General features: G+C 44.6%; 4 protein-coding genes across 7 annotated transcripts; 2 read left to right on the top strand and 2 right to left on the bottom strand.

Annotated features, from left to right (window-relative positions):
• Positions 1-919: 919 nt before the first annotated feature.
• Positions 920-27,435, top strand: EGFL8 (EGF like domain multiple 8). Of its 2 annotated transcripts, XM_058171710.1 has the most exons (9): positions 920-1,067; positions 1,866-2,002; positions 5,977-6,096; positions 10,706-10,818; positions 12,079-12,174; positions 13,331-13,495; positions 20,714-20,790; positions 22,221-22,362; positions 26,301-27,435. In XM_058171710.1, exons 2-9 carry the CDS (start codon positions 1,902-1,904, stop codon positions 26,348-26,350), a joined length of 864 nt encoding a protein of 287 aa, XP_058027693.1. In that variant the 5' UTR covers positions 920-1,067; positions 1,866-1,901; the 3' UTR covers positions 26,351-27,435. The 2 variants fall into 2 exon arrangements, with proteins under 2 accessions (XP_058027693.1, XP_058027695.1); XM_058171712.1 differs by lacking the exon at positions 12,079-12,174.
• A 2,126-nt stretch (positions 27,436-29,561) lies between these two features.
• AGPAT1 (1-acylglycerol-3-phosphate O-acyltransferase 1) lies at positions 29,562-46,857 on the bottom strand. Its single transcript, XM_058171714.1, has 6 exons — positions 46,671-46,857; positions 43,843-43,976; positions 41,368-41,543; positions 36,355-36,450; positions 33,731-33,803; positions 29,562-31,550 (listed from the first exon to the last, which is right to left on the bottom strand). The coding sequence occupies exons 1-6, from the start codon at positions 46,853-46,855 to the stop codon at positions 31,408-31,410; spliced, it is 807 nt and encodes a 268-aa protein (XP_058027697.1). The 5' UTR covers positions 46,856-46,857; the 3' UTR covers positions 29,562-31,407.
• Positions 46,858-48,417: 1,560 nt separating this feature from the next.
• LOC131190370 (retinoic acid receptor RXR-beta-like) lies at positions 48,418-89,700 on the bottom strand. Its single transcript, XM_058167690.1, has 3 exons — positions 89,686-89,700; positions 86,527-86,983; positions 48,418-48,611 (listed from the first exon to the last, which is right to left on the bottom strand). Exons 1-3 carry the CDS (start codon positions 89,698-89,700, stop codon positions 48,418-48,420), a joined length of 666 nt encoding a protein of 221 aa, XP_058023673.1.
• A 12,243-nt stretch (positions 89,701-101,943) lies between these two features.
• On the top strand, positions 101,944-124,177 carry RNF5 (ring finger protein 5). 3 transcript variants are annotated; one of them, XM_058171719.1, is made up of 6 exons: positions 101,944-102,128; positions 103,392-103,410; positions 110,217-110,329; positions 112,469-112,523; positions 112,642-112,756; positions 122,839-124,177. In XM_058171719.1, exons 1-6 carry the CDS (start codon positions 101,983-101,985, stop codon positions 122,925-122,927), a joined length of 537 nt encoding a protein of 178 aa, XP_058027702.1. In that variant the 5' UTR covers positions 101,944-101,982; the 3' UTR covers positions 122,928-124,177. The 3 variants fall into 3 exon arrangements, with proteins under 3 accessions (XP_058027702.1, XP_058027703.1, XP_058027704.1); XM_058171720.1 differs by having other exon boundaries at positions 112,645-112,756; XM_058171721.1 differs by lacking the exon at positions 103,392-103,410 and having other exon boundaries at positions 101,990-102,128.
• Positions 124,178-134,558: the final 10,381 nt, after the last annotated feature.

Below are 134,558 nucleotides of genomic sequence, written 5' to 3' on the forward strand. Positions count from 1 at the left end.
AAGCCGACCAGGTGTCCCCTTTCCCTTTCTCTCTTGGTGGCCCTCTTGTCCTTTTCCCCTTAAGGAACAGATGCAATGTTCTTTCAGACCCAAAACAAACCACGCAATCTCGTTTCCTTAGCCCCGTGCAAAATTTTCAAAATCCCCCCCGTAAAGTTGGCAGGACAGAGAGGAAGCCGAAGGATACCCAGGTTTTGAGCCAGCCTCCTGGGGACTTTTCCTCAAGGTTCAGAATGGAGGTGGTTCTCTTGCAGTTTTCCAGTCCAGCTGAGTCTTCACCGTCCAGTTTTGTGGGCCTGCCAGATCTGGGGTTGACGTGAGGGCAACCTCAGGCGAGAGGCTTAGCGGCCTGGCCCACCCAGACATCCCCCAGTTCTTGCGCTGGGAGGGCTTGTGGGAGTCAAAGCGTCTGGCTGGAAATCTGCTGGTTCCCTTTTTTTTTTCTTTCAAAAAGCCGACATCTGTGGGTGATATTTTCCGTCAGGGCCTGAAACCGGTTCCTGCCTTTGTCCTATTGTGAAAAGCCACCACGGTTCTCAAAGGCCTTCACGGTGCTCTGTCTCTTGCCGGTGACGCCCTGCACTGCCATTTCGCACCTCCCTCTCCTTCACACCCCAAATATCTCGGTTTGGGGGGGGGCTCTCTCTCGCTCTCTCTCCCCCCAGAATGCCCTGCCACCCCCCTCCCCAAGCCCCTGAGCGTGACAATGGGCCCATGTGTTTCCGTGGGGGGTGAGGAATTCAAAGGGGGCGGAGGGGACAATGGGACCCTGTCTGGGCCACTCGCCTCCTCGGCGGGACCAGGGTCGGAGGGCCATGACTCATGCCAGGGGATGAAATGCCAAGGGGCACGGGGGCTTTGCCATGCTGCAGGGGTATGTGGAAGCCATCCAAGAGAGGTGGGGACTTGGCAGCTCCAGTTCTCTCTCTCTCTCTCTCTCACACACACACACATACACACACCCCACCATCATCCAAGCCAGCCCGAGCCGATAACTTCACTGCAGTCAGCAGCTTTTGCTCTGGAGTCTCCAGGCTGGCTGAAGATACAGAGAGCCACGGAAACAGGTAGCCGGTGCCAGAGGGTCTGTGAGCGTGCGTGAGGGACTGGACAGCCTTTTAGGGACACGGATCCTGGTCATGCATGTATACCGCACTGTGAAGTGGGCAGAAAAAAATTTGTAATATGCAGGAGCTGCTTCTGTTTTAGCGATCTGAGTTGCAAATCTCTGGATCACCAGCAGAGGCAGCAACCTTTGAGTGCGCTGCGTGGCTTTGGCGCCCTCTAGGGGCCATCCAGAGCCTTGCAGTTCATCCCTAACTGTTTTTCCTGCCCTCTCCGCTCTTCTGCCTTTAATGGGAGCTTGAGAGCTTGAAATTGGGGCTTCTTCTGGGCTGCAGAAGGGAAGACCCTTTGCTTTCCCTCCCTCCTTCCCCCCCTCTCCCCCCCCCCCATATGTTGTCAGCATTTCGGTGATAAATCAGGGGTGTTAAAAAAATTTGTCTATGTAGTAGCATGGGGAAAATCTCAGCCGATTGTATCATGTGAATTTTGAGTAAGATCCTATAGAGGAACTGGATGCTCTGTGTTGTCATCAAATTTCCTGGGTGTGTTTTGCAAATTGTGACACACACGCACACCCCACTGCAGAGCTGTGGTTTCTGGAGAAGCCAAAGGATGACTGAGAGGCCCTTCTGAGTGGGGGGGTAGGGTGGGAGGATACCAGGGAACCCCTTTCTGCTGGCTAAGCATTAGGAGAGGGCCAAAGAGACAGGAAATACAGATATCGGGCCCCCCTCCCTCTGTGTTGGCTTTGTTTTATTTTATCGGTTGTCTTGCTTAACTTTTCTTCTCCGCTCCCACAGGTCCTGGGCGCCGAAGGTTTTCCTGCGCTCTGGGAAATGGGGAAGCTAGCCACCGTTCCCATTGTCCTGCTTTGTGGGAAATTCCTTGTAATATTCCTTCTAAGGGAAACGCTCGGCCAGAGCAAGCCACGAGAGGGGTAAGGCGATTTAGAAAGAAGGGAACTAAGTGGTGGAGTGATAATATTAGGCTCACACAGCAGCCAGAAGGTTCAAGCCCTAAGCAATTCCTCTTTACCGTTCTTGGGAAGAGTCTGAAAAAATTAGTTATGCCTTGAAAACAATCGAGAGACCTGTTTGCGTAAAAAGACAACCCTAGCGTGAGTTAACCACTCATTCGGCTGTGGTGGGCTTCCGTTGGACTTGGTGCACTGTGCTGACTCAGCAGATGAAAGCAAAGATGAAAAAGAAAAGAAAAGAAAAAAAGGAAGTCCCGTGTTTTTGATGGGAACTAGTGTCTGTGGAACTCACTGCCACAAGAATATCCTGACGATTGCAACACTTAATTTAAAAAGAAAAAAAAGATCCATCAAATAGGAGAATGATGAGTAATTCTTTGTTGTTCTTTTTTTCTTCTCGTGGCAGAGCTCTTGCTAAATTCTGCAGCTTTTTGAATAGAGGTAGTCCTTGAATTATGACCAGTCGCTTAACGAATATTTGAAGTTCTGACGGACCTATCTAGGGGTGACTTACAACCCAGATTTGAAGTTCTTATGGCCAACTCCCTGCGGTCATGTGCCCACACTTTGGGTGCACGGCAACCAGCCTCCATTTACAGCTGTTTGCGTTGTCCTGCAGTCACGTAATCCCGTTTTATGACCGTTTTGATAAAAACTGACTTTTACTTCTGATTTTGGCAAAACAACGCTCAGGACAAACCATTAGCTTGCTTAATGACTGTGTTGTTTGCTTAATAACTGCGGTGATTCTCTTAGCGACCACCACAAAAAAGGTCCTAAAATCAAGTCAGTTATTTGACCGCTTTACAATTGTCATGACTTGATGGTAGACTCCATTATGGTCATAACCAGGGGTGAAATCTACCTACCTTCTCTACTGGTTCAGAAGTGTGCGCACCACCCGTGCGCGCGCCATTGTCACGTCCATTTTTTGACCCTCTGTGCATGCGCAAAGCCTTCTGCGCATGCGCAGAGGGTCAAAAATGGGTTACTTCCTGGTTTTAACAACATCCGGGCAGGTGGGCGGAGCCTCGTGCTGCCACCGCTACCAGTTCGCCAAACCACGTGCCGATACCGCTACCAGTTCGTGCAAAGTAGACAGAACCGGCAGGATTTCACCACTGGTCATAACTAAGGACTTCCTGTAATAGTGATAATTGTTAATGTTACAATCCATTGATTGTTTTCTTGGCAACTTTTTTGAAAGTGGTTTGGCCCTTGTCTTCTTCCTACAGCTGAAAGAGTGATTGGCCACTAAGTCACTTTGTGCCTAAGGCGGGACTTGAACTCACAATCTCTCACTGTTCAACCTAGCAACTTGGACTACGGCTGTGTACCATTTGGCTCTAATAATAGTCGTAATTTTTAAAATTAATGATTGATTCTGTGCCCTCAAATCGGTGTCAACTTTTGGTGACCTCCATAGATGGACCTTCTCTCAGAAACGCAGGTAGTCCTCGACTTACGACAACAATTGAACCCAAAATTATTTGCTAAGTGAATTTTGCCCCATTTTATGACCATTTTTGTCACAGTTGTTAAGTGAATCATTGCAGTTATTAAGTTAGTAGCACGGTTATTAAATGAATCTGGCTCCCCCCTTGACTTTGCTTGTCAGAAGGTCGCAAAAGGGGATCCCATGACCCCGCTTCACTTCAACCGTCATAAATATGAGTCGGTTGCCAAGCGTCTGAATTTTGATTACGTGACCGTGGGGATGCTGTAATGGTCATAAGTGAGAAAAACGGTCATAAGTCACTTTTTTTTCTAGTGCTGTTGTAACTTCAAATGGTCACTAAGTGAACTGTTGTAAGTCAAGGACTACTTGTAGTAGCGTTACTCACGGAAACTGCTTTATATTACTTTGCTCCCCAGCAAGCAGCTATTTAAATGTAGAAAAAAATTCTGCTCAAAAAAATGTTACTTCTCTGTTATTTTTTTTTTTAATTTTATTTATTTGTCACAACAGTATATATAAGCATAAGCCTGAAGTAACTATACGATATATAAGTGTATATATAAGCATAAGTATGTAATAACTATACGAAATTGGGTACAATCTTTGTATACAAATTGACTAATTTTATTACCTAAATTGATTACATAAATAAATAAATATTACAAGTGACTAATCGGACTTCGTATTAGCACATCTGGTACTTGTGGAGCCTTTTCCAATGGTGTCCCAAAGCTGCTTTTTCAAGAGGCAGCTGGACTTTCTCTGTTTTTCCTTGAAGACGTTTCGCTTCTCATTCAAGAAGCTTCTTCAGTTCTGACTGGATGGTGGGAGTGAGGGACGGATGGATTAAACCTGTAAACCCTTCACACAGGTATGGTGGTTGAAGGAGGATCCTTCCATTCCACACACCCCCTTTCCATTCAGTCAGAATTGAAGAAGCTTCTGGGATGAGAAGTGAAATGTTTTCCTCAAGGAAAAAACATAGTCTAGTCGTCTTTTGAAAAAGCGGCTTTGGGAACACCATTGGAAAATGACTCCTGGTTTTGTTTTGTTTTAGCTTGAAAAGCCTCTAGAAGGAGTGAGAGATACTGTGAACAGGGAAGCCCTCTGCAGAATTTTTCTCTCTGTACCGGATTTTCTCCGCTCCAAACTGCACACCTGAACTCGGTGGCTCCCTTTTTCCAGGTGATGTGCAATGGTGGGCTGCAACCAGTTTAACAACCGGTTCTGTGAGCGCTCGGATGCGTGCCTAACGCGCTTGCATGCAGCGTTCAAAATACAGCAATTCGAAGCTCAGCTGCTTACCTTTTAAGGCAAACCCGGTATGTGGAACAGCAGAGGTGCAGATATCAGTTCTGCTGCCCCAAATCAGCTGAGCCAGAAAGAAGGAAATATAGGACAGGATAGGGCTGGTGGTAGGTGGGTGGGGCCAGCTGATCATCGGAACTACCGATTCACTCAAACCGGTTCGAACTGGCAGCAGTCCACTGCTGGTGATGTGTGAAAGAGAAGATGAATTGCTAGAGGGAGAGAATTCAGAGGAGAGGATGATGGGTTTGGTGTTTGTCTGTTTGTTTCTTCAAGTCAGGGTTGACTCCTGGAAGCCGTGTGGACCAATCCCTGCAGTTTTCTTGGCCAGCTTTCAGAAGTAGGAGGCCTCCTCCTCCTTCCTAGGACTGACTGGCCCAAGATCACCCGGCTGACACTGGGCTTAAGGCAGGATTAGAACTCACAGTCCCCTGGTTTCTACCCGGGAGCCTTCGCCGCTGGGGATTCAGCTGGTTCAGACCGGTTCGGGTGAATCATTAGCTCTGATGATCAACTGAGAGCGAACTGGTTCGCTCCAATGATCAGCTGGTCCCACCCGCCTGCCCCTGTGCTATACCGACCTATATTTCCTTTGTTTGAAGTGCAGCTGATAGGCGCAGCAGAGCGGGTTGCCGTTCCTCAGCTTTTTTATTTATTTTATTTTATTTTTTATTTTTTATTTATTTATATTTTTTTTTATTTATTTATTTATTTATTTATTTTTATTTTTATTATTTTTTATTTATTTATTAATCATATTTATATACCGCCCTATCTCCCGAAGGACTCAGGGCGGGTCACTGGGGTTACTCACTGGGGCTGCAGTAGAAGGTAATTTTTAGAGCTGTTTTCAAATGTATTGCACACGCACAGAGTGCATGTTTGGCACGCATGCTCAGCGAACCGGTTGTTACACTGGTAAGTTTTAGAGCTGTTTTCAAACGCACTGCGCGTGCGCAGAGCATGTATTTGGCGCATGTGCTCAGCAAACAGGTTGTTACACCAGTTGAATCTCACCACTGCTTCACCACTATATCAGACTGGCTCCGTGAAGAATTTAGCCAAGGGTAAAACGTTCTCCTGCTGCTCTAGGTTTTTTCTGACCAATTCTGTATGGATTAGGAGAGACAAATTTGCTTTTTCAGTGTCCTTCCATTTCTACCCACAGCCGAGTGTGCGCCCGAAATATGCTGAGAATCCCCTTAGCCTACAATGAGACGTACGCCAAGCCCCAACACCAGCCATATTTGACGCTGTGCCCAGGACCTCGCGTGTGCAGTTCTTACAGGTATGATCAAAATTTTGGTCAGACGAAGATTCAAAAGGATCTGAGGGTCCTATATTTGTGGCAGAGGAGAAGGAGAACTACAACAGGCTGGCTTGGTGGCTCAGCAGTGAGACACTGGGGAAGCACAGCAGCATCTGCATTTTCTGCGTCACATGAGAAAAGTACATCTTCCTTCCCCTGTCCTTACCACTTTATAAAGAGGGACGATCAAGAGCCTTCTGTCCTATGGCATGACTGTCTGGTTTGGAAGCATTACTGCTTCAGACAGGAAGGAGGTGCAGAGAGTGGTGAGGATGGCAGAAAATTTTATTGGTAGTTCACTTCCTTCTATCCAGGACATAGCATACAAGCAAAGCTTGAGCAGGGTCCGCAGAATTATCTGGAACGCTACATGTCCTCTTCACAACCTGTTTTCCTGGTTACCTTCTGGGAGGAAGCTTTATGGTATCCAAAGCAGAACATCTAGATTAAGCCACAGTTTTATTCCATATAGCATCAAACTTGTGAACTCTCAAGTTTCCTCTTTCCATATTTGAATTTCTATTCGAAATGATAGATGATAGATAGATAGATAGATAGATAGATAGATAGATAGATAGATAGATAGATAGATAGATATTGACAGATGGTAGACAGCTAGCTAGCTAGATAGCTAGCTAGCTAGATGAGAGATAGATATAAATATAGAGATAGAGATATGCATATTTTTGTATATATTGTTAGATAGATGATAGATATAGATAGCAGATAGATGATTTCCTGATGGTTAGAACAATTAATAAGTGGAACAACTTGAAGTTGTAAATGCCCCAACACTGGAAATTTTTAAGAAGATGTTGGATAACCATCTGTCTGAGATGGTGTAGGGTTTTCTGCCTGGGCAGGGGGTTGGACTAGAAGGCCTCCAAGGTCCCTTCCAACTTTGTTGTTGTTGTTGTTGTTGTTATTATTATTATTATTATGATTGTTAGATATAGATAGATAGATAGATAGATAGATAGATAGATAGATAGATAGATAGATAGTAGATAGATAGATATAAATGTAGAAGTAGATATATATAGCATGTGTGTATATGGGTTTTATATATGTGTATGGGTTGATAGATACATTTTCTTTGAGAGCAGGCAGCAGAATTTCATTTTTAATATGGGCCAGTGTGTTCACAGTAAAAAGAATGACAATAAAGGTTATCTTATCTAACATTCCTATTTAATGGAAATTTTTAGATCAGCTCCTCTAATGCTTGTCAAGTCCAGATGTCGTGTTCTACCACTCCCACATAATACTTCCAATTATAAAGGGATTTGGAGAATTTAGAGAGGGAGTTCTCCAAAGCAGCGTGGAATTGCTTGCAAGGGCTGTGTAACATTTAGTAATGCTAAGAGGAAGTTTTGGAGTGTGCAGGACCTGTTTCAGATTGTCAGGGAAGGCAATTTCACTAAGCAACCTCTGTTGCTGTTGTTCTGCCTCTGCTTCTGTTTTGTGTCTGATGTAATAATTGTAGCCTCTTTTTCAAACATGATTTCTTTGGAGGTGTATATTATTATTCGGCTGTACGGATACTCCTCGGCTTAGAGCACAGTTGAGCTCAACATTCCCACTGCTAAGCAAGATGGTTGCTAAGTGAGTTTTGCCAAATTGTGCAACTTGTCTTGGCACAGTGGTTAAGTGAATCACTGAAGTTGTTAAGTTGGTAACACGGTTGTAAAATGAATCTGGCTAACCCATTGATTTCGCTTGTCAGAAGGTGGCAAAAGGTGATCCCATGGGATCCTACAAAGCAGTGGTCACCAACCAGTAGTCCGTGGACCACTGGTGGTCCGCGAGAAAATTTTGGTGGTCCGCAGAAAAATTATTTGCATTTTTTATATTGTACTAAATACTATTTATCTTTTTAAAAAAATTTATATTAGTGGTCCTCGGGATTTAAAATTATGAATTTAGTAGTCCCTGAGGTCTGAAAGGTTGGTGACCCCTGCTATAAAGGTCATAAGTGTAAAAAAAGTCATAAGTCACTTATGTGCCACTTATACGATTGTTTAAGACCGTCATCCCCAACCTGTTGAGCCTCTGGTGGCTCAACAGACTAATGCAGTCTGTTATTAACACAGCTGCTTGCAATTACTGCAAGTTTAAGTCCCACCAGGCCCGAGGTTGATTCAGCCTTCCATCCTTTATAAGGTAGGTAAAATGAGGACCCAGATTGTTGGGGGGGCAATAAAAGTTGACTTTGTATATAATATACAAATGGATGAAGGCTATTGCTTGACACAGTGTAAGCCGCCCTGAGTCTTCGGAGAAAGGTGGGATATAAATGCAAATAAAAAATAAATAAAAAAAAAACCTTTGGGGCTTGGTGGCCCGACGGGGGGGGGGGGGGGAGAAGGACTGTGAGAGCAACAGGCAGGCATACATGCGCGCAGCTTGTGCGTGCATGTGTGCTGGCCCGCCACTCGTACGACTTGAGTTGCATGCGCACGCACACCGGTCTCCACTCATGCAACCCAGTTGTGAATAGGCCCCGGCTTGGTAGTTGGGCCGCTTCTCAGGGGTTGGGGAGCCCTGGTTTAAGATACCAATTAAATATCCCTCTGTTTGCCAATTATAAATGGGAGTCCAGTGTTCAAGGCCAGTTGATTGAGACAGGTAGGCCTCGACTAATCACCAGTGGTGAAAACTGAACCGGTTTACTTCCGGCTCACTGGCTGCGCATGCGTGCTGCATGCGCAGTGCGTACCATGCAACAAATGCAGTGCATGCCAAAAGGAGCCATGGGGTAAGTAGAACAGCGCGTGGGGGGTGCTGATCAGCTGTGGCGTGCAATCTTTTTTTTTACTGCATTTTTTTCACAACCTATTTGGCCGAATAGGTTGTAAAAAATGATTTTAAAAGTTAAAAAAAAAGGCTCTGATGATCGCGTGGCTCAGCTATGATTGTCGGAGCCTTTTTTTTTTATCTTTTAAAAGCATTTTTTTAAAAGAAGTGGCAAGCAGGCAATTGGGTGGCCACGGGCAGGGCAGGGGGCAGGGATTTTTGCTAACGGTTCTCCAAACCACCCGCCGCCATCGCTACCGGATTGGCCAATCCAGTCCGAACCGGGAGTATTTCACCCCTGCTTATGATCATTTGTCTAACAGACTTATTACAGTGGCATTGAAAAAATTTACTTCTGACTATTGCAGTGTCCCAGAAAGAACATGACTGCTCCCTGATCCCTTGCCAGCTGTCATGCCTTTATAGCAATAGCACTTAGACTTATATACCGCTTCACCGTGCTTTTTACAGCTTTCTCTAAGCGGTTTACAGAGTCAGCATATTTGCCCCCAACAATCTGGATCCTCATTTTACCCACCTCGGAAGGATGAAAGGCTGAGTCAACCTTGAGCCTGGTGGGATTTGAACTGCTGAACTGCAGCTAGCAGTCAGATGAAGTAGCCTGCAGTACTGCACTCTAACCGCTGCACCACCTCGCAGTGGTTTATGATGGTTGTAGTATCAAGGGGTCTCATGATTTGTGACCTTCCCAGCTGGAGTCTGACAAGCAAAGTCATTGGGGGAAGCTGGATTTGCCTAAAAATTGTGGCAAAAAAAAGGGGGGGGTCATAAAATGACCTTAGGAGCCTTGGTGGCGCAGTGGTTAGAGTGCAGTATTGCAGGCTAACTCTGCCGACTGCCAGCAGTTTGATCCTGAAGGGCTCAAGGGTGGCTCAGCCTTCCATCCTTCTGAAGTCGGCAAAATGAGGACCCCGATTGTTGGGGGAGCAATAGGCTGACCTTGTAAACCACTTAGAGAGTGCTATAAAGCACTATGAGGCGGTATATAATCTAAGTGCTATTGCTATAAAATAAGGCGTGACTTAATGAGTGCATCATTTAGTGATGGACATTCCAGTTTATTTTATTTTTATTTATTTATTTTGTCACAACATCATATAAAAAATTATTTAGTATATAAACATATATATGAGTAAATATTAGGAGGTATAAGCATATATATATATTTGTTTTCTGAGGTTTTCGCGGGTGTTTGTATGTAGGTCTTTGGTTATTCGGGTTTTCTCCCGCATAAAATTGGAAGTGTCTTGGCGACGTTTCGACGAAGTCTCATTCGTCATCTTCAGGCTTCAGCTTCGTGCTTCTGGGAGCAATGTGTGATTGCAGCTGTTCACACATTGCTCCCAGAAGCACGAAGCTGAAGCCTGAAGATGACGAATGAGACTTCGTCAAAACGTCGCCAAGACACTTCCAATTTTACGCGGAAGAAAACCCGAATAACCAAAGACCTACATACAAACACCCGCGAAAACCTCAGAAAACAAATATATATATATATATATATATATATATATAGGAAGAAGAAAAGAAAAACAATAGGACAGGAACGGTAGGCACGTTTGTGCGTTTATGCACGCCCCTTGTGGTCCTCTTAGGAATGGGGTGAGTTCAAACAATGGTCATGAGTTGTGGACTGCATGTAATTAACAGCTAATGTCCTTCCTTTGTTGTAAGTGCTCCTGTGCCGGAAATTAGATGGGGAAAATAGATGGGGTTATTTGAAGTTCTGTCCACTCCGTTCAAGAGAATGACCATGGCTTCTCTTCTGTAGGACGGCCTACCGGGTAGCCACGCGACAGGTGAGGAAAGAGATTTTACAGGCCCACATCATTTGCTGCCCAGGATGGAAGAAACGTCACCTGGGAGACACTAAGTGCGAGGAAGGTGAGCGCTCAAATCCCGTAGAACAATTTCCGATGGGCTTCCTATGCGCTAAATACAACCCCGTAACAGATGGTTAACAGAGGGATTTGAAGAGTAGGGGAATGTTTAGTTTAAACTGTTGACTCTTCTCTCTGTCTCTCTCTCTCATCTATCTTCCATCTGCCTGCCTGCCTGCCTGCCTATCTTTCTATCTATCTATCTATCTATCTATCTATCTATCTATCTATCTATCTATCTATCTATCTGTCTATCTGCCTGCCTGTCTGTCTATTTATCTAGAATTTTTTATTGGCCAAGTGTGATTGGACACACAAGGAATTTTTCTTAGTGCATCTATCTATCTATCTATCTATCTATCTATCTATCTATCTATCTATCTATCTATCTCTATCTATCATCTGTCTATCTGTCTACCTACTCAACTAGGTAACATCATCAGCGCTAGAGGAGAGCGGGTGAGGGTTTTCTTGTTAGTTCCTTGATTAGGCTTAGCAACAGAAATTTGGGGGCTCCATTGTGGTCATAAGTCATGGGCTATCTGTACTTCAGCCCAGGCAATTAATTTTTTTTTAAAGGCAATTCTCCAGATAGAACTTAGAATAACTTTGTTGTCACTTTGAATGTTCACAAATCGGCATACAAAATTACATTGCATACAGCTGGCTCTCAAAGGGTCTCCACCTCTAATATAAACATAAACATGACAAGATAAATAAATGCATACATACATAAAGCTAAAGCTAAAGGTTCCCCTCACACATATGTGCTAGTCGTTCCCAACTCTAGGGGGCGGTGCTCATCTCCGTTTCAAGGCCGAAGAGCCAGCGTGTCTGAAGCCGTCTCTGTGGTCATGTGGCCGGCATGACTAAATGCCAAAGGCGCACGGAAGCTGTTACCTTCCCACCAAAGGTGGTTCCTATTTTTTCTACTTGTATTTTTTACATGCTTTCCAACTGCTAGGTTAGCGGAACCTGGGACAAGTAACGGGAACTTACCCCGTTACACCGCACTAGGGATTCAAACCGCTGAACCTCCGACCTTTTAATCGACAAGCTCAGCGTCTTAGCCACAGAGTCACCACGTCCCTTAAATAGATAAAGACATACATATGGTACATACAAAATTATGCATGCATCCACCTATATTATATGACATGGAGATAGGAACACAAAGCAACCACTCTTGGGACTAATGAACATGGTTGGTACATTAAGTGTGGAGACACCCGGTGAGCCTTCCCCCTCTCCTTTCTCCCCCCAGCCATTTGTCACAAGTCATGCCAGAATGGAGGCAGCTGCATCCAACCAAATAACTGCCAGTGTCCGCCTGGCTGGGGTGGACGGTATTGCCAGATTGGTGAGTGGAAGGCAGGCATCTCAGGGATTTGGTTCCTGGTCCTGCGTCTTCTCCCTTTGCTCAGATTTTCTTCTTCTCGTACCAGGCCGATAGGCAGGTTTCTCTTTTCTCTTTTGTGGGCCAAATCTGACCAGTGAGCAGTGGATTTTTTTTTTAGAAAAGGATGGGGTTCTAGTCCTTATGATTATTGAGGGCTATGTAGAAAATGTATGCAGCTTGCCTTCAGAAGTCGTGGGAGCTTCATCGCCGGAAGCTTTTCAAGAAGACTGCCATCTGTCAGAAATGGCGTAGGGCTTGTGATGGCGAACCTATGCAGTGGTGAAATGTAAAATTTGTTACTACCGGTTCAGTGGGTGTGGCTTGTTTGGGGGTGGGGTAAATATGACTGGGTGGGCGTATTTCATTGAGGGCCGTATCAGGTTTGTGCTTGATCTCGGGAGGAGGAGGGGGGAGGCATGGCCAGGATGAACGTGGCCAGCTGGCCATCGCTCGTTTCCAGGGTGCCTGCGGCGGTCTGAGAGCTCTGCTAATGAAAACGGGCTCCCAAACTCTGTTTTCGGCTGCGATGGCCTCCTGCAACCCACTGCCAGTGAAAACGGAGCTCAGGTGGGCTGCCCATGGCCCTCCTGAGCAGTGGTGGGTTTCAAATTTTTTTACTACCGGTTCTGTGGGTGTGGCTTGGTGGGCGGGGCATGGCTTGGTGGACGTGGCAGGGGAAGGATACTGCAAAATCCCCATTTCCTCCCAATCAGCTGGGAATTGGGAGGCAGACTAGATGGAGGCGGGGCCAGTCAGAATTTTTACTACCGGTTCTCCGAACTACTCAAAATTTCTGCTACCGGTTCTCCAGAACTGGTCAGAACCTGCTGAAACCCACCTCTGCTCCTGAGCTCCGTTTTCACTGGCAGAGGCAACATGGGCTGGTCCTTCATTGTTTCCAGGATGGCCCCGCGGGCTAGATCTAAGCACCGTCCCGCGAGTCTTGAGTTTGACACCCCTGCCCTAGCCAAATACAATGGTTACCATTCTTGGTCAGGGTGATGCATGTATCAGGATGAATATTGTTCCAGAGGCCAAGATTTGGCCGGATGAGGATATCCCAGTTAAAACTCACCGTTCTGATCACTTTTTAATTTTTTGCTTCCGGTTTGTTTAGATGTGGACGAGTGCAACACGCCGCTTGCTCACTGCGCACAAGACTGTCTTAACACTGCTGGCAGCTACAAGTGTCAGTGTCGGGCTGGGTACATCCTTGAGCCAGATGGCAAGAGCTGTCATCTGCTTCCCACCGGCCAGGCTGTGCCTCTGCTCGGCACCAAAGGTGGGTGTTACGTTGACTTGCAGTGTGAAAAGACTTGCTGGGTGTAAAGAAACAATGGATAGAAACTGATCAAGGAGAGAACCAGCCTAGAACTAAGGAGAAATTCCCTGACAGTGAGAACAATTAACCAGTGGAACGGCTTGCCTCTCAAAGTTGTGGGGGCTCCAACATTGGAAGTTTTTATTATAGTTATTATAGAATAGACCTGGAAGGCACCTTGGACATCTTCTAGTCCTGCCCTGTTTTACGACTTTTCTTGCCACGTTTGTTAACTGAATCACTGCAGTTTGAAATGTAACCAAATGTTGTGACCCAGGCCCAAGTAGGTAAACTCAGTCAGTTTAAAAACAAACAAACTTTATTAGAACAGCTGAGAATTAACTCATTTTCAGCGTAGTCCAAACTAAATCAAAGCAAATTCTTCCTAACACAATTCATCAGTCTTATCACCAACCTTGGTCTAATTGGGCAAACTGCCAAAGGCTTTTCTTGGCAAAAGTTCAAAAGCAGAAGACGCCGACAAGAAATAAATGCAGCAAGTCACTGTTGGGGGCGAATCATTGGCCCCAATGGAGAGGGTGCGCAATCTGGGTGTTCTCCTGGATGGACGGTTGTCTTTTGAAGATCACTTGGCGACCGTCTCCAGGAGAGCTTTTTACCAGGTCCGCCTGGTCCGCCAGTTGCAATGCTCTCTACATGGGGCTCCCCTTGAGGTGCACCCGGAGACTTCAGTTGGTTCAGAATGCAGCTGCGCGGGTGATAGAGGGAGCCACTCGTGGCTCCCATGTAACACCGATCCTGCGCAGGCTGCACTGGCTACCTGTGGTTTTCCGAGTGCACTTCAAGGTGTTGGTTACCACCGTTAAAGCGTTCCATGGCATAGGACAGGGATATCTTCGGGACCGCCTTCTGTTACCACATGCCTCCCACCGGCCGGTACGCTCCCATAGAGAGGGTCTTCTCAGGGTGCCGTCAGCCAAACAGTGTAGGCTGGCGACCCCCAGGGGGAGAGCCTTCTCGGTGGGGGCACCTACCCTCTGGAATGAACTTCCCCCAGGACTTCGACAACTTCCTGACCTCCAGACCTTTCGCCGCGAGCTGAAGACATATCTATTCTTCCGAGCAGGACTGGCTTAAATAGGGTTTTTAAATATGGATGTTATTGGGGTTTATTTTATATTTTGTATTGTATTTTAAATTTAGGCTATATTGAATAAGTTTTTTAAATAGTGTTTTTATTGTAATATATTGTATTATTTTATCTGCCTGTTCACCGCCCTGAGTCCTTCAGAAGAAGGGTGGTATAAAAATTAAATAATAATAATAATAATAATAATAATAATTATTATTATTATTATTATTATTATTATTATTATTATTATTATTATTTAGGTTGGGCATTCTACTGCAAAAATACGACAAAAAGACTACATATTTGACTGTGGCTAGGATTGTATTTGCGCAACAACGGAAGTGTGAGGAGATCCTGTCAGATGAGAGGGTAATGCAGAAAATAATGGAATGTGCAGAAATGGACAGATTAACCTTTCTTATTAAGGACAGAGAAGAAACTGAATATTGTCTGACGTAGGATGTATTTTATCAATGTATGCGGTGTAATATTAAGGGGACGCGGTGGCTCAGGGATTAGGACATTGAGCTTGTTGATCGAAAGGTCAGCAGCTCAGCGGTTCGAATCCCTAGTGCTGCCGTGTAATGGGGTGAGCTCCCGTTACTTGTCCCAGCTTCTGACAACCTAGCAGTTTCGAAAGCAGGTAAAAATGCAAGAAGAAAAAATAGGGACCACCTTTGGTGGGAAGGTAACAGTGTTCCGTGCGCCTTTGGCGTTTATTCATGCCGGCCACATGACTATGGAGACGTCTTTGGACAGCACTGGCTCTTCAGCTTTGAAACGGAGATGAGCACCACCCCCTAGAGTCGGCAACGACTAGCACGTATGTGCGAGGGGAACCTTTACTTTACTTTACTTTACCTAGAGAATAGGAAGATGGTTGTTAAGTGGATCTGGTTTCCCCATTGACATTGCTTGTCAGAAGGCCGCAAAAGGGGATCGCTTCACCCCGGGATGCTGCAACCATTATAAATATGAGTAGGTTGTCAAGCATCCAAATATAAATCACATGACTCATAAGTTGAGGCAGTGTCGGCAGACCTATGGCAGAGGTGACGGAAGCAGCATGCGAAACCATCCCGCGAAGAATGCGCGGCTTTGCTGGCTCCTCTTCTGCGTTCCTGTGATCACACATGCGCCGGTCAGCTGGCTGTTGCGCCCGCAGGAGTGGCAGAACCCGAAAGAGCAGCATTCTGGCACATGTGTGCAGGCCAGAACCCGACCTTCTGGGTTGACGTTGTGCGCATGAGCGATGGCCAGCTGTTTGTCGGGTGTTCTTCCATGCCAGTATCTGGGTGTTTGGGTGCTGGCTTGCTCCATGCGCGATGGACCGCCACTCTTCCGGTATCGCTGCTCCCGCGCACGCGAAGGCCAGCAGGGCCACGCATACCTCGTGGGACGGTTTTGCGTGCCACTTCCAGCACGCAGGCTGGCACACGGGAATGTCAAAGGTTTGCCATCACGGCTATAGGGGATGCTGTGAAGGTCGTAAGTGTGAAAAACGGTCGTAAGTCACTTTTCTCAGTGCCACTGTAACTTCGAACAGTCACTAAATGAACTGTTGTAAATTGAGGACTATGTCCTACACAAAACACACTGGTAATTCACACTCTCAGTCGGGGGAAAAGTGTGAAAAACAGTCATAAGTCGCTTTTTTCAGTGCCGTTGTAACTTCGAACGGACACTAAACAAGCTGTTGTCTTTTTTATAAAAAAATTTAAATTTTCTTTTAATACAAACATTTTATCTTACATAAGACAGTGTGTCATTCTGAGTATAAAATTCTTTGTGTCTTAAGAATTAAACTTACCACCATATTCATTTCTTACAATCATTCTTATATAGAATAGAAATGAACAGAACAGAACAGAACAGAACAGAACAGAATAGAATAGAATAGAATTTTTTATTGGCCAAGTGTGATTGGACACACAAGGAATTTGTCTTGGTGCAGATGCTCTCAGTGTACATAAATAAAAGATCATCAAGAATTCTAAGGTACAACATTTAATGATAGTCTTAAAGTACAAATAAGCGATCGGGAAACAATCAATACCAATATAAATTGTAAGTGATAAGTTATGACTGTAAATCATACAGTCATAAGTGGAAGGAGATGGGTGGTGGGAACGATGAGAAGATTAATATTAGTGCAGATTTAGTAACTAGTTTGACAGTTTTGAGGGAATTATTTGTTTAGCAGAGTGTTGACGTTCGGGAAGAATCTGTTCCTGTGTCTAATTGTTCTGGTGTGCGATGCTTTGTAGCGTCGTTTTGAGGGTAGGAACAGTTTATGTCCAGGATGCGAGGGGTCTGTAAATATTTTCACAGCCCTTTTATTTATTTATATTAATTTATTTATATTAATACTAAATAATAATAATACTGATAAAATAACATAAACCTAACATTTCTCTTCTTTACTTATCTATTTTTACAATATATTGCTTTCATATTTATTCTCTAACCATTGATAAGCTGTTGTAAGTCAAGGACTATCGTATCTTCCACCCCACTGAATTTCTCTCTTACTCCCGGTGGTAGAAGTGAAGCTCTTGCCTGTCCGACTGGATGTCTTCTGTCTATCCATTCTGTATATCTTGACTTTTGCTTTAGGAAGACCATTTTGTGTAGGCCATCAACAGCCAGCTGTTGACCTTAGAAATGTATTTTGACATCCCTTTTCTGCATGGCTGAATTGTTAGTGAAACTCTAAAGTGCCTGACAGTCGCCTAGCTGTGTCTGTTTCACATTTCTACCAACTTTCACATCCTCAACCCATGGCAGAACGGAACCTCACCCAACAGCTGGGACTTTCCTTTGGACTCAGCAAGCAGAAGCGGAAGCAAATAGACTTGGAGGTCTTCTAATCCAGCCCCCTGCCCAAGCAGGAGACCTAGGGGTGAAATCTAGCAGGTTCTGACAGGCTCTGGGGAACCGGTAGCGGAAATTTTGAGCAGTTCGGAGAACCGGCAGCAGAAATTTTGAGTAGTTCAGAGATATACCACCTCTGACTGGCCCCAGAGAAGGGTGGGAATGGAAATTTTGCAATATACTTCCCCCAGGAGTGAGGTGGGAATGGAGGTTTTGCAGTATCCTTCCCCTGGAGTGAGGTGGGAATGGAGGTTTTGCAGTATCCTTCCCCTGGAGTGAGGTGGGAATGGAGGTTTTGCAGTATCCTTCCCCTGCCACGCCCACCAAACCACACCATGCCTACCAAGCCACGCCCACAGAACCGGTAGTAAAAAAAATTGGATTTCACCACTGAGGAGACCCTATAGCATTTCAGACAAGTGGCTGTCCCGTCTCTTTTTAAAAACCTCCAGTGATGAAGCACCCACAACTTCTGAAGGCAAAGCTGTTCCGCTGGTTAATTAGTCTCACTTTTAGGAAATTTCTCCTTGATTCCAGGTTGCTTCTCTCCTTGATTTGTTTCCCATCCATTGCTTCTTGTCTCGCCTTCTGGTGCTATGGAAAATAAACTGACCCCCTCCTCTTTGTGGCAGCCTCTCAAATACTGGAATACTGCTACCATGTGTCCCCCCCACCCCTAGTCCTTTTTCCTAGTCAAACCCAAATCCTGCTACCGTTCTTCATATGTTTTAGTCTCCAGGCCTTTAATCCTCTTAATTGCTCTTCTTTTTTTCCCCAAAGTCTCAACATCTTTTTTTTTATAACGTGGTGACCAAAACTGGATGCGGTATTCCAGATTTGGCCTTACTAAAGCTTTATAAAATGGCACTAATGCTTCATGTGATTTTGATTCTACGCCTGTTTATACAACCAAGGATAGTATTAGCTTTTGGGGCTGCCACCGCATGTTGTGACCCAGGCTCAAATAGGTAGTAGTAAACTCAAGTCAGTTTAAAAACAAACAAACTTTATTAGAATAGCTGAGAATTAACTCATTCTCAGCGTAGTCCAAACTAAATCAAAGCAAATTCTTCCTAACACAATTCTTCAGTCTTTTCACCAACCTTGGTCTAATTAGGCAAACTGCCAAAGGCTTTTCTTGGCAAAAGTTCAAAAGCAGAAGACGCCGACAAGAAATAAATGCAGCAAGACAAGGCTATCAACATTGTTTTCCGGCAAAGAGCCCAAACGCCATTGCTGGTCTTTTAAGCTTTATGGGAGGGGCCAATCTATAAATAAAAATATTATTATTATTATTATTATCATCTCTTGGCCCTACTCCCGAGTCGTCCTCTTTGCTTTAGCTGCTCTTGCCTTCTGGCAGCTCTTCTCATGTGTGCATTAGGAACAGGCTCCTCCTCTTCCTCTGCCTCACTACTGTCGCCTCTGGAGGCTCCGGAGTCCACACCTCACTCCCAGATGGCACTGGTCCCACCTCTGCCTCCGACGCAGAGCCCTCATCCGGGCCTTCCCCAGCCTCCAGGACTGGCCCATGTTCTTCCTCAGCCTCATCACTGTCCGACTCCGTTGCCAGCTCTGCAGGCTGCTGGCGTACCACAACATTGCACACTGCTGGCTCATGTTTACATGATTGTCCACTAGGATTCCAAGGTCCCTTTCACAATTACTGTCTTTGAGCCTCCTCGTCTCATGGCAGAGCAGAACCTCACCCAACAGCTGGGACTTTCCTTTGGCCTCAACAAGTAGCTCCTGGTTGATACAGGGGGAAGTGGCAGAAGCACCCAGAGCTGTTAAGCAGCTGCACAAGAGAGAGTCTCAAAGGGCACTGAATGCATCACCCTTGTTCTTATTGTAAACACTCCGGTCTGTGGTCATTTAGCTGCACAACAAGAGTTATGCACAGCCCAGTCTGCATCTGGTGCTTCTGTTTTGGTGTCGAGGTGCAGATCGTGAGGGCCGAAGCCCTGTGAGAAGGTGATGCATTCAGTTTCACAACTTCTCTTTGTGCCAGAGGAAATGCTCTTCGCCGACCAACAATGTGGTCGGTTTCTCATTACAGCTGGATATTGTTCAGCTTGTGTAATTTGCAACTCCTCCATAAATAAGTTGACTGGGTGTTGAGCGTTGCACTTGATGAACCTCTTTTCTTTTGCGGAAACAAGTTTCTAGCTCCTAAAACTTCACTACGTCTTTGAAAGTGTATATATGTCATTGTTTGTTAAGTTTCTAGTCTGCTTCTCTTCCAGGGGCTTTTGATTCTCAGAAGGAAGTGAAGGTGCTGTCTGGGCATAAAAAAATGAGATAGGAAACAAACGGCTTGGCAAAAAAAAAAAATATCGAAGCAATTCTAAATATATTTGCATATATATATTTCCTAGATCAGCGAATCTGAGGTTTGATAAAACGTGCATGGTATTACACTACAGGGTTCCGCAGGTTTAAGATCTGTCAACCATCCACAGATAAAAAGGTCCATGTATAGGTACTTACAACCAGAGGTGGGTTTCAGCAGGTTCTGACCGGTTCTGGAGAACCAGTAGTGGAAATTTTGAGTCGTTCGGAGAACCGATAGTAAAAATTCTGACTGGCCCCACCCCTATCTATTCTCTGCCTCCCAAGTCCCAGCTGATCGGGAGGAAATGGGGATTTTGCAGTAACCTTCCCTTAGATTGGGGAGGGAATGGAGATTTTGCAGTATCCTTCCCCTGTCACGCCCACCAAGCCATGCCCACCAAGTCACACCTACAAAACCGTGGTAAAAAAATTTGAAACCCACCACTGCTTACAACGGTTTGTTTAGTGACCGTTCAAAGTTACAACAGCACTGAATAAGTGACTTATGGCCATTTTTCAGTTATGAAAGCTTTTGCAGCATCCCCATGATCACGTGATCAAAATTCAGATGCTGGGTAACTGCTTCACACTTATGACCGTTGCTGTGTCCCGGGGTCACGCAATCCCCTTTTGCAACCTTCTGACAAGCCAAGTCCATGGGGAAGCCTGATTCGCTTAACAACCAGATTACTGACTTTATCAACTGCCACGATTCGCTTAACAACGGTGGCAAAAAAGGTCGTAAAATGGGGCCAAGCGCACTTAAACGTCTTGCTTAAGAACAGCAATTTGGGGCTCAGTTATAATCGTAACTCGAGGTCTCCCTGTACTCGTTTTGGCAAAGTTCCTCTCACGTTTTCTTCCTTCTTATCTTGCAGTGCAAACTTTAGGGATTCAGGAAACAATTCCCAATGAGATCCAGGAGCTTCAAGCAAAAGTGGAACAGCTGGAAGAGGTGAGGCTCTCTGCTCTCTTGAAAGATACCACTCTAGAAGGAAGGTTCTGGTCTCTCTTATTTATTATTTTATTCGTTACATCTATAGGCCATCCACCTCCCTATCTAAAGTGACTCTGAGGGACTTTGCAGCAGTCCCTCCATTTTTCTTTCACTATGGTGAAATAGTGAAGGGGTTGGGGCTAGAATGAAGATGCAGGGTCCTCGTCCCGATAAACCCCTTTTATTTAATTTACAGTGAATTCCTCTCAAGCAAAGTCTTTCCTCTCCCACAGTCTTTTAAGGTAGTTCACAATTACCGACCTTTATCAGGCTTGGAGAGTATCCAGGCCAATATCTTTCAGACACCGCAATACCTTTCGCTCTTCTTTTATTCCCTCTGGGAGGGGCCATTCATCATCCACCTGTGGCCTTACTCCCAAGTTGACCCTTGTTCTTTAGCAGTTTCCTTTGTCTGGCAACTCTGTGCATGAGCACACTGGGAACAGGCTCCTGCTGTTCGTCTGCCTCACTGATGTCTGACTCCGAAGGCAGTTGATACCTGTCATACGACCCTGGCACCATCTCTGCCTCTGACGCAGAGCCCTCATCAGAGCCTTCCCCAGACTCCAGGACTGGCCCATGTTCCTCCCCAACTTCCTCACTGTTCGAATCTACTGCCAGCTCCGCTGGCCACTGGCAGGCCACAACAACCAGGGGTGGGGCACTATGGCCCTTTTATGACTTGTGGACTGCAACTCCCAGAATTCCTGAGCCAGCTCCCAGAATTCCTGAGATAAAGCGATAGCTAGCTCTATTCATAGGCAAAAATTCCCTGCAGCAAAGTCTGAACAAAGGTAGGATTAGCCCTCAGCCGCAATAGGAATTGCCCAACAAGCCCTTCATTGCATCAGCAGACCAAACTTAAACCAAACATAGCTCAGACAAACTCCTAGGATTTGAACATGGCCCCATGGAAGTCTGACAACAGCCAATAGAATACATGTTCTTGCACAGGAACAGGATGTTCAAGTGCAAAGCCCAAGGGAAGGTATAAATACTTCCCACTCTCAGCTCCATGTGGTTAGCTGCCCAGAACCATGTGCTTGGTGGTCCTACTTCCCCATTAAACCCTCTTTCCAGTCTCCATTTTGTCTCCAGTGTTTTTCTCCCGACTTGGAACTGAACAAGATGGATATTTCTTCCAACAATAAATAAATATGTGTTGACACTCAAAAGGGTTCTCAATTAAATGACAGGAATCCAGTCTCCCCAGGCAAATGGGGATATTGCTTGGTTTCTTTGATTTTGGGGCGGGAGGGTTAAAATGGGTTTTAAAATGGGAGGGATTCAGGGTTTCTCCGCGGGGAGAGGAGACAAAGTGGGAAGCGCCTCGCTCAGAAGGCAAAGAAGATTCTTAATAAGCGATTTGGGTCCTTCCCTTTCCTCAGCGCCTGGAGCAAGCCATCTCTATCTTGCCAACCTCCGTGGAGCCCACCCAGATCAAGGAGATGTGGAACCGCCTTCGTTACTTGGACCATGTGGAATCCCTCAGCGAGCAGCTCCTGTTTCTTGAAGAGAAACTGGGAGATTGTGAGTATCGGAAAGTCCCTACCCACAAATAATTACAGACAGTCCTTGACTTGACAACTGTTCGTTCAGTGACTGTTCGAAGTTACAACGGCATTGAAAAAAGTCACCACCAGGCTTTGGATTTTACTTGAGGGTAGGATTCTACCTGAGGGTAGGACAAGAAGCAACGGGTGGAAACTAATCAAGGAAAGAAGCAACCTAGAACTAAGGAGAAATTTCCTGACAGTTAGAACAATTACTCAGTGGAACAACTTGCCTCCAGAAGTTGTGGGTGCTCCAACACTAGAAGTTTTTAAGACCATTTGTCTGAAGTGGTGTAGGATTTCCTGCCTAAGCAGGGGGTTGGACTAGAAGACCTCCAAGGTCCCTTCCAACTCTGTTATTCTATTCTATTCTATTTAGGACTATTGCAGTGTCCCCATGGTTACCTGACTACAGTAAAATTAGGTGGCATTAATGATGGTTGTAGCATATTGGGGTCACGTGATTGTCATTTGTGACATTTCTGGCTGGTTTCTGACAAGCAAAGTAAAGGGGACAACACAGATTCGCCTAATGACCACCATGACTTGCTTAACGAGTGTCGCATAAAATGTCATAAAATTATAAATTGACACTTAATGGCTACAGTGCTTAGCGATGGCAGTACAGTTAGTCCTCCACTTACAACAGTCCATTTAGTGACTGTTCGAAGTTACAACGGCATTGAAAAAAGTCACCACCAAGCTTTGGATTTTACTTGAGGGTAGGATTTTACTTGAGGGTAGGATTCTACCTGAGGGTAGGACAAGAAGCAACGGGTGGAAACTAATCAAGGAAAGAAGCAACCTAGAACTAAGGAGAAATTTCCTGACAGTTTGAACAATTAATCAGTGGAACAACTTGCCTCCAGAAGTTGTGGGTGCTCCAACACTAGAAGTTTTTAAGACCATTTGTCTGAAGTGGTGTAGGATTTCCTGCCTAAGCAGGGGGTTGGACTAGAAGACCTCCAAGGTCCCTTCCAACTCTGTTATTCTATTCTATTCTATTTAGGACTATTGCAGTGTCCCCATGGTTACCTGACTACAGTAAAATTAGGTGGCATTAATGATGGTTGTAGCATATTGGGGTCACGTGATTGTCATTTGTGACATTTCTGGCTGGTTTCTGACAAGCAAAGTAAAGGGGACAACACAGATTCGCCTAATGACCACCATGACTTGCTTAACGAGTGTCGCATAAAATGTCATAAAATTATAAATTGACACTTAATGGCTACAGTGCTTAGCGATGGCAGTACAGTTAGTCCTCCACTTACAACAGTCCATTTAGTGACTGTTCGAAGTTACAACAGCACTGAAAAAAGTGACTTAGGACCGTTTATCACACTGTTGCAGCGTCCCCATGGTCACGGGAATAAAATTCAGGCACTTGGCAATTGACGCACATTTATGACTGTTGTGCTGTCCCAGGGTCATGTGATCCCCTTTTGCGACCTTCTGACAAGCAAATTCAATGGAGGAAACCCGATTCACTTAACGGCCTTGTTAGCTAATTTAACAACTGCAGTGATTGGCGTAACAAAACGTGTTAGTTGTAAAATGGAGCAAAACTCACTTAACAAATTTCTCACCTAATGACGTAAATTTTGGCCTCATTTACTGTCGTGAGCTGAGGACTACCTGTACCAGTCCCAATTGTGGTCCTAAGTTTAGGACAACCTGTATTGGTTGTCTTGTAGCTTGGCAATTTTGTGAGAGAATCCAAGCCTTAAAAATGCACAGTCCCAGGTTCAGGCCTTCCTACTTCCTGGTTTGGCTTTGTAAGGTAAAGGTAAGGGTTCCCCTCGCACATACGTGCTAGTCATTCCCGACTCTAGGGGGTGGTGCTCATCTCCGTTTCAAAGTCGAAGAGCCAGCGCTGTCCGAAGACGTCTCCATGGTCATGTGGCCGGCATGACTAAACACCAAAGGCACACGAACGCTGTTACCTTCCCACTAAAGGTGGTCCCTATTTTTCTACTTGCATTTTTTTACATGCTTTTGAACTGCTAGATTGGCAGAAGCTTGGACAAGTAATGGGAGCTCAACCCGTGATGTGGCACTAGGGATTCGAACTGCTGAACTGCCAACCTTTTGATCGACAAGTACAGCATCTTAGCCACTGAACCACCATGTCCCTTGGCTTTGTAGGGAAACAATAATTTGGCTGATGTTAGACCAGGGGTCTCCAGCCTTGGTCCCTTTAAGACTTGTGGACTTCAACTCCCAGAGTTCCTCAGCCAGCTTTGCCAACTCTGGGAGTTGAAGTCCACAAGTCTTAAATAAACCAAGGTTGGAGACCCCTGTGTTAGACTATGACTCTCATCGCATTGACCATTGGTCACAGGGCTAGCAATCTTAAGGGAGATAGACTGCTGTAAGTCAAGGACTATCTGTACTGCTATTACCAGCAGAAGACTAAAAGTAAAGTCTTACACTTAGGCAAGAAAAACCAAAAGTACACATATAGATCAGGTGAAACCAGGCTTAGTAGCACAAATTGTAAGAGGGATCTTGGAGTCTTAGTAAACAACCAATTAAATATGAGCCAGTAGTGCGTGGCAGCAGCCAAAAAAGCCAATGCAACCCTAAGTTGCATTAACAGAGGGATTCAATCAAGATCACATGAGGTTCTAAGACCACTCTATAAAGCCTTAGTTAGTAAGACCACACCTAGAATTCAGCATCCAGTTTTGGTCACACTATAAAAAAGATCTTGAGACTCTAGAATAGTGGTAGTCAACCTGGTCCCTACCGCCCACTAGTGGGCGTTCCAGCTTTCATGATGGACCGTAGGGGTTTTGTCCAATACTGAAGCACTTTCCTTTTTTTTTTAATTTAATTGACTTTTTTAAAAAAAATCATTAGGTTTTCATAAAATTCCCCGTGACAATTTAAATTTCTGAAAATATACTATTTGTATCGCCCACACATAAGTTTAGTTCACGTTATGTAAAGGAAACTAAATGACGCTATAATGCGACCGCAAACAAAAGAGCCTCGTCCCAGAATAGCTCGCGTATCTCCCCCCACACCACCAGCTGTAACAGACAAGCAGAGCTGGTAGCCAGTGCCTCCCCCCAAACCCAATCCACGATGCGCGAGAGGCATGCGCAGATGACGATACACGGCACATTACTGTGGAACCGATTGGTGGTTAGAAAATTTTACTACTAACAGAGATACAAAAGTGGGTGGTAGGTATATAAAGGTTGACTACCCCTGCTCTAGAAAAAGTGCAGAGAACAGTAACAAAGATGATTAGGGGCCTGGAAGCTAAAACATATGAAGAACAGTTGCAGGAACTGGGCATGGCTAGTCTAGTGAAGAGAAGGACCAGGGGAAACGAGATAAGAGTATTTGAGGGGCTACCACAGACAGGACCGGGTCAACCTATTTTCAAAACTATCCAAAGGCCAGACAAGGAATAATGGTTGTAAACTGATCAAGGAGAGATTCAACCAAGAAACAAGGAGAAATTTTCTGACAAGTGAGAACCATCAACCAATGGAACAGCTTTGCCTTCAGAAGTTGTGGGAGCTTCATCACTGGAAGCTTTCAAAAAGAGACTGGACTGCCATTTGTCAGAAATGGTGTAGGGTCTCCTGCTTGGGCAGGGGGTTGGACTAGATGACCTACAAGGTCCCTTCTGACTCCAAACATTTCACCTGCCTGTTGAAATTCATTCTGGTTCATCAAAAGATAACTTGCCTTTCAGAAGGCAGAGCTTTGAGTGTCTTTATTAAACATTTGGAATCATTTCACTACACTAGTGTTGATATTAGTTCTGGTGCAGGAGAAGCCTGGGCGTAGAGTAAACCAAATCCCTCTCCAAATAAAACTTGGTTTGATTTCATTTCTAGGCTAGTATTTTCAATTCCCAAGCCTCATTCTTTCCTTTGGTGTCCTTACTCACAGGTGCCTGTCAAAATGATAAAAATGGCTTTGGCTACGACCTCACCCGGTGATGCCCGAATCTTGGGACTCAACCTGGATCAGCAGAAAACCAGCCTTTTTCCTCCCTAACTTTGCGCTGGTGGGTCTTGTCGTTAGAAGCTCTAATTAATTCTTTATTTATGCTAGCGGGCATGGCTTATTAATTGAAAACAAAACACAGCAGGTTGCAACTCTGCTGGATTAATTAAGAACAAAGGCTGTCTTCAAATCCCACCGAAAACTTCCAGATGTTCACTCCTGACAGCCGGTGGCATCCATCCAGAGTTAAGCCTTTTTATAGCTGCTTTAGTGGTATGAGAAACATTGTTTTAGAGACTTTTTGGCGAGTTTAATCTCGGGATGGGGAATTGGTGATTTGGCATATTCTGCACGTTTGACCCCTTTGGTTCTGATGGAGCTCCAAAATTGATTCAAGGATCCAGGTTAAGCCAACAGAGTTTTGTTATCTCTTTTAATTTTCTCCCAATTGCATTTCCTTGCTGAAATGTACATGCTATTCACGTGAGGGATCCGTGCCTCTTTCCCATCTTTTCCAAGTACTTTTCTGATGAGTTGTATAAACTGGCTATGTTGTATTAAGAGGCAATCCGGACCGCTGGCCGCCTCAGTACCTTCCACAAGGATGGGTGGGATTACAATTCACAAAAATCCCAGCCAGCCTGCAGAAGATTAAGCTAAAGGAATTGCTTGTTTGGCTAAAATCCTTCTTTGGGTTTGAAAGGACTCAGTTCTTATGAAGATCTATCTTTTATGCATATTTGTATTTGGTTATTGAACACTGAATTTTAATCAGGAAGTTCCCTGTTCCTGTTTTTTCCAGTCGCACTAGAATTCATTGTTACTAGTTTTTTAGACTTACTAAATCATTTAAAAGAGAGAGAGAGAGAGAGAGACCAAGAAGTCAATTTATGCCTATAAATTATGAAGGCAAACATCCTTTGTGATGGGCTTGTTACCTTGGTGGGCTGTTTTTGTTCTATTTTAATGTTGTTTTAACTCTTTTAAAATGCCTAAAGCCAAGTGTGAGTGAGTAGCCATAAAAATGGAAATAAGAAATACAAGTAAATAAATAAATTTGCTGGATTTAACAACCTAAGATTGCATGTTTCGTGTTATTATTAACCACAGAACTGTTATTGTTGGGTTTGTTGAGAATTCTTGAATTGTAGTCCTAATATTTAAATCACCAAATTAAAGCCCATTTTAGATAATGACTTGCAACTGTTCTCTTCAACTACAAGCTATTATCTTCTACATTATTATTCTCAAGATGTACCTTTTTAGTGTGTAAGACTTCAACTCACATAATCCAACGGGATGTAGTGGCTAATGCTGCATCCAGCACAACCGTTAGTCATGTAATAGCACATAAACAGCCTAAGAATAGAGGTCGTATTCACACAATACATTAAACCACAAACCAGTTAACAAACCACGATAACTGCATTTATGTTACGGTATGCATTAAGTCAAATCAAGTGCAGAATGTGCTGGTTATGTTAAAATCTAATGATTTGGGCTTTTTCACTGTAGTTTGTAAACTATGAGTTATGATGTACTTAAGCAGTTTCCAAATGTTCTATATTTACATTAGAAAGGTGATGGAGGGAAGAAAGTAGGTAGGAAAGAGTAGAGAAGGAGGAGGGGAATAAGAAGGTTAGATAGGGTGGAAGAAGAGAGGAGTGGAGAAGGAGGAGAGGAAGTAGTAAAGTGAAGGAGATGAAGGATGTGAAAGTAGTAGAGGGTAGAGAGGGAGGTTGTGAAGAAAGGAAGTGGCAATCGGGCAGGCCTGAATCAGTAATAAATAAAAATTAATGATTAATGATGGATAATAGTTTGTACATAAATATGATGTTGGAAAATGGAAATAAAAATTATTTATAAAAAATAAAAGAAAAAAAATACAAAAAAGAAAAAAAGAAAAAAAAAGAAAAAAAAGAAAAAAACAAATAAGAAAGGTGACACGGTTGTTAAGACTGCAGTATAGCAGGCTAACTCTGCCCACTGCCAGGAGTTTGATCCTAACCGGCTCAAAGTTGACTCAGCCTTCCATTCCTTCCTCCATAAAATGAGGACCCAGATTGTTGGAAGCAACATGCCGACTTTGTAAACTGCTTAAGGAGGGCTGTAAAAGCACTATGAAGCTGTATATAAGCCTACGTGCTATTGCTAGCTTCTGAGGAACATCAAAAGAACAGGACTCTTAATTTTTTTCTAACTGTTATGACTGAATCTTGTAGGGTCATCAAATCTCAACAGGTTTTAGTGTTCTAACCAAAATCTCTCGCAATTTTGGATAAGAAGACAGTCTTGTGAGATTTTGGCCTCTTTCGTTCATCTTTTTATTTTAGGACCATTTGCAATGTCTTCATGGATCGTCAATGGTCCTCAGCTCACAGATTTAGTTTTATCGTCTGAGTCCAGGCTGTTTTGCTCCTGAACAGGAAAAAAACAGTAGTTCTTTCTACTTCAGCAAAAGGAATCTAGCTGAAAAAGTCACCTTCAATTAGAACAAAACGTCAGAAGCCATGTTTGTTCTGTTGAATCCAAATCATGCCTTTCTTCAAAGTAATTACAGTAGTATTTGGAATATTCCAAGTTACGGCTTGACAAACTAAAAGTGCCTATGTTATCATTAGATCGCCCCAAGAAAAAGCACACCCACATTTGATTTATTGTAGTATGCTATTTCTTCCCAATACTGAATTAATTTTATTGTACTATATTATGTCTGACTGTATAAAGAAGTCATCGACTTATAACTGCAATTGAGCCTGCAATTATGGTCGTAAATTGTGAAGGTCGTTAAGGAGGTTATCATGTGACCACACCAATTTAATGACTCTTTGTTTCTGACAATTAACTAACGTAGCAGTCGTAAAGCAAACACTGCGGTTGTTAAGCAAATCCATTGTTCACTAGGGAGGGGGGGGATTTGTTTGTGTTTTGCCAGAAACTGGCAGTAGGCAGCAATTTGAAGGGGGGGGGAACTCATTGCAAACATAAGTCATGTGGACTTCAACTCCCAGAATTCCCCATATTGGCTGGGGAATTCTGGGAATTGAAGGTCATGGGACTTCAAGTTGCCAAGTTTGAGAAACATTGTTTTAAAGAGCTGCTGAAAGGACAGAAGTGATAGTAGACACACACACACAAACACACCCCTTGCCAATCTGCTACAAAGACTGAGGAAAAGGCACCACGTGTGTGTGGGGGGGGGAATGAATTTTCGAGGGTTTTTATTAAAAGCAGGAAGGTTTGGGGAACATGGACTGGATAACATCTCTTCACTCCTCATCCCACCCCAGATGGAAAAAAAATCTCTTTTCTCCTCCCCTCCCCCAAGAAGGAATGTCTGGAAAGAGGAAATAAAGTCCCCCCCCGTCACCCACCAACTTGCGGGGTGGGATGGGGGGGGGGAGACGGCAGAAACCTTCAGGGAAAATCCAAAGGCAGAAGAGAAATATACAGAATAATTTCAAGGAACCGCAAGGCTGGCCACCCCACGAATCAGTCTGGCCCTCCCTCAATCGGCACCTCTCAAACTCTCATCCTGGAAGGGGCAACCGTTTCCTCTTCTACCTGGTTTCCTCTTCTCCCCGAAAGACCCTGCCGCAAACACACACACACAACCAGTTGCTCTCCGGATGCCAATGGCCCGCTTCCCTCCTTTATTGGATACCCCTCACCCCATGTTCACTCCATCCCCTGTCCCTGATGTTCCTGTTAACACCTGGCTCAAAGGCCCCAGCCTGAGGCCACAACTTCCTGCTTTTTGCAACCCTCATGCTTAATTCGGCCCTGGGGACAAGCCCTTGCCTGCACACCCTGCCCTTCCCCTCCCCTCCCCTCCCCTCCCCTGGCTTCCTCCCTTTTTCCTTTGGGTCTCCCTGATCCACAGCTGGTGAGGGGTGACCGATGCCAAGCCCCTTCTCCCTGCACCTTTTCATCTGGCAAACTGGTCTGGCTCCCATCCTCACCATTCAGTGTCGGGAGGGAAAAGAAAAGGGCGTTCCAGGCAAGGCCGACAGGCAGCCGGAGCCCCCCAAATCGTGTTCTCTGCCCGTTTCCCCACCCAAATCCATCCTTTGGCCTCCCTTCTCCATCTTCCACCCAAAGCCACAAACAACCTCCAGTGAAGGCAATCCAAGCGATCTCTCTCTGTCTCTCTCTGCTTAGGTCTGCTAGAAGATCCCTTTGGCTCCCTTTTCACCCTGTCGGCGTCAGAGGGAGACAGATCTCCTTCCTTTCTCCTTCCCTTCCCCTTTCTGCCAAGCTTCCGCCCTGGAAGAAAGCAGTCCGGTCCATGATTGGAGCTGAGTCAGGCTGAGCAGCCTGGGTCCTTTGCTATTGCATGTTCGGATGGATTGGCCAGAATTTCCTCCCCGGCGTAGGCTCCCTCTGTCTCTCTCCTTCCCCAGCCGATGGTGGGTCCAGAGTTCTCACACACACGGGCTCCGCAAGCCGCTGGGGCATCCCCACGGGCATTGCTCCGAGTCTGAAGTTCACCAAGATCCCCCTGGTCCTTGAAGCAAGCCAGGGTAAACCAGGTCCATGGCTCCCTCTGCAGACTCCCAGGGGTGGCTCAGTTGCTGTGGGGGTCTGTGGTTCCAATCCAGAAAAAAACTTCCCACAATGGGAAGCCCACCGGCCAAGTCCAAGAAAGTGAAATGGAACAGTCCACATGAACAAAACGGGGGAGCAAGGAGGAGATGGAGGCAAGGGACCAGACTGTACCATCTACTGGGGGAGTCAGAACTCTGATCCAGAAGTGAAGAGGGCAACGAGGGTGGCTTGGGATCCACTCCGCTCCCAGGTCTCCTAGCACATGTGGCTGAGTCCAGCCCCCTCCCCACCCATTTCAAGCCCCCCTTCTTTGCCGCAAGGTGCTGTGCCCATCACTCCTCTGCCAGAACCGGTTCCGATTCCTTTTCCCTCCCCTCCAAGCGCTGCCCTCTTCCGTCTTGGTCCCGTTATCTTCAGGTTGACTGCCTGTGGGTGCAAGCTGCTCCCAGGCGCAGCCCGCCGTGCTCCTGGGTCAGACGTTGGGGGGAAGCGGTGGCGGAGGTCACTGCGGGGAACCCAGATCCGCGGAAAGCCCCTCGAAAGCAACCAGCATGGCTTGGCGCACTCGATCCGTCAGAGCCGGCACATCGTCGGCTCTCAGCCCCTTCGTGGGCACGGAGGACAAGACCTGGACAATGCAGCGCCCTGCGTTTGGAGAGAAAGACGCGACTTTTGAAAGAAGCAAGGCAACTGAAAGGCCCCAGCAGAGGGCAAGCAAAGGCGTTTTCCCCTTCAGCAAATCTGTAAAGACGTACATGCAGTCCAGGGGTGGGGAACAATGGCCCCTTTATGACTTGTGGACTTCAATTCCCAGAACTCCTGAGCCAGCCATGCTGGGGGTTAAAGTTCACAAGTCCTAAAGGAGCCAGAGATACCCACCTCTCATGTAGTCCTTGGCTTACAACCACCCATTTAATCACCATTCGAGGTTACAACGGCACTGAAAAAAGCGACTTATGACCACAGCAGCATCCTCGTGGTCACATGATCAAAATTTGGGACACTTGGCACAACTGACCTGTATTTATGACGGTTGCAGTGTCCTGGAGTCATGTGATCACCTTTTGCAGCCTTCTGACAAGCAAAGTCAGTGGGCCAGATTCACCTAACAACTGGGTTACTGACTTAACAACTGCAGTGGTTCACTTAACAACTGAGGCAGAAAGGTTGTAGAATGGGGCAACATTCACTTAACAACAGTCTTGCTTAGCAACAGAAATTTTGGGCTCTATTGTGGTTGTAAATCGAGGGCCACCCATCTCTTTTGAGACTGCACATCTCTTGACAGACTGGATTGTTAAATGATGTTTCCGTATTAACTTTTGTTTTTTATACTTGTCACATTTGGATTATTTTTGAACTTTTCGTGGAATCCTTGACAAGCAGCTAGATTAGAAGTCACATACAATCCAAATAAATTTTCATTTTTAAAAAAAACTTCACCGAGTTGCTTTCTCTTTCTTGAGAAATTTTGGGTTCAATTGTGGTCATAAGTCAAGGACTCCCCATGTATTATCCATGATGCTTGTGGAATAGAAATGGGAAATATAAATGTAAAGGAAGGACCTTTTACTAGTTATGGTGGGCATGTGATAAAGCAAAGAAATATTGGAGTAGGATTCATATTCTAATACAGGAAATTCTTAAAGTGAATGTAAAGATAAAACCAGAAATTTTTCTTTTACGTTTAATGGGAAAAGAATTGGGGAAAAATTTAGAACTTTGATGTTACATATCTTGGCGGCAGGAAGTCTATTTTATGCACAAAAATGGAAGGACATTTCGATCTCCACAATGGACGAATAGCTTCAAAAGCTGGGAGTTAGCAGAGATGGCTAAATTGACTGCTTTGATCAAAGAAAAAGATACAAATACTTTTGTTTCTAAAAGCAGAAACCGCTTCTGGACTTTGTGGTTGAGGTGGGAAAAAAATGAAACTTTGATTTTGAGTTTTACTGATTAGGTAGATGTGTTGTTATGGCCAGTTTATACTATTATATAAATTTATTATATAAATATAAATTATATTATATAATATAAATTATATAAATATATATATAAATATTATATACTATTATATAAATGGCCAGTTTATACTAATATATAAAAGTAAAAAGTTGAGGTTTGGACATAAACTGTTTCAACTCCTACCCTCAAAACGACGCTATAGAGCACTGCACACCAGAACAACTAGACACAAGAACAGTTTTTTCCCAAAGGCCATCACTCTGCTAAACAAATAATCCCCTCAACACTGTCAGACTATTTACTGAATCTGCACTACTATTAATCGTTTCATAGTTCCCATCACCAATCTCTTTCCACTTATGACTGTATGACTATAACTTGTTGCTGGCAATCCTTATGATTTATATTGATATATTGATCATCAATTGTGTTGTAAATGTTGTACCTTGATGAACGTATCTTTTCTTTTATGTACACTGAGAGCATATGCACCAAGACAAATTCCTTGTGTGTCCAATCACACTTGGCCAATAAAATTCTATTCTATTCTATTCTATTCTACTGTCTTATTCTACTGCACCAAAGGGAATCGGAAGTTTTTTTTTCTTTTTCCCCTTTTCTTTCCTTCATTTTTCCCTTCCCTTTTCCCTCCCTTTTTTTCTTCCTATTTGCTTTTGTATTTTAGATTATAAACTAATAAAACTATAAAAAGTGATCTCATTATGTTTGTGAGCAAAACCTTCGGGTGGGCCTTGATGGAAAGTACCAGAAAAAAAAGCCAGGCTCATTGGTGTCAGTGTGTGTTTGTGTCTTTTTCTACTCCTCACAAACGAACAAGAAATCAGACAGGGAGTCACCTGTGGTGAAGCGCCTATCCTTCTTATTGTAGAAATCTCGATACGATGAGATTACAACAGGGACGAGAGGAACCTTGTAAGAAGAGAAAAGAAAGTAAATAAGAGAGAGTGGCGGCAGCTAGAAATTTCTCAACGTATGTCAGCCATTTGGCGCCTGCAACAGAGAAGACTGTGCCTAGCAACCACCAGCCGCCATTCTGTGCCTAGCAACCACCAGCCGCCATTAATGATGGAAAACCACCTCCAAATCACTTTGTATTTTTCATGCAAGTCCAGCTCTTCAAAACATTTCTAAAGACCTTGTCTCTGCCTGCCTATTTTGTACAGTGCTTAAGCCTCTTGTTTTATTGCTCAATTGTAAACACATTTATAGCACAGCTTTTTTCAATAGAACTCAGGGTGTGATGCAACTATTTTTTTAAAACACACACGCACACAAAATGTAATTTCTAGGAGCTTAAGTTCCTGTATTTTTTTTAAAAAAAGGAAGACAGTGCAAACAGGGTTTTGTTTTTTTCCCTCCATTCCCAATCTAAATTAGGGCAATTCTTTTATATGATGGGCAGTTGTTTTTTTTTAAATAAGCGTTATCAGATCAAGCAAATCTGCTTTGGAGCCCTTGCTACTAGCCTTGTGGTGCAACCAAAACAATCTGGAACTGAACACACACAAAACCGTAAAAATGGTGGTAGACTTTAGGAGAAACCCTTCCATACTTCCACCTCTCACAATACTAGACAACACAGTATCAACAGTAGAAACCTTCAAATTTCTAGGTTCTATCATATCGCAAGATCTAAAATGGAAAGCTAACATCAAAAATATCATTAAAAAAGGACAGCAAAGAATGTTCTTTCTGCGCCAACTCAGTAAGCTCAAACTGCCCAAGGAGCTGCTGATTCAGTTCTACAGAGGAATTATTGAGTCTGTCATTTGCACCTCTATAACTGTCTGGTTCGGTTCTGCAACCCAACAAGAAAAACACAGACTTCAGAGGATAATTAGAACTGCAGAAAAAATAATTGCTACCAACCTGCCTTCCATTGAGGACCTGTATACTGCACGAATCAAGAAGAGAGCCGTGAAAATATTTACAGACCCCTCGCATCCTGGACATAAACTGTTTCAACTCCTACCCTCAAAACGACGCTATAGAACACTGCACACCAGAACAACTAGACACAAGAACAGTTTTTTCCCGAAGGCCATCACTCTGCTAAACAAATAATTCCCTCAACACTGTCAAACTATTTACTGAATCTGCACTACTATTAATCTTCTCATAGTTCCCATCACCAATCTCTTTCCACTTATGACTGTATGACTATAACTTGTTGCTGGCAATCCTTATGATTTATATTGATATATTGACCATCAATTGTGTTGTAAATGTTGTACCTTGATGAACGTATCTTTTCTTTTATGTACACTGAGAGCATATGCACCAAGACAAATTCCTTGTGTGTCCAATCACACTTGGCCAATAAAAATTCTATTCTATTCTATTCTATTCTATTCTATTCTATTCTATTCTATTCTATTCTATTCTATTCTATTCTATTCTATGTAGTTGGGTAACAAAATGGTCGGCGAGCAAACAACCAAGCTCAGAAAGCCACAACGAATCCACAAATGTTCTCACATCCACAAATATGAGCTACAAATATTCTCTTCTGTCAGTAGCGCTTAGGGGTGTCAAACGCTTTGCAAATCTGCTCTGTCCGGTTTATTTCAGACTGATAAAAACAGGAACAAGGTAGGGTGCGAAAACCCTCCTTTCCTAGGTCACAGTAATGCTATTTTACTCTATGCTGTCATATGCTACTGTCTGCCACTGTCTTTTATGAAATATCTACTCCCTTTTCAGCTCCTTTGGAAATTCCAGCTCTGGAGGATGTCAGTTTGCATTCAGGGTAAAACTGATTATTATTTTTTTAAAGAATGAGGATTAAAAATTTCCCTGCACTAAGAATTTCAAAAAACATTTCTCTAGTTGGCTTCTAATGGCAGGGACATCCTTCTCTATAGGATCACCCTAAATGAGGACAGATATCTGTGGAGGTTCTTAGTCATCCAGGTCATGGTTGTCCCAAAGGTGCTTTTTCAAGAGGCAACTGGACTTTCTGGTTTTTCTTTGAAGAGATCTTGCAGAGATCAGACCTGAAGAAGCTTCTTGAATGAGAAGCGAAACATTTTCAAAAAGAAAATCCAGAAAGTCCAGTTGCCTCTTGAAGAAGCACCTTTGAGACTAAATGAGGACAGATTTCCAGCTTGCTGCAAAGTGCCAACACAGAATTGTGGCTACCTAAATCCTCAGTTCTTATTCTGAGCTTGCCAAAGTCTGGATTACCATGATCATCAAGGCAATGGTCAAGCCACAGAACAGGCTTAACCCAGTTAACCAAATACAATGTAATCAATCAAATACAACAGTTGTGTTGACATAATATACAACAATCTAAAGGCTCTGGTGGATAGTCTGGTTCATATTGTGGGCTCAAATAACGCTGAACCTCCAAACTTCCCCATATTTTGGCTTAGCTAGGTGTATCTGGCAAAGAGCTGGCAACCATCTCTTGGGACAGGTCGGGGAAGAGAAGGTGAGTCAACGGAGCACCCCTCACCTGGGTTTGCACCGCCAAATGGAAGGCGCCCCGTTTGAAGGGCAGCATGGAGCCGTTGTGATTCCTGGTACCCTCAGGAAACACCCAGACCCGAACCTGCAAAGGGAGACCAAGGAAAGAAAAAGTTGAGTCCCTTCCACGAAGACGCACAAAAGGTTAAGCAAAGAAATCTATTGAGAAATGGGTGTTTTGAGTGGGTCCCATCAGCCCCTCGAGGCACTCCAGAACAAGAAACGCGAACCATGACTACTAACTCTACCAGGGGTAGGCTTCAAAAATTTTAGCAAGGGGCTCTCTGCCCAGTTGCTGGGTGGGCGTGGCCATGATGGGCATGGCCTAGCTGGCCTCCTGCACCACAGTGGGGGGGAGGCGTTTTTGCTTTCCCCGGGCTCTGGAGGCTTTCCTTGAGCCTCCAAGAGGGCGAAAAAGGCCTCCCCAGGCTCCGGAAGCCCTCTGGAGGCCGGAAATGGGCCCGTTGCTGGCCTTCCCGAACTTCCGGTAGGCCCGTTTTTCCCCCTCCCCGAGCCTCCGCGAGCGCCCTGCACTTACCTGCATCCAAAATGGGCCGTGTGGGGACTCCTGAGAGGGAAGGGGAGGGGTGGGCGGGGCCCAGCCAGGAGTGGGATACCTTTCTCCATCCTCGCTCAGATTTCATTTATCAGAGCAGGGGTCCCCAAACCCCGGTCCGTGGACCGTCAACGGTCTGCGGCATGCCAGCAACTGGTCTGTGCAAACAAGCGAAGACCCATCCATGGGATGCAGGCAGCACACGAAACCACACCCCCTCCGGTCCACGAAAAAACTTTTCCACGGAACCGGTCCCTGGTGCCCAAAAGGCTGGGGGTTCCTGAACTAGGCTGCAGCGTTTTTCCCCCTTTTCTCCCAAGGTTATTCTCACAGACCATTACACCTACGGGTAGTCCTCGACATACGACCACAACTGAGCCCAAAATTTATGTTGCTAAGGGAGACAGTCAAGTAACTCTGTTTTACGACCTTTCTTGCCGCATTTAACTGAATCACTGCACTTGTTAACTTAGCAACGCAGCTGTAAAGTGAATCTAAACCATTTGTTTAGTCACTCTTCAGAGTTACAATGGCACTGAAAAAAGTGACTTATGACCATTTTTCACATTTACGGCCATTGGCATCTGGCACCTACTTATGACAGTTGCAGTGGCATTTATAGAGGTTATGCAATCTCCGATATACAAATTTAGTTTAAATAAAGTCTCAGCTAATGTTGTGTGTGTGTGTGTATAAAAGATGGCGACAATAAAATAATGGAGATAAAATATTAAATTAAGATAAGAACCATAATAAAATCATAATGTGGAGCCATCAAATTGCAATGGGATAGACGTAATGCATGGATCAAAACAAATTGAGGCAAGTTCTTAAAGAGATGGGAGTACCAGACCATCTTATTTGTCTCTTGAGAAACCTATATGCGGGTCAAGAAGCAACAGTGAGAACGGAACAGTGAGAACGGAACCACTGATTGATTCAAAATTTGGAAAGCAATCCAGCAAGGCTGTATACTATCCCCCTGCCGATTTAACTTATATGCAGAGCACATCATGAGAAAGGCAGGGCTGGATGAATCACAAACTGGAATTAAGATTGCCGGGAGAAGTATCAATAACCTCAGATATGTAGATGCTACCACTCCAATGGCAGAAAATGAAGAGGAACTAAAAAGCCTTCTGAAGGTGAAGGAGGAGAGTGCAAAAGTTGGCTTGAAACTCAACATTAAGAAAATTAAGATCATGGCATCCAGCCCTCTCAATTCCTGACAGATAGATGGGGAAGAAATGGAGGTAGTGACAGATTTTATTTTCCTGGGTTCCAAGATCACCGCAGATGGGGACTGCAGCCAAGAAATTAAAAGACACTTGCTCCTGGGGAGGAAAGCTATGGCGAAGTTAGACAGCATACTAAAAAGCAGAGACATCACCCTGCCAACAAAAGTGTGTATAGTCAGGGCTATGGTTTTCCCAGTTGTAATGTATGGCTGTGAAAGTTGGACCGTAAGGAAGGCTGAGCGCCAAAGAATCGAGGCCTTTAACTCTGGTGCTGGAGAAGACTCCTGCGAGTCCCTTGGACTGCAAGGCGAACAAACAAGTCAGTTCTAGAGGAGATCAACCCTGACTGCTCTTTAGAAGGCCAGATTCTGAAGATGAAACTGAAATATTTTGGCCACCTAATAAGAAAGAAGGACTCACTGGAGAAGAGCCTAATGCTGGGAAAGATTGAGGGCAAAAGAAGGGGACGACAGAGAACGAGGTGGCTGGATGGAGTCACTGAAGCAGTTGACGTGAGCTTAAATGGACTCCAGAGGATGGCAGAGGACAGGAACGCCTGGAGGAACATTGTCCACGATGGTTCAGACACGGCTTCGCAACTAGCAACAACAAGATGTTATGATTCAATATCTAAGGAAGATATCCATCTAACCGCTTCTGGTGTGGTTGTGGTGAGATCATCCCAGGTGAAATTTCCTGAGGAGACATTCCTGAATGATACATGTTATAATTTGTTCTGGTGTACCATAGTTGCCCTGCGGGCTCTTGTCCAATGAGGAAGCCAGGTTCACTTACGTAACAACCGTGTTACTAACTTAACAATGGCAGTGATTCGCTTACCAATTAGGGCAAGAAAGGTCTAAAACTGGGCGAAACTCACTTAAGGACTGCCTCGCTTAGCAACAGAAACCTGGGGCTCCACTGTGGTCGTAAGTCAAGGACTCCCTGTATGTTGCTCCACAGAAGACTGAAGGGAGACACCGTAGCAGACTTCAGTTATTTGAAGATGTCAAATGGAGCAGGGATCTCCAACCTTGGCAACTTTAAGACTTGTGGACTTCAACTCCCAGAATTCCTCAGCCAGCAAAGCTGGCTGAGGTATTCTGGGAGTTGAAGTCCACAAGTCTTACAGTTGCCAAGGTTGGAGACCCCTGAAATGGAGGACCGAACGGACAAAGGGTTGAAAACTCTGAAGAAAGCATTCCGTTTAACTTTTGGGAGGAAATTCCAAGAGAGCTGGAATTGTCAAGCAACAGAAATCGGTCGCTCGTGACGGGGCAGTAGGTCCCCTTCGCTAGCCTGGATAGCAATTGCCTGAAACATTTCAGCAGATCCTGAAATGGGACTGGCCTGGGTGACATCTGAGGTCCTGTCCAATTTAGCTTCTATGAATTATGCAACGATAATTTGGCCACAAGTAAACAAGGCAGGACAGAAATACAACTCAGGTTTCCCAAAATAGCCCATCCTGGGAACGAAACCTTCCATCAGAAGTTGCTGCCTCACGGCAATAACCAATGGCAGAAATTGAGACGTTCGTAGATTCCGCTTGGAGTTTCCAGCCAAATACAGGCAGTCCTCGACTTACGACCACAATGGAGCACCAAATTTCTGTTGCTAAGCGAGACAGTTGTTAAGTGAGTTTTGCTCCATCTTACAATGTTTCTTGCCCTAGGGCAGGGGTCTCCAACCTTGCCAAACTTTTAAGACTTGTGGATTTCAACTCCCAGAATTCTTCAGCCAGCAAAGCAAAGCAAAGCAGGCTGAGGAATGCTGGGAATTGAAGTCCACAAATCTTAAAAGTTGGCAAGGTTGGGGACTCCTGCCCTAGTGGTTGTTAAGTGAATCACTGTTCAGTTAGCAACGCGGCTGTTCAGTGAATCCGGCTTCCCCATTGACTTTGCCTGTCAGAAAGTAGCAAAAGAGGAATCACTGCAACCGTCATAAATACGAGTCAGTTGCCAAGCATTCGAATTTCAATCACGTGAGCAGGGGGGGATTCTCCAACGGTCATTAAAGTGTGAAAAAAATGGTCGTAAGTCACTTTTTTCCAAGGCTGTTGTAACTTCAAATGGTCACTAAATGGAACTGTTGTAAGTCGAGGGCTATCGGTTGAAGGCAAAGCTGTCCCACTGGTTAATTGTCCTCACTGTTAGGAAGTTTCTCCTTTAATTCCATGTTGCTTCTCTCCTTGGTTAGTTTCCATCCATTGTTTCTTGTCCTGCCCTCTGCCGCTTTGGAAAATAAGTTGATCCCCTCCTCTTTGTGGCAGCCCCTCAAATACTGGAATACTGCTATCATATCCTGTCCCCCCTCCTAGCCCTTCTTTTCTCTAGACTGGCCATACCCAGTTCCTGAAACTGTTCTTCATGTGTTTTAGACACCAGGCCTTTAATCATCTTAGTTGCTCTTCTTTGCTACTTTTTCCAACCCCTCATTCCCCATTCCTCAATCTCGCAATCCCGATTCCCCATGTTCCTTGTCATCTGAACATGGCATCGCCCTAGCTCAGACGCAACTCTGCCCCACCCATCTCCCTCCTCCAAATTTCATCCCAGTTCCACAACCCCTGTTGTGATCCACCAGCAGCCTATGGAGCTGGCAGCGGAGTCGGACAATGAGGAGGCTGGGGAGGACAATGGGCCAGTCCTGGAGTCAGGGGAAAGCCTGGAGGAGGGCTCTGCGTCGGAGGCAGAGATGGGGCCAGGGCCATCTGGAAGCGATGCGCAGACTCCAGAGCCTCCAGAGGCAGACAGCAGAGAGGCAGAGGAACAGGAGGAGCCTGCGAAGAGCTGCCAGAAGGCAAGGGCAAGGGCAGCTAAAGCAAAAAGGACGACTCTGGAGTAAGGCCAGGAGATGATTGGCCCCTCCCATAAGGCTTAAAGGAGCAGCAATGGCTCTTGGGCTCTTTGTAGGAAAGCAACGTTGCTACATTTGTTTCTAGTCTGTGTCCCTCGTTTCTGAACTTCGTGGGGCTTTGCCAAGAAAAGCCTTTGGCAGGGTGCCAAAGAAGACAAAGGTTTGTGATAAAGCCGAAGGACTTTTTCTGGAGGATTTGTTTTGGAATTAATTTGGACTAAGCTGAGAATGAAGTAATTCTCAGCTGTTCTAATAAAATATGTTTGTTTAGGACTGATTGTATCTGGTAATAACTACTTGGGCCTAGGTCACAACAACCCCCTTTCAAAACAACAACAACAACCCTCACATCTTGGCTCAGCATAGTTTGGGCAGCCTCAGACATAACGCTGATGGCATCGTTGGTTTTCTTGCGGTTGATAAAAATGATGCCTCCCAGCCAGCAGGCCAACCCCACTGTGCCCATATACATCAGCTCCTTCTTGGCAATTGGCACACACCGATCTGGCAACACCTCCATTAAACCTGTTCAGGGGGAAAAAAAAAAGGGGATTAGCTATGCTGCACTAGAAATCATAGACTGGGGTAGGCAAACATGGCCCCTTTACAACCTGTGGACTTCAACTCCCAGAATTCCTGAGCCAGCATGTTCATAAGGGGGCCATTGTTGCTGGTCCCTGTCATAGATAGAAATATCTGCCTTGAACCAGACGTCCACGGCTTCAAGTGAAGGAACCGCAAAGAGCGACAGAACACAGGCAGTCCTCGACTTACAACAATTTATTTATTGACCATTCAAAGTTACAACGGCCCTGAAAAAATGTGACTTATGACTGTTTTTCCTAATGACGACCTTTCTTTAGCATTCCCCACAATCATGTGATCAAAATTTGGACGCTTGGCAACTGGGTTCATATTTATGACGGTTGCAGTCTCCCGGGGTAACATGATCCTCTTGTACGAGCTTCAGACGAGGAATGTCGACGGGGAAGCCAGACTAAATTAACAACCGGGTAACTAATTTATCCACTGCAGTGATTCACTTAAACAAGTGTGGCAAGAAAAGTCACAGTAAAATGGGGCAAAACTCACTTAACAAATGTCTCACTTAACAACAGAAATTGTGGGCTCAATTGTGGTCGTAAGTCGAAGACTACCTGCATATCTTTTTCTTTTTAATTACCTAAATTCAATTCAATTTTCAACTTAAGAAGTGGTGGAAAACCAACTTTTCATTAACTAATGCTTATTAGAGGAGTTGTGAGCAAAAGAGACAGTAGGAAAAATGCCAGACTATCTGTCTGTCTGCCCTATCTATCTATCTATCTATCTATCTATCTATCTATCTATCTATTATCTATCTATCTATCCATCCATCTATCCATCTATCATCTATCATCTATCCATCCATCCATTATCTATCCATCTATCCATCCATCATCTATCCATCTATCATCTATCATCTATCCATCCATCTATCTATCCATCTATCTATCTATTATCTAACTATCTATCATCTATCCATCATCTATCTATCCATCTATCTATCCATCTATCTATCTATAATCAAGGTTGACTCAGCCTTCCATCCTTTATAAGGTAGGTAAAATGAGGACCCAGATTGTTGGGGGCAATAAGTTGACTTTGTATATAATATACAAATGGATGAAGACTATTGCTTGACATAGTGTAAGCCGTCTTGAGTCTTCGGAGAAGGGCGGGATATAAATGCAAATAAAATAAAAATAAATAAATAAATAAAATCTAACTATCTATCATCTATCCATCATCTATCCATCTATCTATCATCTATTCATCTATCATCTATCTATCTATCCATCATCTATCTATCTATCTATCATCTATACATCTACCTATCATCTGTCCATCTATCCATCTCTTTCTCTATCTATCAGCTTTGGAACCCATATTAACTCCGGAAGCTTCCATGCTGCCACCTTCTTGCGCTTGGGAAAGTAGGAGGGGGGATGTAGTAGAGGGATTGTAGTTAGACACAATAGCATTCTTCCCTTCAGTCAAGGTCATGGCAGTCCTGCATCTGGAGAAGGAATGGTTGGAGTGGTGTCTCGAGATGGGACGGATGGTGATTGGGCCATGTGATGGCCTGAGGTGTGCAGGGGCTGGATTTGGGATTTTGATTTACTGAGGGAAAACCCGGAACTCTCAGATTCAGGTTTTCTCAGATGTGCCAGTATATCTAGTCTAATAAAGGGGAACTTTGAGAAGATGCCTGTCTCGGAGTTTTTAATTGGAGTTGGAGTTTTCTGGAATGCTGACACTATCATTTATCTCTTATCGTTCTCTCTCTTTATCATCATGTACTATCTCTCTCTCTCTCTCCCATCCATCCATCCATCCATCCATTCATCCAATTTATTTGCTGCCCATCTTTTTTTTTATTTTATTTACATTTATATCCCGCCCTTCTCCGAAGACTCAGGGCAGCTTACAGCAATAGTCTCATTCTATTTGTATATTTACAAAGTCAACTTATTGCCCCCCCCAACAATCTGGGTCCTCATTTTACCTACCTTATAAAGGATGGAAGGCTGAGTCAACCTTGGGCCGGGCTTGAACCTGCAGTAATTGCAGGCTGCTGTGTTTTAATAACAGGCTTCTTACAGCCTGAGCTACCACTGCCCCACGTTGCATCTTGTAATGCAACGACCCTAGGCAACTTCCACTAGCAAACTACATCTATTTAAAAAACAACAACAACAACCCATTAACAACAAATGAACTGGTAGAGCCCAGATTAAATTCTTAGCTCCTTCCCATCCTTCCCACCTTCCTCCGGTCATACCAAGCAAGTCAAGGGAGCTCTGGTGGTTGGACACCACCACATAGGGCTCCTTGAGGTTGAAGTTCTCGGTCCCCCGCACGTCAATCTTGATCCCATAGAGATATTTTATGTGGAGCAACATGAATCGTAATATCCTGGAAAGGTAAGGAAGAGAGAAAGCATATCAGTCTGAATGTCTACCCGTAACATCAGCTTTTGGGAACATGGTGGTCCCTCCAAATGCCCAGAGGCCGCCTTTCACAACCGTTTGGAGAACAGCAACTTCACCGTATGTGGAGGGCTGGTATGGATTGTGTTAGAAGAAGGATCTCCAGACTTGGCAGCTTTAAGACTTGTGGAAGGCTGCTGGGGAATTCTGGGAGTTGACGTCCACAAGTCGTCAAGCTGCCAAGTCTTGAGACCCCTGTGTTAGAACACCCTGCCAAAAGCAAACCTCAACATTTTTCCAAAAGGAGGAAAATCATGCGTCCTGAAAGACATAATTGTTATTCCCAGATGTTCCCGCCAAGCTCCACCAAAATATTAGGCCAGGAAAGGCTGGCTTGGGAAAAGATTTGACTGGAAGATACAATTGTTTCAAAGGGCTTGTGCTTGAATTTAGATGTGATCTTCTTTTCCCGCCATTTTTATTGCTTAATTTTTGTAATGGGCGGGGGGTGATGGTGGTTGCTATTTCACCTTTGGTATTTATATTTATTTTCCTAAAGGTGCCGTTTCAAAAGGCAACTGAACATTTTTTTTTTGTTTTTCCTTGAGGATGTTTCACTCAGGGGCAGGTTCCAAATCCCGCCGCTACCAGTTTGCTCGTGCGCGCGGCACTTCTGCACATGCACACGAAAGAAAAAAGTGTTAGAAAACTATGTACCAGACAAGTCGCACCATGTCTCATGTTTTTAAATTTTATATTTAATAAAATGTATAAAAAAGAAGCAGGAGCAGCAGCAGCAGCATCCGGGCAGGTGGGCAGAGCCTCCCGCTGCCACTACCGGTTCGCTTGAACCGGTGCGAACCGGTAGCAACCCACCACTGGTTTCACTTCTCATCCAAGAAGCTTTTTCAGTTCAAGTTCCATTCACACTTCTTTCTTTTCACAAAAAAAAAATCCAAGGAAGTCCAGTTGCCCTTGAAAAAGCGTCCCCCTCTGTTGAGAGAGACCGTCTGTGTCAAAACTGAACAGCCCTCTCTCAACAGAGGGGGAGGGATACGACATCATCTATCTCCAGTCTACAATAAAGTCCTTTCAACAGTTCCAAGAAGGCTCCTCCACTCTCATTTGCACCACTCAGGTGAGCCTGAAGACACAGATAAACCTCCAGGTGGCCTCAACGATTTGCTGAAAGAATGCAAATGACCAGTTGTCTGCAAGGAGTATAAATCCTTCCATTCCCTTCCATCCAGTCAGAGCTGAAGAAGCTTCTTGGATGAGAAGCGAAAGGTCTCCAAAGAAAAACCCAAGAAAGTCCAGTTGCCTCCTGGAAAAGCACTTTTGGGACAACCCTGACCTGGATGACTGAGAATCTCCATCAACATATATAACCATGTATATTCATTCTAGTTAAGTCACCAAGAGTCATTTTGATCGCAATGGGGCAGAAACGTTTTAAAGAAAATAAAGTTCTGATGTGGTTGGTTGGTTGGTTGGTTTGTGGCTTACCACAATACCATTTACAAATATAGCTCATAAAACAAGCTTGCAGTGGCATGAACTCATCCCAACTGTGATTAATTCAAGAAATCATAAGCCAGCAATGTAAACATCTCGACTAGACGCTCCAACGCGTAAAATAGTATTTCTGAAACAGGCCATAGCACAATCTCTCTCCCTTCAAGCCTGTGTTTTTCCTCCTTTTTCCATTTTAAGGTGACATCAGACGTCTTTCTCTTAAAATAGATTCTCAGCTATACCCAGGTTGAAAGGCCACATATAGCAGGGGTCTCCAACCTTGGCAACTTTAAGATGTATGGATTTCAACTCCCAGAATTTCCCAGCCAGCCATGCTGGGGAATTCCCATGCTGGCTGGGGAATTCTGGGAGTTGAAGTCCACACATATTCAAAGTTATGGACAATCCCCCGTTTTCCCACAGGATGAGGGAGGAGTTAAACTACATTTCCCATTTTACACCAGCTATGTTAGCTGAAGATGGATGCTGTAATCCAATACAGCAGAAAGATGGATACACAGTAAGGGCAACCCTGTTATCTAAGCAGCTGTGATCAGATATAGGCCTAAATCTGATGAAGGGTTTTTTCTAGCCCTGTGATAGCGAACCTATGGCATGCATGCCACAGGTGGCACGCGGAGCCATATTGGTGGGCACGTGAGCTCAACTCTGGCGCGCCAGCTGATTTTCAGGTCTTCTGGGCCACCTGGAAGTAAAGAAACACCCGGAGGACCTGAGGTGGTGGGGAAGGCCTGTTTTTTGCTCTCCCCAGGCTCCGGAGCCTCCGGAGGCTGGAGGGGGTGAAAATGGCCTTCCCCACCCCCCTGGAGGCCCTCCGGAGGCCGGAAACGGCTCGTTTGGCAACTTCCAGTGGGACTGGAAGTTGGCAAATGGGCCATTTCCAGCCTCCGGAGGGCGTCCAGGTTGGTGGTGGGGAAGGCGGTTTTCGCCCTCCCCAGGCTCCTAGAGAGGCTCTGGAGCCTGGGGAGAGCAAAAAACGGGCCTACCGGGCCATCACGTGCCAAAATAAGTGTGGGTACGCATGCACACGCACGCAACCCCCCGCGCAACCCCCGCTTTTGGCAAGCGATGGCAAAAAGGTTAGCCATCACTGTCCTAGCCCAAGAGGAGCGCACCCACTAGCACACACCTAAAACAGACTCACTTCATATTCTCCACGCTGCGCCCGCGGACAGCACAGATCGGGATGGCAATGACAGCCAGGAAGAGGATGTAGCTGTTGTAGAAAGCCATCTTACAGAAATACTTGAAGGTGGCACTCCATTCATACAGAAGCGGGATGGCCACCAGGAAGAGGATGAGGAGCCACTGGCCCAGCGAGATCTCCATTTTCTCTGAAGAAAGAGAACAGGAAGAAGCTGAGTTTACTTCTGACATTTTCCTAGAAACCAAGAGTAAATGTATACAATTTCATTGACTCATTCCCCTAACCTTGTGCTTGTACCGGGAGGCCGCGTTGGCTGGAGACAACTGGTAGTTGTAGCTCTTAATATATCTGGAGGTCACCTGACTGAAAAAGCTATAAAAGTAGTCCTCAACTTGTAACAACTTCTGGGAGACCACTGAAGGATTTACTGAATGTCCCGAAGGTGCTTTCTTTCGAAAGGCAACTGGACTTTCTTGTTTTGCTTGAAGACATTTCACTTCTTTTCCAAGAAGCTTTTTCAGTTTTGACTGAATGGTGGATTTATATTCCTTGGGTATGAACGGATTTCTAGGAAAAATGCAAGGTTACATGATTCAGGTGACCTTGAGGGCACAGATAAACCTCCAATCGGCCTCGACAACTCTCAGAAAGAGTACTAACGGTCAGGAATATAAATCTTTCCGTTTTCCACCATTTCATCAGAACTGAAGAAGCTTCTTGGATGAAAAGCGAAACGTCTTCAAGCAAAACAAGAAAGTCCAATTGCCTTTTGAAAGAAAGCCCCATTGGGACATCCATAAAATGGATGACTGAGAATCTCCATAGAGATTCACTGAATGCTTTCAGGAGCCACTTACGGTTACAACCCTTTGCTCCAGGGCAGTTTTGTTCAACTTTAGCAACTTTTAATTTGTATGGACTTCAGTTCCCAGAATTCCTCAGTCAGCATGCTGGCTGAGGAATTCTGAAGTTGAAGTCCACATATTCAAAGTTATGGGCAATCCCCCGTTTTCCCACAGGATGAGGGAGGAGTTAAACTACATTTCCCATTTTACACCAGCTATGTTAGCTGAAGATGGATGCTGTAATCCAATACAGCAGAAAGATGGATACACAGTAAGGGCAACCCTGTTATCTAAGCAGCTGTGATCAGATATAGGCCTAAGTCTGATGAAGGCTTTTTCCTAGCCCTGTGATAGCGAACCTATGGCATGCATGCCACAGGTGGCACGCGGAGCCATATTGGTGGAGCACGTGAGCTAAACTCTGGCGCGCCAGCTGATTTTCAGGTCTTCTGGGCCACCTGGAAGTAGAGAAACACCCGGAGGACCTGAGGTGGTGGGGAAGGCCTGTTTTTTGCTCTCCCCAGGCTCCGGAGCCTCCGGAGGCTGGAGGGGGTGAAAATGGCCTTCCCCACCCCCCTGGAGGCCCTCCGGAGGCCGGAAACGGCTCGTTTGGCAACTTCCAGTGGGACTGGAAGTTGGCAAATGGGCCATTTCCAGCCTCCGGAGGCGTCAGGTTGGTGGTGGGAAGGCGGTTTCGCCTCCCAGGCTCCTAGAGGCTCTGGAGCCTGGGAGAGCAAAAACGGCCTACCGGGCCATCACGTGCCAAAATAAGTGTGGTACGCATGCACACGCACGCAACCCCAGCATAACCCCGCTTTTGGCAAGCGATGGCAAAAGGGTTAGCCATCACTGTCCTAGCCCAAGAGGAGCGCACCCACTAGCACACACCTAAAACAGACTCACTTCATATTCTCCACGCTGCGCCCGCGGACAGCACAGATCGGGATGGCAATGACAGCCAGGAAGAGGATGTAGCTGTTGTAGAAAGCCATCTTACAGAAATACTTGAAGGTGGCACTCCATTCATACAGAAGCGGGATGGCCACCAGGAAGAGGATGAGGAGCCACTGGCCCAGCGAGATCTCCATTTTCTCTGAAGAAAGAGAACAGGAAGAAGCTGAGTTTACTTCTGACATTTTCCTAGAAACCAAGAGTAAATGTATACAATTTCATTGACTCATTCCCCTAACCTTGTGCTTGTACCGGGAGGCCGCGTTGGCTGGAGACAACTGGTAGTTGTAGCTCTTAATATATCTGGAGGTCACCTGACTGAAAAAGCTATAAAAGTAGTCCTCAACTTGTAACAACTTCTGGGAGACCACTGAAGGATTTACTGAATGTCCCGAAGGTGCTTTCTTTCGAAAGGCAACTGGACTTTCTTGTTTTGCTTGAAGACATTTCACTTCTTTTCCAAGAAGCTTTTTCAGTTTTGACTGAATGGTGGATTTATATTCCTTGGGTATGAACGGATTTCTAGGAAAAATGCAAGGTTACATGATTCAGGTGACCTTGAGGGCACAGATAAACCTCCAAGCGGCCTCGACAACTCTCAGAAAGAGTACTAACGGTCAGGAATATAAATCTTTCCGTTTTCCACCATTTCATCAGAACTGAAGAAGCTTCTTGGATGAAAAGCGAAACGTCTTCAAGCAAAACAAGAAAGTCCAATTGCCTTTTGAAAGAAAGCCCCATTGGGACATCCATAAAATGGATGACTGAGAATCTCCATAGAGATTCACTGAATGCTTTCAGGAGCCACTTACGGTTACAACCCTTTGCTCCAGGGCAGTTTTGTTCAACTTTAGCAACTTTTAATTTGTATGGACTTCAGTTCCCAGAATTCCTCAGTCAGCATGCTGGCTGAGGAATTCTGGAAGTTGAAGTCCACACATCCTAAAGCTGTCAAAGTTGAGAAACACAATTCTCTAGGGAACTACCTTCACCGCCGACCTACTTTGACATTCAGCCAAAGTTTATTTTCCAGTAACTTAAATCTATGCAAGATTAGACTCCATTTTTGAGGTTAGACAGGAGGAAACCGGTCACTTATCAATTCTATGGCTGCAGCTTTTCCAGGAATTAATCTAGCAGTCTTGCTCAAAGGGGTTTTTATAAAAAAGAAAGCCCCGTAATAGTACAATCCCTCAGACAGTTGTCAAGGCCCCAAAGTTAAAAACATTTGGTAGACATCAAACCGCCTTTGATCTGTTTTTTCTCTGCCATTATTGACTTTTTCAATGCGTGAATCTAAATCCATGCCAAGAGGCCCACTGCTGTCCCATGCAGATCATAAGCACAATTTCTGTTCTAGAACCTTCCGCCCCACAGAGGACCTCTGTGACAGGACCACTGGCTTGTCTCTGTCCAGAATGACAAGTAACAGGGTCTTCTCACAGGCCCACTAGCAATTGTCTGAACTGGAATATTCTTGAAATATTTTTTTCTTTACAGAATTCTTTTAGATCAGGGGTCTCCAACCTTGGCAACTTTAAGACTTGTGGACTCCAACTCCCAGAGTTCCTCAGTCAGCTTTGGTTTGCTGGCTGAGGAACTCTGGGAGTTGGAGTCCACAAGTCTTAAAGTTGCTAAGATTGGAGACCCCTGTTTTAGATGAATTCATTGAGTTGAACGGGGTGGGAAAGTCCTTGATTTACAACAGTTTGTTTAGTGACCATTCAAAGTTATAACAGCACAGAAAAAAAAATGACTAATGATCATTTTTCACACATGGGACCACTGCATCATCCCCATGGCCAAGGGATAAAAATTCAGATGTTTGGGAATTGGTTCATATTTATGAGGGTTGCAATATCCCATGGTCACGTGATCACTTTTTGCAACCATCCGACAAACAAAGTCAATGGGGAAGCCAGTTTCACTTAACAACTTCATCAGTAATTTAACAACTGGGGTACTTCATTTAACAACCGTGTCCAGAAAGGTCGTAAAATGGTTACATAAAATCGCAAAACTCGCTTTAACACTTTTAATACCAGAAATTCTGGGGCTCAATCGTCGTCATAAGTCGAGGACTCCCTGTACAAGAATCCCGGCATCAGAACTATTTCCCAGCTGGAACGAATATTTTTCCGTGTGGACATTTCGTATTAGGGCTGGACAGCTTTTGAATTTTAGATCAGCCTTCCTGTGGTGCAGTGGGAAGACAGATGTTTTACCGATAAACAAAAAAAGCTTGCAGCTGATTGTTTACAGAATGGATTCCTGAATCTTTACCGGTCTGAGGGACCAATTCGGGAATCCTGCAAGCCTCTACTCCAAAACCCCTTAGAACAGGGGTGTCAAACTCAAGGTCCGTGGGCCAGATGCGGCCCATGGGGTGCTTAGATCTGGCCCGTGGGGCCACTCTGGAAACAGCGAACCGCATTGGGTCTAAGACAGTGATGGCTAACCTTTTCGCTGTCGCATGCCAAAAGCAGGGGGAGCAACATGATGGCACAGTGGGCCTCGTAGGCCCATTTTTCACCCTCCCCAGGCTCCAGAGGCTTTCTAGGAGCCTGGGGAAGGCAAAAATGGCCTTCACCACCCCCTGGAGGCCCTCGAGAGGCCGGAAACAGCAAGTTTCCCGACTTCAGGTGGCCCCGGAAAGCCTATTTTTCACTCTCCCCAGGAACTTGTGGAGGGCAAAAACGGCCCCCAGAGGCTGGAAATAGCCAGTTTTCTGACTTCCAGTGGGCCCGGAAGGCCAGTTTTTCGCTCTCCCCAGGCTCCAGAGGCTTTTTAGGAGTCTGAGGAGGGCAAAAATGGCCTTCCCCACCCCTCTGCAGGCCAGAAACGGCTCCTTTCCTGACTTTCGGTGGGCCTGGAAGGCCTGAAAATCAGCTGGCCAGCGCGTGCATGCGTGCTGGAGCTGAGCTAGGGCAACGTTCACGTGCCCACAGATATGGCTCCATGTGCCCTCTGTGGTATGCGTACCATAGGTTCGCCATCACGGATCTAGGACAACTCATCTTGACCAGCTCACCGCCAAGTCACCTCTGCCAAATCGTCACAGAACACCTCTACACAGCCAAATCCCATGGGGACAAATTGCTGTGGGCGGCTAGAGGGAGAGCCGGGTAGGTAAGCGGGTCAGCAGAGTGTGTTGGGGCAGGTGGTGGGGAGGAGTCTCAGCTGGGGGATTCCTATTTTCATACCCCTGGCACTACCACCGCTATGCTTGGCTTGGAGCTGCCGCCATCACCACACCAAGCTTGCAACTGCCACACCAGGCTTGGAGCCTGACACAGCAGTGCTGTGTGTCTGTCTTGTGTGAAAATGGGAAGCCCCTGGTTGCCATCACATTTCCACTGCCTGTTCCGACTGCCACCACTGCTGCTTCTTCACTCGGAGCCTGATGCAGCAGCAGTGGTAGGGGTATGATAATGGGAAGCCCCTGACAGCTGCTGCCTTCCCGACGCGCTCTACACTCTGCCTAACCTCTCCCTCCAGCAGCCTGCAGTAAGTTGTCTCAGGGTGACTTAGCCACATGGTGCTGTCCTGCGATTTGGCAACTGTGAGTCGGCAGAGGCGACTTGGTAGTGGTGAGCTGGCAGCAGAAGGTTGTCCCATTCTGGACCTCGTTAGCCCCAGGAGGCAAAAATGTCCAGGTGGAAAGCAAGCTTTCTACATGCAAATCGTAGCATTTCCATAAGTGCAGGACCCCTGTGTGCTGCCCCACTCCCCATATACACATGGAAGAGTTCTATAGGTGTTTATTCAAGCCCCCCCCCCAATAAGTCCCATTGAGTAGGTCGGATTCCAAGCTCAGTACAGGGAGTCACTGGGTAGCCGAGTCCAATGGGCACACCCCAAGTCAAACAGGCCAGGATACACACCATGACCACACAAGGCACAGAATTGGGCACTTTGCTCTTGCAACACTCAAGTCCTCATGGCGGGGTTAAGTAGGCAAAATCGGTGCAACCCTTCACGAGAGGCGAGACTGCCTCCTTGCGAGTATTCTAGCTGACCTGCGTTGTGCCTGTCTCCTCTCTGCTTTACATATCCTTGGATTGGGAGGAGGTGTGCAGTCTATCTCCTCATTGTTAAGGGGTTGCAGCTGCTCTCAGTACTAACCTGGAGCCAGCCTGGTACTAGCCTGGAGCCTCCTGGCTGTGGCTCATCTCCCTCAGCCTCAGTCTGTCACTCATCTGATCGACCTAACTGAGGCTGCTCCATCTGGCTAGCATCCTCCGAGCCCTGATCCTGACCAACATTTGGCTCTACACTTTCCTTTCCCGACTCAAACTCACCATCCTCCTCTGAATTCACATCCGGAGAGGGATCCCGGGGCGGATTCATGACACCCTGGGATGGAAAGTGACTATGAAGGAGGAAGGAGTGTGATGGAATACTGTGAAGGTTTCCCAGGAAGAAGAGCGAGCACATTCTAAACAGGGACAAAACACAACACGGCCCCGAGGACAGCTATTCCCTAGAACCGTAATAGCAAACCTATGGCATGCGTACCACCTGTGGCACACAGAGCCATATCTGTGGGCACGCGAACATTCTTCGGTTGGGCCTAACAGTCCCTGAGCTCCTAGCCAAGAATAGAGGTAGTCCTTGACTTACAACCACGATTGAGCCCCAAATCTCTGTTGCTAAGCGAGACAGCTGTTAAATGAATTTTGCTCCGTTTTACAACTTTTCTTGCCACAGTGGTTCAGTGAATCACTGCGCTTGTTAAGTGATTAACACGGCTGTTAAGTGAATCTGGCTTCCCTGTTGAGGATCGCAAAAGGTGATCACGTGACCCTGGGACATTGCAAACTGTCATAAATAGGAGTCACTTGCCAAGCGCCTGAATTTTGATCATGTGACCAGGAAGGGGGGGCCTGCAACAGTCGTTAACTGTGAAAAACTGTCATAAGTCACTTTTTCCGATGCCACTGAACGGTTGCTAAATAAACCGTTGTAAGTCGAGGACTCTCTGTGGCTCATGGGTTGTGGTCAGGGTTTTCCAGTAGTACAACTGGCCTGCCCCACGTCACTGAGAGAAAAAAAATCTTCCAGAAATTTAGACATAACATTTACTGATAATCCTTGACTTGTGACAATTTGAAGTTACAACAGACCTCCCCAGAGATACTTACAACATGATTCTCAATTCCAATGGCTGCCCCCACCCCACGATCACGTGACCACACTTCAACCATTCAGCAACTGGCGCACATTTATAATTGTTTTCAGCGTTCCCTGATCACTTGACTATTCTTTATATTTTTTGCTGAAAACCAACCTTTTCTTCTAGTTTTTGGCAATTGTTTTATCGATTGCCATGAAAAAATGGTCATAAAATCAGGTTGATCAGGTGGATGACCCATTTTATAACCATCACAACTTATGACCATAAGAGGCAGGTTCCGTTATCATTGTAAGTCGAGGACTACCTGTACACTGTGAACTATTGCTTCCTTTTTACCATCTACTTTGAACCCAACGTATTTTGAGCAGCTAACAACCATGCATAATACACAATCCAGTATAATCGAACTAAACTGCAATATAGCTCAAAACGCCACTAATATCAGAAAAACAATGGAAGATGGGCAAGAAATATCACATTTCCTCCGATGACTTTTTTTTCTTTTTTAGGAAAATCCACATCACTATTAATCACTCTTCATAAGGTCATAAATAACATTGGGAAAGAAATAATTAGAACAGAAGAGAACAGAACAGAGTTGGAAGGGACTTTGGAGGCCTTCTAGTCCAACCCCCTGCTCTGGCAGAAAACCATTTCAGACAAATGGTTGTCCAATCTCTTCTTAAAAATTTCCAGTGTTGGAGCACCCACACCTTCTGAAGGCAAGTTGTTTCACTGGTTAATTGTCCTCACTGTCAGGAAATTTCTCCTTAGTTCTAGGTTGCTTCTCTCCTTGATTAGTTTCCATTCATTGCTTCTTGTCCTGCCCTCAGATGCTTTGGAGAATAGCTTGACTCCCTCTTCTTTGTGGCAACCCCTGAGATACTGGAACAACTGCTATCATGTCTCCCCTGGTCCTTCTTTTCATTAAACTAAAGATAAAGGTTCCCCTCGCACATACGTGCTAGTCGTTGCCGACTCTAGGAGGCGGTGCTCATCTCCGTTTCAAAGCCGAAGAGCCAGCGCTGTCCGAAGACGTCTCCGTGGTCATGTGGCTGGCATGACTCAACGCCAAAGGCGCACGGAACGCTGTTACCTTCCCACCAAAAGTGGTCCCTATTTTTTTCTACTTGCATTTTTACGTGCTTTCGAAACTGCTAGGTTGGCAGAAGCTGGAACAAGTAACGGGAACTCACCCCGTTTCACGGCAGCACTAGGGATTCGAACCGCTGAGCTGCTGACCTTTCGATCGACAAGCTCAACGTCCTAGCCCCTGAGCCACCTTCTTTCATTAAACTAGACATACCCAATTCCAGCAACTGTTCTTCACTCCAGTCCAGTGGTGGGATTCAAATTTTTTTACTATCAGTTCTGTGGGCGTGGCTTGGTGGGCGTGGCTGGGTTGTCATGTGACTGTGTGGTCATGTGACTGTGTGTCATGGCTGGGTTGTCATGTGACTGGGTGGGCCTGACCAACTCGACATCACTCACGTTGAGAGGCGCCTTGCCTCGCCCCGATTGCCTGGCCTCTCGAGCTCTTCTGGCCTTTGTCTATTAATCTGTCTACTACTACTACAGTGTCTGGTTGATTATCTAATGCCTGCCTGTCCTTCTGGCTCCGGAACTCCCACAGATTCTTAGCTCTATTATTCTCCACAATCTTCTGTGGAAACTCCTTGGTGGCTGGCTGGAGAATTCTGGGAGTTCAAGTCCATACATTTTTCAGCTGAGAGACACTGATCTACCCCTTGGGTTCTGTCTAGTGCAGGGGTCACCAACCTTTTGGACATCAGGGACCACTAAATTCCTAATTTTAAATCCCGTGGACCACTAATATGATTTTTTTAAAACGATAAATCGTATTTAGTGCAATATAAAAAATGCAAATATATTTTCTGCGGACCACCAAAATTTTCTCACAGACCACCAGTGGTCCATGGAATCTAGTAATAGATTCCTGCTTCTATGGATCTGGTGTGGTAAATCCCTGCTTCTATGGATCTGGTGCTTAGTGCCTGTCCTTGTGCTGTTACGATCAGTGATCAGTGCTGCCTTTTACACACACACACCACTTCAGGAATAATCATAAAAATGATGATTTCTCACTCATTTCTTTACTAGTAGTAGAAACAAAATAAGCAGCCATAAACATCATCTAAAGTTGGACCATAAGAAAGGCTGAGCACCAAAGAACTGAGGCCTTTGAACTCTGGTGCTGGAGAAGACTCCTGTGAGTCCCTTGGACTGCAAGGCAAACAAACAAGTCAGTCCTAGAGGAGATCAACCCCTGACTTCTCTTTAGAAGGCCAGATCCTGAAGATGAAACTCAAATACTTTGGCCACCTAACGAGAAAGAAGGACTCACTGGAGAAGAGCCTAATGCTGGGAAAGATTGAGGGCAAAAGAAGAAAGGGACGACAGAGAATGAGGTGGCTGGATGGAGTCACTGAAGCAGTTGACGTGAGCTTAAATGGACTCCAGAGGATGATAGAGGACAGGAAGCCTGGAGGAACATTGTCCATGGGGTCGCCATGGGTCAGACACGACTTCGCAACTAACAAAAAGTTGGAACCCTATATTTGGATTCTGATGCATTGTTGTGAATGCTTTTGAAAAACAGTGGCTAGGAAGACTTGCCACAGATAAGTTTACAATTTCAAACTATTTCAAATAACATTTCTTAATTGTGTATTCTTACTTGCCCTTTTTTATTGTACCACTGCGTTTTGGATTCAAATGCAAAAAATACATATTTTGGACAGCACAGAGAAAGGAATGCTGCATCTGTTTGCAATTCTTTAAGGCAGCTGCATTTTTTTCCCTGGGATTATGCAGCTGCCTTTCTTCCTCAGAAAAGGCCATATTTTGTTTAAAGAATTGCAGGCAAATGCATCCCTGTCCACCATAGCAATACACAGTCCTACGCTTATATTTTTTCTGCTTTTTCAAGACAGGTGGACGCACTTCTAAACAAAACGCTGACTACAGATAGTTCTCTTTTTCACATTGCAGGACAATTCAGAAATGGCTCAGTGAGTTAACAACTGACTGACTGATTTTAGACCAGTCATTCCTTCTCAGACCAGCCTACCTCACAGGACTGTAGTGGGGAAAATAGGAGGAGGAGGAGGAGGGATACTTGGAATGTTTGCTGCTTTAAATTACTTATACAAATAATGATGGAATATAAATAAATAAATGATTTTTCTGGAGGATGGTGTTTTGCTTTGTGGCAAGTCAGCTTCCCATTTTTTTAAAAAATTAAAAATATTTTGAAGAATATAGAAATACAGGTGGAGTAGATAAAGTGCCAAGCAACCAGCGAGGTACCGTGTTTTCCTGAAAATAAGCTCTCCTCTGAAAATATTTAAATGCATGCACAGCCAGTCCTAGCCATTTCTTCTGGTTAGGGTTAGGGAGATAGCTGGAAATCAGGCAAGACGGCAAGAGGAACCACATCTTGCTCCACACGCACCAAAATACAACGTCTCTTATTTTGGGATTCAAAAAAATATAAGACAGGGTCTCATTTTTGGGGAAACACGGTAGCTCAAAATGCCACTAATATCAGAAAAACAATGATATTGCATTTCCTCCAATGATTTTTTTTTCTTTTTTAGGAAAATCCACATCACTATTAATCACTCTTCATAAGGTCATAACATTGGGAAAGAAATAATTAGAACAGAAGAGAACAGAACAGATTTGGAAGGGACTTTGAAGGCCTTCTAGTCCAACCCCCTGCTCAGGCAAGAAACCATAGACCATTTCAGACAAATGGTTGTCCAATCTCTTCTTCAAAACTTCCAGTGTTGGAGCACCCACAACATCTGGAGGCAACTTGTTCCACTGATTAATTGTTCTCACTGTCAGGAAATTTTGCCTTAATTCTAGGCTGGTCCGCTCCTTGATTAGTTTCCACCCACTGCTTCTTGTCCTGCCCTCAGGTGCTTGGGAGAATAGCTTGACTCCCTCTTCTTTGTGGCAGCCCCTGAGATATTGGAACACTGCTATCATGTCTCCCCTGGTCCTTCTAAAGCGTTGTTGCCAAAAATAGTTGTTTTCAATTCTAAGCTTTTTTTTATTATTATTATTTGAATTTATATCCCGCCCTTCTCCGAAGACTCAGGGCGGCTTACACAATGTTAAGCAATAGTCTTCATCCATTTGTATATTGTATACAAAGTCAATTTTTATTGCCCCCAACAATCTGGGTCCTCATTTTACCTACCTTATAAAGGATGGAAGGCTGAGTCAACCTTGGGCCTGGTGGGACTTGAATTTGCAGTAATTGCAAGCAGCTGTGTTAATAACAGACAGACTTAGTCTGCTGAGCCAGCAGAGGCCCCTAAGCTAATTCTAATGTACTGCCATTAAAACGTTTTGCTCTCAGTCACCAAAAGTGAATACTTCCAAAAGTTTCCAAGAGCTTAATTCCAACACTTAAAATCTATAGGGTCACTAAGAGTTGCCATATAATCCATTCCAACACCACAAATGTGCAGGGCTTTCTCCTCAAAAGTCCCTCATATTACTTTCTAATCTATTAAAAAGAAATAATCTTCCCTTCCTCCTCACCATTCTCCCCACCCCACTTTCACACCCACCCCGGGGCCAAAATCCGGGTGACCGCCCTACCTGCCAGGCTGTTGTAAGAGTTTGCCAAGCTGGTAGCCCCTGTGGAGGAGGCAGTTGAAGCGAGGTCCTCGGAGTCTTCCTGGGCCAGCAACAGCTCTTCAGCTCCAGCAATGCCCTGAGATAACAACCAATGGCTTCCTGGCACCACTTCTTCTTGTAGCACTGAGCTCCTTGGCTTCTGAAATCCAGCACTCTTGGATTAGTTGCTGGGTCTCAGTAGCTGGAAAAGCAGCACTGGATTTCAAAAGCCAAGGAGCTCAGTGCTACAAGAAGAAGAAGTGCCAGGAAGCCATCGGCAAGAGGCCTGGCAGGAGAGCATTCAGCCGGCATTCGGAGGCAGGCGGGAAAAGCCGGGGGGCCAGCAGCCTGACTCTGGACAGAGCAGGCAAGCAGGAAACGGCAGGAAACAGTGCGGGCCAGCAGGAAACAGCACAGGCCAGCGGGAAGGTGCGGGCCAGCAGCCTGCCTCCCGGACAGCGCGGGCCAGCAGGAAACAGCAGGAAATGGGGGGAAACGGCGGGAAACAGCGAGGGCCAGTTCCGTCACATTTTTCGCCATTGTATGCAGGGAAAGAAAAGTTTGTGGGACTGAATTTTTTTTTCCACTCAATCCAATTCCAACTTTGCGAGATCTTTTTCTTTCGCGAGAAGTTGGAATTGATTGAGTGAATTTTTTTTTTTTTTAGCCTAACCCACAAACTTTTCTTTACCTGCACATGATGGCAAAAAACGTGAAGGAGCTGAAAATCAGGTAGGAAAAAAAAAAAAATCCTTGGGGAATTTGTTCTCCCAGCCAGAGCGGCCATGCGGCTTCCTGACCAGGGCAGAGGGTGTTCTCCCAGCCAACGTGGCCATGCAGCTTCCCGGGACCGCATGGGATGCAGCCGCAGCAGAGAAGCAAGGCAGGCAAGCTGGAGGCTGGGGATGGTGGTGGTGGGCAGCTTGCTAGGCCACTCCATGAGCACCACAGCCCGCGTGGAGACTTGGTGGCGAAACAAGCAAGCTGGAGGCTGGGGACGGTGCTGGGGTGGGGGGGGGAGCTTGCTAGACCGTGAGCACCGTGGCCTTCATGAAGGCACGGTGGTGAAGCAAGCCAGGCATGCTGGGGGCCAGGGACGGTGGGGAGAGGGTCTAGCACAACTCGCAGGCTTTACTACCCAGGCAGGTAGATCCGGGCCGCTCAGCTGGGCCGCAGGCACCGTGTCAGAAGGCAGGCAAGCCACAGAACAGAGACTGTGTAGTCAATGCAAGAAGCCACAAAGTGTGCTACATCGGGGTGGTGCGAGCCAAGTGGGTGAGTGGGGGCGAGCGGGCAGGCAGGGGTGGGGCCAGTGAGAGGTGGTATTTGCCGGTTCTCCAAACTACTCAAAATTTCCGCTACCAGTTCGCCCAAACTGGTCAAATACCACCTTTGCACCAGTCCCCTAATCATCTTTGTTGCTCTTCTCTGAACTTTTTCTACAGTCTCAACATCTTTTTTACATCGTGGCTGGATACAGCATTCCAAGTGCAGCCTTACAGAAGCATTATAAAGTGGTACTAACACTTCACATGATCTTGATTCTATCCCTCTGTTAATACAGCCTAGGACTGTGTTGGCTTTTTTGACAACTTCTGTAATAGTATTGTTTTACCCTCTATTTCCACTTTTCAGGTTGTTGTTACAGATCTCAAGGAACCTATAAAAATTGTCTAAACTCCTTGGTTGTACTGGGAGATTATGTGATTTATGAACCTTATCAAAGTTATGATATAGTTAGCCATGATTTACAGAATATGCCATAGCTGGCTAGGTTCATTCAAGATGAAAAAATCTTGAATCTTTAGAACAGCAGCCCCAGCAACCAACCAGCCAGCAAACATTTATCCTGCTATCTACCAGGCTCCTTATTTCTGTTTTTTAATTCTTTAAATGTTGAAAAAGGAGAATCTGGCATGCTTTAAAGCAGTGTTATCTCAGCCTTGGCAGCTTGAAGTGGTGCAGACTTCAACCCCCAGAATTCCCCAGCCCCAGTTATTTTTGCTTTTATGATTTTGGAAGCCACCCACAATTGTTTGACAGGAAGATGGGTGGCATATAAATTTAATAACTAACTATCCTCCTAATTAAATCAATTCCTAACAACCAAGGTAGCAATTGGCAACTTTAGAAGAATTGTGCAAAGGAACAAGGCTCTAATCCTGATAGGCAATCCTACAAAATCCATTTATGCTAAGTCGTAATGCACTCTGTTCTGCCAAGAATGTTGGGCATACCCAGAAATTCCGATCAGTCCATCGTATTTGAGGGATGAATGAACCCAAACAATTTTGGATTAGTCAAACGAAGTAAAGGAGAGCGGGGGAGAAATGGCTCGGGGATGCGTGAATCCAATCTCTGTAGCCTCTTGGCACCCACACAGAGCGTCTGAGATGAAATTGGCTCGTGTCCATTGTTGCTTCTCCCTACTGTAGCAACAAAAGACATGTCAAACCGAGATGAGAGACGGAGTCACGAGCCGATGACCGAGAGAAGAACTCAAGACTTCAGATTGTCTGCCAAGGAGCTGAGGAATGTCACACTGGCACAACCAGGATTATAAGTAATTGTTTTCCAAGCGCAACATGCTGCCAGTGACACAATTGAAGTGGGAGGTGGATTGCCAATCCCCTTTCTCTGGTGCTCTCCTGCACGTTGGTGATGTGTTTGTCCAGTTCAAGAAAGTCTAAAGTTATGTTCTCTTTTTAGTGTCGGTTTGCACCAAGCTTCACCTTAGCACAGTGGCCCCCAACCATGGGTGAGATTCAAAAATTTTAGCAACCGGTTCTCTGCCCAGTTGCTGGGTGAGCATGGGCTACTTGGCCTCCTGCACCATGGTGGTGATGGGGCATTTCTGGACTTCTGGAATTTCCGGGAGGCCCGTTTTCTGCCCTCCCAGAGCCTCCATGTGGGCCCTGCACTTACCTGGCATCCAAAATGGGCCGCGTGCAGAGTCCTGGGAGGGGGCCGGGCGGGGTGGGAAGGGCCAGCCAGTCCTTGCAACTACCAGTTTGGCAAACCAGATGTAAAATTAGCCTCCAATTCACCCGAATTGGTCCAAACCGGCTGAATCCCACCCCTGCCCCCAACTGTTTGGGTACCAGGGATTGGTTCCATGAAGGTAAGTTTTTCCACGGACTGGAGGGGGCCTGGTTTCATAGGCTGCCTGCTTCCTGTGGATGGGGCTTTGCTTTTTTGTGTGGCCCAGTTTCTGGCATGCCACAACCTGGTGCCGGACCATGGACCGGGCGGGTTGGGGACCTCTGCCTTAGCAAACTAACAAACAAAATTTAAAAAAAAAACAAAAAAACGCCAAGCACAAAGTGAGCAGCCTAAAAATAAGAACTTTGGAATTTTTTAAAAAGGTCAGTACAATTTTGACTCAATGCCTCAAGGGAAAAATAAAACCCCTCTCTAGTCACATTTCAAGAACATTCCAACTATTTCCTCAAGTGTAAATATTTCTCTCAAAAGCAACAGGAAACAGGCACTGCTGGACACTCCAAAGCAGGGTCCCATCACCAAAACACTGGAGAGCAACAGTAGAAAACTAGATAATTTAACAGAGATTAAGATATGAACGGCTTACATTCTGCATTGGACAGGATTTGGCATCTCTATCCTTTCTGTATGAGCCTTCCTGAGAGGGGTCTAGGACAACTCGCCGTGGCCAACTCACCACAGGAAAATTTGCCACAGAACAAGAGTTACATTAATATCGAAAAAAATGGTGGAATAGAATCATTAAAAAAAAAGATGCCAAAGGAGGGACAAAATGAAATGTGGATGACAAAAAAGTGAAATAATTTTTTTATTTATTTTAAATAATTAAATTGAATTGTTGAATGGTCCCATGGCGAGTTGATCCTGGCGAGTTATCCCGTGGCGAATTGGCCAAGTTCCTAACAGTGAGGGCAATTAACCAGTGGAACAGCTTTGCCTTCAGAAACTGTGGGTGCTCCATCACTAGAGGTTCTTAAGAAGAGACTGGACAGCCACTTGTCTCAAATGGTATAGGGTCCCCTGCTTGAGCAGGGGGCTGGACTAGAAGACCTCCAAGGTCCCCTCCAGCTCTATTCCGATTGATTGAGTTGGCCGTGGTGGTAATAATAATAATAACAGAGTTGGAAGGGACCTTGGAGGTCTTCTAGTCCAACCCCTTGCCCAGGGAGGAAACCCTACACCATTTCAGACAAATGGTTATCCAACATTTTCTTTAAAATTTCCAATGTTGGAGCATTTACAACTTCTGCAGGCAAGTTGTTCCACTTATTGATTGTTCTGTCAGGAAATTTCTCCTTAGTTCTAAGTTGCTTCTCTCCTTGATTAGTTTCCACCCATTGCTTCTTGTTCTACCCTCAGGTGCTTTGGAGAATAGCTTGACTCCTTCTTCTTTGTGGCAGCCCCTGAGATATTGGAACACTGCTATCATGTCTCCCCTAGTCCTTCTTTTCATTAAACATGGTGAATTCTCCCATTCCATAAAGTAGCCAATTCAAGAGATGAACCTCCCAACTAATGTCTTTAACGCCTCATCTTTTCATGCAATCAATTTAGGTCACCAAAACAGATACAGGGTGAGTCTAGTTCCTTAGCAGCCTCAAAGTGGCAGACTTTGTGCCAGTCAAAACAGTGTGAGGATAAGATTAAGCATGCAGAAAAGGCCACAAATATTTCATCCGGCAAGGAGAGGTTGCTCCTCGGCACATCCCTGGATATCGTGTCTCATTCTTTGCCCGGAAAGAATAAGTCCCCACCTAACCCCTACCCCCACCCCATTCAGGCAAGCATAAAAAATGGAAGTCCTGCGAAACGGGCTTAGCTGCAAAGAGAAATGACAGTGGCTCAAATCGATCAGATAGCGAAAGAGAGACAGAGAGACGTGGGGAGGTCGACAAAGACGCTTTGATTGCAAAAAAGGCTGCCGAAGTTCACCACAACAGGAAGGTCACTGTGTACCCTTGATGTGGCAGACTTGTCTGGCAAGGCAGGGGGAGGGATCGGCGGCTTACTGATCCCCTCTTGTGTAAGTAAAACTTGTCCCGGCAGATCCTTTCTGAGAGGTTAAAGAGAGAGGGGGAGGGGAGATGGGGGGGAAGGAGGAATTACTGATGTTTTCTCTAAGATTTGTCTGAAAGGCGGAAAAAAAGAGGGAGCCTGCTTTATACTTCAGCCACCCATCTCTAGCCAACATGACATAAAGGATCGATAACTTCCTGGAAGAGGACGCACAAAATTGCCCACTGGCAAATGTTAACATTAACAGCTGGGTTCATTAACTCACCGTATGGCGTGCTTGCTTGTTTTTCATTTAACAAGATGGGGATCCGGTCATTAGAAACTGTAAACCAGGGTTCAGGACTTAAGCTTGGTGTGCGAACCAAGCCGCCACCTCTCGAATAAGCTACGTTGCAGCCAACCCGCTTACAACGGGGCAAAACCGGTGGTCCTCAACTTATGACCGCAATTGAGCCCAGCATTTTGTTAGGCGAGGCATTTCGTTAAGTGAGTTTTGCCCCCGTTTTATGACCTTTCTTGCTTAGAGTTGTTAATCGAATCGCCGCAATGGATAATTTTGTAACGCGGTTACGAAACGAACCTGGCTTCCCCCATTGACTTTGCTGGTCAGAAGGTCGCAAAAGGAGATCAGATGATTTTGGGACACAAGCAACGGCCATAAACATGAACCCGTTACCAAGCGTCTGGATTCTGATCACACGCTGAAAACGTTGTTAACTGTGAAAAATGGTTGTTAGTCACTTTTTTCACTGTCATTGTAACTTTGAAGAGTCACTAAATGAACGGATATAAATCGAGGACTGCCTCTTGAATAAGCTACCGTATTTTTCAGCTTCCATAAGAAGCAGCTTCCGCCCCGCAAAAGAGGGTGCAAATGTTGATGCGTATTATACACCGAATACAGCCATTTTTGACCTCCCGAAGCCCCGCTCCGCTCGTTCCATTTTTGCAAAAAAAGGCCATTTTTTTGCAATTTTGCCCTCCCCTAGTCCCCGGGAGCACTCTGTGGGCCTCCCAAACCCTCTGCGCACACCGTTTTTTGCAAAAACGGGCCCATTTTTGCGAAAAACAGGGTGTGCAGAGGATTTGAGAGGCCTCCAGAGTGCTCCTGGGGGCCAGGGAGAGCAAAACCTTTTTTTTTTCTTACTTACCTCTTCGAAATCTTGATGCGTCTTATAATCCAACAAATACGGTATGTTGTAGCAAAGCAGGTTATGGCAGAACAACACTACAGCACGGGAACTAAGCCAGCGAAGGCACACATTTTCATTTAAGGAATCCAATTCATTTAAATTCATGCAATCAGGTTGCTTTAAACTGGGTGACAGCATGATTTATAATACAATGGGAAGGGAAATGAAACCCTCAATTCTTCTAATGCTCAGCAGAGAAGAGGGAGGGATTGTGGGAGTTCTAATCTTACACATAAGTAAAGACACCTGGTTGGGAGAGGCTGAATTAACATAACAAGCTCATTTTACAGCCCAGCATTAGATTGCTGGTTTCCTGAATACCTACAAAATGCAACAGAATCAACCAACAGGTCCACGGCCCAGGTAGAGGGCGTGGCTTAGAAAAATGTGCTGAAAGAGCAGAGATTTGAATTCACAGCCTTCTGGATGACATTCAGAATAAAGACTGTGTTGAAGTTGTGAATGCTCCAACGCTGGAAATTTTTAAGAAAATGTTGGATAACCATCTGACTGAGATGGTGTAGGGTTTCCTGCCTGGGCAGGGGGTTGGACTAGAAGGCCTCCAAGGTCCCTTCCAACTCTGTTGTTATGTTATGTTATGTTTCTCTGTGTCATATAGGTAGGTAGGTATATAATTTTTGTATTTATTTCTTTATTCATTTTGTATGCAGATTTTAATGTATGTGGATTAGGGTACATTTAAAGTGACAATGAAGTTATACTAAGTCTAAGTCCCAAAGATGCTTTTTCAAGCGACAACTGGACTTTCTGTTTTTTTTCTTTGAAGACGTTTTGCTTCTTATCCAAGAAGCTTCTTCAGGTCCGAGCTGAAAATTTGTTAAACGGGTTTTGTCCCATTTTACAACTTGCCACATTGGTTAAGTGAATCCCCGCAGTTGTTAAGTTAGTAACATCTTCCCCGTTGACAGACGGACACTGCCACCGTCATAAATATGAATCAGTTGTCAAGTATCCAAAAGTAAATCATGCGGTCGTTGGGATGCTGCAATGGTCATAAGTGTGCCCCAAAGGTTGTTTTTTTTTTCAAGGGACAACTGGGTTTTTTCCTTTGAAGATGTTTTGCTTCTCATCCAAGAAGCTTCTTCAGCTCTGAAGAATGAATCAGTGAAGAAGCAGCTTCTTGGATGAGAAGCGAAACATCTTCAACGAAAATCCAGAAAGTCCAATTGCCTCCTGAAAAAAAGCACCTTTGGGAGAACCCTGACCTGGATGACGGAGAAGCTCCATAGATATTTAGTGATTATTGATTTATTTATATTTTTGTCGTGTTTACGTAACCTATATTGGAGGTGGAGACCTGTTGTGACCCAGGCCCAAGTAGGTAGTAGGAAACTCAGTCAGTGAAAAAACAAACAAACTTTATTCGAACAGCTGAGAATTACTTCATTATAATAATAATAATAATAATAATAATAATAATAATAATAATAATAATAATAATAATAATAATAATATTTTTATTTATAGACCGCCCTTTTCCCAAAGGACTCAGGGCGGTGTACAGCCACAAATAAAATACAGAAAGTACAAAACTAAAAACAACCCTTAAAAAACCTATTTAATTTGGCTACTTATAGATAAAAATATTCCCCCTAAAATTTACTAAAAAATTTAAAACCCATAAATCAATTTAATAATATAAAATTTAAGCGAGTCCAGCAAGATGAAATAAGTAGGTTTTAAGTTCGCGGCGGAAGGTCCTAAGGTCAGGTATTTGTCGGAGTCCAGGGGGAAGCTCGTTCCATAGGGTAGGAGCCCCCACAGAGAAGGCCCTCCCCCTGGGGGCCGCCAGCCGACATTGCTTGGCTGACGGCACCCTGAGGAGCCCCTCTCTGTGAGAGCGCACCGGTCGTTGGGAGATAGACATTGGCAGTAGACGGTCCCGTAAGTATCCCGGTCCCGTAAGTATTCCCAGTGTAGTTCAACTAAATTAAAGCAAATTCCTCCCAACACAAATTCCTCAGTCCTATCACAAACCTTGGTCCAATTAGGCAAACTGCCAAAGGCCTTTCTTGGCAAACGTTCAGAAGTCACAGATACAATGCAAGACGTAGACAAAGAAGAAGATGCATCTACCAACGCTGTTTTCCGGCAAAGCCCAAATGCCGTTGCTGGTCTGTTTTAAGCCTTATGGGAGGGGCCAATCATCTCTTGGCCCTATTCCCGAGTTGTCCTCTCTGCTTGACCTGCTCTTGCCTTCTGGCAGCTCTTCTCATGCGTGCATTAAGAACAGGCTCCTCCTGTTCCTCTGCCTCACTACTATCAGTCTCTGGAGGCTCTGGAGTCCACACCTCACTCCTTGATGGCCCTGGCCCCACCTCAGCCTCATCGCTGTCCGACTCCGTTGCCATTTCCGCGGGCTGCTGGCGGACCACAACAAGATCCTCTGAGAGCTGTATGCAACGAAATTTCACTTTATTGTATGCCGATTAGTGTACGTTTAAAGTGACAATAAAGTTAGCGTAAGTCTAAGTCTACACCAATGCAACACAAGCTTCTTGCTGCCACTCATGTCACTAGGATGACTTCTGCAGCGGCTGAGTGACCAACGTTGGGCATATTTACCCAGTTCTCCAAAGTTACAACTCAGCCCTGGCATCACCACAGGCTCTCCCTATTGTTAACGGATAGTCTTCATTTGGCAACTGTCTTTGTTTAGCAACGGTTTGCGGTTATGATGGTGATGAAAAACTAACTACCGTACAACCAGCCCTCACATTTACAACTTTCCAGAGCTGTAAAGCAAAGGAAAGCTGGTAAGCACCGTGGCCGTTTCACTGACGCAATGCTTTGCTTAATGACCGATTTGCCAGTCCCAATCGTGGTTGTTAAAGGAGGACTATTTGTACTAAGGAGGAACGTACGGGTAATCCTCGACTTACAACAGTTCATTTAGTGACCGTTCACTAAAGTTACAACAGCACTGGGGGGGAAAAAGGACTTATGACAGTTGACCACTGCGGTGTCCCCATGGTCACGCGATCAAAATTCAGATGCTTGGCAACTGATTCATGACGGTTGCAGTGTCCCAGGGTCATGTGATCATCTTTTGCAACCTTCCGACAAGCAAAGTCAATGGGGAAGCCAGATTCACTTAACAACCATGTTACTAACCTCACAACTGCAATGATTCACTTAACAATTGTGGCAAGAAAAGTCGTAAACAGGTGCTTCACTTAGCAACAGAAATTTTGGGCTCAAGATGGTCGTATGAGGATTCCTTCTATTGCCTCACATCCTAACTGCCTAAAGCTAAATCAAAGAGCCTCTTAGTTCTTCTCTCCTGAAACCTAATAATATAGGAATTGAGAGATTCCATGGAACCAGGAGAGCTATACAGGTAGTCCTCCACTTATAACAGCTCACTTAGTGACCGTTCGAAGTTACAACGGCACCAAAAAAGGGACTTATGACTATTTTTTCATACTTATGATCATTGCAGCAACGTTGCAGCCGGTTCGTATTTACAACCGTTACAGGGGGAGCGCGCTCATGTGATCCCCTTCTGCGACCTTCTGACCAGCAAAGCCAATGGGGAAACCAGATTCACTTAACAACCGTGTTACTAATTGGACCAACTGCAGCGATTCACTTAACAAAAGTATGGCAAGAAAAGTCATTAAACTGAACAAATTTTTCAGTCAACAACACAAATTTGGGACTCAACTGCGGTCGTAAGTCGAGGACTACCTGTACTATTGGTCCCATCACAGGGAAACATCATTTGCCAAGCCTCCATGTCCTTCATCTCATGAAAAGGACACTAAGGCATCTCCTGGCAGCTTCAAATTCGGTGGGTCAAAAATAAAAGCACAGGAAATGGTCCTCAGGCTATTTTAGTACCAAGCTATTTAGTACCAAAAAGGGCCGTAATAGCTCAGGCTGTAAAGAAGCCTGTTATTAGAACACAGTAGCCTGCAATTACTGCAGGTTCAAGCCCGGCCCAAGGTTGACTCAGCCTTCCATCCTTTATAAGGTAGGTAAAATGAGGACCCAGATTGTTGGGGGGACAATAAGTTGACTTTGTAAATATACAAATAGAATGAGACTATTGCCTTATACACTGTAAGCCGACCTGAGTCTTCGGAGAAGGGCGGGATATAAATGTAAATAAAAATAAAATAAAATAAAATAAAAAGTCAGGTTGAGCTTCCAGTTGCAAATAGCAGGAAATGTCCTTATTTATTTCTGGAGTTCTGGATGTTCCACTTGCGACCTAGTCCGGACAGCATAACTGGTTCCCCTTTTATCTCTTGGATTAGAACAAAAATGCAATTCCTCCCAACGCAGGCAGTCCTTGACTTACAACAGTTCGTTTAGTGGACCGTTCAAAGTTACAACGGTACTGAAAAAGGTGACTTTTTTATACCTACGAACAGTATCCCCAGGATCTGGGGAATCAGAATTCAGACGCTTGGCAACTGGTTCATGTGTGTGTGTGTGTGTGGTGTGTGTGTGCCCTGTGATCCCCTTTTGCGACCTTCTGACCAGCAAAGTCAATGGGGAAGCTACATTCACTTAACAACCGGGTCACTAGCTTAGCAACTGCAGAGATTCTCTTAAGAACGGTGGTGAGAGAAAGGTCATAAAATGGGGAGAAAAGCTCACTTGACAAATGTCTCACTTAATAACTGAAATGTTGGTCTCAGTTGCGGTCATTAAAAATCGAGAACTACCTGTACTGGAACCAGTGGTGGGATTCAGCCGGTTCGGGCCAGGTTCGGACGAACCGGTAGTTAAATTGCTGGCTGGCTCTGCCCCTCTCCTCCCCTTCCAGGAGTCCCCACACGCTTCCAGGTAAGTGCAGAGAGGCCTACTAGGCCCAAAACAGGGTGTGTGGGTGTGTGGTACAGCTCCCTGCAGCCCATGTTTGCTCCCAGTAGGCTGCAGAGAGGCCTACTAGGCCCAAAATTTATTTATTTATTTATTTATTTATTTATTCACATTTTTATACCGCCCTATCTCCCAAGGGACTCAGGGCGGTTTACAGCCTGATAAAAAACATACATATAAATACAGAATAAAACATCAATTAAAAAACTTATTAAATAAGGCCGAATATTTAAAATAGCAATAAAAGTAATAAAACCCCAATTAAAACCAAATTCAAAATTTAAAATTCTAGTCCAGTCCTGCGCAAATAAACAGATGTGTCTTAAGCTCGCGGCGAAAGGTTCAAAGGTCAGGAAGTTGGCGAAGTCCTGGGGGAAGTTCGTTCCAGAGGGTGGGAGCCCCCACAGAAAAGGCCCTTCCCCCATGGCCCGTTTTCGCTCCCAGGGGGGTGCAGGAAGCTGAATGCTGCCTGTCACACGCCCTAGCCATGCTCACCTAACTGGTCATTAGGGCAGATAACCGGTTGTTAAAATTATTTGAATCCCACCACTGATAGGAACGGTCTCCTTTTCCAGTATTCTCAGCTGGAAAAGATGGGATTTGTAATCATCACAACAAGTCACGGGGGGGGGGGGTAGAAAGGCTTGCCAGAGAGGTGGTCTCATTGCAGAAAACGGGACATACTTTTAAGTCGACATAGTTACAACTGCTCTGCACTGAACAAGCTTAGATACTGAGGTCAACGTTCTCACAGCCCCCTCATTTATCAGCGCTAAACTTAATTGGTTCATAAATAAACACTATAGAAAATACTACAAGTTGGCCACGGCTTTTGATTCTCAAGAGCTGGGAATTTCCAAATTTTAAATATTTTTATTAGGTTACAAGGTAAGATACAAAATACAAAAGTAAATAGGGAAACGATGGGGGGTGCGGGGAAGGGAGTGAAAGAGAAGTGAGGAAGGGTTGGGAAAAAGAGAACAAGAAGCATCGACTTCCAACTCCCTCTGTTGCAGTAAAGTAAAGCATTAACATCAAACCACAACTTTTTGCTTTTTCAAAATAATACAAACTAGCCATTTCTATAAGCATCTATCAGTCTAATCGGTAAAACCCCAAATCCAAGAGTTTCATTTTCTTTCCACGTCAAGCTCAAAGTTCAGAAGCGGTCTCCATGTGGAAACAAAGGTACTTATATTCGTTTCTTTAATCAAGAGTCAATTTAGCCATTTCTGCCAACTCCTTCAGCATCTGCAGCCATTCATCCATGGTGGTCCACAATGGTGAAATCCAAATTTTTTTACTACCAGTTCTGTGGGCATAGCTTAGTAGACGCGGTGTGGCTTGGTGGGCGTGGCAGGGGAAGGATGCTACAAAAGCCCCATTCCCTCCCCACTCCTGGGGGAAGGATATTGCAAAATCTCCATTACCTCCCCACTCCACCGGAAGGATACTGCAAAATCCCCATTCCCTCCCCACTCCTGGGGGAAGGATATTGCAAAATCTCCATTACCTCCCCACTCCACCGGAAGGATACTGCAAAATCCCCATTCCCTCCCCACTCCTGGGGGAAGGATATTGCAAAATCTCCATTCCCACCTCACTCTGGGGCCAGCCAGAGCTGGTATTTGTCGGTTCTCTGAACTACTCAAGATTTCCGCTACCAGTTCTCCAAACTGCTCAAGTTTTCTGCTACCGGTTCTCCAGAACCTGTCAGAACCTGCTGGATTTCACCCCTGGTGGTCCATTGGCCCATTGTTTAGCAACATTGTTCTCGGCTTGCCTTATAGTGTTTTGGAAAACAGTTTGCCCTCTTCTTCTTGGTGGCAGCCCCTCAAATACTGGAATACTTCTATCGTGGCCTTCCGGGTGCGCTTCAAGGTTTTGGTGACCATCTTTAAAGCGCTCCATGGCATAGGGCCGGGCTACTTACGGGACCGCCTACTGCTACCGAATACCTCTCATCGACCTGTGCACTCTCACAGAGAGGGACTCCTCAGGGTGCCGTCAGCTAGGCAGTGCCGTCTGGCGACACCCAGGGGAAGGGCCTTTTCTGTGGGGGCTCCCACCCTCTGGAACGAACTTCCCCCAGGACTCCGTCAACTTCCGGACCTCCGAACCTTCCGTCGCGAGCTTAAAACACACTTATTCATCTGCGCAGGACTGGATTAGTTTTTAAATTTATATTGGTTTTAAATGGGTTTTTATTATTTATATTGCTTTTTAATTCGGCTTTGTAGAATAAGTTTTTTAATTGTGGTTTTAGTCTGTATTTATATGTCTTTTACTTGCCTGTGAACCGCCCTGAGTCCCTTGGGAGATAGGGCGGTATATAAATGTGATTAATAAATAAATAAATAAATAAAAATCGTGTCACCCCTAGTCCTCCTTTTCTCTAGACTGGCCATACCCCAATTCCTGCAACCGGCCTTCATATGTTTTTGTCTCCAGGCCCTTGATTACCTTGACTGCTCCTCTTTGCACTTTTTCCAAAGTTTCAACATCTTTTTTGTAATGAGGTGACCAAAACTGGATATGGTGTACCAATTCCATAGTAATGAGCATGACATTCCATAGTCATGCTCAGGAAATGAATTACAGAGATAAGGTACGGAAGCTGACAGGTAATTAGTTGTATGTGGGAAAGAATTGCGCTGAGGAAGCTGGAGACACGAATGTTTGCAATAGCTCTGTTCAAATTAGGAAGACAAATCAATCAGCCCTTGCTGCAGAAAACCTCTTGGACATCCCTTGGTATCATCTTGAGGTGCAAAAGATGGGGTGACAGAGAGAAAACCTCAGCCACTTGCCTTCAGGTTAATGGTTAAGTTGACATTAATCCCAGTGGTGGGATTCAGCCAGTTCGCACCACTTTGGGAGAACCAGTTGTTAACTTTCTGAGCAGTTTGGCAAACTGGATGTTGGAAGAAATCATTAGGGCAGAGAACCGGTTGTTAAATTATTTGAATCCCACCATTGCATAATCCCGTTTCCCTGAAAATAAGACCTATCCCAAAAATAAGTCCTAGCATGTTTTTACGTGTGTGACTAATATAAGCCCTACCCCAAAATAAGCCCTATTTAAGAGCCTGTGCAGTCAGCCGGCCACTCATTCCATTTGGTTGCTCACTGTGTCGCAGCCACGAGGAGAGGCAGAAGGGTGGAGCTGCCCCATGCACCCTGCACCTGCTTACCTCAGGGCCCCCGCAGCCAAGCCATCTATGCCCTGACACCTGCCTTCGCGGTGGCAGCACCAACAGCCATGTGCAGTAGGAACCCACGAGACCACCGACCCACTTCTGCTTGCTCGCAGCCACAACGGAGCAGGAGGCCAAGCGGTATGCTGGTTCCATACCGAGTTGAGGCAAGTGTTGGGGTATGGATGGCCTGCCTGTGGGAGCCTTGAGGTAAGCCAGTGTGATGACCCGGGGCATGGCATAGAGATAACACAGGTAGCTGGCAGTTCAAATCAGCCCTTTATTGCTCCAAATTTTCCCAAACACTCCCACGTTTCTGGCACGTCCCAGAGCAAAGTGATGGCAAACCCCCACACACACCTCAAGCAGCCCCCACACAGCCCAGCACTGTGTACACCAAGGCTGCACATCAATATATCCAGCAGGGCAAATCAAGGACTTCAGGAAGCAAAGGATCCAGTTAATTAGTCCAGAAAGCCAGAAAGAATGCAAAGAGTTATCGGCAATTAATACTTCAAGAACTCAGTGTTTGTTCTCAACAAATGCCTCTCCCCACAGCAACTCCTTAAGTCTCATTCCCCAGATGTGCCTTGTGAAGATGGGTCGGGCACTCTTCTCCCAAGTAGCCTGCTCAATCAGCACTGTTCTCGCCTTCTCTCCACTCTCTATGCTCTCGGATCAGGAGGGGGTGGTCCTTGCTCATGAGCTTTGCCTCTCATGTTCAGCCTGCCCCTGTTTCTCCCTGTCTACAAGCTGTTCTAATCCTGAAAAGGCCCTGGCCTGACTCGCCCCGCCCTTGCCCATTTTCCTCCAAAGCCAATGGTGGAGGGGGCATGACAGCCGATGAGGGGTATGTGGGGCAGCTCTACCCCCCCCTTTATCTCATGGCCGCAAGAACAGTGCGTTGCTCAGCCTCCCGCTCTGTTGTGGCCGCAAGCAGAAGTGGGCTGGCAGCCATGTGGGGTCCTTGTAGATGGGGTTAGCGCAGCTTCCGCCACGAGGCGAGGCAGGTGTTGGGGACTAGGTAGCCTGGCTGCGGAGGCCCTGAGTTATGCCAGTTAGTTCCATCCCCTTGCCTTGCAGCAGTGGCGACACTGGTACATCACACTGCTTCCTGCCCTGCCACGAGCAAGCAGAAGAAGTGGGCCTCCTGGACATGGAAAAAATAAATAAAATCCCCTGAAAATAAGCCCTAGAGCTTATTTTGGTGCCCAAAAGAATATAAGACCCGGTCTTATTTTCAGGAAAACACAATATTACATTATATGACACGAAAGCAGCCTTCCAATATCTAAGGAGCTGCCACAAAGAAGAGGGTCTCAACCTATTCTCCAAAGCACTTGGACAAGAAGAACAAGAAGACAAGAAGAAATAGTCAGAAACTTATGAAGGAGAGATACAACCTAGAAGTAAGGAGAAACTTCCCTAACAGTGAGAACAATCAACCAATGGAACGGCTTGCCTTCAGAAGTTGTGGGTGGTCCATCACTGGAGCTTTTTAAGACGACACTGGACAGCCATTTACGGTATTTGAAATGGTATGAGGTCTCTTGCTTGGGCAGGGAGTTGGGCTAGAAGTCCTCCAATATCCATTCCAACTCTATTCTGTTGTGTTCTGTTCTACTCTGCTCCACTCCAGTGTTTCTCAACCTTGACGACTTTAAGCTGCATGGACTTCAACTTCCAGAAATTCTGGGAGATGAAGTCCACGCAACTTAAAGTGGCCAAGATTGAGAAACTCAACTCGTCTACTCTCGTCTACCCTACTCTACCCTACCCTGACACCATAGCTGTATTGGGAAGAAGCAAGAACCTCACTACGGCATGGCCTTGAAATTCAGAACATGTCAACTGCATGGGTCCCCAATCTGTGGGCTGCAGCCCAATACCCGGGCCACATCCTATTCGCAACTGAGCCTCACTCGTGTGAGCGTCACATTTGCTTGTAGTGTGAGTAACAGGTGCTCACCTGTCCCTCCCACAAAACCATCCCCTCTTTCCCCCCACTCCTTCCCTCTTTCTCCCCTCCCCCCCGCTCCGGGCCACCAACCCTAGAACTCTGGTCCACTGAACCAGTAACATTTATCCCCAATCCACTGTCAACTTGAACAACTGCCAATTAGCTCCAGGAGAGGTATGGAAACTATTCAATGAAGTCATCAATTTTTCTCCGCAGGGACAAAGAAATCAAACAGAGATTTCATCTGGGTGATTAACAGAAAAGGGAGTGAGAAAGGACAGCTAGTCATTTAATGTAAATATCATTTACGTTAACGAAACATTAATATGACTCCCTACATATGGGGTAAATTATATCCTTTGGTCACACTAACAATTAAAATTGTAAGACAATAATTCCTGGAGAAATTCCGGGGGTTACACCCATCCCGTTTAGGTCAGGGGTCTCCAATCTTAGCAACTTTAAGACTTGTGGACTACAACTCCCAGAATTCCTCAGCCAGCAAAGCTTGAAATTACAATCCCAATGAAAAAAAAAATGACTTACAGCCGGATCGTTAACACTTACAACCATTGCTGTCATGGGGGACATGTACAAAATTCAGACGCTTGGCCACCAGCGTCTGTTTAGGACAACTGTAGCTTCCCCAGATCATGTTGTCCCCGTTTGTGACTTTCCCAGCTGGCTTCCAACAAGCGAAGTCCAAGGGGGGGAAACTGGACCCGCTTAATGACCACATGACTCACTTTAAGAACATCAGCGATTGCATAACAACCATGGCGTAAAAGGGCAGAAAATCTGGCGAGACTCACTTTACCCAGGAAATGACTAAGTGTTGTGGCTCCAGCCCCCGAACCTGGCCCCATGCCCGAAAGTGACTCTGAGAGTGAGGGGGAAGGGCTGGTAAGGCTTACCTCAGGAGCACCGATTCCTTTGGCCCGGCTCCAGGAGCCAGAATCAGGCCAGTCGGAGGACGTAATGAGGCTGACATCCCCTGATTCCTCCCTTCCTCAGGCTACGCCTACAAAGGCAGCTGATAATCATACTAATCAAGCCTGGATCAACCCGCGCTTCAGAAGATTAGAGAGGCAGCGTCATCAAAAGGAAGGGTGGGGCAGGGGCCCCACCCCACAGGATATATAAGGAGCTTTGGGACTGCTCTCAATTCCACGGGAAGCAAAAGTTTAGCTGAACCGTTTCAAAAAGAGCTGAAAGTCTTGCTACGTAAGTCATTTGTTTGAACTTTGGCAGGCAGCTGCGATTTCTCTGCCAGGACTGATAAGAGCAGTGAATCCACTGGCTGAAGGCCAGCTCGTTAATCCAAAGTGGGGAAGGAGACAGAACACCCTCCTTACCCAGGAGGGTATAGGGCTGCCCTACACAGTTGACCAACAACAATAAGAAAACTATATTTCACTCCTCTTATCTCCAGGATATAATCTTAAGAAAGGCTCTTACCCAATACTTCAGTTGGATTGACTAGTCTTCCTCTAGGACAGTGATCAACGACCTGTGGCTCTTTCATCCCTCTGCTGCAGCTCCCTGTCGCTCAAAATATGCACCACAACCGCCAATGTGCGACACCCATCAGCATGCAATTTATTAAGCTTTTCAACTCCCGGTAAGCCAACTATGAATAAATCCAAGAAAAGAAAAGTTTCAGAAGAAAACAGAATATTTAATTCAACTACATATGCTAGTTTTGTGGCCGCTCAGGAAATAGTCAGGCACGGGAAGAGTTTTGTGGCTCCCGGTGTTTTCTTTTCTGTGGGAAACGGGTCCAAATGGCTCTTTGAGTGTTTAAGACTGCCAACCCCTGCTCTGGGAGTTGAGAGTCGTCTGTGCTGTTTGATCATAGGAAGTCCTCTGAAAACGAGGACTCACCAGCCTCCACAAGCAGGTAAACAGACTCCACTCAGGTGTGATCTGATCCTCATTGTCGTGGTTTTTCTATGTTTTCTCATTCCAAGCAACGACTTAAGATTTCCGTCAAACTATGCCTTGGGGACCCTAAGTTCCCTCTGAAATCCATCCAGGCCTATCAGAAACCTGGGGTGGATTAATTAAATTGGTCCTTCTTCACAGACAGAAGAATCTATCATAATGAGCCACCACCATTACTGTCATCAAGAATAGGATCTTCCCAAGATCGTAGTCTATCATAGTTGCAATTGTTAATTGCCCGACGCAGCAGCTGAGAGCAGTACTATCAACCGGAAGCCTCCCACCATCCAATAGCTGATTGGCGCTGAGTCATCCAGAGACAATCCATGGCTCAAAAGGTCCCATAACAGGAAAACATAAATCTTTTCTGATTTGCCTAGGACCGTGATGGTGAACCTATGGCATGCGTGCCACAGGTGGCACGCAATGCCCTCTCTGTGGGCACGTGAGACGTCGCCTCAGTTCAGCTCCGCCACGCGTGCGTTCGCTCCTTCAGCAGGCCAGCTGGTCATCAGGTCTCTGCCATGCACGCGTGGGGTGGGGCATGTGCAGGGGCATGCGTGCATTCACAGGGGGTAGGACGCATGCAAAGGGTGCGTGTGCATGGACGGGGGCAGGGCGCATGAGGGGGTGGAAAGGGGACAGGGGATGGGCACATGCGCGAGGGTCATGCACATATGCACTTGCACGGGGGCAGGGGGCATTTTATTTTGGGGGTTCGGGCGCGCTTTGGGCACTCGGTCTGGAAAAGGATAGACATCACTGGCCTAGGAAGTTGCTCCATTTGGAAAAACTGAAGACTTAATTGACCGAAGACTCAAACGCCATCTAAAAAACTTTCCAAACCCTCTACGAACACCAGCATAGCCAAAAACCAATCGTGAGATACTCCAATAGTCCATCTTCAATAACCCAGCAGCCCTCGCGCTGCAATTTTTTTTTTAAAAAAGCATCATTATAAAAGTTTCAGTACAGTGTCCTTGACTTATGACCATTTGTTCAGTGACTTTTTGAAGTTACGACGACAGTGAAAAAACTGACTTAAGACAGTTTCTCACACTTACGACCGTTGCGGCATCCTCATGGTCACATGATCAAAATCCAGATACTTGGCAACGGATTCATATTTATGACAGCTGCAGTGTCCCGGGGTCATGTGATCCCCGCTGGTGACCTTTGACAAGCAAAGTCAATGGGGAAGCCAGATTCACTCAACAACCCTGTGACTAACTTAACAACTACATCGATTCATTTAACAAATGTAACAAGGAAGTAAAACGGGGCAAAACTCATTTAACAACTGTCTCACTTACTAATGGAAATTTGTGGCTCACTTGTGGTCATAAATCAAGGATTACCGGTATTCTTTAAGTCTTTATAGCAATAGCAATATAAGCATAGACTTATATACCACTTTACAGTGCTTTTACAGTGCTAACCGGTTTACAGAGTCAGCCTATTGCCCCCAAACAATTTGGGTCCTCATTTTACCCACCTCGGAAGGATGGAAGGCTGAGTCAACCTTGAACCTGGTGAGATTCAATCTGCCAAATTGCCGGCAGTTAGCTGAAGTAACCCGCAGTACTGCACTCTAACCACTGCGCCACTGTGGCTCATTGGCTGAAAACATTCCAAATCAGTGCTTCTCAAACTTGGCAAACTGTAGGATGTGTGGATTTAACCAGAACTGAATGTTATATACAGGTAGTCCTTGACTAATGACCACAATTAAGCCCAGAAATTGTGTGGTTAAGAGAGTTTTGCCCTGTTTTATGACTTTTCTTGCCACAATTGGTAAGTGAATCACTACAGCTCTTAAATTAGTGAATCTGGTTTCCCCTTTGACTTCGCTTGTCAAAGGTCGCAAAAGGAGATCACATGATGCAGGGATACTGCAACCGTCATAAATATGAACCAGTTGCCAAGCATCCAAATGTTAATCACGTGACCATGGGGATGCTGCAATGGTCATTTGAAAAATGGCCATGTCACTTTTTTCAGTGTCGTAACTTCGAACGGTCACTAAATGAACTGTTATTAAGTCGCGGACTACCTGTACTGGATTCTTCCCACATCTATGATTCCACACAGTTCGATAAAATAAAAGAGGTCCACCCATTTCAGGATATACACAGGAATAATATCAGATTGTATCATCATATTCCAAAATTTGGCACCCTGGCTGTATTAAAGCCTAACAGATTTTTGAAGAATTTGTCTACAATACAGGCACTCCTTGTCTTACAACTTAACTGAGCCCGTTATTTCAGTCATAACTCATGACAGTCATTAAGCAGATCATCACATAACTACACTCGATTTTACAACCTTTTTCATAGCGGTCATAAAGTGAATGCAATGGTCATTAAGCAAACCCATTGTTTGCTATGGGGCTTTTTTTGCAGGAAACTGGAAAATAAAACACTGTTTTCTGACAAAAATGTCAGAAATTGCACTGATAAATGTGGACCAGTTGCCGAACACCCAAAATGTGATCATGTGACCTGGGGAGGCGAATGTTTGCAGAAACTTCAAATCTGGGTGATAGATTTTTCGGGGTCCATGGTAACTCTAAAGGTCACTAAGCAATTAATTATAAGTTAAGGACTACTTAAATAGAGATGCAGTACTGTGTAACGTCTTTGTAACATAATACAAACAAGAGAATGCTTCTAAGATCTATAGGTAGTCCTCAACTTACGACCACAATTGAGCCCACAATTTCAGTTAAGTGAGAAATTGGTTACATGAGTTTGCTTCATTTTACGAGTTTTCTCCCTTCATTTGTTAAGTGGATCACTGCAGTTCTTAAATTAGTAACACGGTTGTTAAGCGAATCTAGTTTCCATGTTGATTTGGCGTGTCGGAAGGCCGCAAAAGGAGATCACATGACCCTGGGACACTGCAACCATCATAAATGTGAGTCAAATTGTCAATCGCCCAAATGTAAATGATGCGCCCACGAGGATGCTGCAAAAGTCGCGAGTGTGAAAAACGGTCAGAAGTCACTATTGTAACTTTGAGCGGTCACTAAGTGAACTGTTGTAAATCGAGGACTACCTGTACACTTAATCCACCTATGTGCTGGATTAGAGATCTTTAGTCTGAAAAACTCATTTTTAGGACACTGAATACCAACACCAACGTTAAAAGAATAAAAAGGAGCCTCTAAGACAGGGGTGTCCAAACTTGGTCCCTTTAAGAATTGTGGACTTCAACTCCCAGAGTCCCTCAGCCAGCAAAGCTGGCTGAGGGACTCTGGGAGTTGAAGTCCACAATTCTTAAAGGGACCAAGTTTGGACACACCTGCTCTAAGACTTAAGGATCAACCCAGAAGGGACAGTTTCTTTGGTGTCTCTTTTGGGGTGACTCAGCAGTCATTACGGTTTCTTTTGATGTGGAGACTTCGTTATCTGTTTTAAATACACCCTGAGGTGACGATGACAGATTTCAAGCTAGGAAGGGAAATCCACTTGAACCTTTGTTATCCTATTTCTCAGTACTAAAATTACATCTGCAATTTTTTTTTTCCAGTTATGAAACACAGTTGGCATGCTTCTAGACAAATGTTGGCCCTGCGACTTCTGCCTCATAGACATGGAAAGATGAATCCCAATTAAAACATGGAAAAATATGGTCTAAGTCAGGGGTGTCAAACTCAATTTCATTGAGGGCTGCATCAGGGCTGTTTTTGACCTCAGGGGGATGGGGTGGGCGCGGCCAGCTTGACATCACTTATGTCAGGGGGGCCTGTGGAGGCCCAAGCACTCTGCCAGCAACAACAGCCTCCCAGAGAGCTGTTTTTGGCTGCGACGGCCTCCTGCAACCCTCTGGCAGTGAAAACGGACCTCGGGAGGGCTGCACGTGGCCCTTGCAATGTCCGTTTTCAGCTGCCATGGCCTCCTGCAACCCTCTGGCAGTGAAAACAGACCTCGGGAGGGCTGCGCATGGCCCTTGCAATGTCCGTTTTCAGCTGCCATGGCCTCCTGCAACCCTCTGGCAGTGAAAATGGACCTCAGGAGGGCTGCGTGTGGCCCCTGCAATATCCGTTTTCAGCTGCCATGGCCTCCTGCAACCCTCTGGCAGTGAAAACGGACCTCGGGAGGGCTGCGCGTGGCCCCTGCAATATCCGTTTTCAGCTGCCATGGCCTCCTGCAACCCTCTGGCAGTGAAAACGGACCTCGGGAGGGCTGTGTGTGGCCCCTGCAATGTCCGTTTTCAGCTGCCATGGCCTCCTGCAATCCTCTGGCAGTGAAAACAGACCTCGGGAGGGCTGCGCGGGTGCATAAATGGTTCCACACCAGTTTGGGAATGGGAACCCGAGCATCCCAGGGCTCTCTTTGAAGCCCATGCTGATCAGCGTTTTTATTAATGATAGGATGAAAGTGCTGAGGAGAGGATTATTAAATGTGAAGGTAACACAAAACTGGGAGTAGTGGCTAACAGAATTGAGAAGGTTCAAAAATAATAATAATCTAGAGCCAGTTTGATGTAGTGGTGAAGGTGCCAGCCTAGAAACCAGGAGACGGTGAGTTCTAGTCCCACTTAGTCAGGAGAGCCGGTTGGGAGACTTTGGGCCACCCAGTCTACCTCACAGGGTTGTTGTTGTGAGGAAAATAGGAGGAAGAAGAAATATTAAGTACGTTCACCACTCTGAGTTACTTATAAAGCAATAAAGGCAGGTTAAAAATCAAATAAATGAATAAAATAGGGAACTGCGAACCAGAAGGAAATGTAAAGTTCTGCAACTAGCAAGAAAAAAAAAGAAAACGTGCCTTTTTGTTTTTATTAATTAAATTTATTTGCTTCCCATCTCAACCACAAGGTGACTCTTGTGTGATATACAATGGAGAAGAATTAGTTTAACAGCAATACATGTGATCTGGATGTTGTTAACTGACAACTTAAACATGAGCCAGTACTGTAATGCAGCTACTACAAAGGAAAAAGCTGTCTTGAAGGTTACTAATGGGAACACAAAATCCAGATCATAGATGATAAATGCTCTTCTACCCTGAGTGCAGTTCAATTCTCTTCTGCCCTGATGATAGTTCAACACCTCTTCTCCCCTCATCATAGTTTAATTCACTTCTGCCCTGACCATAGTTCAACTCTAGTCTGCCCTGATCGTACTCTGCCCTGATCAGACACTGGGTTCAGTTCTGTCACCACAATTCAGAAAGGACAATGACAAATTAAATGATCGTAAAGCAGAGTTTCCAAGATACTAGGAGTCCGAAAGCAAACATTTCAAAAACATTTAAAGAATCTATGGTTAGCCTGTAAGGTTAATATATAAAGCAGTGTTTCTCCATCTCAGTCAGTTTAAAGATGTGTGGAAGTCCACACATCTTAAAGTTGCCGACGTAGAAAAACGTAGAAAAGGGTTGTCACAAGGAAGAAAGAATGGACTCACGAAGACATGTGTTGAGGCTAGACCTCAAGAGGAACTTCTTGACTGTACAGTACTAGATGTCAGCCAGTGGAACAGTCTGCTACATAAGGAAGTAAGTTCTCCTTCAGTGGTCTTCTCCACATCAAGGTTATCTGTGGGAGTGTTTGACATGTTCTATTGTCTTGACTATGAGGAAGCATGTCTCCCATCTATTTGAGGCATAACTTCCTGGTTTGAAACTGATCCACTGAGCTTCTGCATTCAGCCACCAGCTGCTTGCTGATAATGATCTTTATGGTGACCATAACATTTTCCCTCCTTCTTTCTAAGGCGTTCACAACGGCACATAAAAGTTCTATTCCTGTATATGGTAGCAGTACTTGTAAATCAGAATTTGAACCCATCACCTCTCTAGACCTAGTCCTAAATAAGTAATATGATACCCTCTACATATGATTAAACTCCAACTCCAGCCAGTCCAGGGAACATTTCCAAAACTGAGGAATAACTGAGATGATGTGCTATTGTTTGATTTCTATCCCACCTTTATTACTTTATAAGTAATTTAAAGTGATCAACGTATCTCCTACTCCTTCTCTACTTTTCCCAGCACAACCACTCTTACGATAACAGCAATAACGGTGGGTTGGGCCGAGAATGATTGGCCCAAAGGCATCTAGCTGGCTTTTATGCCTAAGGCAGGACGAACTCACGTCACCTGGTCTCTAGCCTAGAACCTTAATCACCAGATCACGGGGTCAAAAGTGGCAGCCCGTGGGCCAGATCCATCATGCGCAGGCCACGCCCACCCGAGCTCCACGAAGGGGGGAGATGTCACAGTACGTCACGTGACAGCAACGTGACGACTCGAGTTTGACACCCAATGCACTAGACCAAACTAGCTCTCTATTCTAACCACCACTCCCGAGTTTCATTTCAAGCAGAGAATGCTGATCGTTATTATGAACCAAAGTACTCCTCTATCAGAAAACTACCAGAAGGAAACCCAGTTCCCACCTTTACAGGGATGAAAGTTTGTGAACTATCCATGATCCACAGTGCTGTGATAACTTAAAGCCGTAATAATTGAGGTTCCAAAATGGAAACTTTCTTCTGCTTCGGTCATTCTACTGATCTATTTGTCTGTGTTAGGATCATTGTGTGACCTGGTTACATATTCTTTTTCCAAACGCACACGCTGAATGTTTGCTTAACATGCTCAATAAGGACATGACCCCACTACACTGTTTGGAACACTGCTTTTATTTGTTAATTGTATCTCCATCTATTGATTCTGAACCAGTCACTTAGGTAACATTCTGATCGCATTCCAGATTATAGATCGTCCCGTAAGGTTCAGAAACATTTCCTCACCTCTTGTAGGTTACTAAGAGGAATGGAAACAGCAAGGATAGCTTAATAGGTCACCATGGTTTTAATTAATAAATTTTGATAAAGGCACAACATACTGACCTACAGTTTGCTCAATCATAATTTAAAAACCCATGTTTGGGTCAGCTAACACGACTACATCAAACCAGGCTATTAAAATGGTTTATAAATCACATACTCAGCCATATCCAAGCAAACCCCATTATGGTTTAAAAGTTTATTAAGCATTACATGCTGTGAGAATCCGGTCTATTATGGTTTATTCATCAGAACTTAATTAAAAATGACTGATCGTAATGCACCAATATAATCAAGTTGTCTAATCGAGAACAGCATTTAGAGCAATTTGGAATAGTCAGCCGCACAAATGTAAATTATAATCTTGCAAACAGATGCCATATTCTACTGACCTTCCACTGCAACTCCAAAGGGAAAAGTGAATTTAATTGTGTCTACCTAAGAGCAGTAGCAAAGGCCATTATAATCCTCAGTTTACGGATACAATCAGGAACAGAATTTCGATTGCTAAACAAGACGATTGTTAAATGAGTCTTGCTCAATTTTACAACCTCTTTTTTTTAACCATGATGGTTAAGATAATCATTACTGTTTGTTAAGTGCATCCAGCTTTCCTCATCGATTTTGCTTGTTAGAAACCATCTGGGAAGGTCTCAAATGATGATTACGTAACCCTGGGGCTTCAACTATGGTTAAATACATGCTGGTTGCAATGCTCTTGAATTTTGATCACGTGACCCTGGGATGCTGCGATGGTTGTAAGCACGAGGAACTGTCACTAAACAAATGGTTGTTAAGCGACTCCATGTCCTCATTTAAAACTTTATAGTCCAAATAGTGGAAAGTATAGCGGTAGTCCTCCACTTACAACAGTTTGTTTAGTGACAGTTCAAAGCTACAACGGCACAGGAAAAATTGACTTATGATCGTGTTCCATACTTACGACCATTGAAGCATCTCCATAGTCAGATGATCAAAATTCAGAGGCTTGGCCACTGGTTCATATTTACGACGGTTGAAGTGTCCCGGGGGTCACCTTTTGCAGCCTTCTGACAAGCAAAATCAAAAGGGCAGCCAGATTCACTTAACAACCATGCTGTTAACTGCAGGGTTTCACTTAACAACATCGGCAAGAAAGGTCGTAACATGTGGCAAAAGCCACTTAACAAATACCTCACTTAGCAACAGAAATTTTGGCCTCAATTGTAGTCAGAAGTCAAGGACTTACCTGTACTCATCTCCTACATAAATGAATTCCGTGGCCTTAAGATAGGTGGACTTCAACTCCGAGTTCCTCAACCAGCCATGGTTGAGGAACTCCGGTCTAGACATGCTTTCTCTTCTGTATCACCCATCTAGAATTTTTTTTTTCAATGCCTTGGAGTCACTGTTGACTCCTGCGAACTGTCTGGACAAGTCCCTGCAGTTTTGTTGGCAACATTTTCGGAAGTAATTTGCAATTGCCACTTTCTTCCTGGGGGCTGAGAAAGAACGATTTAGCTCAAGGTCATCCAGCTGACTTTGTGCCTAAGACTCCCAGGTTCTAGCCTCTAACCTTTATACCAAATTTTATACCAAATTGGCTCTCCAGCTACCTTCTTCATTTGTCGTCCCTGAAAGACGTCCAGCACCGGAAAACCCAGGAGGGCTTTAATTCAAGTCTTGCAACACTCTTACTCATGTGTAAAAACCTTACATTCCTTCTCAGAAGCAGTCTTGAGCAATCCTTAAACTAGTAGCCTTAGATTTCCCCCCACCGAAAGACTTTTAGAGTAATCCTGTTCTAATCTAGTAAGGATCTTGTAAGGGCGGCTGAAACACAAAACCAGACAAAATACTTCAAATTTCCCAAAAAAGTAATAATGAGGGTTCTTATTATTTTCTTATTATTGCTAGAATAGTATTCTTATTACTCCCTCATGATTGCTATGGATATTTTTACTAGGAGGGTTAGTTTTTTTTAATCAATTACCCCAAATGCCGGATGTTGCAAGAGATGTACAGTGTAGTACATGTGATGCCCATACACACTGCTTTAATTTTAGACTCGCACAACACTCCATCTTTCCAAGCATGTCTAGTCACTACACAACACAGTTCCAAAATCTTCCACATTAGACATGTCTGTCAAAATTCAAGAGCCTTAGGTTTAAAATCCCAGGTAAGCCAAAACAAATTGGTCTTCCAAATAGGATTTTCAGTCGATAAAATGGGGTTGATCAATGCCATTCCCAGTAAGGTTGTTGCAAGAATTCACGGCACTTGGTTGCTCAGGATCACTATTAAAGGAAAAGAGAAACCACTGAAGAAAACCAGAGGCCATTAGCAAGGCTTGTACAAAAAGCCAGGCTAGAACCACAATAACTCGCCCATCTCAAACACACTCACCGGATGCTTATCTTTTCGTAATTAATCCACTAAGCTCCTTCTATGCCACAACGGCAAGAAACTCCCCCGAAGATGATGCAAATATTATTTTCCAGGACTTGCACTGCATGATACCATCCCAGTTTTCCAGACCTCCCTCCCCCCCCCCGCCCCTGACTCCGACCCCTTTTCTCGCCTCCCAATTCCATCTCATGACTGTTTCACAGACATCCCCCCCATTCCCCAATTCTCCCCATTTTAATTTAATTTTTTTACTTTCCAATCCTTATGACTTCAAGACCCACCTCTCCTAAGACTTCTTCTGCCTCACCTTAAAAAGCAGCCCCCCACTGGAACTGGGCTTTTGCTCCTTTCATCACCCCCACCCTGAAATTGCCCCAAGGTTCCTCCTCCTTCCAGATCTCCTCCCTTCCAATACACCTCCAGGCACCCCACTGCAACCTTCCCTCCCTCCCTCCCCCCCCAACCTCACTCCTGCTTCTCCGAACTACTGACCCAGATCCCTTCCCTAAAAAAGGGGACGGGGGGGGGCGCAGCAGGCCTTGGAACCCCAGAAATACACAACTGGGTGGGCTTTTGGGGGGGGCAGAGATTACATCCCTTGTATTATATCCCTGTATTATCCTTCGATACAGACAGAGAGCATGTATGCCAACCTAAGATCCAAGGCAGGCGGGGAGGGAGGGAGGGAGGGAGTTGGGGTGGGGGACACATATGGCGATCAATTCCGGAATCTAGAAACATCCAATGGCCGGAATTTGGCAAATCCAGCCTAACGACCACCACCACCAGCAACCCCCCCCTTCTGATTACCTCCCCCCACCCATTCTTAGGGAATGATGGGAGTTGAAGTCCAAACTACCACGCACACACCCCATCCACCCCACGCCCGGCTGTTACTTACCTGGCTGCGTGCCCCGCTTTTTTTCGGGGAGTGGGGGGGGGGTGGGAAGCCGGCGTCGGGGCTCCTGGAGACCCCTTGTCCGCTCACCCCCCGCGCTTCCAGAGCCAGGCCATGGCGGAGCCGGCTTCAGGGATGCGCTGGAGGAGGAGGAGGAGAAGCCGGGAGCGCAGAGCCGGGGGAGGGAGGGAGGGAAGGAGGGCTTAGATGCTCCTCCAGCGCTTTGGGCGGCGGTGGCCTCAGCCCGGCGTGGGCCACTTCCTCGGGGGCTCCGCCGAGTGGCAGGAAGTGGAGCGTCGAGGCTGGGGGGGCTCTGACGGGCAGCGGCGGCCGCCAATAGCGACCTTCCTCCACCACGTTTGTCCCCACCCCGTGACCAGCGTCTCTCTCTCTCTCTCCCCCCCCCCGCCCTCGGCTGTTCCTGCGGGTGGCGCGCTCCTCCCCCCGCCGCCGCCGCCGCCTCCGGGTTCTTCATTCATTCATTCATTCATTCTCGCTTTTTGTTCATGCTGTTTCCTTTACCTCCCACTCCGCCCTCCGCCCTCGCCACCTGCGTTCCGCTTTGAAAAGGCGGGAGGGAGGGAGGGAGGGAGGGAGGTCGTAAGATCGGGGAAGGGAGACCACGCGGGGATGTTTGGGGAGCTCGACGTTTCCAGGCGGGGTGACACGCCCGAGGCTCTTCTTCCGTCGCCGGGGATCAGCGGGAATCGCCGCCCGGATGGATCAGAAATCTTTGTCCATCCTCTCTCTCTCTCTCTCGTCTATCTGTCAGTCTGCCTGCCTGCCTGCCTATCTATTTACCTACCTACCTGCCTGCCTGCCTACCTACCTACCTATCTGCCTGCCTACCTACCTATTTACCTACCTACCTACCTATCTATCTGCCTGCCTACCTATCTGCCTGCCTGCCTGCTTACCTATCTACCTACCTACCTGTTTACCTACCTACCTATCGATATGCCTGCCTACCTATCTACCTACCTATCTGCCTGCCTACCTATCTGCCTGCCTACCTACCTACCTATCTGCCTGCCTACCTACCTATTTACCTACCTATCTATCGGCCTGCCTGCCTACCTACCCACCTGCCTACCTATCTGCCTACCTACCTGTTTACCTACCTACCTATCGATATGCCTGCCTACCTATCTACCTACCTATCTGCCTGCTTGCCTGCCTACCTACCTACCTGTCTATCTATCTCTCCGAAGCGCCATCCTTGTTGCAAGATTCGAAGGCAGCTTTTTTTTAATTATTGTTTATTTGCCAAGTGCCTTAAAGCCTGGCTTTTTTTTTTTTACAGGGTGAATTGCGAAATATCCTCGTCGAGATAGGGTGTTGTTGTTTTTTCCCCACCTTGGAAAATTGATGAAACGTCGCTAACCGTAATTAGAGGTTGCCCCCAAAATTGGGGTAGGTAGGGAAAGAAAGAGACCAAAAGCCATGGACTTCCAAATGATGCTGAATGTATGACTTCGGCACGAGGGATGCTGGGAGTTGTAGTTCAGCAACGGGCAAGAAGGCCCGTCGTTGCCTCCCGTCCCCCCCCCCCCAATCCTTCTGGGTAGTCCTCCCTTAACCACCACAATGGAGCCCAGCATAATTTTCTTATGAAGTGAAACATTGAAGATAATAATAACCTTTATTGTCACTGTACAACATATGTAGAATGAGATTGGTGGAGCTCCTTCAGTGCGACCCCCCCAACACAATACAACTCACAATGGGAACAAAAATCCGTAACCCAATAAATCATATTAACAAACACCCAGTTCAATTACACCAGTGTGAACATGTTACATGTTGCGCCGGCCCTGTAAGTCCATCGTACTATGTAGTTATTGGTTAAGTGAATTTGGCCCCTTTTTTGCCACAGTTGTTAAGTGCTGTTGTTGAGTGAATTGCTGGATTCACAATCCATCCTAACTCAGTTGTTTATAGCAATAGCACTAAGGCTTATATACCGCTTCATAGTGCTTTGCAGCCCTCTCTAGGCGGTTTACAGAGTCAGCATATTGCCTCCAACAATCTGGGTCCTCATTTTACCAACCTCGGAAGGATAGAAGGCTGAGTCAACCTTGAGTCTGGTGAGATTTGAACTGCCAAATTGCAGGCAGATGGCAGGCAGCAGAAGTAGTCTGCAGTACTGCACTCTAACCACTGCACCACCGTGGTTAAGCGAATTGTTAAGTGAATCACTGCAGTTGTTAAATTAGTAACAAGGTTGTTGAGGGAAGGACTCTGGTTTTCCCATGGACTTTGCTTGTCAGAAGGTCGCAAAAGGGTGACCCTGTGACCCCAGGATACTGCAAGGGTCATAAATGTGAGTCAGTTCCCAAGAATTTTGATCATGTGATTATGGCGATGCTACAACAGTCCTAAGTGAAAAATGGTTATAGGTTGCTTTTTTTACTGCCGTTGTAACTTTGAATGGTCACTAAGCGGACTGTTGTAAGTCGAGGACTACCTGTAATATATAACATTCCAACACTCGGTTGCAAGAAACTGTAGAGATTCTCCATTCAAGAAAGAAGAAATCATTTTATACTAAATACCATAAAAAAATACATTCTTGTTGAGTTACTTGTTGGGGAGGAATCTAAATTGAATGAATGAATAAAATTATAATTCAGCTCTAAATTCATGGAAGGAAATATTCTGCTTCTTTTCCCTCTCTTTACATCTTTTTCTTCCTTTGTGCTTGCTTTTTAGACATGGTTTTATTATCGTATACCTCATTTGGAGATTATATGTATACCTATCCATAAGGGGATAAGTAAGGCTAGGGAGAGGATAGAAGATATATGAAATGAGAAGGCAAATAAAATATTGAGAGGTGAAAAACACTGTGAAAAGAAATGTAAGCTAAAGCTATTTTATACCAATACCATTTACTGAATCTCCCTGGTTCTGTGAATGTGGCTTGCTGGGTGTGGCTTGGTGGGCGTGGCAGGGGAAGGATACTGTAAAATCTCCATGGTCTTACTAAGACTTTATAGAGTGCTATTAGTACCTTACTTGATGTTGATTGTATCCCTCTATTAATGCAATTTAGGGTTGCACTGGCTTTTTAGGCTGATGCTGCACCCTGTTGGCTTTATGACCATCGTGATTTATCACTGTAATTGCCAGGGTCAATTATAGTTGTAAGTTGAGGATTACCTGTATTGGCTTCATATTGGTGATTCATTGGCTTTTCAGATTAACCAGCATGCATCAACAATAATGGTTCTTGTTGAACCATTCTTGAACATTAGCATCTCTCTTTCCACGTAGGAGTCTAATCTCTACTGGATGATCCTAAGTGTTTTTTGCTAGCACATGAAATGAAGAAACTTGTGTAATAGTTTGCACGCTCTGTTAAGTCTCTTTCTTTCTACACTAATATATAGTGTTTTTAATGTTTATTATGAATATTGTTTTATATTTGGCTGCAAACCACCCTGAGTCCTTCGGGAGAAGGGCGGTATAGAAATTTAATAAAAATAAATAAATAAATATAGACTCACCTCATTCTGTCATTCTCCAAACGTGCTAGCCTTCCTTGGTTAGAATCTCTTTCACTGGTTGCCATATTTCTATGAGCATTTTATAGAGTTCCTGTAATGATTACAGCCCCTGAGATATTGGAACACGGCTATCATGTCTCCCCTAGTCCTTCTGTCTCAGGGGTTGCCACAAAGAAGAGGGAGTCAAGCTATTCTCCAAAGCACCTGAGGGCAGGACAAGAAGCAATGCGTGGAAACTAATCAAGGAGAGAAGCGATTTAGAACTAAGTAGAAATTTCCTGAGAGTGAGAACAATTAATCAGTGGAACAACTTGCCTCCAGAAGTTGTGAATGCTCCAACACTGGAAGTTTTTAAGAAGATGTTGGATAACCATTTGTCTGAAGTGGTATAGGGTTTCCTGCCTGAGCAGGGGGTTGGACTAGAGACCTCTAAGGTCCCTTCCAACTCTTCTATTCTATTCTATTCTATTCTATTCTATTCTATTCTATTCTACTCTACTCTACTCTACTCTACTCTATTCATTAAACTAGACATACCCAATTCCAGCAACCATTCTTTATGTTTTCGCCTCCAGTCCCCTAATCATCTTTGTTACTCTTCTCTGCATTATTTCTAGAGTCTCAAAATCTTTTTTACATCGTGGCAAGCAACACTGGATGCATTATCCCAAGTGTGGCCTTTCCAAGACATTATAAAGTGGTATTAACACTTCATGTAATAAATAATAGATAACTTCTATTACTTCTAATAAATAGATAACTTCTAAAGTACAGGTAGTTCTTGACTTAAATCCACAACTGGACTTCAATTTCTGACGCTGAGCAAAGCAATTGTAAAGTAAGTCGGGTGCAAGCAACCAGAGACACTTGCAAATACTGTAGCTGAAGCAAGCAACTTTATTGTTCTTTACCCAAATTACAAAAATCTTCCCAGATCACGCAGCGTCTCCAGGGAACAACCAGAGAAGGCTTCATGGATCTTGGGGCTGCTCAACCCCATTCTTCCAGCCTAACTAGCAGTTTCTCCAAACGGTCATGCTCGATTTTGAAACCTATTTTGCCATGGTTGTTAAATGAACAATGCAATCGTTAAGTGAATCCCCACTGACTTCGTTGGTCCAGAAGTCAGCTACCCTAGGAAAGTCACAAATGGCAGTTACCTGACCCTAGGACATCGCAAGATCCCACTCACAGTTACCATTATTGAGTGAGATACCATCTATACTGTACCTGTGCATTTTTGTTTTTCTTGCCTAAATGTAGAACCTTACTTTTTTCACCATTGAATTTCATTTTGTTGGATAAGGTTTTTGCTGGCTTGAGAATTCTGGGAGTTGAAGTCCAGATCTCTTCACGTTGCCATGGTTGAGAAACACTAAACAATGTAAATTCTTGCTTTTTCATGGTTTTTTTTCTTTCCCTGCTTTTATCTGCCTATTATCCTGTTTCTCCTGGATAGCTGTTTTGATGATTGCTTATTTGTCAATAAATACATCATGTGACATTATTCCTAGCTGAACTGAATGGGCTTGCTCCGATTGATTAAAAGTGTGCTGGATGAAAAGTAAACTTGAAATTACCCATAGTAATTTTAAAAAGAGGTTAGACCCGCCTTCTCTTTTCAACCTTTTTTTTTAAATTACCGTACTTCTGTGCCTATATTTTTACTGGGTGTTACTTACAAATACACCTTACAGGATCTGCAGATAAAGACAACTATAAAACACTGCTGAAAGGCTTAACCCTATCAACTTCAGAGGACTTTGCCCACAAAACTCCTAACTCAAATAGTTAAAAAGGGAAACTCCCTATTTTAAAAAGCTGCACCACTAAATTAGGATTTTACCGCAGCTTTTAGTTGTTGACAATAGATAAGTATAGGCTTGTTCCAGTTAATTGCATTACATTATTATTAGGGAAGGGAAGGAAGGGAAAGGGAAGGGAAAGGAAGGAAACAGAATGGAATGGAATGGAATAACAGAGTTAGAAAGGACCTTGGAGGTCTTCTAGTCCAACCCCCTGCTCAGGCTGGAAACCGTACCATTCAGATATCTAGTGACTACAGGTAGTCCTCGACTTACAAAAGCTCCTTGATTGACGGTTCGAAGTTACAACAGCTCTGAAAAAAGCGACTTACGACTGTTTTTCACACTTAACGACCATTGCAGATCCCCCACGGTCCTGTGGTCAAAATTCTGAGGCTTGGCAACTGACTCATATTCATGATGGTTGCATGTCCCAGGGTTGTGGGATCACCTTTTGGGATCTTCCCCAAAGTCAACGGGGGAGCCTTATCAAGTTAGTGTTATTAATTTAACAACTGCAATGATTCACTTAACAACTGTGGCAAGAAAGGCTGTAAAACAAGGCAAAACTCAATTTAAAAATATCTCGCTTAGCAACAGAAATTTTGGCTCAATTTTGGTTATAAGCAGTGGTGAAATCTGAACCGGTTTACAACCAATTCACTGGCTGCGCATGTGCGGTTTGCGCATATATGTACGGTGCGCACTACGCAGGAAATGCAGGTGCAGTGCACGCCAAAAGGAGGCGTGGGGTAAGTAGAACAGTGCGTGAGGGAGGGGGGTGATCAGCTGTGGCACACAATCTTTTTTTTAGTTTTAAAAGCATTTTTTTTACCACCTATTCTGCCGAATAGGTTGTAGAATAGGTTTAGAAGTAAAAAAAAAGGCTCTGGTGATCAGGTGGCTCAGCTGGCGAATAGGTTGTAAAAAAAATGCTTTTAAAAGGAAAAAGAAGGCTCTGACGATCGCGCGGCTCAGCTGTGATTGTCAGAGCCTTTTTTTTTTAACCTTTTAAAAAGCATTTTTTGAAAGAAGCGGCAAGTTGGCAATGCGGCCGACTGAGCGATTGGGTGAGCATGGGCGGTGGGGGGTGGGCAGGGATTTCTGCTACCAGTTCTCTGATCCACCCGTCGACATTGCTACCAGATCAGCCGATCTGGTCCGAACCGGGAGCATTTCACCCTTGGTTGTAACTCAAGGACTATATGTATAAGGTAGCCAGGGGTGGGTTCTACTTACCTTTACTACCGGTTCACAACTGGAGCGTGCGCACATGCGCAGATCGTCAATTGTGATGTCCAGGTGGGTGGGCAGAGCCTCCCTCTGCTTTTACTACTGGTTCTATAGAACGCAACTCAGCTGGGATCGTCAGAGCCTTTTAAAAGCATTTTTAACAACCTCTTCAGCTGAAGAACTTGTAGAAAAAATGCTTTTAAAATTTAAAAAAAAGGTTGCCCATGCCCACCCAGTCACATTATCCCACCACCACCAAGCCACGCCCGCAGAACCTGCAGTAACAAATTTTACATTTTACTACTGCCCCCAGGCCTTGAGTTCGACACTCCTGGTCTAGAATGTTAATATTTCTGCATATCGTGCCTGTGCGGCCTCTGACCCGGCGCTGATCTCGACCAGCTCCATGGTTTTCTAAGGAGCAGAGAGAGATGAAGCGCCGGAAAAGATGCCTAGAGAGTACCTGAAGGTCCAGCCGCTCCGAATCCGATTGAACACAGGTAAGGTCTTATATTCAGACCTACTTAGTGGCGATAAGAGTGGCAAAACATAATTATTTTTCCGCTCTTATTGCATCAGCAGATAATCGCCCAGCCGCCTTGTTTAGGGTGACCTGCTTCCTACTGGAACAGGGAGTTCGGGAGGACCCCTTGCAGGGTCGCGCTGAGGACTTTGGTCAGTATCTATCCGATAAAATCGCTCGGATCTGGGACCGTCTGGACGCTGATTGGGTGGATCCGGGTGGGATGACAGAGGCTGTTCTTGAGAATGTTATCTGGGGAAAGTTTGATGCTGTGACTCCCGAGGACATGGACAGGATACTGAGGAGGCTGAATGCGACCACATGTTTATTGGACCCGTGTCCCTCCTGATTGGTACTGGCCACACAGGAGGTTACGCGAGGCTGGCTCCTGGGAATTATCAACGCCTCCTTAATGGAGGGCGTCTTTCCTACTGCCTTGAAAGAGGCGGTGGTGAGGCCCCTCCTTAAGAAGCCCTCCCTAGACCCGGCTATTATGGCAAATTATCGTCCTGTCTCCAACCTTTGCTTTGTGGTGAAGGTTGTCGAGAGTGTGGTGGCATGTCAGCTTCCCCGGTACCTGAATGAAACTGTCTATCTGGACCCGTTCCAGTCTGGCTTCAGGCCTGGGTAAAGCACGCAGACGACTTTGGTCGCGTTGGTGGATGATCTCTGGAGGTCGGGACAGGGGTTGTTCCTCTGTCCTGGTCCTGTTAGATCTCTCAGCGGCTTTTGATACCATCGACCATGGTATCCTGCTGTGGCGGTTGGGGGGTTTGGGAGTGGGGGGCACCATTTTTCAGTGGTTGTCCTCCTATCTCTCCGACCGATCGCAGACGGTGTTGGCAGGGGGGCAGAGATCGACCTCAAGGCACCTCATTTGTGGGGTGCCGCAGGGGTTGGTTCTCTTGCCTCTCCTGTTTAACATCTATATGAAGCCGCTGGGTGAGATTATCCGTGGTTTTAGGGTGGAATACCATCTGTACGCTGATGACACACAGCTGTACATCTCTACCCCTAACCACCCCAATGAAGCCGTCGACATGATGTCCTGGTGTCTGGAAGCCGTGCGGGTCTGGATGGGGAAGAACAAGCTTCAACTCAACCCATCCAAGACAGAGTGGCTGTGGATGCCGGCATCCCGGTACAGCCAGCTTACACCATCGCTGACTGTTGGGGGCGAATCATTGGCCCCCTGGGGGAGGGTTCGTAACTTAGGTGTTCTCCTGGACGATCGGCTGTCCTTAGAAGAACATATGACGGCCGTCCCCAGGGGAGCTTTTTATCAGGTCCGCCTGATTCGCCAGTTGCGTCCCTTTCTCGACTGGGATTCCCTTCGCACGGTCACTCATGTCCTTGTCACTTCCTGCCTGGACTGCTGCAATGCTCTCTACATGGGGCGCTCCTTGAAGAGCACCAGGAGGCTCCAACTGGTCCAGAATGCGGCTGCGCGGGTAATAGAAGGGGCACCGCGATGCTCCCATATAACACTGCTCCTGCGCAGCCTGCACTGGCTGCCAGTGGTCTTCCGGGTGCAATTCAAGGTGTTGGTCATCACCTTTAAAGCGCTCCATGGCACAGGACCGGGTTACCTTCGGGACCGCTTGCTGCCGCCTATAGCCTCCCATCGGCCTGTGCGCTCCCATAGGGAGGGCCTCCTCAGGGTGCCATCAGTCAAACAATGTCGATTGGCGGCCCCCAGGGGGAGGGCCTTTTCTGTGGGGGCTCCAGCCCTATGGAATGAGTTGCCTCCGGGGCTGTGGCAACTCCCTGACCTCCGGTCTTTTAAACGCGAGCTCAAGACTTTCCTATTCCACCGTGCGGGGCTAGCTTGAGCAAATTTTAAGAGGGGTTTTAGGACTGTTTATTTTAGTGTTAATTTTAAATTTGGCCAGTTTATAATTAGTTTTTAATATGTTTTTAAGCTTGTCAATGTACTAGTTGTTTTTTACTTGGTTGTTCACTGTCCTGAGTCCTTCGGGAGAAGGGCGGTATAAAAATCTAATTAAATAAATAAAATAAATAACTGTTTAAAACATCTTTAGACTCCTTTCCATTGAAAAAGATCACAAAAGCAAACACAATTGAAACAATCATCTAAAGCAGCACAAACAATGCATTGAAACACAGATTCTTGACTTCCGGTATGGCTCCGCTTCGTTGAGAAGCAGCTTTGATTAGGCTGCTAACTCCCTAGTCTGTAGAGCTGTCAGGACATCGTAAATCTGGTCCAACAGCTTGGAAATCTCTTCCCTCAGGCAAAGAGGGAGAGATGAGCACTCAGGCTGAAGTTGAGACACCCAAATATAGCCACAGAAAAAGCTTCTGAGGCTTGTGGGGAGCTCTCCTTCCATAGCCTGAAAAGCTCCAGATTGGGGGAGGCATCTGCCTTTTATGGCAGACAACGTAGCGTCCAATTTCCACGGCAGGAATTGATTTATGATGGATTGTAACGTGGACGGAGCAGAAACTGGAGTTCTAGCACTTGTTTGTAAGAAGACTGCAAGCCCCTGAGGATATATTTGTTGCGAAAATAGGAGAGAAGAAAGCAAGTGGCGGTTTTGTGGAATGTGTGTACTGGAAACGAAAGTTAAAGAAATGCTTACTAACAGCTAGTGTTGAATTAGAAAATATATAGGAAGATACTGACTAAATGGAAGAAACGAGAATTTTATGATTTATATTTTTTCTTCTTCTTTGGGATTATAGTGATTTAGAAGAAAAGTTCTTTTAAATTTTCTTTTAATTTTTTTTTTTTTTGGTCCGTTATTAGGTTATATTTTTTTAAAATGGCTTTTAAGCAAATAGTGCCAAAAGTCATTAAAAACTTTGAAATTTCTTCAGTTCAGATTCAAAAATTAAAAGAAGAAATCAAAAAGGAATTAAGAAATTCTTGACAGGAGTTTTTGGAGAGTCATTTTTTAGAAATAGATCAAAAATTTGATGAAATAGAGAAAGAGATGTTGGATTTTAAGGAAGTGGTGGAAGAGCAGAAGAGGGAAATGAAAATGGTAAAGGATGCAATTGCGCAAATATTAAGCTCTTGTATTCAGATGGAAGATGATCTTGCAGAAATTAATAAAGCTAATTTAGAGTTGCAAAGGAAAATAGAGGAAATTCAAAAGAATCAAAACAATTGGAACTTAGATAATAAGATGGAAGATATACAGGCAAAGGTAGATAGGGCAGATGAAGAAAGAGTAATATTACAATATAGATTAATGGAATATGCTATAAGGGTGAGTGGTTTGAAGCAAAATAGGAAGGAAAATTTAAAGAGATTTTACAAGCCTTTGCTCAGATAAAGGGTGTGGAGCCAGAAGATTTTGAGATTAATATTGAAAGAATTTATCGTGTTAATTCTTGGTGGGCAAGACAAAATAGAGTACCGAGGATGTGGTTATTTATTTTACAACTAAAAAGGTTAGGTATGAAATTTTGCAAGCCTTTTATAAAAATAAATTTCAAATATTGGGACAAGATATAAAATGATGAAGGAAATTCCTCCTAAAATGTTAAGAAAGAGAAGAGAATTTGCTTTTTAGTGGATGAGTTTAAGAAACATCAGATATATTTTAGATGGGAAGTTCCAATGGGTTTGTCAGTGAATTTTAGAGGCAGAAAGTATTTTCTTAATTCAGTTATGAAAGCGAGACATTTTATATTAATGTTTTAAAGAGTGGGAATCCTTTGTTGTTAGATGCTAAGTTAATTGGTTTGGAAATGATGGAAAATAGAATGGAGAGGGAGGAATGTTTAAGATGTGAATATGATGATTATGGTTAATTTTAGAATTGATTTGTTTAGGATATAAATTATAGGATTTTTGTTATTTGCTATTTGTATGGTATAAATCTATGGGATGATATTATTTAATTGTGAAGGATGGAAAGTGAAATTTATGAATTTAGATAATGTGGATGTAATGATTTTAACTGTTTACTGTTATATTGTGGATGTAGTTTAAATGATTATTTGTTTTAATTGACACGTTTATAGATAGTAAAAGTTATGAAGTTAAGCTGGAAATATTATATTTGAGAGATTTTATTCGAAATGATATTTGATTGATGGAGTAGTATTGGAAGATTGGATATTAAATGTTATGACAATTGAAGAAATATATAAGTGATGAAAATTTGAATTTGAGAAGCTGGATTGTAATTTAAGAAATGGACTTATGAAATTTGAAGGAATATACAAGTGGGTGAAAAAAATTTGAATTTTAGAAGATGGACTAATTTTTAAAATGGACTGTAAGAAGAACGGACATTAAATGTTATGGCAATTGAAGAAATATATAAGTGATGAAAATTTGAGTTCGAGAAGATGGACTGTAATTTGAGAAATGGACTTATGAAATTTGAAGGAATATACAAGTGGGGGGAAAAATTGAATTTGAGAAGATGGATTAGAAGGATGGAGGGAAGTTATGTATATTTAGTATACTTTAGCTTGTGATTGTTGGTCATAATACCCGGTATTTGCTCTGGGAAGTCCGGGGGGGAGGGGGAGGGGGAAGGGAAATGATACATGGATTGATTATTAATGTACAGTAATTTTTGAAGATATGAAATTAAAATTTAAAATGATATTGGGGATGCTCGACTGCCATTTCAGAAAGAAAAGGAGAGAGGAGTAGAAGGAGGGAAGAAAGTAGGTAGGAAAGAGTAGAGAAGGAGGAGGGGAATAAGAAGGTTAGATAGGGTGGAAGAAGGGAGGAGTGGAGAAGGAGGAGAGGAAGTAGTAAAGTGAAGGAGATGAAGGATGTGAAAGTAGTAGAGGGTAGAGAGGGAGGTTGTGAAGAAAGGAAGTGGCAATCGGGCAGGCCTGAATCAGTAATAAATAAAAATTAATGATTAATGATGGATAATAGTTTGTACATAAATATGATGTTGAAAAATGGAAATAAAAATTATTTATAAAAAAAAAAACACAGATTCTTAATCTTTTTGAGCCATAGACTGCCTTTGAAAGTTTGGTGAAATTTATTGATCCTTTCTCAGAAAAATATGTTGAAACGTATCATACAAAATACATAGATGTAGACTGTACTACATAGGAAAGCAACTATGCTCAAATATGGGGGCTATATAAATGTTTTAAATAAAATAATACAGTTACCGTATCAAAATATTTTGAAATATAGTAATATAAATGCTTATTAATCTATTAATTCAAGTAAATAATTTTATTATTGTGTGATTTCTTGAAGTCAACACTTTTGCTGTCCCATGCCAAAAGTGGAGGCGTGCGGCTTAGAATTCTTTATTGGCCAAGTGTGATTGGACACACAAGGAATTTGTCTTGGTGTATACATTCTCAGTGTACATAAAAGAAAAGATACATTCATCAAAAATCATAAGTTAGAACACTTAATGATAGTCATAGGCAACAAATAAGCATCAAATCATATTTGGAAACATTTAGGAAACAGTCAATATAAATCGTAAGGATACCAGCAACAAGGTTACAATCATACAGTCATAAGTGGGAGGAGATGGGTGATAGGAACTATGAGAAGATTAATAGTAATGCAGTAATGATGGGTTGGCTGCAATGGTGGGATTCAAGTAATTTAACAACCGGTTCTCTGCCCTAATGATTTCTTCCAACATCCAGTTTGCCAAACTGCTCAGAAAGTTAACAACCGGTTCTCCCGAAGTGGTGCGAACTGGCTGAATCCCACCACTGGTTGGCTGCTACAACAAAGCTAGGTTATGGCATACATTTGAAAGGAGACCATGAAGCCTGTAATTGTGGAGTCTGTCTGACAAGAACAAAGAATGCTTATTCACATAGAATTTGCACGTGTAACACTTGGAGCAATTCTAGGTGGTAGAGGACTGATAAAAGTAACAAAGAGTTAGACCTCCTACATAGCTCAGCTAAAAATTAGAAATAGGGATGGCCTGGAGGAAATAAAATGTGTATTAGATAACTCCTGGAGCATTCATTAGCCAAGGTTAGAATAGGGCCGGCTAGAGATCAATAAAATAAATTGTTAGATCATTATTAAAATGTTTAGTAGATGATATTTCTTATTATTCCACCTTGTCCCATCTTCTCCTTTAGTGAAAATGTATAAAGCTTTCTTAATCCTTTGTTCTTGGCTCTCTTGGCCAGGAGCCCTTTTCGTTGGAGCACTCCAATAAAAAGGCAATCAAGACCTGCACATTGTGTCTAGCGTCCTTCATTGGCCTCAGCACCAGGCTCAGACCTGAATTGGGGATGACACAGTGAGGACAATTAACCAGTGGAACAGTCTGACTTCAGAAGTTGTGGGTGCGTCATCACTGGAGGTTTTTAAGAAGTGACTAGATAGCTACCTGTCTGAAATGGTATAGGCTCTCCTGCTTGAGTAAAGGGTTAGACTAGAAGACCTCCAAGGTCCCTTCCAACTCTGTTCTGATTGATTGAGTTGGCTGTGAGTTGGCTGTGGCGAATTGGCCATGGGGAGTTAGGAGAAACTTCGTAACAGTGAAAACAATTAACCAGTGGAACAAATCAGAAGTGATGGGTACTTCATCACTGGAGGATTTTAAGAAGAGACTGGGCAGTCGCTTGTCTGAAATGGTCTAGGGTCTCCTGCTTGAGCAGAGGGCTAGACTAGAAGACCTCCGAGGTCCCTTCGAGCTCTATTCTGATTGTTTGAAAGTTGGGGTAATAGGCTGGGACTGGGCAGAAATGGAGAGGTTGTGTGAAAAGGTGATGTCTTCTCCAGGATGGCTTGCTGCAAAGAAGGTGATGGCCACCCTCCTCAATCTAGCTGGAGTAGATTAAAGGGATGCTTAATGCCAAACAGCCTCAGAGTGCCAAAAGCAAGGGATTAACCGATTAATAGAGTTGGAAGGGACCCTGTAGGTCATCAACCCCCTCCCCCATCTAAGCAGGAGATCCTAGTGTGGGGCCTACACCATTTTTGACAGATGGCAGTCCAGTCTCTTCTTGGAAGCTTCCAGTGATGAAGTTCCCACAACTTCTGAAGATAAACCAAGTTCCATTGGCTGATTGCTCTCACTGTCGGAAAAATTCTCCTTATTTCCAGGTTGAATCTCTCCTTGTTCAGTTTCTATCCATTATTCCTTGTGTGACTTTCAGGTGCTTTGGAAAATAGCTTGACCCTCTCCTCTCTCTGGCGGCCCCTCAAATATTGGAAGACTGTTATCACGTCTCCCCTGGTCCTTCTCTTCACTAGACTAGCCATGCCCAGTTCCTGCAACTGTTCTTCATATGTTTTAGCCTCCAGTCCCCTTTTCATCCTGGTTGCTCTTCTCTGTACTTTTTCTAGAGTTTCAACATCTTTTTTAGAATGCAGTGCCCAAATCTGGATGCAGTATTCTAGGTGTGGTCTTACTTAGGCTTTACAGAGTGGCATTAGTACCTCACTTGATCTTGATTGAAACCCTGTCAATGCAATTTAGGATTGCATTGGCTTTTTTGGCTGCTGCCAACACCCTGTTGGCTCATATTTAACTGGTTGTTCCCTAAGGCTCCTAAATCCCTCTCCCAGTTACTGTTATTTAGCCTGGTTTCACCCAGTCTATAGGTGTACTTTTGGTTTTTCTTGCCTAAGTGTATGTTTCATGGCTGTTTGGCAACTGTGGTAGCCACTTATTTTGGGACTGAGGCCTGGATGAGGAGGAAATGAACCCAGAGAACTGAACCTAGATTGACCGCAAGAAGATAGGAATACAGTTGGACAGTTGCCATAGTAACAGAATAGCTGCATTCGATCTTGTTGCCTAATCGGGTTTCAGCCCCGCGCTTACAAAGAGAAAGCTTGATACAGAACAGCACTTCATCAGGCTCCGCCCATATGCCTCTCTTTTAAAGCCAAGGTTTATTGAATTGTTATTGGCTAATTTATACGTCAATCAGGATTGGTCCGGCCTTAAATCCAAAGCTTACGTTCCGTCGCCACGCGCTAGGCGCTTTTCAGTGGGTGGGTTTCAAAGGAAAATGAATACTTTTTTCCCCCCACTCCTTCACCACAACCTTTCAGTTATTTTGTTCTTTGAGAGGCTGGCGTTTTTGTCAATCATGAGACGCCCGCCCCTTGATTTCCCCCCCCCAGTCATATGATATGTTATTTTGCTCAGGGAACGAAGGTGGGTGTGTTGGGGGGAAAGTACGGTATTTCAACCAATAACGTAGCCGCGTACTCGATGCCCAAGTATCCCAGCCAATCAAAAAAGTTTTAAGAGCCTGCACAGAATTAAAGGCGGGACCAACTGGAACGTACATAATCAGCTTTGCCAGGTGCCACAAATGATTATCTTGGCCACCAATGAAATGTCTACGGGGCGTGAAAGACGGCGAGAAAGACCAATGATTAAAGAGCAGGCGTTTACATCTCCTCCCCTCCCGTTAGTTTAAGTCAGGGCGGAAGATGGCGGCTGCTGCGGCTGGGACAGGTCCAGGGGTCCCAGATGGGGAGCCGGAGGGGTCAAACCGCGATCACAGTGCTTTTGAATGCAACATCTGTCTGGAGCCTGCCAGAGAAGCCGTCATCGGCCTGTGCGGCCACCTGTACTGGTGAGCGAGGGGAAAGGTGCAGAGAGGTGTGGCACAGGAAGGGCAGAACCAAGAGGCTGATTAAAATAAAAAAATAAAAAAATAAACACCTGCAACAAAAAGGAAGAAAGCGGGACAGGCCGAAATCCAACAGGTGAAGCTGCACTTCCTTCCTTTTTGCATTATTTCCATTCTCTTGAAAGAAGCTCTGCCAGCTGCTTTTGGGTTGCTTGGTTGGTCACGTTTGGGGTGTAAAGCAGAGAGGGGCAGGTCTAGTAGAAGACAGGCAGTGTGGCTTAGTGGTTAGGGAGCAGTTGGGGGGGGCTGCTAACCGCATCATCTCCGGCCACCAGCAGCCTTGGTTGTCCTATCAGTCTGGAAGGAGGGTCTAGAGCAGGGGTCTCCAACCTTGGCAACTTTAAGCCTGGCGGACTTCAATTCCCAGAATGCCCCAGCCAGCTTTGCTGGCTGGGGCTTTCTGGGAGTTGAAGTCCGCCAGGCTTAAAGTTGCCAAGGTTGGAGACCCCTGCTCTAGAGGGCCCAAAGGCCACCACCAACTCACAATATTGCCAGGCTGGCTTCATGCAAGTTATTACACTGAGCTAATTTGTGTAGCTTGTGGCCTTACAAGTGGGGTTAAACCCCACTACTCACAATTGCCCCAGCCTATACTTTGATTTATATGGCCGGTGTAAATAATCAACTGGAGAAACCAAGCAATTGTGTTTCGTTCACTTAGACTTATGACTGACTTTACAGATAGTCCTCGACTTACAAATCATTTGTTTAGTGACCGTTTGAAAAAAAGTGACTTACGACCGTTGCAGCTTCCCCATGGTTAGGGGCTCAAAATTCAGACGCTTGGCAACTGGTTCATATTTAATGATGGTTGCAGTGTCCTGGGGGGTCACGTGATCCCCTTTTTGCGACCTTCCGACAAGCAGTGGGGAAGCCAGATTCACTTAATGACCGTGTGGCTAACTTGACAACTGCAGGGATTCACTTAACAGCGGCAAGAAAGGATGCAAAATGGGACAAAACTCCGTTATCAACTATTTCACCTAGCAACAGAAATTTTGGGCTCAATTGTGATTGTTTGTTAGGACTATCTGTATTTACGTCATTTAGTGAGGATTAAATTTGTATAGCCGCCTATCTCTCAAGGGTCACTTGTTGATTTCTGTGTGCTCATCAAAATTCTGATTCAGTATGTAATTTCTCTTCATGTTGGTTTGATCCAGATTTCTTTTAAAAGGTCTTGTACTTTTTCTTCCCTTTTTCCAGCTGGCCTTGTCTTCATCAGGTGAGTCGCTCTGTTTATTTGGACACTGAACTGTAAGATTGGCTGGAGTTGAAATGCTGAATTAACTGTTCCTGTTGTATCTCTTCCAAATACAATTTTCCAGAAATCTTAGGCAGCATAGCTACTGGTTGGGGATTATGGATGATATAATCTGAAATTATTTGATGCCACCATGTCAACCAAGGCTGGCCTAATGTTGGACAAATCTGGTATTCCTAGACAAAAATAATTTGTGGAGGGGATACAAATAGTTGTCAACTTACAACCAGTAAGTAACTAACTCATTCAGAGTTACAATGGACCTGAAAAAGGTACAGGTGGGCCTTGACTTAAAGGTAAAGGTTCCCCTCGCACATATGTGCTAGTCGTTCCTGACTCTAGGGGGTGGTGCTCATCTCCGTTTCAAAGCCGAAGAGTCAGCGCTGTCCGAAGACCTCTCCGTGGTCATGTGGCCGGCATGACTAAACGCCAAAGGCACACGGAACGCTGTTACCTTCCCACCAAGTTGGTCCCTATTTTTTCTACTTGCATTTTTTACGTGCTTTCGAACTGCTAGGTTGGCAGAAGCTGGGACAAGTAACGGGAGCTCACCCCATTATGCGGCACTAGGGATCGAACCGCTGAACTGCCGACCTTTCGATCAAAAAGCTCAGAGTTTTACCCACTAAGCCACTGCGTCCCTTAGTCCTCGACTTACAACAGTTCATTTAGCGACTGTTCGAAGTTACAACGGCGCTGAAAAATGTGACCTGGGATTGTTTTTCACAGTTACAACCTTTGCAGGATCCCCGTGACGTGGGATCAGAATTCAGATGCTTGACAACTGGTTCATACTTACGACGGTTGCAGTGTCTCAGGGTCATGTGATCCTCTTTTGCAACCCCCTGACAAGCTAAGTCAATGGGGAAGCCAGATGCACTTAACACCCCTGTTACTTACTTATCAGCTGCAGTGATTCACTTAACATAAGGGCCGTGGTGGCTCAGGCTGTAAGATAGCCTGTTATTAAAACACAGCAGCCTGCAATTACTGCAGGTTCTAGTCCCACCAGGCCCAAGGTTGACTCAGCCTTCCATCCTTTATAAGGTAGGTAAAATGAGGACCCAGATTGTTGGGGGGGCAATAAGTTGACTTTGTAAATATACAAATAGAATGAGACTATTGCCTTACACACTGTAAGCCGCCCTGAGTCTTCGGAGAAGGGCGGGATATAAATGTAAATAAATAAAATAAAAATAAATAAATAAATAAAATAAATAATCTGTGACAAGAAAGGTTCTAAAATGGGGCAAAACTCATTTAACAGATGTCTCACTTATTGTTGTGTCTTGCCCGCCCTCAGAGCAGCCGGGGCCTTCTTATCTGCTCCCGAACACGGAGGAATGTATGCCTCCCGGCCCCAGTCCTGGCTCCATGCCCAGACAAACTGCAGAAGAAGGAGCACCTCCCGGCCCCAGCCCTGACTCCATGCCCAGGCAAACGGAGCAGCTAGACCCCTCCCCCTCCTCCACAGCATGTGAGCCTGAGGAGGGTTTATTACCAACTGCTGATTGGAGTGACCCTCGCATCAGAAGATTGGATAGGCGGAGGCAACAGAAGGAAGGGAGGGGCAGGCCTTAATGAGTGCTGAGTCATGGAGCCACACCCCATGGCCTATATAAAGGATCTGCTTTCTGGCAGTCTCTGAGTCAGGCAAAGTCGAACTTATCTTGCTGAAGTCACTTACTGGTCTCCTGCCTGCTCTGAGGACTTTGCTAGGACTTTGGGCAGAGCTGCAGAGGCAAGCCTGATTCAGATTTCCCTGACCCGGCCGTCAGCGGAGGAGTGGGACACGACACTTATCAACAGAAAGTGTGGGCTAAATTGTGGTCCTAAATCAAGGACCACCTGTATTTATGGCCCAATTTTGAAGTCGCAACAGCTGTCCCCCACCGCCCTCCATGGCCCCATGATTGCATTTTGGGTTCTGGGCAATCAGCCCACACTTAGGATTGTTTGCAGAGTCCCGCATTTATATGACTTTAATTTATTTCCAGTTTCTGGCAAAAAAACGTCCATTGCAGAGAATGGCTCACTTTATGACCGTTGCACTTGCTTAATGATTGCTGCAAAAAGGTGATAAAATATATCTGTGACCTGCTTAACGACCAGCACAACTTACAACTGTAGTTCTGGGTTCAATTATGGTCCTGTGTCCAGGAAAGCTACAGCTACTTGACTTACGACCACAATTGAACTCAAAATTTCTTTTGGAAAATTTTGTTAAGTGAGTTTTGCCCTGTTTTATGACCTTTCTTCCTTCCCACGCTTGCTAAGTGAATCACTGCAATTGTTACATTACCAACACGGTTGTTAAGTGAATCTGGCTTCCCCCACTGATTTTGCTTGTCAGAAGGGCACCAAAGGAGATCACATCACACACACACACACACACACACACTGGGACACTAAATTTCATCATCCTTTTTTTTTTTAAAATTTGAATTTATATCCGCCCTTCTCCAAAGACTCAGGGCGGCTTACATTGTGTTAAGCAATAGTCTTCATCCATTTATATATTATATACAAAGTCAACTTTTATTGCCCCCAACAATCTGGGTCCTCATTTTACCTACCTTATAAAGGATGGAAGGCTGAGTCAACCTTGGGCCTGGTGGGACTTGAACTTGCAGTAATTGCAAGCAGCTGTGTTAATAACAGACTGCTTTAGTCTGTTGAGCCACCAGAGGCCATTGTCTGCCAATGCAGGATGAAGGCTCCTCCCACATGTTTCCAACCAATACGGAAGAGAACACATCATAAATATAAGTCAGTTGCCAAGCAGCTGAATTTTGATCATGTGACCATGGAGATACTGCAACGGTGGTAAGTGTGAAAAAACGATCATGTCACTTTTTTTCAGTGCCTTTGTAACTTCAAACGGTCACTAAACAAACTGTTTACCTGCATTAGCTGATAAGAAAGGCTAATCAGGAACACTTCCTGCCTTACAGCTGAATAATGATAAATGCTTCTTATGAGAGAGAATCTGGAGGACTTTTTCTGTAACTGGTCAGCATGATGGTTTCTTGTGTGGTCAAGGGGCTGTACGTATAACCAACATTGAAGAACGGGACTATAGCGGTTGATGAAGGTTACCTCTGCTTGTGTCTGTGGAGACTCTCAGTCTTCCAGGTCATGGTTGTCCCTTTTTTTCAAGAGGCAACTGGACTTTCTGTTTTTGTCTTTGAAGACATTTCACTTCTCATCCAAGAAGCTTCTTCAGCTCAACAGTGAAGGGACCCAGGGCAGAGAACATCCTGCAGAAAGCACAGCTCCAATCTCTCAATGAAAGAACAAGACAAGATCATTTAGTTGTTAGATTATATGTTGCCTTCCATTTGAGGTTTGGAAAAAGAGAGTGGAACACAAACTCCAAGAGCTGAAAAATCACTTCTACCAACAGAAGTATTGGAACAAAATTTATAAAGGCACAACACGGGAGAGCTGAAGATGCTTCTTGGATGAGAAGCAAAACGTCTTCAAAGAAAAACCAGGAAGTCCATTTGCCTCTTGAAAAAAAGCACCTTTGGGTTACCTCTGCTTGCTTTCAATTCTTGACTGACTGCTGTGGACCTTTGGACTCTCCTTAGCAAAGCATTTTTTAATCAGAGCGACCGTCCTTGAAGAAAATCTCTCCTCGGCTCAAGTACAGAGGGACCAAATTTCTTAAGTAACTTCAGAAATTATATTAAGCTGAGCATAACAGTAAGCAATTCTGATAGAGCCGTGGTCGTGCAGTGGTTAGAATGCTGTACTGCAGGTTAATTCTGCCAACTGCCAGTAGTTCGATTCTGACCAGCTCAAAATTGACTCAGCCTTCTATCTTTCCAAGGTCGGTAAAACGAGGACCCAGATTGTTGGGGGACAATATGCTGACTCTGTAAACTGCTTAGATTGGGCTATAACACACTGTGAAGTGGTATATATAAGTCTTAAATGCTAGTACTGTTACAAGCTAGGCAATTAAAATCCCCCCTTAAAACAAATTAATATTTGGTTGAAATAACACCTAAGCCAAGAAAAATAAATCTAAAATCTCACTGTTCCAGCATTGAACGTATCCGATTGCAAACTTTCAAAGCCAACTTTTTCCTGAATTGTCCTAGAAATGTTTTATATCTTCTGCAGCCTAATAGTATTTGAAAAGTTAACCTAAACTTTCATTGTACTCCTCAAAATTTGTACTCCTCCAAGTGGGAACTTTGAACAGTCACTAAATGAACTGTTGTAAATCAAGGACCATTGAGTTTAGTTGTTAGATTATATGTTGCCTTCCATTTGGGAGCTCAAGGTGTTTTTCTCCACAAGAGACCTGTGAAATAAATTGGGTTAGAGGTGCCAGGCATGTAGAGCAGGGATCCCCCCCCCCAATGCCCAGTCCATGGAGTGGCACAGGGCATGCCAGAAACTGTGCAAACAAGCAGGCAGCACATGAAACCAGGCCCCTTCCAATCTACGGAAAAACCTCTCCATGGAACCTGTCCCTGGTGCCCCAAAGATTGGGGGCCACCACAGTAGAGCGCTAGCAGTAGAGCGCTAGCGCTAGGGAGCTTCTGTGTCTGAGCAGAGACACATCTGAGTCTCTTCACTTCCAACCTTACCACATTCATCTTTGTCTCACCCTGGCTCTTAAAGCCGAGAAGGAGAAACTACCGATAGTCTTCAATTTACCACCATTTGTTTAGTGACCATTTGGCGTTATCGCATTAAATAATTACTTAACAACCGCTAAGGGTCCTGCAATCACCGTTTGTAACTTTCCCAACCAGCTTCTGAAAAGCAAAATGTGACCAGGAGGAATGGGGAGGTGGGGGGGGGTCGGGTTTGCTTAACGACCGCATGCACTTAACGATTCACTTTATTGTGGCAAAATCGGCTGCAACTCACTTAACGACCATCTTAAATTGAAATTCTGGTCCAAATCGTGGTTATCAATTGAGGATTACCTGTGCTATAGTCTGAGCTGAGCTGAGACTACAACCTAGGTCTCCCTGCTCCTAGTTCAAGGATTTATTACATTCAGTATTTTTACTGTTTTACCTCAGACGTGGCATTGAAATATGGCCAAGGTGTGAGCTGAGAGTGGATTATTTTGGGTGCGCACCCGGGTTGTGTATAAGTAATTCTTTTGATCGGTATGGAGTTTCAGAGTCTGCAGTGTAAATAGTTCTAAGGAACTGTAGGTACCATGGCAAGTATAGTTGGTCACCCACAACCCCTAGTAATCATTACCTCTCCCAGATACTCTCTCCAATCTACGGAGACATTTGTGAAGCCCTCAAAAGTTGCTGCCAGCTTGATCCCCACAATGGACGAATGGCTGCAAAAATTGATGGAGTTAGCAGAGATTGACTGTTTTGGTCAAAGAAAAAAACCCCACACAAATCCTTTTATTTCTACTTGGAAACCACTTCTGGACTTTGTGCTCGAGGTGGGGGGAAAAATGAAAGTTTGATTTTGGGTTTTACCGATTAGATCAGGGGTATCAAACTCTCGTCCTCATGGCAGCGTCACATGACGTATCGTGATTTTTCCCCCCTTCGCTAAACCAGGTGTGGGTGTGGCCAGCACGTGACGCCACAGCCCATGGGCCGTGAGTTTTGACAGCCCTGGATTAGATAGATTTGTTGTTATAGAAATGGCTAGTTTATACTATTATGGAAAAGTAAAAAGTTGAGATTTGACATCAGTGCCTTAATCTACTGCACCAAAGAGAGTTGGAAGTTAGTGCCTTTTTTTTTCTTTTCCCACTTTTCTTTCCCTTCCTTTTCCCCTTCCCTGTATTCCCTACTATTTACTTTTGTATTTTCTTTGTATGCCACATTATAAACTAATAAAAACTGCTTTAAAAAAAGAAAGTTGCTGCAAATAGATATGAAGCTCCAGCCGGATGCTTTAGATCTCGGCTTGGCAGCTTCTTATTTCATCGACAGCAGTTTTTTTAAACGAAAACCCAGTTGGCACAGGAAACATGGTAGATCTCAAAGATACCCAATTGCCTTCTTCTAATGTAGATACTGTATGTATTTATTTTGGAAGTGGCCACAAAGCTTCTGACTGCAGGGGGTTGGAGTAGAAATAGAGGTCCGCAACCTCCTGGCCACGGCCTACTACCAGGCCGCAGCCTGTTTGAAACTGGGCTGTGTGATTGATGGGTAAGTGCGCCTGTGAAGCTCCATGCGAGTGGAAAGCTCGAGTGGAGGGCACTTGTGCTCGCGTGCACAGCTCCCCTCACGTGAGCAGAGGGTGTGCATGCCTGCCACTTGCAACAATGGAGCTGTGTTCGCGTGTGTGCGTCCTCCATTCATACCCCCCCACGCCAGGCTGGGCCATCAAGGTGGAAAGGTTGGGGCAGGGGTGAAATCCAGCAGGTTCTGACAGGTTCTGGAGAACCAGTAGCGGAAATTTTGAGTAGTTTGGAGAACTGGTAGCGGAAATTTTGAGTAGTTCAGAGAACCGGCAAACGCCACCTCTGGCTGGCCCCTGAGTGGGGTAGGAATGGAGATTTTGGCAATATCCTTTCCCTGGAGTGGGGTAGGAATGGAGATTTTGCAATATCCTTCCCCTGGAGTAGGGTGGGAATGGAGATTATGCAGTATCCTTCCCCTGCCATGCCCACCAAGCCACGCCCACAGAACCGGTAGTAAAAAAAATTGGATTTCATCACTGGTTTGGGGACAGCTGGAATAGAAGACCTCTGAGGTATCTTCCAGCTCTATGATTCTGTGTTCTGTGTAACTTATAAATGTCCTTCTTCCCTTCAGTGGTTAGAAACTCGGCCGGAGCGTCAGGAATGTCCTGTGTGCAAGGCAGGCATCAGCCGGGACAAAGTCATTCCTCTCTATGGGCGTGGAAGCTCTGCTCAGCAGGATCCCAGGTAAGGGAGTCCCTTCCTTATTGGCGTTTGACTAGGTAAAGATAAAGGAGTCCCTGCAGACTTTACTTCACTAGCCGACAAGTGTCCGAATTTTGATAATGTGACCATGGAGATGCTGCAGTGGTCTTAAAATATGTGAAATACGACCATTTTTCAGTGGCGTCATAACTTCAGTGGCGTCATAACTAAACAAATGGTTTTCGGTCGTGGGCTACCTTTTTGATGGATTTTGTAACCCATCTGGGTGGGCAGCCTGATTAAATCGAATAAATTAAACTAAAATTACGTTGCCAAAGAAGAAACAATCCTTAGTGTCCCAGAGGTGCCTTTTTGAAGAGGCAGCTGGACTTTCTGGTTTTTTCTCTGAAGACATTTCGCTTCTCATCTGAGAAGCTTCTTCAGCTCTGACTGGATGGTGTGGAATGGAAGGATTTATACTCCTTGCAGACAGCTGGTCATTTGCATCCTTTTTAGAGGGGCGTTAAGGCCACCTGGACGACACATAAATCTCCAGATTGCAGTGTCTTGGAGTCATGTGATTTCCTTTTTTGACTTTCTGACAAGCAAAGTTAATGGGAAAGCCCAGATTCACTTAACAACCACGTTACTCATTTAAGAACTGCAGTGATTCACTTAACAAATGTGCTGAGAAAAGTCGTAAAGTGAAGCAAAATTCACTTAACAAATTTCTCACTTAGCAACATAAATCTGGGGCTCAATTGTGCTCGTAAGTTGAGGACTTACCTGTTTATATCTATGGAGATTTTCAGTCTCATGGTTGTCCCAAAGGTGCTTTTTTTCAAGAGGCCACTGGGCTTCCTGGTTTTTCTTTGAAGTCATTTCGCTTCTCATCCAAGAAGCATCTTCAGCTCTCCCGTGTTGTGCCTTTATAAATTTTGTTCTGTTGGTAGAAGTGATTTTCAGCTCTTGGAGTTTGTGTTCCGCTCTCTTTTTCCAAACCTCAATTGTGTAATTGATCTGTCTTATTCTTTCATTGAGAGATTGGAGCTGTGCTTTCTGCAGGATGTTCTCTGCCCTGGGTCCCTTCACTGTTGAGCTGAAGAAACTTCTTGGATGAGAAGTGAAATGTCTTCAAAGAAAAAAACAGAAAGTCCAGTTGCCTCTTGAAAAAGCACCTTTGGGACTACCTGCATATCATGCAAGCACAGCTGCCACTTAAAGAAACGAAAATAATCATATTTTCTTTCTTCTTTTGCTATACGTTTGCAATTGATGGGGTCCTTAGTGCTCTCTGAGTTTGGTTGGTTTTTTTTTGCGAGATAACATCCTCTCCAGGGTGTGCTCTCTGTTTACATCTGCAAGAAAACAAACAAGCTCAGAGAGCGCCAAGGACCTCCACAGCAGCCCTGAGTTACAAAAAATTCTCTTCTATTGGTTTTAATTTGTAAACCCTTTGGAGCGGGTACATATTCCTTTGCAGAATAGGATGTATTGGGCAATGTAAAGGGATTGGAGGGTGAGAGAAGCAGCAGGATTGAGTCTGGGGGTGTTGTGGCCCACCAGCGGTCAGCGGATCTGGCAGCAGATTCGGACAGTGAGGACTGAGGAGATTGGGGAGGAACATGGGCCAGTCCTGGAGCCTGGGGAAGGCTCTGACAAGGGCTCTGCGTCGGAGGCAGAGATGGTGCCAGGGTCGTCTGACAGTTGTCAGCTGCCTTCGGAGTTGGACATCAGTGAAGCAGAAGAACAGCTGCATCCTGTTCCCAGTGTGCGCATGCGCAAAGCTTCCAGGAGAAGGGAACAGCTAAGAAACAAGGGTCAACTCAGGAGTAAAGCCACAGGTGGACGGTGAATGGCCCTTCCCATAGGGAATAAAGAGGAGCGAAGGGGAGGGGAGTTTGCAGGAGACAACTAGTTCATTTGGGTGAAGATCTGTTCCTGCATTCTATTGTCGGTTACAATGTGGATCCTGAAAGCTATGGGCCTGGCCACTCTCCAAGCCTGATAAAGGTTGGTAATGTGAACGATCTTGAAAGATTGTGGGAAAAACTTCGCTGGAAAGGAATTCACTGTAATTAAATAAAAGGGGTTTATCGGGACGAGGACTCGGCTTCGTGCTGCTGGGGAAGCCTAGGTCAGAACAGGGGGTACAATCCTGCCTTTTTCTCTATCACACAGATTGAAAACTCCTCCCCGACCTCGAGGGCAGCGCCCAGAGCCTGAGTCGCGAGGGGTGAGTGCAGCCCATTTCTAACTTCCCTTCCCAAATCCATCCCGGACTAAGTCGGCTCTTCTGCAACACACCTGTTACCCTCCCCTCCTTTTTTTTCTTCTCCTCCTCCCCACTCCAGCAGGGCATCAGCAGTTTCCCTGAAGCAGCCACAGGCTTCCACATGGCATTTGGCATTGGCGCATTCCCTTTTGGCTTTTTTGCTACGGGCTACAGTGCTCCAGGAGAAAGAGCAGGTAAGGCCCTGCTGTAAAGCAGGGGGATCAGTGCTTACAGAATTTTGGGGTTCCCTACGACCGTATTTCCTCTGTCTTTCTACTGAGACTGAGTCTAAACTGAGACTCCATTCGTCCAAGCTTTTAGGCTTGTGCTGGAACCCAACTTCAGGAAGCTTCTCTTACTCCAGAATGTGTTTGCCTGTTGTGGCCCACCAGTGGCTAGCAGAGTCAAGATAGTGAGGAGGTTGGGGAGGAACATGGGCCAGTCCTGGGGGCTGGGGAAAGCTCGGACGAGGGCTCTGCCTTGGAAGCAGAGAGGGAGATAGACAGCAGCGAGTCAGAGGAACAGCTGGAGCCCGTTCCCAGTGTGTGCACATGCACAGAGCTGCCAGAAGACAAGAACAATTAAGAAAACAGGGTCAACTTGGGACTAAGGTCACACCTTGGAGATAATTGGGCCCTCCCATAGGACATAAAAGCAGCGCGAATAGGACGTGGGCTTTTGCATGAAGCAATTAGTTCATTTGGTCGATTCAAGATTAGAAAGTTCTGTCCATGACTCTAATAGAATCTGTGCCAGGTTTGGCCTTGCCTGCATTTGGAAATTAGTTCTCTGTTCCAAGTGAGATAATAGTGGGTATTGATAAGCATTCCTCTGAAAGACTGTTTGCCAAAGCCTTGTTGATTGTGAATGACAGTAATTCACAGTTGTGTAAATAAAAGAGGTTTGGCCGGAATTAAGACTTTGCGTCATGCTTTCTAAAGAAGCCTAGGTCAGAACAGTGCACTGGACTACATCTTGTATTTATATAACGCCTGGTTGTGTGTGCCCTGCTCAGTCCTGTCCCAGCTTGGATGTTCAAGAAAGAAAAACCCTCGACTCCATTTATAGTGAGAAGTATTCTTTTACTGAAGGTCTATGGAGATTCTTAGTCATCTGAGTCATGGTTGTCTCCAAGGTGCTTTTTCAAGAGGCAACTGGACTTTCTGGTTTTTCTTTGAAGGTGTTTCAAAAGAATATCGGAAAAGCTCAGGAGGATCTTCAGCCAACATAACACATGTGTACATTTCAAACCCAAGAACGCACTAGCACAAAAGCTTGACCACCCAAGGGGAAAAAAACCCAAAAACAAACTGAGCAACGTGGTATATGCAGTACAAAGCTGGCTGAGGAACTCTGGGAGTTGAAGTCCACAAGTCTTAAAAGTTGCCAAGGTTGGAGACCCCTGCTCTGGGTAGCACCTCTGCTTCCTGTCATCCCCCTCCCCGTATCTTCCCATTCCCCCTCCCCATATTTTGTGGCAGGCTACCATCCAAGCAAAGTGAAGCACGACTGAAGCGGATTGATGGCAGATCTGACAGGCTTTTAATTATTAGTTAGGGTGTTGATGGCCATTAACCCTAATTAGCAACTAAAAGCCACATGCAACCAGGCATCGTATAAATACAACCCATAATCCAGGGCACCTATTCTGGAGAGACACAAGTTCCCAAAGGATGGGCTCCAGCACATGCTCGAAAGCTTGGAAGAATAAATGTTTGGTCCTTGGTAACCGACTCCGATGGGATCCTATAACATTATATTAGGACACGTATATTTGTTTTCATTTGCGAATATCTGCCTCTTGTTGCCATGTGGGTAAATTCCCATGATATTGGTTAGATTAGGATTACCAGATCTCTGAGCAGGCAAAGGAGGACAGGCAACTGGAATGGGAGACACACAACCTCACTTACTGTATTTTTCGGAGTATAAGATGCACCTTTTTCCCCCAAAAAAGAGGATGAAAATCTGGGTGCGTCTTATACTCCAAATGTAGCCCTGCCCAGCTTCTCAAATGGAGGTTTCAGAGGCTGAAAAAAGCATCAGAAACGAAGCTTCAGAAATGAAGCTCCCAAACAAAGCTTCAGAAAAGAAGCCCCCAAACAGAGCTCCAGAAAAGAAGCCCCCAAACAGAGCTTCAGAAAGGAAGCCTTCAAACAGAGCTTCAGAAATAAAGCCCCAAAACAGAGCTTCAGAAAAGAAGCCCCCAAACAGAGCTCCAGAAAAGAAGCCCCCAAACACAGCTTCAGAAAGGAAGCCCTCAAACAGAGCTTCAGAAACAAAGCCCCCAAACAGAGCTTCAGAAAAGAAGCTCCCAAACAGAGCTTCAGCGGCTTTTTTTCTGAAGCTGTTTCGGAGGCTTTCAGAAAAAAAAAGCAAAAAAAAAAAAAGCAAGGCACAGAGCTCACAATCAAGGAACCTGTTGCTAAAATTCACCTCTGGGAACAGCTGATTGGGGATACTCTGGGAGGCCAATCCACCTGCCAATCAGCTTTTTACTTATTTTCCTCCCAAAAAACTAAGGTGCATCTTATACTCCGAAAAATACGGTAGCTTTCATAACAAAAATTATAACGAAGTGCTGCAAGAATAAACGTACAGGTTGTCCTCACGTACCAACCACTTATTCAGCAATCATTTGAATTTACGACGGCACTGAAAGGAGACTCACCTCAAAGTTACAGCCGTGGCAGCATCTCTCTGGTCACAGGATCATGATTCGGGTCCTTGTCAGCCAATATTTACAGTAGGACAGTTGCCCTGTTCCGCAGTCACGTTATTGCCATTTGCAACTTTCCCAGGCAACTTCCAACTAGCAAAGTCAATGGGGAAGCCAGCAGGAAATCGCAAGCTGCAGTCGTGTGACATCACATTTAACAACCTGGGACAATTTACTGAACCACTGCAGCTAGAACCGACGTTGTATAAGTTGGCGTGGTCGCCTGGTACCACATTTAACGAGGGTTTGGTTATCTCGGGGGATTTAGGAGCTGTGGTGGCGCAGTGGTTAGAATGCAGTATTGCATGCGAACTCACTGCTCACTGCCAGGAGTTTCATTCTGATCGGCTCGAGGTTGACTCAGCCTTTCATCCTTCCGAAGTCGGTAAAATAGGGATCCAGATTGTTGGGAGGCAATATGCTGACTCCATAAACTTAGCTGCGAAAGGGCTGTAAAGCACTGTGAAGTGGTATATAAGTCTAAGTCAGTGTCTTGGTCTTTACTTTTTGATTAACTCCCAGAGTCCTCAGCCAGCAAAGCTGGCTGAGGAACTCTGGGAGTTGAAGTCCAAAAGTCTTAAAGGGACCAAGTTTGGACACCCCTGGTCTAAGTGCTATTGCTATTTCCTATCTTATGTCATTTTTTTCCCCCAATCCCACATAGCCTGGCAGAGCTGGCTTATTCCATTTATTAATCCTGTCACTTGGTGGGACTCAGAAGGCGGTCCTTCCTTTTCAGTCTTGGCAGCTTTCGGTACCTCTTAATCCCCCAAAATTCATACAGCCCCCACCCTGGCCTTATTTAAGCAAACTCTTAAGACTTCAATTTAGCCCTGGAATAGTATGGGTGATGGATCCCTGCGGTATTCTGTTTTTTAAACAATTGTGGGACTTTTTTTCCTGGATTTTTGATGTTTCCTGTATTTTAAAGTGTATTTATTTATAACGTTTATAGGCAGCACATCTTACCTCAAGGTATTTTATTGTAACAGTTTGGGATAGTCTATAAATTTCATAAACAAACCGAGAAATCTGCTAATTTTATTTATTGATTGTCTAATTTATATGGCGGCCCATCTCACTAAAAAGTGACTCTGGACCATATACAGTAACAAAAAAAACCCCCAATGACAGGTAGTCCTCGATTTACAGCAGTTCACTTAGTGACCGTTTGAAGTTACAACGGCACCGACTTATGACCATTTTTCACACTTCTGACCGTTGCAGCATCCCCATGGTCATGGGATTTACATTTGGATGCTTGACAACTGACTCACTTTTATGACGGTTACAGTGTCCCCGGGTGATCCCCTTTTGCGACCTTCTGACAAGCAGAGTCAATGGTTGAAACCAGATTCACTTAACAAATGCGGCAAGAAGAGTCGTAAAAGAGGGCAAAACTCACGTTATAAATTTCTCATTTAGCACCATACATTTTGGGCTCAGTTGCGGTTGTAAGCCGAGGACTGCCTTTATAACAGGGGTCTCCAACCCTTTGCTTTGCTGGCTGAGGAACTCTGGGAGTTGAAGTCCAAAAGTCTTAAAGGGACCAAGTTTGGACACCCCTGGTCTAAGTGCTATTGCTATTTCCTATCTTATGTCATTTTTTCCCCCCAATCCCACATAGCCTGGCAGAGCTGGCTTATTCCATTTATTAATCCTGTCACTTGGTGGGACTCAGAAGGTGGTCCTTCCTTTTCAGTCTTGGCAGCTTTCGGTACCTCTTAACCCCCCAAAATTCATACAGCCCCCACCCTGGCCTTATTTAAGCAAACTCTTAAAGACTTCAATTTAGCCCTGGAATAGTATGGGTGATGGATCCCTGCGGTATTCTGTTTTTTAAACAATTGTGGGACTTTTTTTCCTGGATTTTTGATGTTTCCTGTATTTTAAAGTGTATTTATTTATAACGTTTATAGGCAGCACATCTTACCTCAAGGTATTTTATTGCAACAGATTGGGATAGTCTATAAATTTCATAAACAAACCAAGAAATCTGCTAATTTTATTTATTGATTGTCTAATTTATATGGCGGCCCATCTCACTAAAAAGTGACTCTGGACCATATACAGTAACAAAAAAAAAAAACCAATGACAGCTAGTCCTCGATTTACAGCAGTTCACTTAGTGACCGTTTGAAGTTACAACGGCAATGACTTATGACCATTTTTCACACTTCTGACCGTTGCAGCATCCCCATGGTCATGGGATTTACATTTGGATGCTTGACAACTGACTCACTTTTATGACGGTTACAGTGTCCCCGGGTGATCCCCTTTTGCGACCTTCTGACAAGCAGAGTCAATGGTTGAAACCAGATTCACTTAACAACCGTGTTGCTAACTTAACCATTACAGTGATTCACTTAACAAATGCGGCAAGAAGAGTCGTAAAAGAGGGCAAAACTCACGTTATAAATTTCTCATTTAGCACCATACATTTTGGGCTCAGTTGCGGTTGTAAGCCGAGGACTGCCTTTATAACAGAGGTCTCCAACCCTTTGCTTTGCTGGCTGAGGAACTCTGGGAGTTGAAGTCCACAAGTCTTTTTTTTTTTTTTTTAGGGCAAAATTTTTTTATTTTCCATAATAGTTCCCACAATTTAACCAGTGTACAATACAATCACTTATACAACAATCAATCCTATACTCAAATTATGCTCAATCCGGGCTGCTCGACCGCCACTCCCTCCCTTAATCCTTTCTACCCTTCTCATCCTTCTTCAACTTTCCCCACCATCCTTCTCCTCGCTTTCCTTCTTCCCCTCCTCTTCCTCACTTCTCACTACCATCCTTTCTAACCCTCTATCTTCTCCTCCTTCTTCTCCTCCTATCCTTTCTTCTCCCTCCCTTCTTTCCTACCTACCTACCTGCCTACCTACTTTCTTCCTTCTTTACTCCTCTTTCCTTACCCTTTCCCTTCGGGAGTGGTTACCGAGCAGCCCCGACTTTACACCATTCCAACTTGTTTAATTCTACCATTATTTCTGTACAATGGCAATCAATCAATTTATAATCTTCCCCCTCCCCCATTCCCCCCCCCTCCCCCTAGACTTCCCAGAACAGAATACAGGGTATTGTAACTAACAAACATAATCTAAAATATAACATAAAACATATTCCATTTCACACCATCACACTATCAATTCCCTTCTTTCTTAAACTAATACATAGCAATTCCTAACTTCACTCAAAAACTAATTGATATTTTTTAATCTGATACTTATTTTGAATATAATCAATCCACTTCCTCCATTCCAAAATATATTTTTCTTGTGTACAGTCTTTCAAATAGGCAGAAATTTTGCCATTTCTGCTAAATTTGTTACTTTACTAATCCAATCTCCAATTGTAGGAAAGTCTTCTTTCTTCCAATATTGTGCAATCAATAGTCTTGCAGCAGTTATTAAATTCAAAATCAGTTTTGTCTCTATAACAGTGCAATCTGGAATTATTCCTAATAAAAAGAACTGTGGAACAAACTTGATCTTCTTTTTCAAAATGTTCTGCATAATCCACCATATTTTAATTCAAAAGGCTTTAACTTTTTTGCAAGTCCACCATATATATATAGGTAGCATCCTCACAATCACATCTCCAATGTTTTGCTTTCACATTTGGATACATACATGAAAGTTTCTTAGGATCTAAATGCCATCTATAAAACATTTTATAAAAATTTTCTCTTAAATTTTGTGCTTGCGTGAATTTAACATTCCTCACCCAAATTTTCCCCCATGTTTCTAACATTATAGGTTGTTGAAAATTTTGTGCCCATTTTACCATACAATCTTTAACCAACTCCATTTCTGAATCAATTTCTACCAATATATTATATAATCTCTTTATATGCTGTTGACCTTGATCTTTTATTTGTTTTACCAAATTATCATCACTTTGCCTTATACCAATTTTCTGATCTATTTTCCATCTAGATTGCAATTGTCCATACTGGAACCATGTATAATCTCTCCCTTCATCCCTCAATTTATCCCTAGATTTTATCTGTAATTCCCCTTTTTCCATAGTCAAAAGCTCTTTGTAAGTAAGTAATAACCTCCATTTTTTGTAATATATTTATATTCTCTATCATATGTCTGGGGATAGTCCATATTGGTATCTTTCCATCTAATTTATATTGATATTTTTTCCAAACCCTAAACAATGCACTTCTGACCGTTGCAGCATCCCCATGGTCATGGGATTTACATTTGGATGCTTGACAACTGACTCACTTTTATGACGGTTACAGTGTCCCCGGGTTCACGTGATCCCCTTTTGCGACCTTCTGACAAGCAGAGTCAATGGTTGAAACCAGATTCACTTAACAACCGTGTTGCTAACTTAACCATTACAGTGATTCACTTAACAAATGCAGCAAGAAGAGTCGTAAAAGAGGGCAAAACTCACGTTATAAATTTCTCATTTAGCACCATACATTTTGGGCTCAGTTGCGGTTGTAAGCCGAGGACTGCCTTTATAACAGGGGTCTCCAACCCTTTGCTTTGCTGGCTGAGGAACTCTGGGAGTTGAAGTCCACAAGTCTTTTTTTTTTTTTTTAGGGCAAATTTTTTTTATTTTCCATAATAGTTCCCACAATTTAACCAGTGTACAATACAATCACTTATACAACAATCGATCCTATACTCAAATTATGCTCAATCCGGGCTGCTCGACCGCCACTCCCTCCCTTAATCCTTTCTACCCTTCTCATCCTTCTTCAACTTTCCCCACCATCCTTCTCCTCGCTTTCCTTCTTCCCCTCCTCTTCCTCACTTCTCACTACCATCCTTTCTAACCTCTATCTTCTCCTCCTTCTTCTCCTCCTATCCTTTCTTCTCCTCCTTCTTTCCTACCTACCTACCTGCCTACCTACTTTCTTCCTTCTTTACTCCTCTTTCCTTACCCTTACCCTTCGGGAGTGGTTACCGAGCAGCCCCGACTTTACACCATTCCAACTTGTTTAATTCTACCATTATTTCTGTACAATGGCAATCAATCAATTTATAATCTTCCCTCCCCATTCCCTCCCCTAGACTTCCCAGAACAGAATACAGGGTATTGTAACTAACAAACATAATCTAAAATATAACATAAAACATATTCCATTTCACACCATCACACTATCAATTTCCTTCTTCCTTAAACTCTAATACATGTCAATTCCTAACTTCACTCAAAAACTAATTGATATTTTTTAATCTGATACCTATTTTGAATATAATCAATCCACTTTCTCCATTCCAAAATATATTTTTCTTGTGTACAGTCTTTCAAGTAGGCAGAAATTTTTGCCATTTCTGCTAAATTTGATACTCTACTAATCCATTCTCCAATTGTAGGTAAGTCTTCTTTCTTCCAATATTGTGCAATCAATAGTCTTGCAGCAGTTATTAAATTCAAAATTAGTTTTGTCTCTATAACAGTGCAATCTGGAATTATTCCTAATAAAAAGAACTGTGGAACAAACTTGATCTTCTTTTTCAAAATGTTCTGCATAATCCACCATATTTTGATCCAAAAAGCTTTAACTTTTTTGCAAGTCCACCATATATGACAATAGGTAGCATCCTCACAATCATATCTCCAACATTTTGCTTTCACATTTGGATACATACATGACAGTTTTTTAGGATCTAAATGCCATCTATAAAACATTTTATAAAAATTTTCTCTTAAATTTTGTGCTTATGAATTTAACATTCCTCACCCAAATTTTTCCCCATGTTTCTAACATTATAGGTTGTTGAAAATTTTGTGCCCATTTTACCATACAATCTTTAACCAACTCCATTTCTGAATCAATTTCAACCAATACATTATATAATCTCTTTATATGCTATTGACCTTGATCTTTTATTTGTTTTACCAAATTATCATCATTTTGCCTTATACCAATTTTCTGATCTATTTTCCATCTAGATTGCAATTGTCCATACTGGAACCATGGATAATATCTCCCTTCATCCTCAATTTCTCCTAGATTTTAACTGTAATTCCCCTTTTTCCATAGTCAAAAGCTCTTTGTAAGTAATAACCTCCATTTTTTGTAATATATTTATATTCTCTATCATATGTCTGGGGATAGTCCATATTGGTATCTTTCCATCTAACTTATATTGATATTTTTTCCAAACCCTCAACAAAGCACTTCTGACCATATTATTCTTAAATGTCTTATCAATTTTCTTGTCATATATTACATATGCATGCCATCCATATAACAAACCATAACCTTCTATATTCAAAATCCTTTCCTCTGTTAAATTAATCCAATCAGAAATTAAAGCTAAAACAACTGCATCATAGTACAATTTCAAGTTAGGCATTTTTAAACCCCCTCTTTCCCTAACGTCTTGCATTATTTTTAACTTTATTCTCGGTTTTTTACCCTTCCATACAAAATTATTAATCCCTTTTTGCCATTCTTGTAAATTTGCATCTTTCTTCAATATTGGAATCATTTGAAACAAAAATAAAAATCTAGGCAAAACATTCATTTTTATAGCTGCCACTCTTCCCAACAATGATAATTGTAACTTCTTCCAATTCTCCATTTCTTTAATTACTTTTCCCCACAATACCTCATAATTATTTTTATATAATTTTACATTCGATGCTGTAATATATACTCCTAGGTATTTGACCTTTTTAACTACTTCATATCCAGTTATTCTTTCTAGTTCTTCCCTCTGATGTGTATTCATATTTTTAATTATCATTTTTGTCTTCTGTTGATTCACTTTGAACCCAGATACCTTACTATACTGATCGATTGTCTCCTTTAGATATACAACTGATTGTATTGGTTGAGATAAAGAAACAACCAGATCATCTGCAAACGCTCTTAATTTATAATCTTGATTTTTAATTCTAATTCCTTTTATTCGATCTAAAGCACGTATATTACTCAATAATATTTCCAAAGTTAGAATAAATAATAATGGTGACAAGGGACATCCTTGTCTAGTCCCTTTCTCAATCTTGAAAGATTCTGTTAATCCACCATTTACTATTATTTGAGCTGTTTGCTTTTGATATATAGCCTTAATTGCTTGAATAAAATAATCCCCAAATTGCATTTTTTCTATTACTTTAAACAAAAACTGCCAATCCAATCTATCAAAAGCTTTTTCCGCATCCAAAAAGAAGAATGCTGCTGAGACCTGGCTGTTTCTTTCCAAATATTCAAGTCCACAAGTCTTAAAGGGACCAAGGTTGGAGACCCCTGGTTTATAACATACAGGAAACATCAGAAATCCAGGGGAAAAAAACTCCAGAGCTACAAATATTCTCCTTTATTGGAGCCCTTGATATAACAAAAATTCATCAGTGATGTTTGAACTATCAGCTCATGGAACCCCAGGCAGGAACAAAGGAATTGGGACACTCAGATGGACACTCACTCACCCTTAGTTAGCAACGGATAGCAAAGAGCTACGGCGGTGTTAGTGAGCAGTTCAGTGTTTAAACCTGTTGTTCAAATGCGGCCAACTTGCTTTTAGATTTCACCTTGGCTAACTCTTTTCTTCTTCTTCTTCTTCTTCCTTTTCCGCAGATACAGATGTGGCCAGACCATCCAGCTGGCAGGATTCGTTATTTCTTTTCATTGCCATCTTCTTTTTCTTCTGGTTACTCAGTGTATAACTGGCTGGACCCTGCTGAGCTTAACCTGTACTAAAAAAAAACAAAAACCTAAAGAACAGAACAAAAGGACTTTAATATTGGGGGGGATGATGGGGGGGTGGGGAGAGAGAGAGACACCGGGTTTTGGGTGGGTGGCTTTGATTCCTGACCTCGTAGGAGAGACAGCAGGGGATTAATACTATATGGTGGAGTGAAATCCTCTCTTTTGCATTCACCACCACCCCCCATCCTGAGAATTAAAACCATAATAGGGCTGCTTGCTTCTTCAAGCGGTTTGCAAATGGTTGTCTATATACAACCCCAACCTAATTATGGATTGGAACGGGGAGTAACTATGCTAGAACGATCCCTTTCTGTTCTTCAAAGAAAGATCTCAAATGTGACGGCAATCTCGAATTCCGGCGAAGGTTGGAGAGGGCCGAAGCAAGCCCACGTGCGGACTACTCCTCGTTCTTTCCAGATTACATAAAAGCAAGAGGTTGAAGGAAGTCTGGCCTTGTGCATCTTCCTCTCCCCCTCCCCCTTGTTCTGGTTGCAATAACATTTGCCTATCAATCGGCGATCAATTTAATCTTACTGAGCCCACAGCGACTAGATCTGCCTCTACGTAAAAGTGTACGAATCGGGGAAAGGGGTTTTGGAGGGAAAGCAAATTGGGAGGGTGGGGGGACGACAGACTCTCTCTCTGATAGAGATGTGGTGATGTGGAGTCTCCCCTGTTCAGCCACAGAAAGTGATTGTGGGAAGGGCTGCGAAGACGTTTGAAAGTCAGAGGCAGGGAAGGAGAAGACCTGGTGCTTCAGGACCCCACAGGAAGGGGCTGCATAATTTCTTTTTAACGAGATTGGGTGATTCTCTCAAACAGCTTCTCTTACCTACTTTTTTGATAGGGCAAACTGCCCGAGTTTTGATAATGCCTCTGCTATAGTGGGTATTTTTCTCTCCCCCTCCCCTCCTCTCTCTTTTTGAGGGAGGTTATTTAATGTTGGAGTAACTCAACCCTTCGAGATGGGGGATGATGCTTGCCTTCGGTTGTTAATGCTTCATCCACCCATCTCCGACTCTTCCAACAATGTCAGGGAAACGTTTAGGGTTGGTGAGGGGACGGTCGATCACCGGACATTGTAGTCTTGACTAACAGTATTTCCTTGGATAATGTTCCTTGGATAATGATTTCATTTGGGGTGACGGAGAAGGGATGTTGATGTCAATTAACTAATGCTTTAATTAAATTTCACTCGTGATTCCTATCCAGTTGAAGGCACAGTCATTTGAGAGAAAAATATGCCTGTTTAGGAGGAAGATGCACAGAATGCTGTAATATGCAAGGTAGTCCTCGGTTTACAACGGTCACCTAGTAACCGTTCCTAATTATAAGGACCTGAAAAAAAGGGACTTAGGATCCGGATTTGAAATTCTGAAGGTTGGTTCTCCTCTGCAGCCCCGTGATTGAATTTCCACCACTTGGTTAACACAGCTGCATTTACGGCCATCTGTAGCGTACAATGTTTTTGCCAAAAACCGCACTTCTGTCTTTGGCAAAACCACACCCATAGCAAACCAATTGTTTGCTTAGCAACCTTGATGTTCACTTAACGACCCTGGATTTGCTTAATGACCGCAGTGATTTGCTTAATGACTGCTGCAAAAAGTTTATAAAATCAGGCTGGTCATTTGACCAACCTACTTTATGACAACGTATAACTGTATTAAGCAGGCTCCATTGCAGTTACAAGTTGAGGACTACCTATAGAATCAAAACTTACACTGGCGTGCCTGAACAGAGTGTCAAGTTATGACCAGCATATCACAGCTATTTAACTATTACAACATTTTTTTTCCGGCTGTAGAAAGTGTTGGTCTCTTTGTCTAGATTATTTGTGATTGCACCCCAAAATCCAGCCTCTTAAGAAGTGTGGCACTTCAGCCCCAAATAAATAGCCACTTTCAGATAAAAACTGATGGCACCTTTTCGGAGTGACAGATTTTATTAAAAGGCAGAATCTTTCGCGAGCTGCAGCTCATGAAAATTTCAGCCTTTTATTAAAACTACAACTCGCGAAAGATTCTGCTTTTTAACAAAATCTGTCACTCGGAAAAAGCACTACTAGATTCCTGATATTTTGCCCTATAGCCTGATATGGCTCTCTTCCTACAATAGCTTGATATAGAAACAGATTTGAGCAGAATGTTGTTTTAAATTAAGTTTTTAAAACCTCTTTTTGCCAGTCCCTTGACCCAGACATCCCACCCTCTAGTAACAAAATTGCACAAATCCACAAAGTGAATGAAGGAGTAAAAACCTAGAATGACCTGATGTTTGTCAGCCTGGCTTTGTGGCGGTTATGTTTCCCCAGGCCACTTATTCACTCCTGTCTTGTCTTATCCACTTTTATTTTTTTTTTAATGTTATCTTGTCCACAAGTTGCTCAGCGCCCTGAGGAAGTGGAAAACCAGGACATGAAATTAGGAGCACTGCTCAGCTGCCTCTTCAATCCTGTCTTCCACAATATGCAGTCCCTGATGATGATGATGAGAAAGAGGGAGATTATATTCCATCCCTAGAAAAATGCTGTGTGAATTGACTTTCTGAATTTGCTGGCACTTGTGGCAGAGAAAACGCACTCACTCATTTTAATCTGCTGCTAAGACAGGTGAAGTTACCTGGTTTTTTTTTTCCTGCAAAAGCCTATTTCTATAAAAATTGTATTGCAGGAACCAGGAACCAAGAAGGAGCTCCATCCTCTTACTAGAGTGTCTCACACCTATCTGTGTCACTTATTTCTTAGACACTCTCCAGCTCCAAACCAGCTGTGTGTCACCCACACCCTCCTTTCCACGAGAAAAGGCCAGATGTAAGATTGTCTCCCTCCTTACCATGTAAACCAGGACTCTGAAAGTTATAGCTCCTTTTAAGCTCTGATGTCTTAATACAGTTACAGAGGTGGGTTTCAGCAGCTTCTGACCAGTTCTGGAGAACCGGTAGTGGAAATTTTGAGTAGTTTGGAGAACTGGTAGTAAAAATTCTGACTGGCCCTGCCCCCATCTATTCTCTGCCTCCCGAGTCCCAGCTGATCGGGAGGAAATGAGGATTTTGCAGTATCCTTCCCCCCCCCCCAGGAGTGGGGTGGGAATGGAGATTTTACAGTATCCTTCCCCTGCCACGGCCACCAAGCCACACTACATCTTTAAGACTTGTGGACTTCAACTCCCAGAATTCTCCACGCCCTTCAATTCTGGGAGTTGAAGTCCACAAGTCTTAAAGCTGCCAGGTTTGAAGACCTCTGCCCTACACCTTAGTTTTGGGACTTTGTGTGTGGTGTATATTAGCTATGTACTAGCTCCATTAGCTAGCTGTGGAGTTGGGCAAACACAACTGTATTTTATTTATACCGTCTTGTACGCATCCAGTCAATTGCGGCTTCTTAAGACTGCATTGCCATCATAACTTAGAAGGTTCACAATTTTTGTTGGCATGAAAGTCCATCAAGATTTGAAAAATAGCGAGAGTGATATAGGACAGTGGCCCCCAACTTTTGTGGCTTGGTGACCCAGCTGGGAGGCAGAGAGGGGAAATCGGGCCATGCGAATGGCAGGCCAGTGGGCATGTGTGCAGCTTGACTTGCCCGCTGCTTGCGTGGCCCGGTCCCAAATAGACCACGGCCCAGTAGTAGGCCAGGGGTTGGGGACCCCTAGTATAGGAGAAATCAGCATTCCTTGGGCCTGGTATTTTGAAGAACTTAATTTATTGTGCGGCAATGTGATCACCATACGCCTCAAAGTTTAAAACCTTCATTATCTCACTTAGAATGTAAACCAAAATGCGGCACATGTGGGTCTCCAATTGAGCAAATTGTGGCTCATGAGCCAGTTTTCATATCCTTAATTTAGCATTACGTGTCTATCCTAAGTAAATCTCCTCCTGTGCCCCTGATGGCAAAATTTATTTGGGAGCCTTTGGGGAGAATTTTACATTCTCCAAAGGAGCACTAGCAATAATGGAAACTCATCAGTGGGGAAAATATATTTTATTGTTTTGGCAAAATAGTACAAGAATAAGGAAGGGACAGAAAACACCTCCCCCCCCCAATTATATTGCCCGGATTAGAATGAAATTCTGCCCCCCCCCAAAAAAAACCTCTCTTTGCCTCATAGCTCCAAAATTCTTTGATTGTTCTGGCTCAACTGGGGAACTGTTCTTGTTATTTTAAACCCACATAAAATCCAAATTACATTCACAATAAATGATACTTTTAAAACATGATTGTCTTCAGGCTGGAGGAAGATGTTGAAGGACCCAAGACATTCCTCAAATAATAAGTCACTGCACCCTGGCCAAAAATAGCTGGATGTAATGTTTCTTAACCATAGTGATTTTAAGATGCGTGGACTTCAAACTGCCAGAATTCCTGTCAGTAAGACTGGATGGGGAATTCCAGGAATTGAAGCCCCCACTTCTCAAAAGTTACTAAGGTTAAGAAACACTACACAGGGTTGTCAAACCCGGCATCTGCACACAATCGTCCCTTCCTTTGCAATCTCAATCTCTGCAGCTGCTTTTGTGGGGTTTTTTTGGAGGGAGTTTATTTTAATGGCCTCCTGCAGCACAGGAAACCTCTCACGAAAGAGTTGCACAAGGCTTGTCGATTAACAACTTCGGATCGCCAAATTTAAAGTCGGATAGCCTGGAAAGAGAGGCTATTTTGATTTTGGGATAGGCCAGGACCCATTCAGTAGGGAAGAAAATTTCAAATGAGATGGGAGAACATTGGTCCAATTTGGAATGAAGCTTAAAACAGGGGTCTCCAACCTTGGTCCCTTTAAGACTTATGGATTGAGGGACTCTGGGAGTTGAAGTCCACAAGTCTTAAAGGGACCAAAGCTGGAGACCCGATGTTCTGTCCCCCCACCTCAGTCCGGGAGGCACGTGAAATGACTCAATTAGCCAGCAATTTAGTCCACGGCAGCTATTGGCTCTGGCAGCAAACCAGCGAGCGTCTGCCAAGGTTTTCTTTTATCTTCCTTGATGCCGGCTGTTCTGTCCCCCTTCACCTCCGTCCGAGCGATGGCTTAATTAGCCGGCACTCTCAGCTCTGGCAGCAAAATAGCAAGCATTTGCCAAGTGTCTCTGTTATCTCCCTCGATGCCGATGAGTTAAACAGTACTTCAGCTCTTAGTTAAGCAGTTAATTTGCCTGCTACGAAGAGGCACAGCAGCTCTTGCTGCCTTTATATCCTGTGGGGTGTGGCTCCATGACTCAGCACTTTCTAGGCCTGCCCCACCCGTGCTTCTGTTGTTCCCTCCTCTCCTGCCTAGGGTCCAGCCAGGCCTGATTGCCATCAGCTGGGTCTGGAGGCGTGACGGGGGGGCGGGGAAAGAGTCAGGGGACGGAGGCCTCGTTATCTCTTCTACCTGGCCTGCCTTTGGCTCCTGGAGCTGAGCGAGGGAAGCCGGTGCTCCTGAGGTAAGTCCTGACGGCCCTTCCCCCTCACTTTCCAAGTCACTTTCTGGCAGGAGGCCCAGTTCGGGGGGCGCAGACACAACACTAGCGTGTCAACCAGGAAGTCAGGAACAAACAGCAATCCAAGCCAAATGCTCAGTCAAATAGTTCAGCTCAAGTTTTCTCCAGTTTGATTTGTCTGTCACGAAGTAGTAGAGCAGCCCCTCCTGCTTTTATACCCTGTGGGGTGTGGCTCTGTGACTCAGCACTCTCTAGGCCTGCTCCACCCCTTCTTCTGTTGTTCCCGCCTCTTGTCTAAAAAACCAGGGATCTAATCAGGATTGATTGTCCACAGCTGAGTCTGGAAGCATTGCCTGGATACAGGAGACAGAGGCCTCGTTACTTCCTCTGCCTGGCCTGCCTCTGGCTCCTGGAGCTGAGCCAGAGAGGCCGGCCCTGCGGAGGGGAGCCCTGACAGCCCTTCCCCCTCACTCTCTGAGTCACTCTCTGGCAGGGGGCCAGGCCCAGGGTGGGGGGCTGGAGCCACAACACCCCTGGCTTAAAAGGCATAGATTAGAAAAGGGTTTAAAGCTTGATTTTGCAAGGAAACCGGTCTAGTGATTCACTGTTTCAAATATAGGTAGTCCTCAACATACCATTGTTCATTTAGTGACCGTTCAAAGCTAAAACGGTATTGAAAAGGAAGAAAAACACCATCTTGCTTTTGTGTTGTTTTTCAATCTCTGCAAAACGAAGTCGCAGGATTCTTCTTCCCTGAGGCTGCAAGTGACCCATACTTACCTGGGGGGAAAAAAGTCCCACCGAATTCACTGGGGCTTACTTCCGAGTAGAAACACAGGAGTCTGCAGCAAGATTCCTCTCTCTTTCAAACTCCACCAAACTCTCCTCAAAGGGAGACAAGCAAGTTTTACATCCATCTTAAATTAAGAAGAGGTTTGCGGTCTTAACACGGAATCTGGCAATTCTGTAGTGCAATGTTTCTCAACCTTGGCAACTTTCGGATAATTGTGTAGATGTGTTCACAATGGATGTGTAGACTTCGACGCCCAGAATCCCCCCAGCCAGCTTTTGGAGTTAAAGTGGCCAAATTGAGGTCCACAAATCTTAAAAGAGCCAAGTTTGCAGACACCCCTGCCCTCGGCTACTGCAACCGTCATAAATATGAGTCGGTTGCCAGTGTCCAGTATGATGATTTATACCTTCCTAAATCACAGTCAAGTGACCAACAGACCAGTTGATCAGCACCCAAAAGTGAAGAAGCTTCTTTGGATGAAAAATGAAATGTCTTTCAGGAAAAATAATAATAATCCAGTTGCCTTTTGAATAAGTACCTTTGGGGCGGCTGGGTGTAAAATTGCCGATTTGTGAAACTAGCCACCACAGAGAAGGTAAACTCAGGATAGCAACTTGGTGCGTGGCAATGTTTTCCGAATTAAAATGCCCCCTCCTTTACCTCACAGAGCAAAATACAGAGGACACATGGGTGTTGGTTTTTTTTTTACATTTTAGAAAAGCCGGGCATCACCGCACCTTAAAAAAAAACAAAAAACTACGAACAGGGACATCTTAGTAACAGGCCTGTGCATTTAATTTAGCCTAAAGCTCCTTCTCCTCATACCATCTGTTCAACCATTTGAAGCCCTGTGTGGAAACACAAAGCGTGGGGCTTCCTCTTTTTCAACTGTTGTCTATGCCTCTGTTATTTGGCAGCAAACCAGCTTTGATCCTGGGATTACCATCACTCAAAATCAGAACCGGTATTAAAAATAAAAGCATGGCTGAGAAAATCTAAGCTAATGTACCCAGTGTAGAAAACAAAATAGCTGTCATTAGGTGACAAAGAGAAACATTTAGGACAGGGGTAAGGAACATGGTGGCTCAGTGGCTAAGATGCTGAGCTTGTCGATCAAAAAGGTCGGCAGTTTGGCGGTTCGAATCCCTAGTGCCACGTAACGGGGTGAGCTCCCATTACTTGCCCCAGCTTCTGCCAACCTAGCAGTTCGAAAGCACATAAAAAATACAAGTAGAAAAATAGGGACCACCTTTGGTGGGAAGGTAACAGCGTTCTGTGCGCCTTTGGTGTTTAGTCATGCCGGCCACATGACCACGGAGAAGTCTTCCGACAGCGCTGGCTCTTCAGCTTTGAAACGGAAATGAGCACGCCCCCTACAGTTGGGAACGACTAGCACATACGAGGGGAACCTTTACCTTTAAGGAACCATGACCCTTTCGTGACTTGCAGACTTCAACTCCCAGAATTCCTGAGCCAGCCAAATTGAGCCATGCTGACTCAGGAATTCTGGGAGTTGATGTCCACAAGTTAGAAAAGGTCCGTGGTTTCCCACCCAATTTAGAGGAAATGTGTCCAGAGGAAACTGTGACACCAACCAAGTTTTCACATCAAATATTTTCCCCTCAAGAGTTGACATAAGGCAGTGGAAATCTCAGAATGGCAAACTCTGTCACAGATAACTGGTAAATGGAGCCCATTCTCATCTGGATTCAGTCATTTCTTATCTCATCTCTATTAATGGGCTATTTTAGATCCCAAATCACTTGAGTTGGGCTTTGTACAGGCCAGTGTTTCTCAACCTAGGCAACTTTTAAGATGTGCGGACTTGAACTCCCAGAATGCTCTGGCCAGCTACTTTAATCCTTGTTGAAACCACAATTCCCACAATTCTTTACCCACACAATTTGCACACAATTCTTTACCCCAATTTCCACAATTCTTTACCCCTGCTCCCACTGGTTAGGAGGGCCTGTGGGAATTGAAATCCAGAATTCCTGCCAGGCAACCTTAGAATCTTCACAGTACATGTAATCCTCAATTTACAACCATTTGTTTAGTGCAGGGGTCTCCAACCTTGGCGACTTTAAGCCTGGTGGACTTCAACTCCCAGAATTCTGGAAGTTGAAGTCCACCAGACTTAAAGTTAAAATGGGCCTCTGTGGCTCAGACTGGTAAGACAGTCTGTTATTAACACAGCTGCCTGCAATTACTGCAGGTTTTAATCCCACCAGGCCCAAGGTTGACTCAGCCTTCCATCCTTTATAAGGTAGGTAAAATGAGGACCCAGATTGTTGGGGGCAATAAGTTGACTTTGTATATAAATATACAAATAGGATGAAGACTATTGCTAACATAATGTAAGCCGCCCTGAGTCTTTGGAGAAGGGCGGGATATAAATGCAAATTTAAAAAAAAAGTTGCCAAGGTTGGAGACCCCTGGTTTAGTGAGCATCCAAAGTTACAATGACACTGAAAAAATGATTTATGATTCTTTTTTTATGCTTAGCATCCCCATCGTCACATGATCAAAATTTGGGTGCTTGGAAACTGGCATATATTTATGACAGCTGCCCTGTCCAGGGGGGTTATATGATCACCATTTGTTACCTTTCCAGCAAGCTTCTGATAAGCCAAGTCAATAAGAGAAGCCAGATTGGCTTACCAACCGCTTGATTCACTTAACAACTGTGGCAAAAAGTTCTTAAAAGGAGGCACAACTCACCTAACTGCCTTGCAGTGGAAATCTTGGCTTCAATTGTGGTCGTAACCTGAGGACTACCTGAATGCAGGCAGTCCTCCATTTACAGCAGTTCGTTTAGTGACGGTTCAAAGTTGCGACACTGAAAAATTGACTTACGACCGTTTTCCACACTGTTGCAGCATCCCCACGATCACTCAATCAAAATTGAGAGGTTTGGCAACTGACTGATATTTATGACAGCTGCAGTGTCCTGGGGTCATGTGATCAGAGGTGGTATTCAGCCGGTTTGAGTGAACCGATAGCTGTTGGGCCCACCTGACAAGCTCTATGCCAGGGATCTTCAACCTGGGCAACTTTAAGATTTGTGGACTTCAACTCCCAGAATTCCTCAGCCAGCTTTCCATCTGAGGAATTCTGGGAGTTGAAGTCCACAAGTCTTAAAGTTGCCCAGGTTAGAGACCCCTGCTCTATGCTGCCCTTTTTAGGCAAGTTTTTGAGGCTGGGCGCATGCGCGGAAGGCACGTGCAAGAGCAAAGCGCATGCATGGAAGGCCAGGTGCATCTGTGGAGGCACGGGCGCTCTCACATTTTCGGTGCTGGGCGAACCGGTAGGTAAATTATGTGAATCCCACCTCTGCATATGATCCTCCTTTTGTGACCTTTTGACAAGCAATGTCAACAGGGAAGCTAGATTCACTTAACAACCATCTTCCTAACTTAACAACCCACAGCGACTCACTTAACTCTGGCAGGCAAGTTCATAAAATGGGACAAAACCCAACAACCGTCCTGCTTAGCAACATCAATTTTGGGCTCAACTGTGGTCTTAAGTCGAGGATTACCTGTACAAAGAGCAACGCCAGAGACTAAACACCTCCACCACCACGGTCTCTCCCCACCTCCCACCCCCACTTCTCCCTCCAAATGAATCCCAGCGCAAAAAACGTGTCTTCAATTTTATAGAAGAAAAATAATAATCATAAAAGCAAAGGAAATCTAGAGCAAAACTCAGAACAAGTCACATGGCCAGTCGGGTAATGAGTCCCACCCACCCCCACCCACCCAATGGTCAAGGGGAAACAGGTCAGTTGGGGGGGGGCATCTCCCAGCAGCCCCCCCCCCATAAAGGGTACACAGAGGTAGCAGGTTCAGAAGTTCTCTGTCCCAAGTCTCTATTGGTTTCTCTTGCCATGAGGTAATAAAGCTATTGGACTGACTAGCGTGGAAACCCCCTCCCCAGCCTGAGAGGGGAGGGGGGGCGGCAGGTTGGCTGTCTCTGTGGATCGGAGGTGTCCCCTTTGTTGTGTGGGTCATCCTTGTGAAACACTCGCCATCACCTTTCCCTGGTGTCCCTTTGGTGCTGGCACCGTTCAGGGGCCACAATCCCTTCTTCCAAGTGGTCCGTGCAATCTTTTGCAATTTTCTCGCTGTGTCTTGTTTTGGCGTCTTCTCCTGCCCAACAGGTTCTTCCAGTTGGTTGTGAGAAAAAGCTGCCCTAATTAAAAAAAAAAAAAAAATCCTCCTCCCGCCTCATCCATCTTTTTCTATATTCTCTAAACTTGGGGTCTCCAACCTTGACAAGTCCGCCAGACTTCCACTGAAGTCCGCCAGACTTAAACTCCCAGAAGCTGGCTGGGGCATTGTGGGAGTTGAAGTCCTCCAGGCTTAAAGTTGCCAAGGTTGGAGATCCCTGCATTTTTCAACCTTAGTTCCTTCAAGAGATGTGGACTTCAACTCCCAGAATTCCCCACCCAGCACGCTAAGGTTGAAAAACATTCTCTGAATAGATTTGGACTATTGGATGACTTCTTTCTCTCTTCCCAATGTAACATGTCAAGCTTTACTTGTCTAATCTGAATCTTCCTGCCCTCAAGTTTTTATTTAGTTTCCTCTCTTGAGATTTTTCAAAGTCTACTTCCTTCCTTTTCCGCTATTTTAACATCTAACCTCCTACAAGTCTTCCACTGTACACCTCTCCACACCTGCTCTTGTGCGTTTTCAATCTAATTTATGGTGGTTGCCATGGTTTTCCGCCTCCCTCCTGCCTCACCGATCGTTCACTTTGCACACCAAACTATTTACACAATCACACTCCCTCCCACCCACCTCAAAAAAATCCCGGTAAAGAAAATAATACCCCTCTGAACTAAGCCCTGTGCCTAGATGGAAATGTACTTTAGTACCTTCCAACTTGATGTTCTTTAAATAGGAAGGACTACAACTCCCATTGCTCACTGTCAGGAAGAGCCGTGGGGCATGATGGGAGCTGTAGGCCAATCTATTGGGAAGCAGCAGACTTCACTATTTCTCTTGAAGATTTTACATCCTGCCTTTTATGACATTCATAAACAGGGAAGGAGACCAGAAAAAAGTTCTGAAGGTGGAATACAGGGTAGTCCTTGACATACAACCATTTTGTTGCAAGTCCTCAACTTACAAGCATTCATTTTGTGACTGAAGTTACAACAGCACTGGAAAAAAAGACTTACGGCCTTGTTTTCACCCTTAACAATTGTCGCAGCATCCCCATGGTCACATGATCAAAATTTGGGCTTTTGGCAACTGGCATATATTTATCACCAGTTGCATTCTTTCTCCTAGGGGTCATATGATCATCATTTGTAACTTTCCCAGCCGCTTTCCGACAATGGGAAAAGGCAGATTCGCTTAATAACTGT

Source organism: Ahaetulla prasina, chromosome 2, assembly GCF_028640845.1.
Source record: "Ahaetulla prasina isolate Xishuangbanna chromosome 2, ASM2864084v1, whole genome shotgun sequence".
NCBI classification, from domain to species: Eukaryota; Metazoa; Chordata; class Lepidosauria; order Squamata; family Colubridae; genus Ahaetulla; species Ahaetulla prasina.

What these genes read in the sequence shown, in the direction of transcription:
- LOC131190370 (XM_058167690.1), bottom strand. An exon ending in AAAGCGGGGCACGCAGCCAG is followed by an intron (nt 48,612 to 86,526) that starts GTAAGTAACAGC and finishes CTCTTTCTTCAG; the next exon opens with AGAAAATGGAGATCTCGCTG.
- AGPAT1 (XM_058171714.1), bottom strand. Translation starts at nt 46,855, where the DNA reads ATGGAGATCTCGCTGGGCCAGTGGCTCCTCATCCTCTTCCTGGTGGCC. An exon ending in GAGCTCCCTTGACTTGCTTG is followed by an intron (nt 41,544 to 43,842) that starts GTATGACCGGAG and finishes CCCCCTGAACAG; the next exon opens with GTTTAATGGAGGTGTTGCCA. An exon ending in AAACTATGCTGAGCCAAGAT is followed by an intron (nt 36,451 to 41,367) that starts GTGAGGGTTGTT and finishes CTCCCTTTGCAG; the next exon opens with GTTCGGGTCTGGGTGTTTCC.
- EGFL8 (XM_058171710.1), top strand. Translation starts at nt 1,902, where the DNA reads ATGGGGAAGCTAGCCACCGTTCCCATTGTCCTGCTTTGTGGGAAATTC. An exon ending in AGACACTAAGTGCGAGGAAG is followed by an intron (nt 10,819 to 12,078) that starts GTGAGCGCTCAA and finishes TTCTCCCCCCAG; the next exon opens with CCATTTGTCACAAGTCATGC. An exon ending in TGGACGGTATTGCCAGATTG is followed by an intron (nt 12,175 to 13,330) that starts GTGAGTGGAAGG and finishes CGGTTTGTTTAG; the next exon opens with ATGTGGACGAGTGCAACACG.
- RNF5 (XM_058171719.1), top strand. Translation starts at nt 101,983, where the DNA reads ATGGCGGCTGCTGCGGCTGGGACAGGTCCAGGGGTCCCAGATGGGGAG. An exon ending in TCTGCTCAGCAGGATCCCAG is followed by an intron (nt 110,330 to 112,468) that starts GTAAGGGAGTCC and finishes TCTATCACACAG; the next exon opens with ATTGAAAACTCCTCCCCGAC. An exon ending in CAGAGCCTGAGTCGCGAGGG is followed by an intron (nt 112,524 to 112,641) that starts GTGAGTGCAGCC and finishes TCCCCACTCCAG; the next exon opens with CAGGGCATCAGCAGTTTCCC.